Source organism: Raphanus sativus, chromosome 1 (assembly GCF_000801105.2).
Source record: "Raphanus sativus cultivar WK10039 chromosome 1, ASM80110v3, whole genome shotgun sequence".
Taxonomy (NCBI): domain Eukaryota; kingdom Viridiplantae; phylum Streptophyta; class Magnoliopsida; order Brassicales; family Brassicaceae; genus Raphanus; species Raphanus sativus.
In genome coordinates, this window is record NC_079511.1 from 22,820,319 (window position 1) to 22,961,560 (window position 141,242).

At 35.4% G+C, this 141,242-nt stretch overlaps 16 protein-coding genes, 1 long non-coding RNA gene, 1 other non-coding gene and 4 pseudogenes across 21 annotated transcripts; 13 read left to right on the plus strand and 9 right to left on the minus strand.

The window, feature by feature from the left end:
* The first annotated feature begins 1,804 nt into the window (after positions 1 to 1,804).
* On the plus strand, positions 1,805 to 2,576 carry LOC108840068 (F-box protein At1g49990-like). Its single transcript, XM_056990650.1, has 2 exons — positions 1,805 to 1,882; positions 1,929 to 2,576. The coding sequence occupies exons 1-2, from the start codon at positions 1,805 to 1,807 to the stop codon at positions 2,574 to 2,576; spliced, it is 726 nt and encodes a 241-aa protein (XP_056846630.1).
* A 390-nt stretch (positions 2,577 to 2,966) lies between these two features.
* Positions 2,967 to 3,680, minus strand: LOC108812343 (uncharacterized). Its single transcript, XM_057010119.1, has 3 exons — positions 3,425 to 3,680; positions 3,296 to 3,342; positions 2,967 to 3,207 (listed from the first exon to the last, which is right to left on the minus strand). Exons 1-3 carry the CDS (start codon positions 3,633 to 3,635, stop codon positions 3,073 to 3,075), a joined length of 393 nt encoding a protein of 130 aa, XP_056866099.1. The 5' UTR covers positions 3,636 to 3,680; the 3' UTR covers positions 2,967 to 3,072.
* Positions 3,681 to 4,050: 370 nt separating this feature from the next.
* On the plus strand, positions 4,051 to 12,525 carry LOC130497665 (ATP-dependent Clp protease proteolytic subunit-related protein 1, chloroplastic-like; annotated as a pseudogene).
* A 461-nt stretch (positions 12,526 to 12,986) lies between these two features.
* Positions 12,987 to 13,673, minus strand: LOC130497666 (F-box protein At1g49990-like). The gene has a single exon (XM_056990655.1). It carries the CDS (start codon positions 13,671 to 13,673, stop codon positions 12,987 to 12,989), a length of 687 nt encoding a protein of 228 aa, XP_056846635.1.
* A 10,797-nt stretch (positions 13,674 to 24,470) lies between these two features.
* Positions 24,471 to 25,205, minus strand: LOC108837450 (F-box protein At1g49990). Its single transcript, XM_056990657.1, has one exon. It carries the CDS (start codon positions 25,203 to 25,205, stop codon positions 24,471 to 24,473), a length of 735 nt encoding a protein of 244 aa, XP_056846637.1.
* Positions 25,206 to 30,508: 5,303 nt separating this feature from the next.
* LOC130497674 (F-box protein At1g49990-like) lies at positions 30,509 to 31,039 on the minus strand. The gene has a single exon (XM_056990661.1). It carries the CDS (start codon positions 31,037 to 31,039, stop codon positions 30,509 to 30,511), a length of 531 nt encoding a protein of 176 aa, XP_056846641.1.
* Positions 31,040 to 31,561: 522 nt separating this feature from the next.
* LOC108810881 (DNA polymerase kappa) lies at positions 31,562 to 35,994 on the plus strand. Of its 2 annotated transcripts, none has more exons than XM_018582957.2 (15): positions 31,562 to 31,720; positions 31,883 to 32,055; positions 32,141 to 32,314; positions 32,390 to 32,513; positions 32,603 to 32,703; positions 32,822 to 32,911; positions 33,053 to 33,148; positions 33,374 to 33,494; positions 33,578 to 33,706; positions 33,874 to 33,965; positions 34,047 to 34,158; positions 34,248 to 34,794; positions 34,884 to 34,997; positions 35,157 to 35,582; positions 35,694 to 35,994. In XM_018582957.2, the coding sequence occupies exons 1-14, from the start codon at positions 31,639 to 31,641 to the stop codon at positions 35,179 to 35,181; spliced, it is 1,980 nt and encodes a 659-aa protein (XP_018438459.2). In that variant the 5' UTR covers positions 31,562 to 31,638; the 3' UTR covers positions 35,182 to 35,582; positions 35,694 to 35,994. The 2 variants fall into 2 exon arrangements, with proteins under 2 accessions (XP_018438459.2, XP_018438466.2); XM_018582964.2 differs by having other exon boundaries at positions 35,702 to 35,994.
* Positions 35,995 to 36,234: 240 nt separating this feature from the next.
* LOC108810899 (F-box protein At1g49990) lies at positions 36,235 to 37,729 on the plus strand. The gene has a single exon (XM_018582974.2). It carries the CDS (start codon positions 36,324 to 36,326, stop codon positions 37,551 to 37,553), a length of 1,230 nt encoding a protein of 409 aa, XP_018438476.2. The 5' UTR covers positions 36,235 to 36,323; the 3' UTR covers positions 37,554 to 37,729.
* A 629-nt stretch (positions 37,730 to 38,358) lies between these two features.
* Positions 38,359 to 40,511, minus strand: LOC130496202 (transcription factor bHLH60-like; annotated as a pseudogene).
* An 18-nt stretch (positions 40,512 to 40,529) lies between these two features.
* On the minus strand, positions 40,530 to 42,349 carry LOC108810909 (uncharacterized). Its single transcript, XM_018582983.2, has 8 exons — positions 42,128 to 42,349; positions 41,887 to 41,960; positions 41,656 to 41,798; positions 41,513 to 41,559; positions 41,326 to 41,434; positions 41,151 to 41,212; positions 40,935 to 41,049; positions 40,530 to 40,753 (listed from the first exon to the last, which is right to left on the minus strand). Exons 1-8 carry the CDS (start codon positions 42,311 to 42,313, stop codon positions 40,608 to 40,610), a joined length of 882 nt encoding a protein of 293 aa, XP_018438485.1. The 5' UTR covers positions 42,314 to 42,349; the 3' UTR covers positions 40,530 to 40,607.
* A 298-nt stretch (positions 42,350 to 42,647) lies between these two features.
* LOC108806733 (tubulin alpha-6 chain) lies at positions 42,648 to 44,966 on the plus strand. Its single transcript, XM_018578923.2, has 4 exons — positions 42,648 to 42,881; positions 43,286 to 43,520; positions 43,613 to 43,983; positions 44,072 to 44,966. Exons 1-4 carry the CDS (start codon positions 42,789 to 42,791, stop codon positions 44,723 to 44,725), a joined length of 1,353 nt encoding a protein of 450 aa, XP_018434425.1. The 5' UTR covers positions 42,648 to 42,788; the 3' UTR covers positions 44,726 to 44,966.
* A 213-nt stretch (positions 44,967 to 45,179) lies between these two features.
* LOC108806741 (uncharacterized) lies at positions 45,180 to 46,675 on the minus strand. Its single transcript, XM_018578931.2, has 4 exons — positions 46,300 to 46,675; positions 45,825 to 46,039; positions 45,555 to 45,662; positions 45,180 to 45,461 (listed from the first exon to the last, which is right to left on the minus strand). Exons 1-4 carry the CDS (start codon positions 46,490 to 46,492, stop codon positions 45,339 to 45,341), a joined length of 639 nt encoding a protein of 212 aa, XP_018434433.2. The 5' UTR covers positions 46,493 to 46,675; the 3' UTR covers positions 45,180 to 45,338.
* Positions 46,676 to 60,285: 13,610 nt separating this feature from the next.
* Positions 60,286 to 61,895, plus strand: LOC108856592 (cysteine-rich repeat secretory protein 34-like). Its single transcript, XM_018630438.2, has 2 exons — positions 60,286 to 60,702; positions 61,452 to 61,895. The coding sequence occupies exons 1-2, from the start codon at positions 60,367 to 60,369 to the stop codon at positions 61,893 to 61,895; spliced, it is 780 nt and encodes a 259-aa protein (XP_018485940.2). The 5' UTR covers positions 60,286 to 60,366.
* Positions 61,896 to 63,148: 1,253 nt separating this feature from the next.
* On the plus strand, positions 63,149 to 65,464 carry LOC108839132 (uncharacterized). Of its 2 annotated transcripts, none has more exons than XR_008935317.1 (5): positions 63,149 to 63,689; positions 63,821 to 63,858; positions 64,202 to 64,911; positions 64,969 to 65,054; positions 65,161 to 65,464. It is a non-coding gene; the product is annotated as an uncharacterized LOC108839132 (long non-coding RNA). The 2 variants fall into 2 exon arrangements; XR_008935316.1 differs by having other exon boundaries at positions 64,992 to 65,054.
* A 732-nt stretch (positions 65,465 to 66,196) lies between these two features.
* LOC108863439 (serine/threonine-protein kinase TOR) lies at positions 66,197 to 83,054 on the minus strand. Of its 2 annotated transcripts, none has more exons than XM_018637873.2 (56): positions 82,744 to 83,054; positions 82,275 to 82,613; positions 82,119 to 82,193; positions 81,850 to 82,022; positions 81,558 to 81,656; positions 81,299 to 81,458; positions 81,084 to 81,227; positions 80,812 to 80,981; positions 80,522 to 80,729; positions 80,262 to 80,450; positions 80,008 to 80,160; positions 79,403 to 79,524; positions 79,214 to 79,313; positions 79,031 to 79,126; positions 78,627 to 78,757; positions 77,840 to 77,942; positions 77,580 to 77,762; positions 77,425 to 77,517; positions 77,292 to 77,327; positions 76,904 to 77,002; positions 76,720 to 76,818; positions 76,463 to 76,625; positions 76,207 to 76,331; positions 76,040 to 76,092; positions 75,351 to 75,474; positions 75,025 to 75,195; positions 74,448 to 74,600; positions 74,227 to 74,379; positions 73,730 to 73,801; positions 73,498 to 73,632; positions 73,356 to 73,417; positions 73,124 to 73,221; positions 72,532 to 72,641; positions 72,274 to 72,447; positions 72,089 to 72,154; positions 71,673 to 71,741; positions 71,424 to 71,534; positions 71,057 to 71,197; positions 70,843 to 70,971; positions 70,558 to 70,723; positions 70,266 to 70,474; positions 69,909 to 70,115; positions 69,556 to 69,669; positions 69,243 to 69,446; positions 68,884 to 68,964; positions 68,704 to 68,778; positions 68,552 to 68,618; positions 68,292 to 68,452; positions 68,028 to 68,201; positions 67,810 to 67,938; positions 67,645 to 67,728; positions 67,490 to 67,551; positions 67,328 to 67,400; positions 66,914 to 67,225; positions 66,564 to 66,817; positions 66,197 to 66,402 (listed from the first exon to the last, which is right to left on the minus strand). In XM_018637873.2, the coding sequence occupies exons 1-56, from the start codon at positions 82,906 to 82,908 to the stop codon at positions 66,384 to 66,386; spliced, it is 7,437 nt and encodes a 2,478-aa protein (XP_018493375.2). In that variant the 5' UTR covers positions 82,909 to 83,054; the 3' UTR covers positions 66,197 to 66,383. The 2 variants fall into 2 exon arrangements, with proteins under 2 accessions (XP_018493375.2, XP_018493366.2); XM_018637864.2 differs by having other exon boundaries at positions 79,214 to 79,316.
* A 1,162-nt stretch (positions 83,055 to 84,216) lies between these two features.
* On the plus strand, positions 84,217 to 85,452 carry LOC108848766 (polyubiquitin-like). Its single transcript, XM_018622205.2, has one exon. The coding sequence runs from the start codon at positions 84,273 to 84,275 to the stop codon at positions 85,425 to 85,427; it is 1,155 nt and encodes a 384-aa protein (XP_018477707.2). The 5' UTR covers positions 84,217 to 84,272; the 3' UTR covers positions 85,428 to 85,452.
* Positions 85,453 to 86,618: 1,166 nt separating this feature from the next.
* On the plus strand, positions 86,619 to 87,361 carry LOC130497675 (protein YIP4b-like; annotated as a pseudogene).
* Positions 87,362 to 89,685: 2,324 nt separating this feature from the next.
* LOC108861324 (F-box/LRR-repeat protein At3g58930-like) lies at positions 89,686 to 92,127 on the plus strand. The gene is made up of 4 exons (XM_056988086.1): positions 89,686 to 90,338; positions 90,430 to 91,376; positions 91,454 to 91,594; positions 91,669 to 92,127. The coding sequence occupies exons 2-4, from the start codon at positions 90,438 to 90,440 to the stop codon at positions 91,993 to 91,995; spliced, it is 1,407 nt and encodes a 468-aa protein (XP_056844066.1). The 5' UTR covers positions 89,686 to 90,338; positions 90,430 to 90,437; the 3' UTR covers positions 91,996 to 92,127.
* A 9,810-nt stretch (positions 92,128 to 101,937) lies between these two features.
* LOC108833033 (uncharacterized) lies at positions 101,938 to 103,292 on the plus strand (annotated as a pseudogene).
* A 10,983-nt stretch (positions 103,293 to 114,275) lies between these two features.
* Positions 114,276 to 115,281, plus strand: LOC108833035 (pathogenesis-related leaf protein 6). The gene is made up of 2 exons (XM_056994980.1): positions 114,276 to 114,742; positions 114,883 to 115,281. The coding sequence occupies exons 1-2, from the start codon at positions 114,403 to 114,405 to the stop codon at positions 115,029 to 115,031; spliced, it is 489 nt and encodes a 162-aa protein (XP_056850960.1). The 5' UTR covers positions 114,276 to 114,402; the 3' UTR covers positions 115,032 to 115,281.
* Positions 115,282 to 120,381: 5,100 nt separating this feature from the next.
* On the minus strand, positions 120,382 to 122,695 carry LOC108840698 (branched-chain-amino-acid aminotransferase 6). Its single transcript, XM_056988089.1, has 9 exons — positions 122,535 to 122,695; positions 122,260 to 122,437; positions 121,848 to 122,024; positions 121,632 to 121,763; positions 121,421 to 121,516; positions 121,174 to 121,290; positions 120,999 to 121,094; positions 120,814 to 120,926; positions 120,382 to 120,736 (listed from the first exon to the last, which is right to left on the minus strand). Exons 1-9 carry the CDS (start codon positions 122,576 to 122,578, stop codon positions 120,610 to 120,612), a joined length of 1,080 nt encoding a protein of 359 aa, XP_056844069.1. The 5' UTR covers positions 122,579 to 122,695; the 3' UTR covers positions 120,382 to 120,609.
* Positions 122,696 to 134,077: 11,382 nt separating this feature from the next.
* TRNAL-UAG (transfer RNA leucine (anticodon UAG)) lies at positions 134,078 to 134,157 on the plus strand. Its single transcript has one exon. It is a non-coding gene; the product is annotated as a tRNA-Leu (tRNA).
* The last annotated feature ends 7,085 nt before the right edge of the window (positions 134,158 to 141,242 follow it).

Below are 141,242 nucleotides of genomic sequence, written 5' to 3' on the forward strand. Positions count from 1 at the left end.
AATAGTGTCTAAAACTATTAGTGCTTCGTGAACTTTAAAGTTTCGAAAAAGTCATGTTTTATTTGCAAATTAATTACGTGAATAATTAGCATAACTTAATCTCATATTTTAAATAATCAATCTAATCTCATATATTATAAAATTATATTTCTTAAAAAATATAAAACAAAAGCTATATCCGTCTTTTTAAGGGCGGATCATAAATTTGGTTCAACTATTTGAAAAAATAGATTTGCGGATGCGGGTTATGAGTATTTTCTTCAGGGTGGATGCGGGTTGGTAGATTTTAGATTACGGATACCTATCGACCCGAAAAATATTTAAAAAAGAAAAGTAAACGCTTTTTAAAAATATGGTAATTTAAAAAAAATTTAAAATTTAAAATATATTTTATTATAAATATATCTTTAATATTTTTTATAATAACTAAATTAATAATTATTTTTTAAAAAATTATAACCCGCGGATAACCGCAAAATTAAATGAGGCGGATACCGGTACAAATTATTTTATTTGCAGGTTGTGCGGGTTGTATTTTTTTACCAAAACAAAATTGAAACCGTAGATTGGCGGATTCGACCGGCAACCCAGTCCAAACCGAACGTATACCAGATCAATTTTTAAATTGCTATTATTTAGTAAAAAATATTTTAGTTGAGATCTATACACAATATGATTACAAACAAAAATACAAATATAATCACAAAAAATCCCAAATATAAGAATTAAATTAAAACAAAAATATATTCGCCCTCTAAAGGGCGGATCAGAATCTAGTTGTTTATTAAAAGGCTTTGAATTATCTTATTTTTTCTTAAGCCCATCAGTATTGTTGACCATAGTAGTAATAATTAAGTAAACGGCCTCATGGTTTTGTTCCTAGAGATAAGTCAGAATCAAAACCTGATTAAATTATCATATTAACAGACTTATGTCAGCATAATAGTAATTAACTAGTGTGGGATAATAATTATGTTTAGTTTTCTGTTAATAAGAGAATATATATATATATATATATATATATATATATATATATATATAACTGAACTGATTTTATGGGGTTAAAATTTTGGGTCAATGCTTGCCATTGATGGTTCATATAAATTATGAAATTGACCGGTCTGTATATATACAAACTGAACTGATTTATGGGGTTAAAATTTTGGGTCAATGCTTGCCATTGATGGTTCATATAAATTATGAAATTGACCGGTCTGTATAATATAACTAGATAAGAGTCCGTACGTTGCAACGAATTTTGTTTGATGTTTTAGTTTGATAAAAACAGAAAATAATTTATTATTTTATTATAGCTTTTAATTTTATGGATATGTTGTGTGAGATTTATTTTATAACTAAAAAATTGTTTTAATTTTTCAAAGATAAGTTCAAATTAATATTTATACTTTATAATCATAATGCATATATGAAGTTTTATCAACTTTGTACTTAGGGATAGAGATAACAGGAGACACTATGAAAGTTTAAATTTAAACCAATTCGAAATAAGAATTAAAATGAAAATAATGAAATTAAATAACGGCAATCAAATCAATGACAATATTATACACTTTCTTATGTACTAATTTAATATTTTATTAAATAAGCTTTTACATTTTTCTTTTTGCTAGGATTTGTTTGAAAAAGGAAAAAAATTATATATTTTATAAATCTCTTTTTTATTTACAGTTAAGATGTATAAATCTCACGGGCCTTGTGCATAAAGATGTATGATTAATCACTATTGTTGTTGACAAACACAAGTTATTATTGGTTATTATGATTACCAATGTCAATAATACTGATGGGCTCAAACGGTGCTGTTTCAAGCTTCAAAGTGGTTAGGACTTCTCACAAGATTACTGAGCCTCTAGGGAGAAAGGTATACGTGGAGAGTGTATGACTGTATGTGTATTCTTCTGAGACAGGGTCACAGGGACATGGACTTTCAAGACGCTTCGCTCCCCTTTTCCTCTCCAGCTTACTGTTCTAATAAGCCCTTGAATCTCAACGGGATGCTTTATCTGTGGGACCAGAGACGGGATGATAATACTGGGACTGGCCCTGGAGTTCTTGTTGCTCATGACTTTTATGCTGAAGAAGCAGATGATCAGTGTCGGATTATACCACTCCCTCTCCCGTATAGCAAGTGCGTTAGGAGATGCATGTCTACTTCCTCTGGAGATGTTATCTATGTCGAAATATTGGAGCGAAGATTGAAGGTTTGGAAGCTGAAGAAGAGTAGCAACTCTGATGGAGAATGGTGGCAGTTGACAAGAGATGAAATCAGTATGGCCTGTGACTGTTTTCCTTTGAGGATGAACCCGTCTGATTCTGATTCGGTCTATCTATGGAGTCAACAGCACAGTTGCCTTGTATCTGGAAATTTAAGGACACAAGAGTTTACTCTTCATCAGGAAACACAGACTTGGAGTGATGGTGAAGGCTGCTGGCGCGTAAACACCTCAGATTCTAAGAATCATATGGAAGCTATATATGATCCATCTTCGGTGATCACATTATCACAGTTTGTGCTCCCACAGTGGATGGATCCACTGCCCCGCCCGCCAAATTGATCTATATCCTTCTTGGTCACTTTCTCAAAGTCTGTTCTTCAGTGTTTATGTGTTTTGTTTAGTCTGGTTAATTATAATCAGGATACTAATATGTATCGGATTTGCTATTTCGTGGTGACTCATCAAGACTTAACTTGCAGTGTGACATTAGGTTTGTGTAATATATTAATGGAAAAAGTTTGAATCGGTTTCTTTCATTTGTCATACTCGTGTGAATGACTGAGAAGCTGATGTAAGAGTGCTTGTTAAGACGAGACAAGGTTTTGTAAATGAAGGAGCCAACAATAAAATGATTACCTGAGACAGTCCTCTCCACTCTCTTGACACTGTTATTGCGTCCTCCTCAAGCTTCAGCTTGGATTCTGATGCTTCTTTGCTTCTCGAAACAGATTATATAAATCACAGAATGAAATACTAATATTTATAAATTACTGAACAGTTTTTCTTTTCCAGTTCCCTGGAGAACAAAAATTTATCATCATCATCATCATCATAATCATTTGTTGGCCTTGAGCCATTCGAGTATCCGTTTCTCAGACTCAGAGAGCTCTGCTTCTGTCTTCCCCTTTGTAGATCCTTCCACAAACTCAAAGTAGTCTTTATAGTTCCTCTTGTAATAACTGTCCAATCTCTGTTTAATTCCTCCAACATTAACAAAAAAAAAAAATCATTAGAAAAATGTTCAGACAAAAGCTAACAATAGAAAAGTGTTTCTTTACCTCTTTGTCGTTCTTGGTTTTGTTTTCCTCAGTCTTCTTCAAATACTCTGAAACCAGAAACGACGTAGTAGTTCAGACAAAAAGAAACATCAAAATGGAAGAAACACAGATTAAAGAATGTTTACTTACTCTGGAGAAGCTGATCGCTACTGGTCAAAGCGGCAGCGAGGAAGGAAGAGGAGGAGGATAAGATGATGTTTCTGCGTCTTAAATCAGTGGTTGAAGATGTTAAAGAATCGCGTTTGGTTTCGTTTCTGCGCACAGCTTGAACATTGGAGGAAGCGTATTTGTTAACAGTTACTGTTAAAGCCATGAGTATGCTTTGCCCTACGGAACTCATCTTTTCTCCTCTTCACTTCACCACCACAAGGATAAGGTGTTTTTTTAAAATATCTTATCTACGTTAAGAAGAAGCAAACATCTTTTTTGTACAAAGGTTCATAACTATATAGTTTTACAAGTTCAACCCCTGACCTATGAAAAAATAGATATCAAGCCCACATAAATAGTTGAAAGCTGACAAAATGGTCCCTCACTATATAACTTTACAATTAAGACCCTGACTTAAATTTGGAGAGATGAAACCGGTTTAGTCTTTTTTACCTTTGTAAGTCGTCTGTGCGACAGAATGGTGAAATATATTATGTTGATGCTGGCATGCTGCAATTTTTGGTTGGAAAGAAATCTTGTGTATTAAGAGAACATGTTGTAGTCTTTAAAAACTTACTAGATGTTTCTTTGCATCTTCTTTAGTGATGCAAGACTTCAAGAATGTACCACAATACTTCTACGGGCTCAGTCCAGCTCAAATGGATATGTTCATGACAGAGGATAGCCCTGTCCGTAGGCAAGCTGAGAAAGTCACATAGGTTGTTTTTTTTTTCTCTTTTAATCCTTCTTATCAGTCGATTTGTTTCAGTTTCAGAATCTGGAGATAGGTAAGAAGAGTACAAAGTTGCTTCTCAATTGTATGAATCTATTGACAAAAAAAAAAAATTGTATGAATCTTATCTTGTCTTTTGGTGGTGTTGCTTGTTTGTTAACAGGAAAGCCTCTCGTCTAGAAGAAATTGTTTGGACAATGGAGGGATATGGAGTATGTCCGGTATGAATGTAGCAGATCCTAGAAGGTTAGCATTAGTGTCCAAATGTACAGAGGTGGAGGAGGATCTGCAAGACCAAGAACTGCTCCTCCTGATTTGCCTTCTCTGCTCTTGGATGCTAGGATATGCTACCTTGGCTGATAAACCCTTCATCTCTAAGTAATAAAAGGAGTTTTCCAGAAGAGGTTTTGATAAACCACTGAGAAGAGTATTCTCAAACCCTAAAGAGGTTTTTATAAACCACTGTGAAGAGTATTCACAACCCCTAAGAGCTTTTAATTAAGCACTGTGAAGAGTATTCACAAACCCTAGATTCGTGTATTCTTGGAATAAACGGATCTAGTTCTATCCCTAGAAGCTTCCGCTACATCAGTTGGTATCAGAGCCAGGTTCTATTATCTTGATCGCAGATGTATCTACAACAACAACAACTAGTTGAGATAGTTGAGATCTTGGAAAAGCTTAAAGAAGATATCAACAAGTTTCAACAAGATTAATAAGAAGTTAGAACAAGATTTCTGCAAGGCATTAAATAAATTCGATGAGGCATTAAAGAAAAGAGAAGTAGCACGAGCTCAAGATGTGCAGTTGGATGATGATGAAAACGAGGAGAGCTTTATCAAAGAAGATATTTGTGTTGTCGATTCTGTCTATAAAGATGAAGTTTGTGCAAAATTCGGACGAGGCGAAATCTGTGTAAAGTCTGTGCAGAACAATTTTCGTGCAAAAATAGGGCGAAGTTGTATTGATGAAGATTTTGGGCAGAATCTTAATTATCTGTTATGTGCAAATTTTGTGCAAAAACGGATTTTTGAAGATTCAAGTTACAATCGGATTCGTGCAAAAATCGTGCGATACAAGCTATTGAAGATTCGAGGAAGAGTTTTTCTTGGAAAACGTTCTGGATTCGAAGACTATGATCAAGATTCGAGGACGAATCTTCTCCAACCCGGAGAGAATGATGCAGATAAATATTTGGAATATTTCCAAATATTTTATTATTTATTTATTTATTATTTAGATATTTATCTTTACTATTTTAGGGTTTTATGGCTTTCTTATATATAGCCGTCTAGGCTTAACTTTGTATTCAGTTTATGATGATTTAATAAAGGAGTTTTCCAGAAGAGGTTTTGATAAACCAAAACCACTGAGAAGAGTATTCTCAAACCCTAAAGAGGTTTTTATAAACTACTGTGAAGAGTATTCACAAACCTTAAGAGCTTTTAATTAAGCACTGTGAAGAGTATTCACAAACCCTAGATTCGTGTATTCTTGGAATAAACGGATCTAGTTCTATCCCTAGAAGCTTCCGCTACATCAGTTTCTTTCGATAGCGTCTTGAGACCAACTTCCTGTATTGATGAATTTAATCAAATCAATAACAAGGCAACTTAAAGAAGATGAATTTAATCAAATCTCTTTCGAGCTGGTGTTTTGGTTTCTTAATCAAAACTCGATCTGGAATCATGACGAATTTGTTCGTGGATAGTGAAATAATTGTTTACAAAACAATTATTGGAAGTCCAATCTTCGATCTTTATGATGATGACGGTTGGATTCAATACGACGACAAGGAATTGCGTGGTCAAGAGGTTGACAAGTTGAGCGAAGAAGTTACTCGTCAGAATATTTTCATTCTCGTGGACGGCAGCAATTTGAAGCAGGGCAACTCACGTTTTGGAAGTTGTGGAGCCAACTGGGCTTTTGTTAAAGGTGATCTAATACGAGCTTTCAATCGTAGCGAGGAGATGGAATCATTAACTTCCATGTTGATTATCTTGCTGAAGGTGGAACAAAATATTATTTTCTTATTTGGAAAATATTATCAATGGAAAAAGAAGAAAAAGAAGAGAAACGAGATAAAGGCAATGAACAAGATTCGAGGACGAATCTTCTCCAACCCGGAGAGAATGATGTAGATAGATATTTGGAAATATTCTAAATGTCTTATTATTAATTTTATTAATTATTTAGATAATTATCTTTAATGTTTTAGGGTTTTACGGTTTTATTATATATAGCCGTCGAGGCTTATGGTTGTATTCAGATTATTGATATTGATATTTTATAAAGAGAGATTTGAAACCCTTTTATTTCCTTGTTACGGCTAGAACTCGAGAGTTCTCAACGAATCAAGAAGACTTTGATCCTAGGTATTCTCAGACTAAATAGGATTCATTGTGTTATCGTAGCTTGCGCTACATCAGTTGGTATCAGAGCCGCGTTTCTTTGGTTTCTCAATCGAAGAACGATTCTGGATGTCATGGTGAGTATTAGCATCTATCCTATCCGGGGCGAAAGTCCTTTTGTTGAGAGAGAAGAGAACCATGAGATCTATCGAGAGATTTATGGTGATCCGATCTACGACGTGTATGAAGATGATGTTCAAGTTATTGAGTTTGTCTTCAAAGAGGGATCTTTTGAAAATCAGAGCCGTGCAAAAATAGGGCGAAATTGTGTTGATGAAGATTTCGTGCATGATCTACTGCGTGCAAAGTTTGTGCAAAAACGGATTTGTGAATATTCATGTTATAAACAGATCCGTGCAAAAGTCGTGCAAAACATGCTATTGAAGATTCGAGGAAGAGTTTTTCTTGGAAAACAAGATGGATTCAAAGACTACGAACAAGATTCGAGGACGAATCTTCTCCAACCCGGAGAGAATGATGTAGATAGATATTTGGAAATATTCCAAATATCTTATTATTGTTTTTATTAATTATTTTAGATAATTATCTTTAATATTTTAGGGTTTTATGGTTTTATATATATAGCCGTCTTGGCTTAATCTTGTATTCAGTTATGATTTGATTAATAAAAGTTAAGAGTTTTCTCTTTTGTTCCTTGTTTTCGGTAGATCATTGGTGATCTCAACGAATTTAAGAAGACATCGATCTTAGGCATTCTTAGACTAAATAAGATCTTTGTGATTATCCTAGTTTTCCGGGTTTTCTCAGAATCAACGGATCTCTAATTCTATTTTATAAGGCTTCCGCTACATCATTGATTTTATTAATTAATGTTTTTTGATTTGATTTGATTAATTAATTTAGATAATTATCAGTGATTTTATTAATTAATTTAGATAATTATCTTAATGTTTTAGGGTTTTATGGTTTTTTTATATATAGCCGTCTAGGCTTAACATTGTATTCAGTTTATGAGTTTTGATTTGATTAATAAAAGTTAAGAGTTTTCTCTTTTGTTCCTTGTTTTCGGTAGATCATTGGTGATCTCAACGAATTTAAGAAGACATTGATCTTAGGCATTCTTAGACTAAATAAGATCTTTGTGATTATCCTAGTTTTCCGGGTATTCTAAGAATCAACGGATCTCTAGTTCTATCTTTAAAGCTTCCGCTACATCAGGTGGTATCAGAGCCGGTGTTTTGGTTTCTTAATCAAAACTGGATTCTGGATTATGGATACTTTGTTCGTGGAAAGTGAAGTTATTATGTACAAAGAAATTACTGGTCCTCCGATTTATGATACATATGGTGAAGACATGATAATTACCAAGCCGGTTGATTTCATATTTTCCAAAGATGCGTTCAAGACAACAAAAGTCAATGTGAGAGATTTGATTGGTGTTATCAAAAGTAAGACATCAAAATCTAAGTCAGAAGAAGACGTTGGTGGACATAATGAGAAGATTAATGTTGCCTATTCGACTTTGGACAGGGAAGGCCTATTAGGGGATTCAACTTGTCATTATAATATGGAGCACGTCAATTTGAGAAATCTATTTGCACTGATGAAGTTATATGAAGAACATTATTGTTGGAAGAGTCGAAAAAAATTAAGGAGTCACGTGAAGATTTTAAATCTTGAAAATTTTGAAATTGAAGACCACAGTTAAGATTCGAGGACGAATCTTTCCAACCCGGAGAGAATGATGTAGATAAATATTTGGAATATTTCCAAATATTTATTATTTATTTTATTAGTTATTTTGATAATTATCTTTATCATTCTAGGGTTTTATGGTTTTATTATATATAGCCATCTAGGCTAAAGTTTGTATTCAGTTTATGAGTTTATGATTTGATCAATAAAATTGAGAGATTTCTCTTTGTTCCTTGTTTTCGCTACATCAGTTGGTATCAGATTTTCCAAGAAAAACTCTAAGACAACAAATATCAATTTAAAGCTTTAAATGATGTAGATAGATATTTGGAAATATTCCAAATATCTTATTATTGTTTTTATTAATTATTTTAGATAATTATCTTTAATATTTTAGGGTTTTATGGTTTTATATATATAGCCGTCTTGGCTTAATCTTGTATTCAGTTATGATTTGATTAATAAAAGTTAAGAGTTTTCTCTTTTGTTCCTTGTTTTCGGTAGATCATTGGTGATCTCAACGAATTTAAGAAGACATTGATCTTAGGCATTCTTAGACTAAATAAGATCTTTGTGATTATCCTAGTTTTCCGGGTTTTCTCAGAATCAACGGATCTCTAATTCTATTTTATAAGGCTTCCGCTACATCAGTTGGTATCAGAGCCGCGTTTCTTTGGTTTCTCAATCGAAGAACGATTCTGGATGTCATGGTGAGTATTAGCATCTATCCTATCCGGGGCGAAAGTCCTTTTGTTGAGAGAGAAGAGAACCATGAGATCTATTGAGAGATTTATGGTGATCCGATCTACGACGTGTATGAAGATGATGTTCAAGTTATTGAGTTTGTCTTCAAAGAGGGATCTTTTGAAAATCAGAGCCGTGCAAAAATAGGGCGAAATTGTGTTGATGAAGATTTCGTGCATGATCTACTGCGTGCAAAGTTTGTGCAAAAACGGATTTGTGAATATTCATGTTATAAACAGATCCGTGCAAAAGTCGTGCAAAACATGCTATTGAAGATTCGAAGAAGAGTTTTTCTTGGAAAACAAGATGGATTCAAAGACTACGAACAAGATTCGAGGACGAATCTTCTCCAACCCGGAGAGAATGATGTAGATAGATATTTGGAAATATTCCAAATATCTTATTATTGTTTTTATTAATTATTTTAGATAATTATCTTTAATATTTTAGGGTTTTATGGTTTTATATATATAGCCGTCTTGGCTTAATCTTGTATTCAGTTATGATTTGATTAATAAAAGTTAAGAGTTTTCTCTTTTGTTCCTTGTTTTCGGTAGATCATTGGTGATCTCAACGAATTTAAGAAGACATTGATCTTAGGCATTCTTAGACTAAATAAGATCTTTGTGATTATCCTAGTTTTCCGGGTATTCTAAGAATCAACGGATCTCTAGTTCTATCTTTAAAGCTTCCGCTACATCAGGATAAAACTAGAGATCCGTTGATTCTAAGAATACCCGGATAACTAGGATAATCACAAAGATCTTATTTAGTCTAAGAATGCCTAAGGTCAATGTCTTCTTAAATTCGTTGAGATCACCAATGATCTACCGAAAACAAGGAACAACAAAGAGAAAACTCTTAACTTTTATTAATCAAATCAAAACTCATAAACTGAATACAAAGTTAAGCCTAGACGGCTATATATAAGAAAACCATAAAAACCCTAAAACATAAAGATAATTATCTAAATAATTAATAAATCAATAATAAAATATTTAGAATATTTCCAAATATCTATCTACATCATTCTCTCCGGGTTGGAGAAGATTCGTCCCTGAATCTTAACCGTAGTCTCCTATTAACTTTGTTCTTCTATTCCATATGTAAAATCCTTCAAGCCATTGAATATCTTGATCCTCTGTGTAAAACCCTTTTGTTTGCCAAGAAACAATTACCGCACGTTGCACAATCAATTGACTCCTTCCCCTTTTGAACTTCATAGCAAATTTGTATAAAAATTCCAACAAGTCTTCAACGCCATATGGTGTTCCAAGTGTAGACCAATTATCATCTTCAAACCTTGATATTTGACCTTTAACAACACCCAAAAGATTTCTCACGTGCTTGTTTGTTGACTTGAAAGCATCTTTTCTGAATACAAAATCAATACGCTCGCCAGTCATCATATCCTCATCATATCGATCATAGATGGCAGGACCAATTATTTCTTTGTAAATAATAACTTCACTTTCCACGAACAAAGTATCCATAATCCAGAATCCAGTTTTGATTAAGAAACCAAAACACCGGTTCTGATACCACCTGATGTAGCGGAAGCCTTAAAAGATAGATCTAGAGATCCGTTGTTGTAGCGGAAGCTTTAAAGATAGAACTAGAGAATGCCTAAGACTCAATTTCCGTCTATTCTTAAGTCTTCCGCTGCATCAGTTTGGTATCAGAGCAAAGTGTTTTGGTTTCTTAATCAAAACTCGATTCTGGAATCATGGAGAATTTATTTCTCGAAAGTGAAGAGATCGGTTACATAGATATTATTGGTGATCCAGTTTATGATATCTACGAGCAAGATAACATGAACTTCATCAACTATCAATTACCAAAGGACGTGATTATGAATCAAAGTCAAACCGTGATATCAAGAGAAGACGTCCACGGTGGCAGCCACTTCAACCCTATTAAAGAAGGCTTGTTCGTGAGAAGAATGGAGATAGTGGAGGTTTTGTCATCTTATACTAAAAGGCACGTGAAGGCAAATTTTCAATTCTTTTGTTTTTCTACGGAAGATATGAAGATTAAAGTTGTAGTGCAAAAGAATTATATTCTTTTATTTGAAGGATATGATCGACGGAAAATTAGAGGAAGAGACAATTATGTTTGTTATCGACAAGATTTTGGGATTGAAGACCACGGTTAAGATTCGAGGACGAATCTTCTCCAACCCGAAGAGAATGATGCAGAGAGATATTTAGATATATTCTCAATATATTAATTATCTAGTTTATTATTTGTTTTGATATTTATTTTAATTAGTTATAATTATCTTAAGGATTTTAATAGTTATTAGGTTATTTGGTTTTCATATAAATAGGCATCTTATGCCTAGAGTTGTATGAGATTATTGATATTGATATTTTATAAAGAGAGGTTTGAAACCCTTTTATTTCCTTGTTACGGCTAGAACTCGAGAGTTCTCAACGAATCAAGAAGACTTTGATCCTAGGTATTCTCAGACTAAATAGGATTCATTGTGTTATCGTAGCTTGCGCTGCATCACAGTAAGACTTTCTTATTTTCCATAGTAAATTTCTTTGTTACTATGCTTCTTACTATGCTCTGTTACCTTGGCATGCATTTCACTTGCTGTACCGGCAGTTACTGAGTTACTCATTGCTCAGTTTATGTGGTTAGACTATGACAACCCTGCAAAGCCCATCTACCTATACAGAAACTCACCCGGGACTCGGGCACTTCAATAAATTTGATTACATATGGTTTGTTTATAGAATTATTTGGACAACCTGCTTGTTCCATTTAACAAGCTTCTCTGATCTACTACTTCGTTTTTGCTAAATGCCATGTAGAATGAGAGAAGATGGAGCTGTTGGGTCTGAAACAGAGGCTTATTCCATAGCTGACACCATTTATGTAAGTCACCTCACGAGAAAAAATTCTGTGCAATTATCTTTATTGTGATGATACAGTAATCATTTACGCACCTGATGTGATATCTCTTGTGGTTCCATGTCCAGTAACCCCTGAAGTAGCTAATTCTCATCACCTCAGTGTTTGGGTTCTTGTTTGTGATTTAAAGTATTTCAAATCAGATGTTTACACTATCAACTGTGGCACGTTTGTTAGATCATGATGTACATATTAATACCTCTTGCTTACTTGTTGAAGCTTATATAAGTTTTTGATGGTTTATGGTGCAGCAAAACTATATCTGCCAAAACTAAACAGATCGAGCGGAGCTGCCATAGACATGTGGATAAAGGTGGCTCCTCACATTCTTGTAACCTTTTATATATAAATTTCTTCACTTGTACTGTTATGAATATTCCTTTGGCAGGCCAAGGAACTAGATGCAAATACTGAGTACTACATAGAGCTGTTAGCTAAAGGAACTGGTAAATCCAGAGAGTTGATCAACGAGAGAGTAGATCAACGAGGACAATAAGCGACCTAAATAACTCCAAGCACAAGCAGCCATTGACTATGGAATTGCAGACAAGATAGCTGACTCGCAGGATAGTTCCTTTGAAAAACGGGTAAGTTTCAAATTATGCTTTGTATAACCTTAGACCTCACTAAGTTAAGTAATAATCTGCGTGCTGCCTTCATTCATGCTTCACAGTCTGTAACCAAACAATTAAGCATTAACGCACAAAAGTGTTGGCAAAAAGAATAAATAACATACCAAAGTTCTCTAGAAAACACATGTATCTCCCTAGACTCAACTCTTCTCACTGAGGCGTGTCCATAGCTATGAGTACAGTCCAACAAGATGCGCTGCTATTCTCCTAACCGTTGCGGCAGAAGAAAACATCACTTTAATAATCAAATTGAACTTTGTCGATGGGAACACTAAAAAAAGATAGATATAGTACACAGCTAATGTCACACTGCAAGTTAGTGTTGACGAGGAATTAAGTCATCAAACAAGAGGAGACCTGAAAGGTAGCGTCCTGATTATAAACAAGACTAAACAAAACAACGTATGGACCACGTATGTGTATTCTTCAGAGACAGCGAGATGTCAATATGGCGGGCAGGAGGGCACTGGATCCATCCACTGCGGGAGCACATACTGTGATAATGTGATGACCGAATTTGTATCAAATTCATATGTTTCTTCCATATACTTCTTAGAATCAGACGTGTTTATGCGCCAACTACCTTCACCATCACTCCAAGTCTCCGCTTCCCGATGAAGAGTAAACTCTTGTGTCCTCAAATTACCAGATACCACGCATCTGTGTTGTCGACTCCATAGATAGATCAAATCAGTATCGAACGGGTTCATTCCCAAAGGAAAACAAAGGACATCAAATCCGACAGAGAGCATGTCGATCTCCTCTCTCGTCAACTGCCACCACTCTCCATCAGAGGAGTTGTTACTCTTCAGCTTCCAGACCTTCAATCTTTGATACAATATTTCAACGTAGATAACATCTCCGCACGAAGCAGTCAAGCATCTCCTAACGTACTTGTTATACGTGCCAGGTAGATGTATAATCCGACACTGATTATCATCACCTTTCTCGGCATAAAAGTCATAAACAACAAGAACTCCAGGGCCAGTATCATCGTCCACTCTCTTGTCCCACTTATAAACCATCCCGTCGAGAATCAACGACTTGTTAAAACCATATACCTGAAGAGGACAAGGGGTGCGAAGTTGCTTGAAAGCCCATATCCCTGTCTCAGAAGAATACACACACATGCTCCGTACATTGTGTCTATCAAAATTATCATAACAAGTCCTAATCAACTTGAAGCTCGAAACGACACCGTTCACAACACGCGTTACCATACTAAAGGGATTGGTAAGAGGCTCTGGAGGCGGAGGGATCACAACGCATTCTTGCGTAACTGGATTGCCCACGAAAGATGTGGGTTTGATTCTGCGAGCTTCCTCATCGTTGGGATATATTTGTTCGTTCCAAACCAATCCATTTGAAGAAGCTACATAGTAGTAGTAGTCGTGATTGGGATAGGGTTGCAAAGGGATGTGATAAGTATAGAAGAGCTTATGTGAGGCAGAGAGGAAAGAAGAGTAGTGGCGCGGAAGAGAAGATATTTGAAGAAGAAGGGGAGGGAAAAAACGGTTACATCTGACGTGGAAAAGGAGGAACCGAAGAAGTAAAGACACTGGAGGAGTCAGAGTCTTTACTTTATCATCTGAGTATAAATACATTTGAAGCTTTTACATTTCCTTTATGCTTGATTTGGTTGTTATTCTGTTGACGATATGAGTCACGGATCGATCGCTATGAGATCGTGAGGACTTCTATAATCAAGTACTTATTTCATTCAAATACAAAGAGAGATTCATTGCGAGAGAGAGAGAGTTACAGAGTTAGATACATCATAAATCTATCATTGGTGCGGCGATACTGGTTCAGAACTCAACGCGGTGGTTACGATGTCTTCGGCGACGAAATCCAACTATTCCGATGCTTCTGTGGAAGCACCGACGAAGGTTCAAGGTCAGATACAGTTCCTGATGTCGATGTGCGAGAAACTATCGGAGGATGCGGAGGAGAAGGATAGGAGATTTGATTCACTGACGAAGCGTGTGGACTCGTTTGATTCGAAGCTGTCGTCGATCGATTCGAAGCTCGATACGAAGTTCGATTCTCTTATCAAGGCGTTAGGGAAGCAACCGGTGCGCGAATCTTTTCCGATCGGATCTCCGAGGGGAGAACAGATGTTTTCCTCTTCACGTTCTCAGGTACGGAACTCTCATCGGGAACAGATTCGGGAAAATTCTTCGCTAGGTTATCGGAACGAGCAATTAAATCTAGATAATCGGGAGAATATGCTTAAGAAGATTGAGATGCCTACTTGTGAGGGTGTTCGGGTGGCCGAATGGATGGTAGATGTGGAGTATTTCTTTGAGCTAGGCCGTTATGATGAAGAGTCGAGACTAGATCTGGTACCGTTGTGTTTGAGAGGAGCTCTAAAGAAGTGGTATGCATGGGTGATGAAGAGAGGAGGATTTATGGATTGGAGAGATTTCAAACAGAGGATGTATGTACGGTTTTCGGAGTCGATTGATGATGAACCTACTACCAGGTTTTTCTCAATCAGGCAAACAGGATCTGTAGCAGAGTATGTGTCAGAGTTTGAAGATCTGTCAGCTCAGGTTACAGGATTACCGGACCATCACATGGAACGAGTCTTTTATATTGGTTTGAACAAAGAGATGAAGGAAGTGATCCGTATGAAGGAGCCTCAAGGGCTTTCTAACTTCATAGCTGCGGTATTGAAGATGGAGTCAAGCACGTTCTGTAAGGTGTTGAGTGATTCATCTCAAACGGATAAAGGTCAAACCAAATCAGGGACTCACAACAATACGAGAGGTGGAAATTATTCTAACAACAACTATCAGAAAACAATCAGCTTGGATCCTAAACCCTAGAAAGAAAATGCTCCTCCAACACGACCATTTCAACGACCTCGACAGAGACATTCTGATGCAGAGTTGGACGCAATGAGAAGGCAAGGTCTTTGTTTTAAATGTGGAGATAAATGGTCTAAGGCGCATGAAGCTGTGTGTCCTAAGAAGGAGTTTCGTGTGTTAACAGTGCTGAACGGTTTTGAGGTGGAATTGGTTGATGATATGGAAGATGACAGGTTGGTGGAGTTTAAAGCATCCACGTCTGAGCTCAGGACACTATCTCTTAACGCTTACTTGGGAATTGAGTCTCCAAAGACAACCAAGTTAAGGGGAAGAGTGGGTAATACAGAAGTGATAGTGATGTTAGACAGTGGAGCATCTCACAACTTCATCTCACCAGAAGTTGCGAAGAAGCTACGATTGGAGATGTCTGAAGATAATGGCTTAGATGTGCTGCTGGGAAATGGAGTGATGGTGAAGGGGTCTGGAGTGTGTGTAGCCGTGTCGTTTCAACTATGTTCTACGAAGTTCACAGCTGATTTCATTTCACTCGAGTTGGGATCAGTGGATGTAATTTTGGGAATCCAATGGCTTGAAACGTTGGGCGTCTGTGAGGTAGACTGGAAGGAACAGAGGTTATCTTTTGTTTGTGAAGGAGAGCGAGTGACATTGTGGGGAGATAGAAGTTTACATTGCCCAAGATTGTCACTCAAGTCATTGACACGACAAGGTTCAGATGGTGCTAGTTTGAATGTATCGAGTGTCACTAAAACAGTGACGACACCTATTCAGCCAGTTATGCCTGCGGCGATAACTAATCTGTTACAAGGATGGACTGAGGTGTTTGAGGTTCCTAAAGGCTTACCACCGGTTCGAGGAAGGGAGCATGCGATTATTTTAACACCGGGAGTTGAGACAGTGTCGGTTAGGCCTTACCGATATCCGCATGCTACGAAGATAATCATGGAGAAAATGGTAGCAGAGATGTTGGCATCGGGGATAATAAGAGAGAGTAGCAGTCCATTCTCCAGTCCGGTTCTGTTAGTCAAGAAGAAGGACAACACACATCGGTTCTGCGTCGATTACAGAGCATTGAACCGTGTTACAGTTCCAGAAAGTTTCCTATTCCGGTGATAGATCAGCTACTAGATGAGTTACATGGAGCTTCTGTATTTTCAAAACTTGATTTACGCTCTGGCTATCATCAGATACGGATGAGGGAAGAAGATATTCACAAAACGGCTTTCAGAACAGTGGAGGGGCATTATGAGTTCTTGGTCATGCCCTTTGGGTTGACTAATGCACCAGCCACTTTTCAGGGACTCATGAATCAAGTGTTCAAACCGTTTCTCAGGAAGTTCGTTTTAGTGTTTTTTGACGATATATTGGTTTACAGCCAATCAATGGAGGACCACGTTGAGCACCTTCGTTTGGTTTTGCAAGTGTTCAAGGAGCAAGGGCTGTTTGCAAACCAGAAGAAATGTGTATTTGGTATGGCTCAAGTGGAGTACTTGGGTCATATTATTTCGGCTCAAGGGGTAGCGACTGATAAAACAAAAACAGAAGCAATGAGATTATGGCCGACTCCTGTAACTATTAAGCAGCTCAGAGGCTTCCTTGGACTAACAGGATATTACCGTAAGTTCGTGAAAGACTATGGTAGTATTGCTAGACCTCTAACTATACTGTTGAGGAAGGATCAGTTTGATTGGAATCAAGAAGCTAATGTGGCGTTTGATGAGCTTAAAGTAGCGATGGTAACAGCTCCAGTCTTGGCGCTTCCATCCTTTGAGAAACAATTTGTGATTGAGTCGGATGCCTCAGGTTTTGGAGTGGGAGCGGTGTTGATGCAGGACAAGAAACTGATTGCATATTTTAGCCATGCTTTAACACCGAGGGAACAGCTCAAACCGGCGTATGAAAGAGAACTCATGGCAGTGGTGATGGCAGTTCACAAATGGAAACACTACCTTTTAGGAAGGAAGTTCGTGGTACATACAGATCAGAGAAGCTTGAAGTTCTTACTTGAGCAGAAGGAAGTAAACATGGAATATCAGAAATGGTTGGTCAAGCTTCTGGGATTTGATTTCGAAATTGTGTACAAACCAGGTTGTGAGAACAAGGCAGCTGATGGGTTGTCTCGGTGCTTGGAATCTTCGGTTCAGTTAGCAAGCTCACAGTTGTTGGCTTTGGTAATTCCTTCCGTATTGCAGTTGCAGGATGTGTATAAGGAGATTGAGACTGATGAAGCTTTGCAGAAGTTATTGAAGTTGTGTGAGAAAGGGAAGATGGATAACCCAAATTATCGAGTTGTAGAAGGCAGAGTATGGTATAAACGAAGGTTGATGATACCTAAGAAGTCGAAATTCATTCCGGTGATATTGAGAGAGTGTCATGATAGCAAGATTGGAGGTCATTCTGGTGTGCTGAAAACACTGAAGAGGGTTCAACAATCTTTTTATTGGGAAGGCATTTATAAGAGGATTCAGCAGTACGTGTCAGAGTGTTCAGTTTGTCAAACACATAAGAACTCCACCTTGTCTCCTGCTGGACTTCTGCAACCATTGCCAGTTCCAGATAGAGTGTGGGATGATATCACGATGGATTTCATCGAAGGGCTACCAATGTCACAGGGGTTTAACGTGATTCTTGTAGTGGTTGATCGGCTTAGTAAGTATAGCCACTTCCTACCGCTTAAGCATCCGTTTTCTACTGTCGACGTGGCTCAGAAGTTCATAGAAGGGGTGGTGCGTTTACATGGGTTTCCCAGGAGCATTGTGTCTGATAGAGACAGGATTTTCTTGAGTTCGTTTTGGAAGGAAACTTTTCGTTTGGCAGAGACGCAGTTGAAGTATAGTACGGCGTTTCATCCTCAAACGAATGGGCAATCTGAGGTTCTGAACCGGTGCTTAGAGACTTACTTGCGATGTTTTGTTTCTCAACATCCGCGTACGTGGTTTCGTTTCTTGAATTGGGCTGAGCTTTGGTACAATACGTCATACCATACATCTTTGAAGATGTCGCCATTTCAAGCTGTTTATGGACGGGAACCACCTACCTTGGTTCGCTTTGAAGACGGTTCGACTAAGAATTTTGAATTGGAGGTAGCGTTGAAGGAAAGAGACGAGATGTTGGGACACATTAAGTCCAATTTGTTACGGGCTCAAGAGTTGATGAAGAAGTCGGCGGATCTTCATCGTCGTGATGTAGAGTTTACGGTGGGGACGAAGGTGTATTTGAAGTTGAAGCCGTATAGACAACAGTCGGTATCTCGGAGGGTGTGTCAGAAGTTAGCTGCGAAGTTCTTTGGACCGTTTGAGATTGTGGCTCGCGTTGGTAAGGCAGCTTATAAACTGGCTTTGCCAGAGTCATCAAAGATCCATCCCGTGTTCCATATATCTCAACTTAAGGCAGTGGTAGGATCAGGAGTTGAAGTCAATCCTCTGCCTCCGGTGAGTGTTGAAGAGCTGAGTGACGAGTTACAGCCAGTGGAGGTTTTAGCGAAGCGTTATGATCAGAAGGGAGAGTTGGAGTTGTTGATCCAGTGGAGTGATGCACCATCATATGAGAATACTTGGATGTCGTTTGATGAGTTTGTGAAGCAGTTTCCATACTATAAGCTTGAGGACAAGCTTGGTTTTAAAGGAGGGAGTATTGATAAGTATAGAAGAGCTTATGTGAGGCAGAGAGGAAAGAAGAGTAGTGGCGCGGAAGAGAAGATATTTGAAGAAGAAGGGGAGGGAAAAATGATTACATCTGACATGGAAAAGGAGGAACCGAAGAAGTAAAGACACTGGAGGAGTCAGAGTCTTTACTTTATCATCTGAGTATAAATACATTTGAAGCTTTTACATTTCCTTTATGCTTGATTTGGTTGTTATTCTGTTGACGATATGAGTCATGGATCGATCGCTATGAGATCGTGAGGACTTCTATAATCAAGTACTTATTTCATTCAAATACAAAGAGAGATTCATTGCGAGAGAGAGAGTTACAGAGTTAGATACATCATAAATCTATCAGGATGATACAAGAGGCTGGAGATTTGGGAATATCCCATCTCTTGCATCCATGGAAGCCTATAGCTTCTGTGATTGGACTCTGATACTTCCTCGGGAACATTAGAGACCAGGAGGAGGAAGATGAGTTTGGGTGAAGAGAGACGAAGAGGCTGCGGAAGTAGGACGATTCTATCAACGATCTCCATTGTTTGCACACCGATTTGAATCTCGCGATGCTTCTCAACGGTAATCTCGCGATGATCTGCACGGTTACTGACTCTGGGAACGATCTTCTTATTCTTATTCCTGTCTCCATTTGGGGTTTAGGGTTCCACTCGCCACTCTCAATCAGAAACTCCCTTCCTTGCGGGTTTCTGATTTTCGACACTCACATGATGGAAAAGAAATCTGGTCCAGGGTAACCGGTTTTTGTTCAAAAAAAAAAGGGTTACCGGTTACAGACAAAGTAAACCGAACGGACCAGACCCAAAATGTTAGTTAGTATTTTTTTGTTTTACTTTTGTAGTAAAAAACTCTTGCCTCTTTGGTCTTTGCATCCTAAAACTTCAATAGGCTTGTCTATTAAAAGGCTTCGATTTTATGTTCCTTCTTGAGCCCATCAGTATCCTTAACCAATATTTGGGCAATTTTCTCAAATATCATTTTTAAAAAATTTTATCACAAAAATATTACTGAAAAAATCAAATGACCAAAATAATTTCTTTTTGTTTTGAATTAATTTATAGATTTAAAATTTTGAATTCATCCCCTAAACCACACTTATTAACTCTAAATTCTAAGTCTTAAATTAGTTAACCTTAAGAATATAAATGCATATATATCTTTTAATAAAAACTTTTTGGTTATTTTTCTTCTTTAAAAACTATTTTTGTGAAAATAAACTAAAAAAAATTATCTAAAGAAATTTCTCAAAATAATAATTATTAGAGATAGGTCTTGGGAGTTCTTAGCCCATCAGTATCCTTAACCAAAATAATTATTAGAGATATGTCTTGGGTCTCCCATTCATTCCCTTGTATCTATTCAGATTCAGCTCGAATCTATTCTGAGTTTTAAAAATTTTAAAATAAAGATTTCATATCCATTCATACTCATTTAAATATATATTTTTTCTAATTTGTATACTTTAAGTTTTTGAAAATCTAAAAAATATATTATTATATAAATTTGAATAAAATATGCCATAATATCTAAATTAACTTAAAATATAAATTTATTTGGCTTGAATATTTAGATAGAGAATCAATAGATATTTTTTTAAAAAATAGTGTTTTGAATATTGTTTATTATTTTAGATATTTATTTTTTTATTATTTATATACATATTTGTAAGTATTTTGGTCGACCTAAAAATATCTTATATATATTTTAAGATACTTTATATATTAAATTTTAAAATAATTAATATATTTAAATATATAAATTTGATTCAGATATATTTGGGTATCCCAAATATTTCAGTTCAGATAGTTTTCGGTCCTGTAAATACTAAATATTTGTATCTGTTTAAATATTTAATTAATTTCAGTTAGGTTTGGTACTATTATTTTGGCACTGATTCGGTTCTTTGGATTCATGTTTTTTGTCCACTCTTTGTAATTATGTTAAAAGACCACATGGTTTTGAACCTAGAGATGGTAAAAACCAAAACCTGATTAAATTATCACAATAGTAATTAATCATTTCAACTGTACTTAGCTCAACTGCATTATACAAATCCAAATGAAAGAGTTGTTACAGCTCGTTTTCATTAGATATCTATCTTATTAAAATTCAAGTACAAAATGAGATTGTTTGGAGACTTGAATAACACTATAAAAAGATTTGGAGTATTTGGCTATTGGTTTAAAAGTGGTTTACGATATTTGCTAAAATTTGGATTGTTTGGGTATCGTTCTAAATTAAAAAGTGATTACAGGAAATTGCTCAAATAATCTTTCTTTCCACGTAAATATCATATGCAACCTAACAAATCGAAAATTACTCTCTTTGTATCAGTTCTTTCTTCCCACGTAAAAGGCATAACCCAATTAAATATGCTTTTTTCAAAAAAAAAAAAAAATTAAATATGCTTTCCCATAATTCAACCAATTATGTCGCATGATATTTAGAAAAAAATCTAATACTAATTACCACATATTACGATCCCATATCCATTTTCCTCGATAAAATTTTCTACCAAGATATTCTTAAAACAATTGAATCTAATTTGAATAGTAGTCTTACAGAAATTTGAGATTATTAAAAGGATGTACACATTGAGATTATTTCGAAATTTGAATAGTAGTCTTACTAAAATTTGTTTAGAAATATGGATAGCAATTTAAAAAAAAAATTGAAAACATGAATAGCAATATAAAAAAATTGTTGAAAACATAGATAGCAATATATAAAAAAAAACTAATGGCTTATGTTGATAATAAAAATTGGAAGCTCATTATATTATAAAAACTATCTATTTGGACCAACTTTAAAATATACGAAAATAGACTAATCTAATTACCTAAAAAAGTTCTACAATAATCATAAAATAAAATTTAAACTTTATATATATATTCCAAATCAAAGTAATAATTTAAGTTGATTTATATCAAAAATTGATTTAAAATATACATATACTCAAAAAGTTTTACTAAAATATTTTCCAATAACCATTATTAAAATAGTGTCTTCAATATATATAAGAAAAATACAATTAAAAGCCCAATTTCATATACCAACATAAATAATGGATTTTATATTTCACATTAGATTTTTAAAATATTATGTATTATTATTTATATGATGGTACATATAAAATACTATTAATTATATGATTATTTATATGATGGTATTTATAAAATACGATTAATTATACAATGACATATATATGATATATAATAGTGACTAGGGGTGGATTTTCGGGTATCCATTCGGGTTTGGTCCGGATCTGTTTGGGTTTTAAGTTTTCGAGATCAAAGATTTCAGCCCTATTCAGATATTTCTAAATTTCGGTTTGAATTATATTTGCATCTTTGGGGGTTCGGGTTATGATAAATTATCTAAATTATTTTTTTTAAAAATTCATTATATGCTTTAAATTTTTCAAAATATAAACAAAATAATATATAACAAATAAATTTGAATAACATACCTAAACTTGATATATAAATTGGTTTGATTTAAATCTTTTGATAGAGAATCAATAAATTGTCTACCAAAATATTCTTAAAACAATTGAATATAACTTTTCTAATTATGTACCATATATTGTGCACGCAATTTTAACAAAATCTTAGATCTAAAAGCATATATTACTGTATGTTTTTAAACATGAATATCATTACAAAACAATATAATGTTGTTTGGAAACATATATAGCAGTATATTAAGGAAAAAAAGTAATGGACTTATGTTATTAATAAAAATTGAAAGTCCATTATATTGAAAAACTATCTATTTGAAACATCTATAAAATATACAAAAATAGAGTAATCTAATTACCTAAAAACATTTTTGTCTAAAATAATCATAAAATAAAATTTAAACTTTATATACATATTTCATATCAAAATCTATACTATTAAAGCATATGACAATTTATGAATCTACCCCTGAAATTTCTAAGTAATTATAAAAATTGCATGTACCTTTTTCTCAGCATTATTTGCAACCAATCAAAAGTCATTATTTTGCAACTACATTAAATAGTATTTAATATAATTCAGTTCTTATCTTTTTTGAAAATTTTGTTTCCTAAATGTTTGCACCATATATTTCCAAAAAATCTTTCACATTATTAATTATTTGAAAGCATTTATTAAATGAAACTTCAAAATAAAATCAAGTTGAAATAAAAAATAATTAAATCAACAAAATCATAATACGGATCTGAATTATCTCAAGTCCTTAAAAATAGTTTCATTTAAAATAAAAACTAAATCACATAAACTAAATTTAATAAATTAAAGCAGATGACAGTTTATGAAACTGCCCCTGAAATTTTTAAGTAATTACAAAAATTGCAAGTACATTTTTCTTAGCATTATTTGCAACCAATCAAAAGTCATTATTTTGCAATTACATTAAAGAGTATTAATATAATTCAGTTCTTAGCCTTTTTGAAAATTTTCTTTCCTAAATGTTTGCATCACATCTTTCCAAAAAATCTTTCATATTATTAATTATTTGAAAGCATTTATTAAACGAAACCTCAAAATAAAATCAAGTTGTAATAACAAATAATTAAATCAACAAAATCATAACACCGGTCTGAATTATCTCAAATCCTTAAAAAATAGCTTCATTTAAAATAAAAACTAAATCACATAAACTAAATTTAATAAAATTATAGAATATGTTTTGAAACGCACAAATGAATTTTTCAATACAAGAGTGTTGAAGATATAAAATATTTTATTTAAAAAAATAAAAATAAAAATTAGTGTAAAATAAGTTTAACTTCGGTTTAAATAAATAAAATCATATTACGGGTTAGAATTATTTAGAGTCTTCTAAAATTTAATCATATTGAAAATAACAAAAATAAATCATATAAGTAAATTTAAGATAAATTTCATAAAAAGTTAAAATATATAATTTATCAAAAATCATAATTTTTATTACGTAAAATAATTTTCCAACAAAAAATATAACCCCCCCCCTTTTTTAAGGGCGGGTCAAAATCTAGTTTTATGTTAAGGCACATCATAGTTGGCCTATCCTGTAACAGGTTCAACTTGATACAGAATCTTCAACTCAAGATATCATTTTTGAAAGGACAAGCAACTAGGAATGTTATGTTAGCATGTAGATGTTCTTGCCGCACGTTTTAGAATCGTTACAATCATCACCTCGAACTGGAGGTTAGGTTAAAGCATCTACGGTGAGATCAGACCACCCCTTAACAATATGACTTTGCGGACCAGAGGCGTCCATTGTTATTGATAAAGTTGAGTATGACAAGAGAGAGAAATCCATGATAAATATATTGCATAGCTAATGTTTCACTGCAAGTTAATTTAGAGAGCAACTAAGTCATCACAAAAGAGCAGATAATACATAGTTTGATGATTATAAACCAGACAACAGAACACACATACACCAAGAGGGGATGTCAATTTGGGGGACGGGGCACCGGATCCATCCACTGTGGGAGCACAAATTGTGATAATGTAAGAACCCCAGTACCACGTGTGGATGGATCCATATACTTCTTAGAATCGTACTTGTTTACGCGCCAGCAACCTTCACCATCACTCCAAGTCTCCGTTTCCTGATGAAGAGTAAACTCTAGTGTCCTCAGATTACCAGATACCAAGCAACCGTGTTGTCGACTCCATAGATAGACGAAATCAATATCAAACGGGTTCATTCCCAAAGGAAAACAATCGACATCAAAGCCAACAGAGACCATGTCGATCTCCTCTCTCGTCAACTGCCACCACTCCCCATTTGAGTCGTTACTCTTGAGCTTCCAAACCTTCAATCTCCGACACAGTACTTCAACGTAGATAACATCTTCACACGAAGTAGTCAAGCATCTCCTAGGACTAGGGTATTTTATATCCGGGACAGGGAGAGGTATAACCCCGCACTCATCATCATCGTCTTGAGCATAAAAGTCATAAGATACAAGGACCCCTGGGCCAGTAGGATCATCAAGTCTCTTCTCCCACATATAAAGCATCCCGTTGAAGTTCAAGGGCCTGTAAAAACCGCTGTGTTGGAGAGGAAAAGGGGAGCGAAGCCGCTTGAAAGTCCATGTCCCTGTCTCAGAAGAATACACATAAACTCCCCATTCATATTTTCTCTCTATAGGCTCAGTAAACTTGTGAGAAGTCCTAACCATCTTGAAGCTTGAAACGACACCATTCACAACGTGGGTTACCAAACTAAAGGGAATGTGATAAGCTTAGCTTATCCAAGAAGAAAAGAGGGGAGATTAGAAGAAAGGGGAGAGGATAGAAGAAAGGATAAGAAGATAAGATTTGTTTTAATGATCAATTTTGATGACCATAATGTTTACAACTTCGATACTTAAATACTGAATGTAACTCATAAAACGACAACGTCTCTCTTATTCATTATTGATTACTCTAGACCCTCTCACTCATCTAGAGTCTCTTCTTCACTTCAACACTTCTTCACTCTAGCCACGATTCACTCCTCTTCTCGATCTGATCCTCTTCTGTATGAATGCCATTGGGACTGCCAGCTTATCAATACCCTCCCGTAGAAGACCCAGCTTGTCCTCAAGCTGACAGTGAGGAAACTGCTCCATCAGTTGACTCAAGGGCTCCCACGAATTCTCGAACTCAGGCAGATCAGACCACTTAACCAACACTTCCACATGCTTCCCATTTGCTGACTTCCTGATCTCCAACAACTGTTCAGGTTCAGCATTCCACTCAAAGGAAGAAGAAAGGACTAAAGGGAGCTCCTGAACCCTTGTGTTCGGTTCCACTGCAAGCTTCAATTGGGACACATGAAAAACCGGGTGTATCAAACTGTGATCTGGTAACAGCAACTTGTAAGCAACCTTTCCAACTCTCTTCTCAACCTTGTAAGGCCCAAAGTACCGCGGAGCCAGCTTCTCTGCTCTGCGATATGCAACAGACTTCTGCCTGTACGGTCGTAATTTCAAATACACCCAGTCCCCCACTGCAAACTCAACATCTCTACGCTTCTTGTTTGCCGACAACTGCATCCTTGCCTGCGCAGTAGCTAGATTGTCCTTCAGCTCATGCAACAGATCATCACGACCTTTTATCATCTCTTCTACCTCTGCATTGGCCGTTGGAACATCCCCAAATCGGAGGAGCTTAGGAGGATCTCTCCCATACAAGGCCTTGAAAGGCGTAGTATTAATGGAAGAGTGATGAGAGGTGTTGTACCAGTACTCCGCCCACGGTAGCCACTGAACCCAAGAAGACGGCTTTCTCCCTGCAAAACACCTCAGATACGCCTCCAAGCAGCGATTAACCACCTCGGTCTGTCCATCAGACTGCGGATGATAAGCGGTGCTCTTGTGCAACGCCGTGCCTTGAGTTTTGAATAAAGCAGACCAAAACTGACTCAGAAACACCTTGTCTCGATCTGACACCATCGTTTCAGGAAACCCATGTAACTTCACAACTTCTCTGATGAAGATTTCAGCCACCGATTTCGCCGTGAAAGGATGCTTGAGAGGAATGAAATGCGCATACTTCGTAAGTCTGTCAACCACAACCAGTATGACATCAAATCCCTTCGAGAATGGCAAGCCTTCCACGAAATCTAGACTGATGTCTGTCCACACTTGTTGCGGGATTGGCAGAGGAGAGAGCAGTCCTGCGGGTGACAAGGTGGAGTATTTGTTCTGCTGACAAGTAGTGCAAGCCTTAATGAACTCTGCGATCTCATTACGCATTCCCTTCCACAACACTTCTCTACTCATTCGCTTAAAAGTCTTCAAAACTCCTTCATGTCCCCCCACACTGCTGTCGTGAAACTGCCTTAGAAGTGATGGAATGAAAGGGGACTTCTCCGGAATTACCACTCTGGTTCCTTTGTACAACAACCCATCCTTCACACTATAGTCAGATGTTTCGGTGGCACCTCTGTTAACCGCGTTGATGATGTCCTGCAGCACCGCATCCTGAGCTACTTGCTTAGCTAACTCCACCTTGTCAATGGTTAGTGGAGCTGTAAGCTGTAACTCCATGATCTCTTCTCTCACCGGTAGACGAGAAAGAGCATCTGCAACACGGTTATCCTTTCCAGGCCTGTACTCAATGGAATAGTTCAACCCAAGCAATTTAGAAGCCCATTTCTGCTGTTCAACTGACACAGCTCGCTGCTCCAATAGATGCTTTAAGCTCTTCTGATCTGTTCTTATGGTGAACTTGTTGCCTGTAAGGTAGTGTCGTAACTTAGTAACTGCCAGCACAATAGCAAGAAGCTCACGCTCATAGACTGACTTGACTCTCCCTTTACTCGAGAATGCCTTACTGATATAAGCTATCGGGCGGCCTTCTTGTGACAACACCGCTCCAATCCCCACTCCAGACGCATCAGTCTCTACCACGAATGGCTTGGTAAAGTTGGGTAAAGTCAACACCGGTAACTGAGTCATAGCAGTCTTTAGCTTCGAGAAGGCAAGTTGAGCCATCTCAGACCACAGGAAGGCATCCTTCTTCAGCAAATCAGTTAGAGGTCTCGCGATTCTGCCATAACTCTCAACGAACCTTCTGTAATAACCCGTCAGCCCTAAGAACCCTCTCAACGCTGTGATGTTATTAGGTTGAGGCCATTGCTTCACTGCTACTATCTTTTCAGGGTCAGCTGCTACACCTTTGCCCGATATGATGTGCCCAAGGTAAGCTATTTCAGACTGTCCAAACGCGCACTTCTTCTCATTTGCGTAGAACTGATGATCCTTCAGGAGTTGAAGGACTATTCGCAGGTGTTCTTTATGCTCCGCTTCATTCTTGCTGTAGATTAGGATGTCATCGAAGAACACCAAAACGAACCTCCTCAGATACGGCTTAAAGATACCGTTCATCACTGATTGAAATATTGCCGGCGCGTTCGTCAGCCCAAACGGCATCACCAAAAATTCGTAGTGGCCTTCATGAGTCTTAAAAGCAGTCTTGCCCACATCGTTTGCCTTCACTCGAATCTGGTGGTATCCTGATTTCAAATCCAATTTAGAGAAGATAGGTGCTCCTGCCAACTCATCTAGCAATTCCTCTATGACTGGAATCGGGTAACGATCAGGTATCGTGCACTTGTTCACCGCTCTATAGTCCACGCAGAATCTCATTCCTCCATCCTTCTTTTTGACTAGCAGAACCGGGCTCGAGAACGGGCTGATGCTAGGTCGTATGATTCCTGCCTGTAACATCTCCTTAACCAACTTCTCTATCTCATTCTTCTGGGTATGGGAGTATCTGTATGGCCTCACGTTAATCGGTGACGTTCCTTCTTGAAGTGTTATGGCGTGCTCCCTAGTGCGTTTAGGGGGTAATCCCTTAGGCATTTGGAAGACACCCGCATATTTCTTCAACAATGTTGCGACCGCATGGCTCGGGCTTCGGCTCGCATCCACGTTCTCACTATCAAATAGCGTCCGCAACTCCAGCAAGTAGACCAAATCCTACTTATCACACAACTTCTCCATAGCTCTCAGAGACACTTGAGCAGTCAACAACTCAGGATCACTACATATCGACACCCACTTGTCGGCCTTCTGGAACCGCAGAATGTGCAAACCCCAATTGATACGAGTCTCACCCAACTTCGCCAACCACGAGTACCCCAACACCAAATCGATACTGCCCAACTCAAACCTCAGGAACTCTTCACTGATTTGAACTCCTTGTATCTCTATTTCCACGCCTTCACACTTCCCAGACCCCGCTATCACTTCACCATTACCAACTGCTACTCCAAACCCCATAGTATCAACCACCGGTAACTTCATTTCCTCCACAAGTTTTTTGGATATGAAGTTGCAGCTAGCTCCCGAATCGATCAAAATCACCACTTCACGACCCTTCAGCAACCCTTTCATCTTCATAGTTTTCTTAGTAGTAATGCCCACCAGTGAGTTCAAGGATAGAACGTGTAACTCCTGCTCCGGTATGCCGTTCTGACCCTCAGATTTCTCTTCATCGCTCGACTCATCCTCGTCTTTCCCATCACTCTCTTCCAACTCAAGTTTTTTGAATCGCTGGAAAGCCTTACAACGATGGCCAGCGAAGAACCTCTCTCCACAGTGTCTACAAGGGTTATGAACTGCTCTTCGATTCTCACTTCCCTTGTTGTCTCTGTGAGATTCAGCGGACTTCCTTGCCGGTGTGTGGTCTCCATGTTTCACTGGGCTGGAGTTCGGCTGGTGACTCCTTTGCTGAGAGTTAAGAGCTGGTACCGAGTTAGTTCTGTGAAACGAACGAGACTGATATGCGCTACGCTCATTCTCCTGCTCCTCAATGATCTTAGCCATATCCACTATCTCGTCCATTCCCACAGGCCTCAAACGCACCACTTGCTCTCTTAAGCTTCGTTTCATCCCATGTAAAAAGATCTCTTCAAGCACATCATTGGTCACGTGAGGAACCTCAGCTGACAACTCCTCAAACTGCTCACGATACTCAGATATGCTACCCGTTTGCCTCAGCCTTAACATCTGACTCAATATAGTACCGCCCCTCGAAGGTTTGAAACGCTTCCGTATCTTCACCTTGAAATCCCTCCAATCCAACGGTTCCTCCCTGTCTTGGATCAACCTCAACCAAGTAACAGCTCCACTAATCAAACACGACATTGCAATAGGTAACATCTCTCCTTCAGCTGTTTGATTGACCGAAAAACATTTATCCATCCTGAAAATCCAGTCATCTGGGTTCTTTCCATCAAAGTCAGGAAAATCGAGCTTCTTTGGGGGTGACTCGAGTTTCTGTTGAGGTGAAAACCCTGACGAACCAGCCTTGTGGGTCACCGGTGAAATCTCGGCTGACCTTAAGGGACTCACATCTTCAGGTATGTGCAGCAGACCTTTCTCCGTACGCATCTGCAAACCCTGGCTAGGTTGAGCAGATTTTTCGGAAGATCGCTGGATCTCCACCGATCCTACCGTTTTAGCCTCCGATTTCTCCAGATTTGTGACCACAGGGGTAGGTTTCTGACTCATCGCCGCCATCATCTCGTGATGGCGCTCCTCCGCCTTACGATCGATCTCTGAAATCTTCGCTTCGTACTTCTCCGATGTTTCCTTCAACGTCTGTTCGTTCTTCTTCGACGCGTCACGCAACTCGTCGAACGCAGCTGAAAAACCCACGATCTGACTCTCCAGAGTGGAGATTCGATCAGCATGAGTCTCTTGCTTTGGTGCCATGGAAAAGCTCTGATACCAATGATAAGCTTAGCTTATCCAAGAAGAAAAGAGGGGATATTAGAAGAAAGGGGAGAGGATAGAAGAAAGGATAAGAAGATAAGATTTGTTTTAATGATCAATTTTGATGACCATAATGTTTACAACTTCGATACTTAAATACTGAATGTAACTCATAAAACGACAACGTCTCTCTTATTCATTATTGATTACTCTAGACCCTCTCACTCATCTAGAGTCTCTTCTTCACTTCAACACTTCTTCACTCTAGCCACGATTCACTCCTCTTCTCGATCTGATCCTCTTCTGTATGAATGCCATTGGGACTGCCAGCTTATCAGAATGCTAGCAGGAGGATGTGGAGACGGAGGGATCTCAACCCATTCCTGCTTAACTGGATTACCCACGAAAGATTTGGTTTCAAAATTGTTGAGGTTTACTTCAATCCAAACCAATCCGTGAGAAGAGTCTACGTAGTAATAATAGTTTAAGGTAGGAGGGAGATTGGGATACAGTTGAAAAGGGATTAAATAAGAGGCTGGGGATTTGGGAATCTCGCATCCATGGAACCCTATAGCTTCGGTGATGGGATTCTTATACTTCATTGGGAACATAAGTGACCAGGAGGAGGAGGAAGATGAGTTTCGGTGGAGAGAGACGAAGAGGCTGCGGAAGTAAGACGATTCTATCAACGATCTCCACTCTTTGCACACCGATTTGAATCTCGCAATGCTCCTCAAAGGTAGTCTCGCGATGATCTCCACCACCATTGACTCTGGGATTGATTTCCTTCTTATTCCCCTCGCCATTGGGATTTTGCTGCTCACTCGCGTCGCGTCTAGGGGTTTAGGGTTCGCCACTCACAACAACTGATGGAAATTAAATAAATGCCCAGGATACAGGCTGTAACCGAACCGAAATATTCGGTTTAGATCCAATTGGATCTGGGTTTGGTTTGGCTCGGCAACTAGCAACCAACTCGAACAAAACCAAAACTTTTGATATTAGTCTGATTTGCAAAAATTTACTGGATTGGTTTTGTTTTTTCCCCCACTAAATTAACTGAATAAACCAAAATATACAATAATTATGGTCTAATTTAAAATTCATATCGTCGACAAAATCAAACAATCCGAGATTTTAACTGAACCAAACTAAAATACAGTTCGGTTCAATTTGATGACAGTTTACAGAATTATTATAAAAAATCCAAAAACTAAAAGAACGAAATCTCTCATAAGAAGTTTATTGGGCTTTAAGTTAGCCCATTAACATTGTACGAATAATATAATCGGTTTAGGTGTGAACCGGGCGGGCTTTTTCCACACCACACGCCTTGCAAAATCATTTCCTTTTCTTCTTTCTCCAGCAAGCTTGCTTCCAAGGGAAGAAGAGAGAGAGAGAGACTATGGATGAAGGCGAATCCTCGACCAACAGTCCGTCGCGTCCATGGGAATCATACAACACCGTCTTCACCAACGCCAAAGCCGGTTTGTTTCCATATATTATGCTTCTTTCTTCCTTTTTACTCTCTTCTGATTCTAGAATCACTCCACAAAATTTCGAAAATTGAATTTGAAAAAAATTGTATCTTTACTTATTGGATGATGTTGGGAGTAAAGTTTCTCAAGTCGTCAATGTGAATTTGTTAGGAATGGAGGGAGTTGACAAGGAGAAAGTGCAGAGGATTGTGTATGAGATGAGTAAAGGATCCAAGTATTTTCAAAACGAGGAGCGTAAAGAAGCTCTTATGAAACAGAAGATCGAGCATATGCGTGAGAGGTGTGCTAAGCTCTCTGCCTCTGATTTATCTAATTACCAGAAGGTATGTGTCACCATCATATCTGAGTTAAAGGTTTATGCTTTATGGATGTGAAGCAATGCAGCTTCTTCTTTTTTTTCATTCGAAGGTGGTTGATAGAAGGATCTTAGAGCTTGAAGCTACACGAGACCTGTCTAGAGTATGGCTGCATGTTGATATGGATGCCTTTTATGCTGCTGTTGAAACTTTGAGCAATCCTTCCCTCAAGGGGAAACCCATGGCTGTTGGTGGCTTGTCCATGATCTCCACTGCTAATTATGAGGTACGCTGCTGTGGTTTTCAACTGGTCCTTAACAACTTTGTAATCATTGTTTAAACTTTCTACTGTCTCTCTTAGGCAAGGAAGTTTGGTGTCCGTGCAGCTATGCCTGGCTTCATTGCTCGTAAACTGTGTCCAGATTTGATATTTGTTCCCGTAGATTTCCCCAAGTATACTCACTACAGTGATTTAACAAGAAAAGGTTTGCTCTTCACCTTCCAGATATGTGTAGCTTTAAGCTTGCCGTTCTCTGTTTCTATGCCCTGACTTGCATATATGTGCTTCGTTTAGTTTTTAGGAACTATGATCCTAACTTCATTGCTGGGAGCTTGGATGAAGCCTACCTTGACATAACTGAGGTTTGTCGAGAGAGAGGTCTTTCGGGCGGAGAAGTAAGTCTGAGATCCGGATTTGTATTCTTTTGTAATATTTGTATCTGTTTCGTTTACACTACTAACTGATAAGTTTTCCACTGCCACTGTACTATGCCCATCTCTTCACTTTGGGCAGATTGCAGAGGAGCTTAGATCTTCTGTTCATTCCGAGACTGGAGGACTGACATGCAGTGCTGGAGTCGCGGCAAACCGCTTGCTCGCCAAGGTTCTCCTTATATGTGCATAACATTATATTTATCACCCAAGTCCATCTCTTTCACTGGTTCTATATGTCACATGTGTCGGTGTGGTCTGTAGTAGTGTCGTCTGAAATCTGTTTTCTATATCTACTTCTGCCATATTACAGGTTTGCTCAGACATAAACAAGCCCAATGGACAGTTTGTTCTACAAAATGATCGATCAACTGTGATGACATTCATCTCTTCCCTTCCTATAAGAAAGGTATGTGATCCAATTATTTCGAAGCTCATTCAATTTGCTGCATAAAGTGCAATTAATGATAAGTTTACGTAGGGTGGGTTGTATATTCAGTAGAAACTAAGTATAGATGCCACACAGAACTTGAAAATTTCTAGCATTGTTTATGATGGCTGGAGTTGGTTCTTTATGAGTTGTCAAAACTATATGCGTACTTTTCTGAAATGCAAGTTGGAATTTGTTTAACAGATAGGAGGAATCGGTAAGGTTACCGAGCATATTCTGAAGGATGCCTTAGGGATTAAAACATGTGAGGACATGGTGCTGAAGGGATCTCTTCTCTACGCTCTCTTTACTCAGTCTTCTGCAGGTAGCAGTATCTCCTGCTTTCTTGTTGGACTGTTGCTTACTAGTGAAGTATTTTGCTGTTTATTTTTGGACATTTTCTTGTAGACTTTTTTCTCGCTGTTGGGCTGGGGCTTGGGAAAACAGACACTCCTGAGGTTAGGTCTCGTAAAAGTATTAGCAGTGAGAGGACATTTGCTGCGACAGGAGATGAAAGATTGCTAAATTCAAAGTTAGGTAAGTATTTTGCGCATTTGTATTGTTTTCTTTCATATGAGACCTGTAACTTGATAATCAAAGGCGCAATGGATCCACAAAAGCTTAGTTCAGTGAAGAAGGATTGTGTGTGTTTAACATCAACCTGGCCGCATAATTGCCACTGAATTGTTGTCTGTGGTTTCCAGCTGAAATTGCAGAAATGCTATCTCATGACATGAAAAAGGAGGGTCTAATGGCAAGAACACTAACACTTAAACTGAAAACTGCCTCCTTTGAGGTGCTCTTCCAAATTGTGTAGTTATTTCTCTGCTTTGAAATACATCTTTGTGCTGAAAGTGTGACAATTTGCAATCATCAGATTAGGAGCAGAGCTGTTAGCCTGCAGAGGTACACATGTTCAAGCGAGGATATTCTAAAGCATGCTACAAAGCTGTTGAAGGCAGAACTTCCTGTTTCTATAAGGCTGATAGGTGCGTCCTTTAATGTTCTTAGTTCTTCTGTCTTTAGAAACGTCAAGACAGTTTACACTATCCTTGGTACTAAAAATTCATTTATACAGGGCTGCGAATGTCTCAGTTCAGTGAAGAAATCCGCCATTCTGATCCTTCACAGGGAACTATTACCAAGTTCATCGTTCAAAAGGATTCATCAAGGCAAAATCTGGATGACAATGACTCATTTGACTTAGATGCTAGTAAAAATTGTTTAAGTAACAATGAGAGGTTGAGTTTATCCTATACTTCTCATGACACAAGCTATGATCAACTGAAAGATGTTGTCGAATATGAAGAACAATCAGTAACCCAAAATCAAGAATGTAAGAAAGAGGAAAAAAGGCCGCAAGTATTGGAAGGAGATGATCTGCTCAGGAAACACAAGGAGTCCAAATCAGATACAAGTGCAGAAAAGACCGAAGCAGTTTCAATATTTCCGCAGATGGAGCCATTATTATGGGTTGATGGGTACAAATGCAACTTGTGTGGAATCGAGCTACCTCCATCTTTTGTTGAAGAACGGCAAGAACACTCCGATTTCCATCTCGCCCAGAGACTTCAAAATGAAGAATCTGGCCCTAGTTCTTCCACAACACCTACTTCAAAACGAAGGTCAGCTAACAGTAACAAACCTCTTGAGCCTACTCTATTTTTTTTTTCATCTCACAAGTCTCTGCTTCTCACTGAACATAACTTGTTAGGATTCTCGGAAAGGAAAAGGCAAATTCCAAGACAAAGAAGCAGAAACCAAATCAAAAGGATGATAGCAAACACATTCCCATACACACATTCTTCACAAAGAGCAATCAAAACTCGTAAGCCATGTTCATAGTTAACCTTTCCTTATTACTAGGCAATGTGAGAGGACTTCACAGTTTTGTGAAGTTGCCACCTTTAGAGATGTTTGATCCACTGGGTGGATGCCACCTGTCATCTGTATCTTCACTCATTATATTATCTTTAACATATTTCAGGAACGACGGAACCCAGAAGAAATGAAGATGGCTCTGCCCCCACCGAGACTCAATCTCTCACCGTCCAGTTCCCTCGGCGAATCAAGATCCTTACCGTCCATGCCTGACATCCTGACGTCATCAAAAGCTCGAAATCTTGACTTAAAGATCCAGACTTTAGGACCGTTTTTCAGAGTGACAGGGAAGAACACAGACACTGGAGCTGAGGTAGGACGAGCAGAGGGAGTGGTTAGGCCATGGTTCGGACGAGGCTTGGTTCTGCATCTTGATACGATAAGGTTGACGAAAGAGACGATGGTTATGGATAAGTCTCTCCTTGGAGTTGGTTTATACGTAGGAGCTGTAGCTATCCGACATGGCTACGACTGTGGTTGCCGCACTGCTCAGCTTCTAGCCATCTACGACTCTGATCTCTACCATTCTAAGGTCTATGTCTCTCTCCCTCTGTTTTGGTTTTGTCATCTACAATGAAATCTTATCTCCGTTCGGTTTAGCAATATACTGAACCAAATTGGACTTGCATAAATGTGTGTCAAGCTGGTTAGGTTTTACAGAAGAATTGGGTTCGAGGAGGTGAAAGAAGTGAGTGGGTCGTCGATTGGAGACATGGCTGATATGTTGGTGTGGGGTGGAGTTGGCACTCGCATGGATGCTAATATCCATCATCTCCTTGTTAAATGGTCCAAAGTTTTCCTCAAATGAGTTTCTTAATGACTTGTGTTATATATCATGTTCATTCTTAAAACGTATCAGACCATACTATTTTTTACTAAGATCATATGTATACAGTATACTGCATCTCTATTGTTGTAGTCTATTTGACTTAGGATTCTTCTTACGTAACATAGTCTTGTACAAAACGTATTAGTAAGAACAGCAAAGCTTCTTCCTAAGAGTCTTTTAACTTTGTAACACGATGAAGTAAACGCCTCAAAGTAGTTATGTTTCTTTGGTTTTGCCTCTCATCAACTTGCTATTTTGAATTATTTGTTTCAACCACTTCTATCATGTTGCTTGTTTGGATAATCGAGGAGATAACTTGGGTCCTACACATCTATCTTCACTATCAAAACCATTATAAAAATAGAGATTTCATCAAAAAGAAAGCATATGATAAGGTAGGAACATGGCAAGTTGACAGATGGTGGTGGCCAACTAGCGGGATCAATGGAGATTGGAGGAAGAACAGTTCTAGAGGTGATACTGGTGGAGATCATTGCAAGACTGCCTTTGAGAACCATCGCTAGACTCAAACTGGTGTGCAAACAATGGAAGTCGTTGATAGAATCATCCTATCTCCGCCGTGTCTTTGTCTCTCTTCACAAGAACTCCTCTTCCTCTTGGTCTCTCATGTTCGGAGCTGAGTACCCTCATCCAGAAGCTATAGGCTTCCATGGGTGCCAAACATGGGATCTACAAAAGTCTCTAGGCTCTTATATCAAGCCTTTTCCACGGTATCTGAATCTCCTTGCTAGCCATAACTACTTCTATGTAGCTTCTTCCAATGGATTGGTTTGGATCAATGTATTCTTTACCCGCACTGATAACATGGTTTACAGTTATAAATCCTTTGTTGGTAATCCGGTTTTAGACCAATGGGTCGAAATCCCTCCACCTCCAGACCAATGTATAGCCACTGGTTTGGTAACGCGTGTGGAGAACGGCATCGTCTCAGGGTTCAAGGTGGTCAGGACTTCAAGGACTGAAGGTAGAGGCATGGGAATGCATGAATGGAGAGTGTATGTGTATTCGTCTGAGACTGGTTTATGGACTACCAAGCGACTTCTCTCCTCTCATCCTGTTAGCTTCACTGGTTCTTACCCTCCTATGAATCTCAACGGGATGCTTTATCTGCGGGAAAGAGGCTCGGATGCTACAGAGCCTGGTGTCCTTGTAGGTTATGATTTCTATGGACCGGAAGATGATGATCAATGCCTGGTTATACATCTTCCTCATCTGTTCAGCAAAGACGTTAGGAGGTGCTTAACTACTTCAGGGGCAGATGTCATCTACATTGAAATACTGTATCCAAGATTGAAGGTCTGGAAGCTGAATAACAAGTACTCTAGGAATGGTGAATGGTGGCAACTTTCACGGGAAGAATCAGTCGAATTCGATGCCCATTGTTTTCCTTTGGCTATGAATCCGTTTGATCCTAATATCGTCTATCTATGGAGTCAACACCATGAAAGTTTGGTAACGTGTAATCTATGGAGACAAGAGTTTATTGTTCATCAAGAGTCAGAGACCGGGAGAAACAGTGAAGGTTGTTATTGCGTAAACACCTCCGGTTTTAAGGGGTATGTGAAAGGTAATGTCGATGCAACTACGGTCATCATGTTATCACCATTTGTGCTTCAACTATGGATGGATTCAGTACCTCGGCCACAAAACTGATAGCTTCATGCTTTGTGGAGTGGTAACTTCTCAACTACATATTGCAAAACATTGTTCTTCATATTGTTGTAATGCTCTCAAATTCAGCATGGCGATTAAGCTTTACAATCTATTTATGATCATTTTTTTTCCATATTTACGCTTTAATGAAAAAATCAATGTGGAATAAGATGAAACCTCATAAATTTAAGAAAGACTTTTTTTTATCAATAAACTAGGATCGGCCCGCCCTACGGGCGGAATATACTTTACTTGTGATTTAGATTATTATTTTTATATGATTTTGTGATTTGTGTTTTTGATTTACATTTGCAAGAAATGTATGATATATACTATTTTATTAATTTAAGTTGTTGGTTAGTTTGTTTGTTTGTAAGTAACTTTTATTTTGAATTTTTACTTATATGGTCTCACCATGATTGAGTTATTATGTTATTCTCAGTTAAATAATTTGAATCTAACAATTAATATATATGACTCTTTTTGAGATTTTCGCAAGCCGTGAGATCTTTTTGCATAATTTTCTAAAAAAAAAATCTCAATTTCGGTGAGAAATTGGCAATCAAAACATTAGCTATCCAATTGGGGCTGGAAATAGTGTTCCTGTACAATCACTTAGAAAACAGAGATGAGTTTTAAATCAAGGTGATATTACAATTTACCAAAGAAAGACTCCACCAAAATGGAAACCCGAAGCCATATATGATTGCATCACCCTCACTATAAACAAAGTGAGAGATTTTTGACGTAAGAGTAAAGAAAAATAATGTTAATATAGAAATGGTAAACAAAGCTCTAGCGAGTCTGAGCCGATGGAAAAGTTTCATACGTAACAAACTTCCAAAAAGATGATTACAAAAGTTTGAGTCTCATAATTATTAATTAGAAAAGCTACAAAATATCACTTGTTTCCTAAGCGAGCTACAAAATACACAATATCTACATATACTCCCATTTCTTTCTGCTACCACTACATTAGAGAACATATAACTCAGTTCTGAAAATGACAAAAATGAGAATCTGCATATGGGATAAGCAAGAAATTATTTAAAACAGCATAGACCTCGTAACTTAGTGTTTGCGTTAGCAGCACCATGAATTTGTTGAATCTGCAGAACCTAAACAGCTCAGTCGGGATTTGAGTAATGGTCTCCTTGACCTCTAAGAAGTTGGTTAGCTTGGTGAATCGAATGGATATGGTTGAATTCGGAAGCTCGTGCTGCACTCCTTTTTCACATTCCTTGCATCCGAAAAACGACGTAGACCCGTAACAACTGTCTGCATACAACGACCAGTACAACGACTGCTCTTCAACTCAGAAAGCATGAAATCGGAATTAGACATTATTGTCACCCGAGTTTGTATGAAAAAGAAAGCAAAGAAAGCTTAGAAGTGGAGAGGGTATGAGATTAGGTGTCCACTGCATCCCAATTTATAGGATAAGGAAATGGAAATAACGGAGGAGGTTTGTGAGTAAAATTAATGAGGGCGTAGTGGGGTTCCAACATTGAAGGCAATAATTGAGAGAAGTAATAAGTTGTTAAATCTCAGAGAAAAGTATTAAAGGTGATCTTAACCCAGAATTTTTCCTGCGACGATACTTCCCCCGGACACAGAAATAATAAAGACAAACCTTATCACATCCTGGGGCAGCTTCAGTCGGGGTATTAATCTTCTCCCGTTTTGCCTATAATCTGTATATTAGTAATGAATTAGGGATTAACCAACTGATTAAGATAAAAAAGAAAAGAAAAGAGTTGTGAAAATCTGTGAGATGCTAAGTTACTCGTTATGCTAAGCTATAGTTACTTGTTCCTTTACCACGGTGAGCTCTAACATGAACATATGAAAGCTTCTCGTTCTCTCCAGAGCTTTTGTTCTTCTTCTTACTTGAGGTTTTAACCTATAAATATTGTTAGGGATACGTGTCAAGGATTCATCAATCACTGGCATGATCAAATGTTAACAAAACATAAATTGTGTCTCACCTTCTTGTCGAGTTATTTTCTCTTGATCAGAAACCAAAGGCTGAGATGAATCTGTCTCACCAGGCTCGGTTTTGACTTTATCCAGATTAGAATTGGAGTATAAGGTACCTAGCTTATGAGCAATCACCGAGGAGCGAGCTATGCCCTCCAAGAGGCTGAGTTAAAAGGAAAAGTCAATGCCCCGTAAGAGTGAAGCCGCGGTGGAGATATGTAAACTGATTCCGGCTTGAACAGACGATGACGAATCATTGAAATGGAGAAGCTCCACTGCTTGTGTCAGCGGAAGCTCAAGCAACGACGTGAAACCACTGGCGTTTTTGGAAGTTAGCTTCATTAGTTGCCAAAACTCCTTGCCGCCTTCAAGATGAAGCAATTCAAGCCCTGCTGCGTCCTGTAAAGGCCCAATGCCGCCGTATCTAGCTCTGAATGCTCCGGTCATAAACGGTAACGATTCTAAAGAACAACACTGAAAATTTAGAATCTCAGAGAAACTCTCAAATTTTAGAGGAGGAAAGCATATGTTTTTGTACCCCTGGACACACCGCCTTTCAGAAGATGACGATATATTGATATAAAGATCGTGGCTGAAGGAGTTAATAACATAATTAATGCAATGGATCCATTAGTGTAGTAGTTTTGTTGGACGGAAAGAAAGCCAAAAGACGTATTGGATCCACAGCGAACTGAATCGTCGGGCCGACTTAAACAAAATCTGTATCCAAGACGGCCGAGGACCAAGGCTGTGAGAAACCCTAGAATGATTGAACACGATGGAATGTAGGTTGAGAGGAAGAGCTTTGTTCGTATGTGGGCTGGAAATTAAACGTAACAGAAGGCCCCAAAATTAGATAAAGCCCGAATCAATTGGTATCACAGATTAATGAAACGCAGAGTACTATGTTCTTGGACACGTGGCGCGCTGCGGGAGCTCGAATTAATGAGCTGGCATCTGACGTGGAGAGCCCTGGAGAGAGAACTCTACTTTATATAAATAGAATCCACAGACCTTTACTCAACCAAAATCTCAGAACACAAGGGTAACAAACACTTTCAGCCCGGTAACCATTTAGACTGTCTCCTGAGAGTCAGACCACATCACTAAAGTGGCCAAAAGCGCAATGGTTGCCGTCTCAACTCGCAACCGGTGTGGTCCAAGTCCAACAGCTGTGCCGCCTGCTTCCAACATCATCTCCACCTCTTTCTTCGTGAAATCTGCACCAATGTCATTATTGTTGACCGTTTAGATTTCACTCATTGACAAGTCATAAACAAGAGTATTCATTTTTCTATCTACTCGGGCATTAACCAATTATTTTGGCAATGTGAAAGCATTGCAAAATCAGCACAAGTTTTGGGATCTGCATCAAAAGATATTGAAGAAATGGTTTCTCACCGCCTTCTGGTCCAACAATTAACAGTCCGCTACTTTCTTTGCCTGAGGATTTTACTGCATTTAGAAGAGGTGTAGCTTCGGCTGTAGCAATCAAACATAACTTTGACTTGGAAATCTAGAAAACCACAAAAGGTGTTAAAGCAAGTTTAGAAACAAAAGTCAGGGGTTCTGTAAACTAAGGATCTTAGAATCGCTTAGAGAGATGTCGTAACATACATGATCCAAGAGGGCATTAAATTTGATCGGAGGGCTAAGTACCATTTGATGTAGCCTTTGGCCTGTGACATTAAAATATCAGGAAAATAACATCTGATCATACACCTATAACGCCAAGAACAGAAAATTCAAGATTTTAACCAATCAAGTGTTTCCTTATACTATGGTTACTTACATTGTTTAGCAGCAGCAAAACTAACACGCTCCAATCTATCAACCCGGTTATCAGAGATTACGGAAGATCTTTCTGTTAAAAGTGGTGTGACACTACTCGCTCCAAGTTCCTAAGATGAGCATATTCAGCGGCACAATATACTAACAGGTTGTTAAGACAGTGACAAAAACAAGAAAGAAACACTTACGGTACATTTCTCAATTAGCCAGTCTGCTCTACCACCCTTCAAAGTGCCTGAAATTTTAAAAGTTACCATGACCCGAGAGAGCTAAAGAGGAATAAACAAAACTGTCCAATTTGTAAAATCAGTAGAGCAGTTTCATTGCATACCAAAAGCTGCAAACACCTGCCACTGGATGCCCTGAGGAAGAACCACCTTCTGATCTTCTTGTGCGACGAAATCAACTCCAGTTTTGTCTATGTTTTGTATACAACCTTCTACCAAACCTCCTTTGCCATTAAAGAGTTCTACCCTTGCATATAAGAAGAAAAGATACAAGCAAATTACTTTGACATTGTTACATTCACTAAGATGATCTAAAGGTTCAGGCTTTTTTTTACCTGTCTTCAGCTTTCAATCTTAGAACTTTAGCCATATGCCAAAACTCAGAGCCTTGAACACGAACCATTCCACCCTATAATAAGAGAAGCTTAGTATCATCGTTTCACGCAACAATAAGTAATAATTAACACATTTTACTTAGAACTCTAATCCTAAGTGATTACTATCACTCTGATTTTGATTCGATTACTGCACAAATTCAAAGGTAACTATAAGATGAGCGAGATATAGAAGGCGTGCCTTGCGCGATGGAAGATCGTCGGAGAAGAATCGAGGGAGGCCACCGCGAGACTGATTCCGAAGGTCCGAATCCGACGAAGGAGAAGAAGAAGAAAACGCCTTGAAGCTTGAAGACGGCGGAAGCCATGAGCGAACAAGACTCGGCAAATCGGAAAGCAACGGCTGTGCCGCCGCCAGTGCTCTCATTATTCAAAGCTTTCGATAATTCTCACCCAAGATTTTGGTACACTTCTTTATCGTTTCGGTTTATTAAAGATATTGGTTAGATCCGGTTTAATTCCGGTTTTCGCTCTACCTTTCCGCAATTCAAGGGATTTTTTTGATAATTCAAAAATAAAAGAGACAGAGAAACGGCCCAACAGAATCGAAGCGGCAAATTTTAAAATTAGAAAAGATGCAAGGTCACGAGTAAACCCTATCATTAACCATGGTTAGCACTTACCCAATAATATCATTACACCTGTCAAATACAGCCGTTACCTAAAGATGGAGGATGGTTTCGCTATATAACCAGCAGCAACATCTGTGCAAACCAAAGCAATCGAAAAACCAGATCTAGATCTATTCATATCTCAAGGAGAGCGTCTTCATACACGCCCTCCGATTTCTTCTTCGTCGTCTTTCTCGCGAATATCTCAGATCTTCCTTCTCCGAAACGAAAATGAGGGAGTGCATCTCGATCCACATTGGTCAAGCCGGTATCCAGGTCGGAAATGCCTGTTGGGAGCTTTACTGCCTTGAACATGGCATTCAGGTCCGCCTCTTATCTAGATCTCTCGTTGTTTGATAGATAAGATCTGACGTATTTGTAGCTGCATCTCCACTGGTCTTAGAAATTCGTAGATCTATTCTACCATGTTGTTTTTGGATCTGTGATTGATATATGTATCTGATTCGAGATCCGTTTTTCAAAAGTATACGATGAACGAAGACCATTGTTCTTGGGAATCTGTAGATCTGTGATTAATTTCGATGTATGTGGCTGATTCGAGATCCGTTTCTTATGTCCCCTGTTTCGATCTGTGTTATTGATTGATATTGTTGATTCGAGATCTGTTTCCTTTTTACAACAAACTCAATGACGAGAAAGCTAGCCTCCTTTCGTGTATATATATTTGTATACTGATATGTATTGTTTTTGGATCTTGAATGGTACAGCCTGATGGCCAGATGCCTGGTGACAAAACCGTTGGCGGAGGTGACGATGCTTTCAACACCTTCTTCAGTGAGACCGGTGCTGGAAAGCACGTCCCACGTGCCGTCTTTGTCGATCTTGAGCCCACTGTGATCGACGAAGTCAGGACCGGTACTTACCGTCAGCTTTTCCACCCTGAACAGCTCATCAGCGGTAAAGAAGACGCAGCTAACAACTTCGCCCGTGGCCACTACACCAGTAAGTTACTCATCCCTTTTGTTATATATATATATATATCTTATTGATTCTACTGTTTATTAACTGAGATTGCATTTTAATTCATTTCTCAGTTGGGAAGGAGATTGTTGACCTGTGCTTGGACCGTATCAGAAAGCTGGCTGATAACTGTACTGGTCTCCAAGGATTCCTCGTCTTCAACGCTGTTGGTGGAGGAACTGGATCTGGTCTTGGATCTCTTCTCCTCGAGAGACTTTCTGTCGACTATGGGAAAAAGTCCAAGCTCGGGTTCACTGTTTACCCATCTCCACAGGTCTCCACCTCTGTTGTTGAGCCTTACAACAGTGTCCTCTCCACTCACTCCCTCTTGGAACACACTGATGTCTCTATCCTCCTCGACAATGAAGCCATCTACGACATCTGCAGGCGTTCACTAAACATTGAGAGGCCAACCTACACCAACCTTAACCGTCTTGTCTCTCAGGTATTATCATTACAGTTCACAAACTGTTCTTTAAAACTGATCTTGTTGCTTTTTTGGGTTCTGATGTTAATCTTTGATTTGGTTTCAGGTTATCTCTTCCTTGACTGCTTCTCTAAGGTTCGATGGTGCCTTGAACGTGGATGTGACTGAGTTCCAAACCAACTTGGTCCCGTACCCAAGAATCCACTTCATGCTTTCGTCCTACGCTCCAGTCATCTCTGCTGAGAAAGCCTTCCACGAGCAGCTCTCTGTTGCTGAGATCACAAACAGCGCCTTCGAGCCAGCTTCCATGATGGCTAAGTGTGACCCACGTCACGGGAAATACATGGCTTGCTGTTTGATGTACCGTGGTGATGTCGTCCCTAAAGACGTGAACGCAGCTGTTGGCACCATCAAGACCAAGCGTACCATCCAGTTTGTTGACTGGTGTCCTACTGGATTCAAGTGCGGTATCAACTACCAGCCACCAACTGTTGTCCCAGGAGGTGATCTTGCGAAAGTGCAGAGAGCTGTTTGTATGATCTCCAACTCCACAAGTGTCGCTGAGGTCTTCTCCAGGATTGATCACAAGTTCGATCTCATGTACGCAAAACGTGCTTTCGTTCACTGGTATGTCGGTGAGGGTATGGAGGAGGGAGAGTTCTCTGAGGCTCGTGAGGATCTTGCAGCGTTGGAGAAGGATTATGAAGAGGTTGGTGCTGAAGGTGGTGACGATGAGGATGACGAAGGTGAGGAGTACTAAGAACCAGTGTGTTGGAGAAACATGGATATTGTGTTTGGCTTTTCTGTTATCGTTTTATATTTGCGTGAAGGGGCTCGAAACATTCTTGTGACGAGTCTTTAGTTTGTATTTTCTTTCAACTATCCGTCTCTTGCTTTCTGAATTCTTTTATGGTTTTTACAATCTGTCTTTTGCTTTCTGTATTCTATTATGGTTTTTACAATCTCTGTCTTTTCCATTTTTAACTTTTTACTCTGCTCGATTTGTGTTTTTTTTTTAATTATCGTTCTCGTTTCCATCGCACATATATATTAGAACATCTCGATCAATGCCAGATAAGGTTTAAGAGAACGTAATCGAGGAACTAGTGAAAAGTGAATTTTTATTTTACCCAAATCTTTTATTAATTTATTCGAAACTTTTACTTAATATATGTGCATTTTAAGATCTGGTTGAAAAATGAAGTAATAAAATATGAAAGTTTCTGGTGAAGCCTTTTTAAAGTTGCAAGAATAGAGAAGCAACATTTTTTTTACAATACAGGCGTGATAAAGAACGCAGATAGAGTAAATATATACTTGAAAGCGACAATATAATCATTATCAACTACTACTTGAGAAAGAACACGGTGGTGCTAATTTAGACGAGGATTGATCCCAGATATCCTCTCATCCTCCAAGAGGGCATAAGGATCGATGTATGGTGGTGGTGACACTGGAGTTCTGCTTCCATCATGAACGAAATCTGCTCCAAAGTACTTTTGCATTTTTCAAGCAAATAAAAACAAAACAACAAATCAGAGACAACCTTATAAACTCAAGAAGAACACATGTTGATCTTGTTAACTTACAAGGTAAAGAGCAGAGAAGGCGCCAAGAGTTAAGACTATCAAGGGCCAAAAACCCAAGAAGAAAGTCCCTCCAGTCGTTAGCAATATCTTAGCACGTGGAAACAATCCCTGCACACAACAATTGAACAATTACATTTCTATAATAAGCTGATAAGCTTTATCCGGAATCAAATGAAGTAAAACATAGGTTCTGTTATTTTTTTTAATTCAATAAATGCTTATGTGAATCTAATAAGAATCCAAGTGGGTAATAGTAGTGATAACTCTGACCTCAAGCCCTTCGCTGTTTAAGGCCAACGATCTCTCTCTCTGGTTCAACAAGCTTTGGTCAAATGGAGGAGTAGTAGTTGCAGTCTTCTTAGAGCTGTCTTTACCAGTAGTTTTGATCTCATCTACATCAACTTCGTAGTCTTGAAGCAACGAAGTAGGAGTCATACCTCGTCTCTTCAATTCTTTCATAAACAAAGATTCTGGGGGTTCATCACCTACAAAACTCAAACTCCAGATTCAATCAATACATACACAATTAGTAGTAGAAATAACACAAGGATGTTACATACCAAAACACTTTTTTTGAATTTTAGCTTAGAAGAAAGATCAAAGAAACAAGTAGATATCAATAACGAGTGTTTGGTCGTTAAATAAAAGATTAAAACCTAATCACTAACGATTATTACAGAACCAAAATCGACTCTTGTAATTAGTCCTTGTCGGGAGATTATCAACAGAAGAAGAAAAAGCTGACCTTTTGACTGATTATCGCCGCCGTTACGAGGAGATGATGAATAAACTCTAACACATCGACCAAGACGCCGAGAATCTGCTAATCTTAAAACCCTTTTTCTAGATTCCAGTTTCACTGTAGATTTATGGCGGGAAATCGATGATACAGGAGAGTACCCACATAATTTAACAATCTCCAGAGAAGAAACAGCCATTGTTTTGTTTTTGTTTCCTTTCTAACTCGAATTCTCTTTTGTCTTTTTTTCTCAGATGTCGGAAAGAATCATGATCCAGACGCCGCCGCAGGATAAATAGAGAAAGGAAACTCAGACGGCAAATATTATTCTATTTGTTTGGATTTTTTCTCGGGGCAATGTGTCAGAGCATACAAGCAAGTGGTGGCGAGACAAAGGTGAAAGTTATCACCATTTATCAATTGAAGCGTATTTTAGCACTATCAGTGGATGTCTTACTAAAATGCACTAAACTTCGTAGGGTGTGTGTGGTTGTTAAATTTGCGGCAAGCAGATTGGTAACGTAACGCGACACTCCACGTCTCGTTTTCCCGTATTTTTCTCCGAATAATTGTTTTTCATAGGAAGAAAATCACTCGTTTTTTTTTGTCATACAAGCAAATTGTTAAATACCAAATGTACTACCATAGTCTCGTTTGGGTAGGTTTAATAATAAAATATTACCATAAATACTCCGACCAGGCAACAACAAACAATATTTGTTTTCTAAGAAAGTATATACTTCTGTTCTCTCTTAAAATCAAAATTATATAGCTTACTTTTTTTTGTAACTGAATTATATAGCTTACTTTCTGAAATAAATTAGGTTATAAGTTTGATTAGTTTATTAAATGCATGTTACTGATTTTGACATAATTAAGAAAGTAACGATTGCGTCTTTTTTCATCAGATTATAACCTTTTCGCGAACAAATAGTAGGCGAAGGGAAGAAGATAAATTCACGTCGTCCATTGATAAATATGGCCAGTATTTACCACGTATTGTGCAGATCTGAAGGTTATAAAATAACCACGTCATACACATATTAACCGCATACAGTTTACTGTTTTCAGTAAATATATAGAGGATAATAGAACAACGACAGCTTGATATATGATGTACTTCTTTAATTTTTTACAATCTAACCATTTGTGTAAGAAGTAAAAAAATTACAGTGAAGAAGGTAAATGCAGATACATAGTTAATGCTGAAAAGATTCGATCAGGTATGCTTCAGTTAACTGCTCTTACTACTTGGAAATTACATTTATTATACACTGATATGTAAGGGGATTATATGGAACGGAACTATTATTATAGATCTGAACTAGTATTATGTTTTCTGTGGTTATTGTTGCAGATGAATGAGCAAGATAAAGTCTTGATTGTACATGGTACGTGGGTCTGTGATACAGATAATCAATGGATATTTGAACCTGACATAGTGTGCAGCTGAGCATTACATCCGTTTAGATGTCGAGATGACAATGAATGAGTTAGTAACTACTGTCAAGGAACGTCTAGATATAACATCGAAAAATATCTCTATCAAACTCCTGTATCAATACCCTAAGTGGATTGCGATAGGTGATGGAGAGTTGGATATGCCTCAGTACATAACAACCGATACCAAAGTAGGTGTCTTCATCCGGATGAAGCACGCTATTGACGAAGTAGGTGTCTTCATCGTCCGCCATTCACATAGAGGGAAAGATGTTCCTCTACCACACCAATTGGAGCGTAATGTGGGTCAAGAGAGAGAGGATGGAGGTGAAACCTGCATGGATAAGGAAGAGTGACATACTTTTGCCCTGTCGGGAACACCATTGACTATCTCCCTGACACAGAAGAATGCTGGAGGAAAAGACCAAGAGGTTCCTGATTGTTCTGTACAAAATCGATGAAGTAGTAAGGGTCCCTGCCATACTATTCTATGTGGAATGAGTAGAATAAAAATTCATGAACCAGGCGATACTATTTGGCTTGCTACGCCGGACAATGGTCGGTAGAGGATAAAATTGATTCAGATTCTGACTCCGACGATGCAATGGTCGTCCATGTTCTTCGTACAAGTATTCCAGAGTCAGCAAATGAATATAAGCATGTAGCACGGCGTTTATTCTTCGGAATACTCGGAATTCCAAACACCCAGGGGGTAGATGGTAATTCAAGTTCGAGTACTAAACCGCCACCTGAGTTAGCAGAAGGATTTGGTTAACACTGGGGAAAATTTGACAAAGCACTCCACGAGATGATAAATGATCCATATACTCCCACTCTCTTTAGAAGCTTGAAACGTACTCAGTTGCTGTACGGAGCAGATCATATACCATGTCAGTCTTGTAGAACATAAGAGAGCACATAAGACTATAAAAATAAAAACAAATGAAGAAGGAAGAGAGGTATTGAGTGAGTAAGATAATTCATATAAGACGTTAGGTAAGTTGTGTGGCTATTGTAGACTTCCCTACACAAGCTGTTCTGCAAACAAGTATCATCAGAGGTACTCTCTGATGACGAAATATAACCCCAAACAACAACAAAAAATTAAAACTTTGAAAGTAAAATCAACCCTCGCGACTTGTTGAAGTTCATGGCCATTAGTACCATGTTGTCTTCAATTTGCTTCACACGATCATCTTCTTTAGTTTCTACAGTAAAAGGTATCCCTTTTTGTCCTTTAGGTAGTTCTTCCACACGCTCCAGATCATGAACTTTCAAAATGTCTACAGTTGGTCGAACTTCATCTTCTTTTTTTTTTTTTTTTTGAATTGAATGTTAAATTTAATTCAAAAGAAAAAGACCTTTGTACATCAAGTGTAACCTCATCCAAATTTTAAAACAAGCTTAAAACTTCAAACAGAAAAACTTTTTAACTATCTTGTGCTAAACCAATAGATCATCCCCTTCCCAATATCCATATCTCCCTTCCTCTGCACAAGTGTGTCGAACTTCATCTTATCTGTGTTAACCGTGATTTTCAGGACAGCTTTGTAAGCCTCAAAGCAAGGTGGAAAACATCTCAACACCTTCTTGACAAGTTTCTTCTCGTTGTATTTCTTTCCAAGCATTGAAACTTCATTTGCTAGCAAGCTAATTTTGGAGATGAAGCTTCCGAGTGATTCATCATCTTCCATTCGCAGGTTCTCAAACTTCGAGGCTAGATCATCATCTTGCAGTTGTGTCGATCGATTTATCCTCGTGTTGTCCTCGTCTTGGACTTGTACCGATCGATGTTAACGGTGTTGCGTCGTTCGATTCGGGTAGCATGGTTCCAAGTAATGGAGATCCATATCTAAGAAGAACTCCTTGTATATCTGTAACTGGTGTTTCCTTATTGTTCTCTTCATGCTCTTCCTCGCATTGGGAAGGTGTAGTAGCTTCTAGGGTAAAGATAGGATAGCAGTGTGCTAGCAATCCGTCTCGCTCTGTAGAAACTTTCATATCGATCGATAAACAATGATTTGTATCGATCGATTTCCAATTATCTGATCTCAGGATCGGTTTGTAGGTGTCTTCATGCTATCGTTGGATGAATGGGTGGGAAACAAATCGGGTGGGTACCTCATCTCTGCGAAGGAAATAATACTCAATTTCTCTTTCTTTCCAGTAATCGTCATCATCCCTTGTATGCACTGGAGGGTGATACACATCTTGGTTGTAAGTGTATGGGATGTTCCTATTGTAATCCTCATCATACTCTTCTTCTCTACGGAGGAACATGTATTCTGTTTCTCTTTCCCGTATGTATTCCTCATCATGCTCCTCTTCATGTGTCTCCACTTCGCTTGTAGGCTCGTAGTAGTCTGGTTTCCAACTCCCAACTGAATAATCACCGGAAAATGATCAACTTTGTACATAAGTGTACTATCAATTGATGTGGAGTGAAAATTGTAGTCTGAATCGATCGATGTAATGACTGACTGGTCGATCGATGGCTGGTTAGCAGTGTCGATCGATGACTCTGTGTGGTTGTCCATCGATTCCGAGTACTCTGTCTCGTACTTGACTTCACAGTAGCAATGTGCTACGAGTTTAGCTTCATCTGGAGGCTTGTTACAGGACGTCTGTGGCTTAACAATCTTGACTGGATCATAGTAAATCTTCGGGTTGATCAGTGTCAAGCACATCTTGTTTGTTTGCGAATCACAAACAGCTCCAACAGTGGCTAAAAATCCTCTTCCAAGTAATATGGAAGAGTTCCAATTTAACTTTATGTCAAGGACATGGAAGTCAACTGGAACTAAGGCATTGCCAATCTGTACCTCAAGATCTTTGGTGATTCCCAATGAACTCTTCCTTGAATAATCTACAAAGCAAAAGAACTCCTTTGTAGGTTCTATCTTCATACCTAGATGGTCTGCCATGACCTTTGGTATGATGCTGGCTGATGCTCCTGTATCACACAGTGCATGGGTGAATTCGATGCCCTTGATGCTGCATGGGATAATGAATTCCCCAGGATCACTCTTCTTCTTCAAGGTAATCTTATTCTTCAGCTCATCTCTGACTTGGTTGAACATCTTCTCAATGCCAGCTTATGTAACTCTTGCTCTCTGAAGAACATCCACAATCTGTGTGTGAAGTAAGCTTCTTCAAAGGGCCTGTCTATTGGGATCTTCAAAATTCTTTTTTTGAAGTTCTCCAACTCTTTTGGATTAGCCTCTCTTTTAAGGTGTTTGGGAACCTTCTCTTTCTTTTTTCTTAAGGTTCTCTTTGCACTTTTTTTTCTATCTCCATAGGCTCTGATATATTCTCAACCTCTTCTGATTGGTTATCTGAAGGTTTGGGTCGGGGCTTGAGTGCATCGATTATAGTCATATCGATCTTAGGTAGTTGCACTCTTGGTGTAGGAGGTCCGCATCGATCGAAGACAGTAGTGTCATGTCGATCGATGGAAGTAGCAGTAGGAGGATCGATTTCTTCCTCTTCGGATCGATCGGCGAAAGGGTGGAGTGGGTTAGGGTGTTTCTCTGTGAACTCTTCATGTCTTATGACTCGGACTTGTTTGCTCGTAGCCGTATATCTTGTATACTATGTCGATCAATTTGGTATCTCGAACATCGAACGATAGTCTTCTTCCCATGTCGATCGATCGTGATCATCCTCTATCGATCGATGGGTGTCGATATTCATTGCATCGCCGGCTCCAACAACCTTTTTATGGGGGTTCCCATATTCATCCACTTCCCAGAAATCATCCACCACAATAGCATTGATGTGGTGTCTGATGAGATCTTCCTCTCTTGCTTTGATGAAAGCATTTTGCCTTTTGATAGCTTCAGAAGTCTGAACCACCTGTGTCTCCAGTTTCTTCACATGAGTGCTCAAAGTGTCAAACTTTGAGTGAAATTGTTGTACACATCATCTATCTTCACATTGAAATCCATTGTGAGCTTCTGTTGACCATCTAGAACTGAGTTAAGCATAGGTCCAATCTTGCTCTCCTGAATAGGTGGTGGTGGATTCTGGTAGAAAGAATTGGTGAAGTTCTTGTTGCTGTTGTAGTTGTTGTTGCTGAAGGGATTCTGGTACTGTGAATTCTGGTTGAAATTACTCCTCTGACTGTTGCCATAGAAGTTTATGTTCTGTCACAGACCGATACCAGTTCACCGACATTGATCGATCTGACTGTTGAAATTACTCATCTGACTGTTGTGACTGTTGCCATTGAAATCCACTGTGAGCTTCTGTTGACCATCTAGAACTGAGTTAAGCATAGGTCCAATCTTGCTCTCCTGAGTAGACAGTCGATGCACAGGCAGATGTATCGATCGATGCAGAACAAATCTGTCTGCGGATTGAACGTTCCAAAGCGGTGGGGTCAGCATATAATAATTCCTTGTTTTCCTTGCTTCTGGTTATGATGGGCATGCACCTGAAAAGAAAAGAAAGAAAAAATTATCAGTGACAATTAATTAGTAAGAAAACCTAGACTTAAATAAAATATAATGACAATCAAAACTCCCCAGCAACGGCACCAAATTCCCACCTGTCACGCGGATGACCCGGGTTCGATCCCCGGCAACGGCGCCAAATTTGATACTTACTCAAATTAGCCTATAGCAATATTACTCTCATCAAAATTGATCAATTGTAGTATTTAGGGATCGAATCCATAAGGAGCTGAGGAATCAATAGATTTTATCTTAACTAAGCTAGGTTGGAGATTATTAATGATGTAAATAAAAGTAAACAAGAAAATGGTTTGAGCAGGACAATTACTCAAGATGAATGGATGGATTTTAACAAGTATGATTTAAAGAGTTAGATCTAAGGTTGCTATTCAGGTTATCAGGATTATAGAGGTATGATTTCCTATATGAGAAGCTTGCATGATATTAAAGAATCCAACTAAACAATAGCCCAACTGTTGTTGTGACCATCTAATCACTAGAACCGATGAAACACCTCCTTTGTGAACACAGGTTAGGGCGTCGATCGGTGTGATGTCGCCGATGTCGATCGAAATGTGCCCCGCGTATATCGATCGATTACTCTATAGGAGTATCGATCGATGTGCTACTAGTAAGCTTTATGCGCGTTGGTTGAATACAGTTCACCAAAAAATTACCCAGTCAGTTGTCGCTTGTTCCAAGTAAATTACTGGCTCAGAGAAGATAGATCCAAGGATTCATATCTTTGTATTCATATGTAGGTTAGCTACTCATACACAAGCATTAAGCATGATCTTCAAAGATGAATATCGCATGCTCATGTAATCATGTTTTGGGCTAATCCCTCATACCTATTTGAACCCTAAATCTAACAAAGATGTTTACTCAGACATAGTCAACCAAAACATGAACATAATCATAAAATAACTTCATAAAATAGATAGATAAATAAATGGTGTTCAAGAATGCTCTCAATTTGATAACTCTCTCTCTCACCAAAAACTATGAAACTAAAGCTATTGTAAAAACCATGTATGTGCCAAAACACATAGGCAAGACTTAAATACTAGAATAACTAGGTTAAAACTCGTCAGGGGCATTATGGTAAATATATGGTGTCTTGGGCTTCAAGTCGGCTGTGACCAAATCCAGGCTTCTGCGGTTAAGTATTGAACGATAGCACTGGGTGTGCATCGATCGACGTGCGTCTCTCCTTGTCAACATTCGGTGGTCAATATGGTTCTTATCGGGTATAAACTCTAAAATGCTCTAAAATGCTCCAAAATCATCATCTCCCCTCCATTAGCTCCTGAACCTATAAATATGCAATATAGACCCAAGAATGGATAGAATATATCCTAAAATACTAATATACCATGACTAAAAATGGGTCAAATTCATGGTATATCAGTTGATCAAGTTTCCGTTTACCACCCTTAATCAGTTTGCTTTTGTTTCCTTTTCTGTTGCGATCAACTATTGTTTCTTTTATCATGGATTAGAACTCTTTTACTGGTTGAGTTTATCTTTGGTTTCAGGTACCAATGGGCACCGTATCTGAGGATGAAGCTGATCTGATCCGAAAAAACAAACTACTGATGGAAGCTATGACTGGTAAGTTGAATCAGACCATGCTGACCACTATGAACAAAATGATGAAAGCTAACCTGAAGGAGATTCATTAAGAGCTTAGACAAGAGGTTAGACAAGCTACTGGACAAGGTCATAGCAATGAATCTAGAAGAGAAAGGCATGATCAGACTCAATAAGAACATGCTGGAACTGATGAAACTGACAACTACTATGAATATCACAGTTCTTCTTCTAGACGGGGCCAGAGAAGGCAGAGACGTGGGTATGAAGGCAGAGGAAATTAGAGAGATGACCTAGCTGGTTTGAAGCTCAAGACACCCCCCCCCCCCTTCTATGGCAAGGTCGATCCAGATGCTTACCTTGAGTGAGAAAAGAAGATTAAACTTGTCTTCAACTGTCAGCAGTACACTCAAGCCAATAAGATCCAGCTTGCAGCTACTGAGTTCTATGATTATGCACTGAATAGTTGGGATCAGCTTGTCACAAACAGAAGGCGCAATCAAGAGCATCCGATTAAGACTTGGCTTGGCAGGAGATTAAGTCTATCATGCGCAAGAGGTTTGTTCAGAGCCACTATCACCGTGATCTACATCAGAAACTAAGAAAGCTCAAACAAGGCTCATGGACTGTGGAAGAATACTATTAGGAGATCAATTTTCTGGTGTTAAGGGCTTGTATATCTGGGGATAGATAGGCAATTATGGCACGTTTTTTGGAGGACTTAACCGTGAGATACAAGATAGTGTGGAGATGCAACATTATGTGGAGATAGAAGATATGTTACACAAAGCTTTTCTTGTGGAATAACAGCTTCAGAGAAAGAGTCACTCGCGTGGTAGTTATGGAGCCACTCGATTCCAAAACTCTAAGGATGACAAACCAAGCTATCAGAAGGAGAGAAAACCATAAAAGAAAGAAGAACCTAAGCCGAGCAATATCTAAGCCAAGCATGATCGGAGAAGACAAAGTTCTAACCCAAAACAAACAGGAAAAAAATAATTTGCGAAAGGGGTATCTGATCCGGCTAACCGGAAGTTTTATTATCTCTAAACACAAAACAGAGGAATATATAGAGATTAAAATAAAATAAAAACCTTATGATTTGGTTGAGAAGAACACAGCAAAAACAATTAATATAAAATAATAAATATGTGAACTTAATTAGACAGAGTTAATGTCCCATTTTTGGCATGTGCAAAAGGTGCATAAGCACTATTCCACATATGATATAGCAAATTTTGAGTATATTTATGGTCATTTTTTAACTGAAAGCAAAGGCCTTTTCAAAATTTTATTATACTTACAAAATTATAATTTATTTTAAGTAAATTTTGATTTTTATAATGAAGTGTTAAGATTGACATATTTACATAGGAACTCAGAAATTTTTCAATTGATTGGGTATTTGGATAAAAGAGAAAAGAGTTTGCATATTTTCGACGGAAAAAATGGAAGGACAAAGAAAAAGTCTAAAGCCTATTTTTGAAATTTTGTATATGGTGTTTCTGTATTTTAATTTAATATTATCAATTGTTTTTTAGTTGTTTTTAGTTGATTTTATTTAAATTTCTAAATCTTTATTTAATTTTCTGAGCTTTTATTTAATTGATTTGATTTTTTTAGTTTTCTGAATTTTAATTTAATTATATGATTTTATTTAATTTTCTATGCTTTATTTTTTTTATTTTAGTAATTAAATAATTCTTATTTTTTAAAAAACTGGCATATTAAATTTGTACCTCTATAACCTATCAACTTTTTATTTTAAAAGTTATGTGATTTAAATGTCATTTTAAAGGTTAAAAGTCTTACTGAAAAAAATTCATAGTTTAAAATGTCCACTTTCAAGGTTTTATGATTTTTCCAATATATTAGTTTTACGTTTTTTATTTTTCATTTTTCATTTTTCAGTGTCGTCAAAATTTGAAAGATCTATATATATTTAGCTACATATACTACAAAAAGCTTCAAACTATTTTAGGGAAGTTAAAAGACTTTATTCCTGACAACTTATATTGTTTCTCTGAGATTTCCAACGTTTGATAGTGAGTATTGGATTTACCAGTTTTTAAAAGAACATGGACACATAGCTAAGCAATTATATTCATACCGTCATCTACAACCACACACCATGAGGTATTTTTGCATGGTTCTATTGCAATTTTTAATTCAACTGCCAATGTTTATAGTAATTCAAGGTGTGATAGCAATGACAACAATTTCTTGATTTTTAACGTTTATAGATTGACCAATAAAACAGACCTACTTGCAGAAAAGTTAGCAAGATGCAACAAGGTGACCGACAAATGACACAGCTCTAGCTCTCTCTGATGGGATATGACCTGAGTGTGAAGGGTTATGACCCGAGAGTGTATTACAGAGGACAAAGAACCGCGTTTGACTACATGGATGCATGATTAGCTTTCACCAGGTGATATAGCTTTAAAGGTGTCGCTGAATAGGTTTTCTAAGCTTCATCTCAACTTCTCATCAGCCCCTTCATTTGTTACTCTTCATTTACATGTACGGCCTGGTCGGAGTTGGAGAACATAGGTAGCTGCTGCAAATACTGAAAGAGGCTGAGAGCTTGACTTCTTGAATGACATCGACCTTGATTCCAAGTTATGATTTCCACGCCGTTTGTCTCAGTTCCACGGTAATTTCTTTGTTCTAAATTTGAGATAGACCATGCTTGGTGGGCATTTATTTGGTGGTTTTATAGGCTGTTTTAGATTGCTAAACTGGAAATCATGAAACCAGAGTGATTGTGATTGGTAAGGATGGTTTTTGTCTAATTAAATGATGCAGATTATTAATGCCTAACAGATATAAGCATTGAAAAGGAAAACAATTCTAAGACAAGTGTTTTGAGTGAGATCTAAACAGTTACATTTGGAAACTAAGTAAAGTTTAAACATCTTCCATGATTATCGTGGAAAACTTACAAAATTAACACTTTCATACTATTAAATTGTATGCTAACAATTTTTTAAATTTTTAAATAAATAGCAATATTTTCTTTTTTGATAAATAGTTATGTTGGAAATAAAGCTATACTATAAATTGTTATGTAATATTATAAAATATCAATCTATTATTAAACATATTGAAAGATAAGTTAAATATATTTAATAAGAATTAAAGTATTTTTTAATTTTAGTTTTTTCACATTTTGTTTTTCCTTATAACAAAGTAAATACCATATAGAATATTTTGATCAATTTAACATGTATTCCATCATTCCGTAAAGTTTAAATTTTTACGCAGCTTAATTAATTTTTCCGTAGCTTAACTATTTTTTTCACAATTCTGCGATTACACATTGGTTACCAATCGGAGCCCAAATTGCGTGTTTGGCGATTTTTTTTGTTTTACTTAAATTATATTAATCAACCCGTTAGACGGGAATTCCGAAAGTGATTACAAGACCGAATTGAACAGAATATCCTGAAAACATACAATTACAAAGAAAGTTTCGTCCACCCACTAGACCCGGCACGTTCCACTAGTCCGTTCTTAACATTTCCAGGAAACCGGGCGCAATTCTCTACCATTGACAAAACCATGTCTATGTGAGGTTCTCCTCGTTTTCTCGGATTCCGGGAATATTCATGCAATCTCCAGAGTAGCTAGCACCCAGTGAACGTCTCAGAACCTAGAATCACCTCTGCCGGTACACGCACAAGAGCAGTAGATGAGGGAATTAAAACACAACCTTTGAAAATCGTTCCAATGCCACCTATACATCACCTACAATACTCAAAAACTCCCAAGCCGATCAAACACGCACCGGCCTGGAACTGAAGAGCAATAAGACGAGAACGGGATTGCCGCAGCTTGATATCCAGTATTGCTCCAAGACCTGCAAGAAAAAATGCTAAACGACACTACCATGAGCAAGATCTCACGGCACTGGGAAGTGTCACTTAACCGTCTGATCCACCAAAGACACCGAGCCTCCTCAGACCAAAGGAGAAAACGAAATCCTCGTCAGACGCCTCCTTCGAGAACCGAAGCAAGGAGAGCCTTGATGCAAAATGCTGAACCGGTGGAACGGAAGCAACTAACCCAAACAAGCAGAACACAACCTGTACGAGCATGTCGATAAAACTCGATACGGGGACCAGAGAAACCAAGCCGGGAAGAGAAGGATTGATTGAAAGGAGGGTGAACAAACCGCCTCGGTGGAGCCATAGACGACTGCCTCCGAAACCGCAGTTAGGTCACGCCTCACGAGCCAACACCACAAGCTCCGACACACGCCAGCAGCAAGGATTTAAAGCTCACCTATGAGATAATGGTATACATCATATAATGGATCCATCATCCATGCCCATAATCTCAAACAAGTAAGATATCTACATGTAATCTAACTGCTGTGTGTTTCTTATGTTGCTATACATCATATATCTAATAGTGTGATTTTTTCTCAACTTTTTTACTTAGTGACCACGATTAAGGATATCAAAAGAGTTTTTTTTTAATCTAAATAACTGCGATGCAATGTAATATTTTCCTCCATTACTCCATTCCAAAATTTCTCTACCTTTTTTTATCTGAAGGGCTACACTCCTAACATTTCCAGACATTGTAACTGACTTCTCTACAATTGTAACTTGTAAGTAATTTGGGTTTGGCTCTATTTTCTTAAATCTTGATTTACTAATATTTGGTTAACATTAGTGGACCAATACACAAAAAGTTAACCTTTGACATTTTTTTCTCATAATAAGTCTCATCTTCTATGCTACAAAGAAATACAAAGTTACAAAATGTAGAATCACCAAGGCCTAAACAAAGGTTTTATGTAGTTTTGAAGACTGTGGTAAAAACATTAACTTTATGCAACTTACTGTCTTACAATCATAAATCTTCATCATAATTTGGTAATGTGTTATATTGTTCTTAATTATGTATTATATTATAACAATATCTGAGGATAAAATCCTGCAGGAAACGTGGACATATGCCTAGTAGACTATACATAGAAACTCTATAAATAAATATTCGATAAATTAATAAACACTCTAAATTAATAATTTTTCAGTTCCAAGTTTAAACGGTTCAAAATATGACACAAATCTATAATGTAACAAGATAATATTTTACAGAAAATCTTATGTAAATATATAGTCCGACTAAAATAATATATATATATATATATATATATATATATATATATAAGTACAAACAAAAGATTTTATTATTTTTTATATTCACAATGAATTTACTCTTTTTCTTAACACTTCAATATATTTTGATAATATTTAGTAAAATTATATCAAAAGCTACATTTAGATTATATGAAACATATTCATATATAACAAATAGTATAACAAAAACAATATAAAAGTTGAGTTTCTAAAATTTAATTATTATATATACGAAAAATTTAACTATTTTCTTATTCTATAAAAATGATTTTTTTGTAAATTAATAAATCTATAAATTAATAAAATTTTGTAGTCTCAGCATTATTAATTGATAGAGTTTTTACTGTATGATTTGTTAGTGAGATTAGACCAATTTTGTTTCGCTTACATAGGTTTGATTATTTGTCAATTTTAATTAAGTAGTTAACAAAATGTCAAATAGCAGTTAATATAAAAAAATATAATATGTGATCTTAATTATGCAGAATAATGTCCAGTTGTTGGCATGTGCCAAAGGTGCATAAACATTAAGTCCACACATAATATTAGAAAATTTAAAGTAGATATATGGTCATTTTTAAATTAAAATGCTAAGGCTGTTTTTGCAATTTTTTATTATACTTGCAAAATTATAACATACCTCGTTTCAAAATAATCCATGATTTAAAATATATATATGCTTTGCATTTAATAATTTTAAGTTAATAGTTATAATTTCTTAGTTCTTTTACAAAATTGAAAGTTTTAACTAATAACATACTTTTTTACTGTTTTTTCTAATGAAGGTTAACTTTATTCCTTAAAATTTTAATTACATCAAGTTCAAGTGTAACAACGGATTGAAAGAAAAACCAAAATAATAAGTTAATCAAAAAAATTGTAAACTTCATAAAAGTTAATTTGTCTCTTCGGATTTTGACTGGCTAAAATCTGTGTGAAATAATTAATCACAACATAATGCATTTACAGTTAAAATTTAGTATGTTTATTAATAGGTTTGAAAACTCTATAAAAGAAATCATTTTAAAACGAAGGAAATACTAAAATCCTAATTAATTGAAGACTTGGAACTAAACATTTTGTATCAGTTTGGTTTTAGTTTTAGGAGTCTTGACTTGATAGGTTTGAAAACTCTATAACAGAAATCATTTCAAAACGAAAGAAATACTAAAATCTTAATTAATTGAAAACTTGTGCACCAAAAGTTTTGTATCAGTCTGATTTTATTTTTAGGAGTTTTAGACTTGGTAAAACAGTTTGAATTAGACTTTTTCTTTTTCCCTCCATATACGCCCCCAAAATATGCAAATTCTTTTCTCTCTATCTGTAAGCTAATCAATTAAAAGCTTCTCAGTTCTTATATAAATATGTCAATCGTAACACATCATTTATAAAAACCACAATTTACTTAAGTGAAATAAAAATCTATAACAATGAAATTTTCATATTCTCTATCCAAACGATTTTATTTCCATATTTTGGTCATGCAATTCTTCATCATACATAGTGTTTCGTCAATGAACCTTACCAATGAGTATCTCAACCACAAATGCCTCAATCAAGGGAAATATAACTCCGGAAGTGCGTTCGAGAAAAACCTCAACTGGATCTTTCATCACATTACTACTAACTCTTATGCTGCAACCGGTTCCGCAGAAGCAAGTATTGGACATACGACAACACCCGATTTTGTAAGCGTCATTTTTCAGTGTCGTGGTGACTCTTATGGATCGAAATGTCGTACATGTGCTGACACTGCAATTGCGGGGGTAAATGAGCTAACATATATTTAAATATAAAGATTATGTTTTAATCAGTGATGTAAAACTTTATCTTTGAGCCAAAACAGAAATGACTACGTGAAACAAAAACAACATTATAGTAATTAGAAAAAGTATTAACTGACAAATTTTGAAAATTATCCAATATCTGGGATCCAATGTGAGGTCCCCTCCGGCTCCACTCCAAATATCTCGGATCATTAAATACTGGATCGAGATCCAGATATCTTGATTTTAAAGTTTGGATACCCGGATTATATAAGTATGCTTAAAATATATGATATTAATTAATTTTTAAAGATAACATAAATTATCTAGATAATTATTTTGTGATATTACTTTTACCCTTTAAATGGTTAGATTTTATTTTGGCAAATTTTGTTTCATTTTATATAATCTATAAATAAATATTTTTATGGGTTTGTGTCCGAATATGAATATCCACAGCTATCTTGATATTTAGTTTGATATCCATCATCTAGATTTTCCAAAATCACAGATCCAGAATAAATAGTCTAACATAGTAATGACATATTTGGATATCCTGAAATTTTGACATCCAAATTCGTCTCAACTCTAGTTATATAGATATCATATTTTTTTTACAATTATGTAGAAATAGAATTGCATTAAAGATGTTTTTGTTAAATGCAACTATTTTAATCAAGATTGCAAATTACTGAAATATCAAATCATCATTTAAAATAATTTAAAACATATATGATTGTATATTGCAGTTTCGTAAGAAATGCCCGAGTAACAAAGGAGTAATAATATGGTACGATCAATGTCTTCTCTACATTAGTACGATCAAAGAAAAAGGGTTAACCAAGATTAATTACAAGAATATTTTTTCTATGCACAACCCAAATAACGTGAGAGGGGATGCAAAACTGTTTGCCATGAGGGTGGTGGATTTTTTCTCTGAGCTAACACTTCAAGTAGACAAAATTTCCAGTAACGATTATAATCACATTTTTTATGCGGCGGGGGATAAGAAGCTTGGAAAAAATAAAGTATATGCAATGGTGCAATGTACAGATGTAACACTAGATTGTAAAAATTGTTTGGCATGGAGTATCACAAAGCTTTTCAAGAACAACATCATTAAACAAGGAGCTCGAATTTTGGGTACCAACTGTGATGTAAGATATGAGTTATATCCTTTTCTTAGGAGTTAAGCATTTTTAAGTTTTGAGACAAAAAAAGCATTTTTAAGTTATGTTTGTTGAACAAAAAAAGTTATATTTACTTTCTTTTTGCTGAAATGTAATATACATATACCAATAAAAAGAGTGTTTATAAAAGATCCGACGAAATTGTTTGGAAGCAAAAAAGTCACATCGTTTGTAAAAAGCTTTTTTCTTTAAAAAAAACATTGAAATATCAAAATTGATATAAAAAAAAAAGACTTTTAAATGATTTGGAATTCTTGTATCTATAACCCAACTGACTTGTTATCACCCTCGGTATCTGAAAGCTTTGCTTTAATGACTTCAGTTGATTGTTGATATAATTTATGAATGATGTTTGGTAACCCTCTTACTTGAAAAGTGAGTTTAACACCAAGTCATGCTCCTTTAACCTCGTATATTTTATTTTGCATTGCATGATACCAATCTATGATCATCTTCTCTCAGTAGTTCTGAGCAGAACAAGTCTCATAACTTACGTGAATTCTATTCTGTTGGAAACTTTGAACCCGTTGAAAAATTTAAATTTGTTTTCATAAGTGTCGTTTGTCTTTATTTGAAGCAATTTGGTTATAGATAATGACATGTGTTTCATTGGTACTGATCATCAAAAGTAGTTTTTAAAATAAAAACATGTGTTGTAACATTATTGGTTTTGAAAATTATGACATTTTCATTATAATTATTTAGAGGACAAACTTTTTATAATAACTTTTCGATATGTATAAAATTTAATCATTTTATATTTTATATTCTGCAAACAGAAACTGATTTCATTTGGGTTGATATAAATAAAATATTTTATTAGTTGTGTTATTATTAAAAAACTCTATTATATTAAAATTTTGGTTTGCTTTAGTTTTTATATATAATTTTTTTTTCATTTCAGTTGATAATTTTTATTAATATATAATTGTAAAATGAGATCTCATTGTAAAATTGTAAAAGAATATAAGATAAAACTAGTGGGATAGAATGTTAAATTTGATTAAACAAAACATTATAAAATATAAGATAAAATAAAGGTTGAATTATAAGATAAAAAAACCTTTAAAAATTATACAAGACTAATATTTATCCCAATATATAAAATGGATCGAGAGAGACATTTTAAGCTGGTCAAGTCAGCTTGGAAATTCAGGGTAATCATAGTGTTTAAAATTGCTATGTCACTGCTGCTAATTAAACTGCGTTTATATATGAGTTCTCTTAAAATTATCATCCGGTCCATCCCAGCCCATACCAACAAATCTGTCACGTCTTCAAGCGTAGAGTCTCTCCCCAGGCTCTTCTGCTTCATCTTCTCGATAGTACTGTCAAATAGTTGGACCGCCTATGGATAGTCCAAACTATAATGGTGGTCCATGATTACAACCAAATAACAAATGGTCCATTTGGATTTTAAACCGATCTCACCCGTGGACAATTTGTTCCTGCCCAAATGGGTGGGTTTCTATCTGCCCAAACCATTAAAAACTTTAGAGTTTTGTTTTGGGAAAAAATCAAAAATCAGACAGTTCTCGCGATTTTGGCATTTCTCCTTCGTCTCTATTCTAGATTCTGAGCTTTTCTCCTCCATAGCTTGATCTGTGTTTGTGGGTTCTTCAATCATCACTTCCACAGGTAATTTTCTCCTTCATGGCTTGATCTTTTCTCTTTCAAGTCTAGCTTCGCTTCCTCTGATAGATACAAACCGAGCCCACATAGAGCGTGATTTGGGGAGAAAGAGGAAAGTGATCAGAACAGGAAAGTGTTTTCTCTTCGCATCCGTAACTCAAGTCCGTAAGTTTCGAATCCTTTAGTTTTATCGATCTCCTAACTGAGTGAAACCCTTTAATCTGTATTTCTCTTTGATTATCATACTGTTGATGAATAGTTTTGATCTATGTTTTCTTTTCTTTTTTGCTTTGCAGTACGCATCTACAGAAACTTCATTGACACGCTTCCGGTTGTATGTGTTTCTTGCTTTAGCTTTTGTTTTAAGCAGTTTTACATTAGGCTTCTTATAGGGATGTAGCTCGTTGGTGAAACTCATCTAAAAGCAGAGTGTGATTGTGTTTGATATGTTCCTTGCTTTAAATAATAGCTCATGTTTCCTTGCTGAGAATGAGTTTACACTAAATGTTATGATATTTATATATGTTCAAGCTTTTGTTGTTGATAACTTTAGTAGAGAACTTGATTAAAGCTTCTGTTGTGTTATTGCCTAAATAAATGATTAGGTTGTGGACATGATTTAGTGCTCTAGTTTCTGGAGTGTGTGAACTGATTAAGCATTTGTCTAATTGTTACAGAACAATGAACTTTGATACTCCAAACCTGGTTGATGAAGAAGATGACTTTTATCTTGAAAATGCAGACATGGAACATGAAGACTTTGTTATGTTTAACTTAGACATTACTTGTTTTACAAAAAATGATAATTTACATATTTTATAAAAAATAATTAATACAAATAAATAAATTACAGATTTTATAAAATTTAAATAAGTACAATAAATAAATTACAGATTTTATGAAATTTAAAGATATAAAAATCATTGTGAACAATATAAATATGAAACATATAAATTAAATACAAATAAAAATAAAAATTTACTCAAAAAGTATTATTGAGTGTCCAAGGGCTTAACCATTTGGACATGGTTTGGTCTTGGGCATTTTTTAAACCATTGTCCAATATAGACCATCCAATACTGCCCATAACTGTCCATTTGGTCAAGCCCAAATGGATTTTTGACGGCCCATTTAACAGTTTTACTCCTCTAGTGTCTGATTTTTTTGTCTGTTACCTTCTCAATTAATACGATCTTGAAGCTACTCTTGAATGTTTTGTTCCACTTTTTCCCTTGATAATTCTCCTATTAAAACTTTATATCTAAACCTAAATCCACCGATCTCCGGTCGCCCACCAGAGCTTCCATTTTTGTTAGTCCATTTCTGAGAGAAAAAACATTGCTAGAGGTGGACTTTTGGGTTAGAGATACTCTTCGCTGATGAACAGGTAAGAGTTTTTATCTGCAAATTTCCTTCCATCGTAGTCTAACCAGTTTCTCTAAAGCCGATTGATTTTACTCTAACCAGAAGACACTGATGCAAAGTTTCATCACCTCTACTCTTGCTCCAACATACCTGCCTCATCTCAAGGTAACAATTTAACTTTTGGACTTTCTTTTTGCTCCAGATAATTACAAGACGTGTTTAAGTGAGATATTCTCCATTTTGCTTTGGCTGAATATATCGAACTCAACAGGAACACTTGAAATGGTCTGAAAGCTGTGTTCTAACGGTGTTAGTGGCTGAAAATCAGCAGACCTGCTGCTGATAGAGTTTTCTCCTCTGAAACTGTGGGAATTACTGTTGTGGTTGGCTTGGTAGTTTCTTTCTTTTTCTTTTGACCAAAAAAGTAGTTTCTAACTGCGGTGATTCAAGGATGGTTTTTATCTATAATGTAACAGCTGATCTGAGGGTTGCTTGAGTGTTTATTCTGGCGACATTGTATTTATTTATTCTAATCAGATACAAAATAATATATATGTAAAATTTGTTCATCAACACTTTCGTTCTTGCTACTGCACAAGATCCGCTGACACATGTATTTGTAACTTTGAAAGTATACCACGTCTTTGGTATTCAGATTAGAGGTTGAGGCAACATAGATCTTTGCATCAACAATTTGGATTGGTTAGACAAGTTTGGAGACCACAAAGAGGTTTCCCTCAAAATATGTCTCTATATTCTCCGTAAGTGTTTGATTAAGAGATATCCTTAGTAAATAAACATCTCAAGTTTTTTTTGTCATCTAGCCTTGTTACTTCAGATTATGAAGTTATTGTTTTATTCCTCAGTCTTTTTTTGTTGAAACATCAAATCTCTGTTTGTTCAAGGTGGTAAAAATTCTGGATCGAGGAAGCAATGGACCTTCTCTTGACTGTTTTCAAGTATATACTTTTTTTTTTGTCATCAAGTATATACTTAATTACATTTATATAATTCACAAATACCTTACTTCTTATGGTCGGAATACCGTAAGAGGCGGGAAATGAATGTATCAGAAGTCCGTTTACGACTGCCGGAACGGGAACACTTAATTCACTGCTAGAAAGGGAACACTTAATTCACTTTATTTTGAAAACAAGACCAGTTTGATATTTGCTAATGTGTCATTTTTAATCATGTCAGTTTTTGTTATTTCTAGTGTGGAAAGACCATTGTTTCCCATTGTTGTCATCATATTCTTCTATGATGTAATATGTTTCAGATCAGTTTGAATAAAACAGTGTTAAAAAAATGTAAAGAATGTGACATGCCCATTTATTCAACCACTTTATAAGATTATATATTACATGACTAGGACCTAATAAATTATTTACATTGAAGAGAACATAGTTTATTATCAAATTGAATCAAAAGAAATGCAACTTAGTTGAAATTTTACAAAGCCTATTTACAATAGAAATGCACAGATGACCCATCTCACCAGAAAGGGCACCACCTGCAAAAGAAAAAAAAAAAGACAAAGAACCAGAAAGTGTTTATTCGCATTCTTTGCCTACGATAATTTATTCCAGAATCTGTCAAGTCTGTGTCAATATTAGATGGCTTAACATATCTCACAGCCAAAACAGAAAAGCAGAGGAGTGGAGAAGAACGTACCCAACATAATTTTGACAAAGATTTTCATGGGAAGTGGCTTGATCGATTAGCTTTTGAACCTGAACTTTCACAGACAAACCATGTTCTACTTCATGAGAATCTCCTCCGAGCAAGTTATTGTGATCAGCAATGGGATTGCTTGGACTTGCAGACGTGGAGAAATCACGGCCTGTGAGCTTATTACTCATACGTTCCATTACAACTACTGCACGCTCGTTCAAAACCTCATTTGCATCTCCAAGCATATTCACAGCCTGACACAATCCAACAATCAAATCAACAAACAACAAAAACAGAAAGATTATGAGGAAAACATGATATATAGCAAGGGAAAGATTTTTAAAAGAAACCTGAAGAATTTCTTTCTCTCGAGTACTCCTTTGAGGCTGAGGAAGGTCTATGTCAGCGGGATCTTCACCTACTTCCTCAGGTTCAGTAGGACCGTTGGGATTATTATTGTTACCGAATTGAGGGACTTCATTGAAATTGAAAAGACGCCAATTGATTAAAGGATCATGCACAAACGCCTCCATCATTGCCATTACACTGTCTTTGTTGGTTCTGAGAACTTGCATAACATTTTCGCATGTCGAGCGGAAATTTCCTTCGATGCCACTTACTTCCATTGCTTTGACAAGCATTCTTGTCAGACGGAACGGAACCTAACATAGGTTTTTAACCAATAAAGCTCTCTCCTCATATCCATTTTTTATACCCACAATTGTAGCAAACAAGTATTATGAGTAAACCACTATAGTTAATACCTTTTCAGGAAACTTCTCTCTATTCATAGATGCCTCAAAACAATCTCCAAAATCAATATGCAAGATTTTACCACTGCAAAGTTGAAACTATTGATAAAGAAACAGAACAAAAAGTTGGAGCTTTTATCTAATGTAAACCTTTTCTTTTTTACTTGTATGTACCTGTGTCTATGTAGCATGAGGTTACTTGGGTGTCGATCACCTAATCCAAGAATATAACCGACCTGACACAACAGTAATGCAAAAAGGTCAAACATGGGTACATTTTTACTTTGATGCTAACAAGTGGAGAACAAAGGATGAAAGCAACCACATACCATACTCATAACCGCTAAACTTCTAGTATAGTTGGTTCTTCGCTCCAGCCATACCTCTGACGACCGACTTTTTAACCAGAGAACCTACCAAGAAGGAGATTTGAAACAACTTAGTATTCCATAATAGTTAATTTACCCATACTAGAAGTTAGAAATTTTGAGTACCCTGGACAGATCATTTCCCTCTGTGTTTTCTAGAGCATACTCAAATACTTCAATCTTTGCTATGAGCGGCAGATTGTCATAGTTTTGAGCAAAACTCAACATATGTTTGTGTTCTTGATTAAGAATGATCTGGAAATTCAGAAAGGCATATAGGGTAAGAATCAACGTAAACTGCAGATAGCTTCAGAATAGAAAACAATGATGACTACAAGACGAACATTTCGCGCATCTCTGTACTCTCGAATAAGATGGTGAAGGGTATCGCAGTTCGGAACCCATCCGATGAGTCCACTATTGGGAGATAGTGGTATTACTGAATACCGTTGGATGGACAGATCTTTTTCTGCTGTTTTTCTGGAATTCTCGAGCAAAGTGTTCACCAAACCAAAAAGCTGAAACACAACATAGAGGAAAGAGATATGTGTGATCCTGTGGTTAAGAATATACTACAACTGATTTTATTTTATCTTTTTGAGAATCACCTGCATAACACGCTCATCTTGCCTTAGATCTTCATGTCCCTTTAACAAAAAGGCATAGTCCTCACCATCACTTCCGTGAATAGTCAACTTCCGTGGTCGTTGTTTTGAGGTTATGACAACAAGTTTGCGTGAAAACGACGATATTGTCACAACGGGGGCATCTAATTCAGAGAAATACGAAGTATAGATGTAAGTAAGGAGGCCTGGGTTAAAAACACAACATATCAGCTCAGACGAACTTTAGCAGCTCAATACGTTACCTGCAAGATATGTTCCAGGAACAGCTAGCTCCAAGTCACGGCAGAGCAGCAGTTCAGGAGAAACAGACTATCCAACATGTAATGTGACAGTCAGATTAGAACCGAGGTAAAAAAGGGAAAGAGAGAACCAATGGAAAAGAAAATATAATTACTTCCAAATCCAATGTCGTGAGACTGGCCAGCTGTTTGTCAATCCGTTTGAAAACGTGATAGTAAAGATCCCAAGCCTAAAGAAGATAAACAATTGCAAAGGTAAATATGTCAGTTCCTGTCCCTTACCTAAGATGACAAGCAAGAACTCAGCTACAATTTTGTTTTAAAATTTCGGTCACCTGTGTTAGTTCAGCTTCTTGTAAATTGTTCTTGTAATTGATACAGCATTCATAGGCCTCCAGTAGTTCGTGACGGTATGCCTGCATCAACGATAACCTAACTTTAGTTGATGATATGAAAAAACATAATTAAGTTCACATATGAGAACAGAAACTACAGCTATTCTCTGATTCTATCAAGGGCATCTGATAGATGTAAGCCCTTTAAACACCGGAAAAATAACCTCGGGTTACATGGCAAATAAATTGGGTGCTACTCTGTGCTAGAGAAAGATGAAATCACAAATAATCCAAAGCCCCTGCAACTGTAATAATAACACTAATATATACCCAAGTTCCAAAACCTGGAATGAACCCACCTCTATAAATGCTCTCTCTTGTATGGTCGTATTGTCCTTTCTTGCACCTTCTTCAAGCATCTCATGTAATGGTTCAAGTACTTTCAGCATTCCTTCAATGTTCTGTTCACCAAAATACAAGCGACTAGCTTCTTCTAGAGCTTCATGCCACATTTCATGCCAAAGTATAGAAACCCTGATAAGTTCATGTGATACAAGTTGGGCCTGTTTTTTTGGTTGCGGGAGTAGAGGAAAAGGGTCATCTATTAGCTCACTTCAAATAGAATATTTCAAATAAATCGACAAAACAAAACACAAGACGATGAGTACTAACCTGATCGACAAGTGCACCACTGTGCTGGCGAACTTTATCAACCACCTCTTCAGCTGCAGCTTTCCGAAGATTGCTTATTGATTTACATGCAACTAGAAGGGGGTACATAAGTGCCTGACAACATTTGGAAGAAAATAGTCAAGGAAAAACTATACATTCCAGAGTTAGTAGTACTTTGTATGGCACTTAATTAATGGTAGAGAGACCAAATGTCTGTAATACCAAATCCAAACCGAGTAAGTACATTTGCGATCAAAATGACAGACAAAAAGTTGATTATGTTTTTCAATTCCCATCATAAATTGGTGATACAAATAAAGGTTTAAAGTTAAGATTAATGGAAAACTGCAAACCTGTGGGTGGTTTTCTCCTATGCGGATGAGAAGAGACTGTATCAGTTCCCTCACAGCACGATTATTTGAATGTATCCTAGCAATTATTTGAGGCAACACAACAAGCCATGTGTTGATGCTGACATGAGTGAATCCTCTTTCCAATGCTGCTTGGACGTCAGCCGTAGCTCCATGGTTGAACCATAACGTGAGAAGACGCAGTATGTCCTAAGGAAATGGGACAGAAAGGAACAATAATTATTCAACAAGAGCAGGACAAAAAGGTATAACTTAATGCAAGTAAAGTAAAGAAAAGAAAAGAAAAACACGCTTTGGTAAGTAAATCATGGAAAAGCCATGGAAGCATGGACGCTTTACCTGTAAACTATCATCAACTCCTTTGGCATTAGCTCCACATGCTATTGAATGAAAATATCCAGTGACTGCAGCAACAACGAACTGGGAGGCAATTTGACCTCTTGAAATGTAATGAGACATCACTGCCGTATTGAATAACGCCCACGTGTGCCATGCCTTAGCCCATTTAGGAGCATAGATGGTAGATTTGCTAAATGCCTCAAGAATTTCTGGAACAGAGCATTATATTACTTAGGTGTTATGGTCAGACAGTTTGACTACACTTGCACTGTTAAAAGTAACTACAATTCACCTTGAATAGACCCATCATTCAATCCGGGAGAGAGTGCCCACTGCCATGTTCCTAGTTTGAGATTTACACGTGCAAGAAGTGGTACATTTACGCCCTTACTAGATACCATACTAGCCAGTATGTCAGATTGAGGATGTGGCACACTTGACAGTTCCCTCGTCAGAATCTAGAAACAATTAATTAGATTGAGGGAATAAACGGCATTGCCATTTAAGCAAAACATGGCAAAATGTGAGAAACAGAATAAACGCAGACAACGCAAGTAACTAATACGAATATGCATACCTGCAGCTTGGTAAATGCCTCTTTGCGCTTATGTTCCTCTCCAAGTGACCACTGGTATTTTAGGTATCCAAGCATCACTTGTGGAGGTCCATGATATTGCATGTTTTCTGGCGATACTTCTGGATCAAACTAAAAAAACAGGAGGTCCCAAATCAGACAAAACAGAAAAAAGCTGGCATAGAAAATCTTACAACTAAAAAGCAAAAGGGCATACTGGCAAAAGCTTGAGAAGAGTAGACTTCGCCTGACTAATCCTCCCACTTTTCCGACAAAGCGAGGCAAACTTAATCCAAGTTTCAACATCTTCTGTAGGAGGTAGCACAAGTGCCCGAACAGCCAAAAGCGATTGCCACACCTGAACAGTATATAAAAAGCATTAAAAGTGGGACGATCATAAGAGTCCACTCCATACAAATGTCATTAAGTTTTGAGTCTGTAAACGAAGCTACTTTCTTTATAAATCAAAATATGAAAAGTAAAGAGAAAAATAAAAAATCAATAGAGCAATAAAATAAAATACCACATGACTTGTCATTCATTACAGTGGTTCAGCTAACATTTAAATACCAGAAACAATTTACCTCCACATTACGCTTAGATCCCTGAATCCGCTGAGTCCACATGTTACGAATTAGGGCTCTCCGTTCTTCAGCAATGGTGTTTCCCACAGGCAGCGTACAATATTCAATTACCTATTACATGAAGGAAAAAAACACAGAGATAAGAAAGATTCGTCATGTATATGTTAATGCATAATATGATCAAATTGAGATCTTGGCCGTTAGGGAAGGTGGCCAGGAGAAGAGATCTTGAATAAATTGAGATCTGACCTCCTCTAGTTCTGAGAGTTGCTGGACACGAACCATATTGCTGTAAGCACGCTCATAGCTCTCCAGAACCTGCAGACTCGCAATTATAGACAAAATAGACGAAGTAACGAACAAATTTTCACTCGACATGAGAAATACATTAGAATTAAGAAGGCAACCATAGCGATTACATGATGCTTTTACATACAGGTACCAAACGATAGCATGACCAAAATGTTGTCTACAAATCAACAATGCAACTAGTATGTTTTTAATATTTTTGTTCTCTACTTCCAACAGACCAGGACATTATGGAGAAGGCTAGCTACAAATATCCTTGCTACTTTACTTTTTATCCCTTATTCACAAAAAATGATGCATAAAAATTATAAACATAGTTAGCAAGTAAATGCTGATATGATTTATGAAAAACTTACCAGCGCTGCAAGTTCTGTGGCAAGGCATTTCCTAGCTCTTTCAACATATTCCCGCGCCTCATCATACTAAAAGGGAAAATAAAAATAACCAAAGGCACGCACTCACATAAAATAAGTGTCTGCAAACACTTTTTAAAGAAAATCTGCTATGATATAAAGCACAAAGTATAGGTATACGTGTATACCTTCGCCCTCCGAACTAACAGAACAGCCCTGAAGAATGTGCCATCCCTGCTTCCATCACCACTAGAAGAAGGGCTTGCTAAACCCCTAAGCTTTGTTTCATCGCCATCATCTAACCGAGACACATATTCCGCCATTTGATCCCACTCTCCCATATTCCACGCAGCATTTGCAGCCTAGAATAGTCACAAAAAGACACAGGACATCCATGTAATAATGTAGACGTATCACCGAATATAGCAAAAGAACAAGTAACCAACCAATGGTGCCATTTCCAGACGAGCAGATGGCTCAGCTGGACTCCAGTATTCTTTGCAGAGATTGTTGAGCTCTTCCCATCGTGCAAGTGCAGCGAGACATCTCATTTGTCCTACATTATGGTCAATAAGCTAAAAATTCAGGACATTATATTAAAAGGAAGAGAACAACACAACAAAACTGTAACAGAAGTATTAGCACTGGACAAACATCCCAAAAGTTCGGAGAGAGCAGCCATCAGCTTATGAAACCACCTAAGATACTATTAAAAACTTATAAAATCAGAGAAGATAAATGGCAGCCTTCACAAAAAATATGAAAAAAAAACATAAAAAATATCTAGATGAGTAAAAGGCTTCATGTGGATAGGTCTGGAGCTTAAGCATGTAATTTTGGTTCTCCCAAGAAGTGTCTCGGAGCGAGAATGTTACGAATAAAAACCCATAATTCTCTATGCATGCTAGCTACTCACAGCCCGAAAATACATATCGACCCCAAAAAACTCATAAAACCTCAGATTTCACTTCCACGAAACAAAAAAGTTATATGCAAACAAAAAACACACGAGATCCTCCCAAAATTAGTCTTGGTTACCTAATGTGGCTTCTAATACAAGATGAGGATTAGATGTTTGCGATGCCTTCAAAGTGTACGCCTTCAGTGCATCATCCCATCGCTGCAGCTTCTCATACCTAGTAACAAACTCTGTTACTGTTTTTGACTAATTGGGATAAAATAAACTAGTAACCACGCACAAGCTTGTGTCTGCACGACTATCTAGCAGAACCGGAAGTAAGTGTATCAAGATCGAAAAAAGTCTTGTTACCATGATTCTTTTAATTGAACATCAAGATGTTGTTGAGCATAGGTCAGTATGCCGACAGCAGCCTATGAAAACAAATCCCAAGTAATCGATAATGATGACAAATAACAAAAATGGAGAAGTGGTAGAAATAGGGTTAACGTACCTCGTGCTGGTGTAACTGATTATTTATGTGTATAAGAGCCTCGACTACAGCAACTGGGTTGGCATCCATCCTCCTCGACCGTGGACCTTCAAATTCCATATCTTTATAATGCAATGCTTTGGCAAAAACACGGCACTGTAAAGTTGAAAACGCACCATTACCGAGAATTCCAGATGAATGCTTCAGATGAAAGGACAGAAGTGCAATATCATAGGAAATACATGACGCAAACCTTTTCAGCAAGAGCCCCCAGGAGACGGATATCAATGGGAAGAGGCTTCTCATCATGTTCCATAAACTCTGCCTAAGAAGAGTATTGAGAAAATCAAGTTCATGTGACAGGACCAAGCAACAGGATCAAACACAGAGGTAGGTTCATTGTGATTCTAAATGTGTGACTCTTTATCCAACCTCACGTAACATAGGTTAACGAAAACAGCTCACGCAGAAACTCGGATACTAGTGTTACTATAAGATAAAAAAAAATCTACGCATCATGTATCCAAGAACGCTTAGAGATTGTTCAGGTGAAACAGAAGACGTGTTTTCCAGTAAAAAGACTAATCAGGTAGAACTACTAAGCAGTTTTTTGTTTCCAGTCTAGCAAGACGTAGCTAGCTCTTAACTAAACACACTGTATTCGCCTAGGCTGGAAACATTAGTACTTAATTAGTAAAACCGTAGTTACGAAACATGCATGAGTTTCTAACAGTTTAACAAAGAACGTACCAAATTGAGTAGTGTCGCCAAAATCTCAGGAGGGATATTTGGAGATGAAAACGCCATCTCCAAGCTCCTAACTAACTTATTTTGGCTAGGCTCATTTAGCTTTGCCCAGCAACTGACAAAACCAGCGGCAAACAATTCTCTCCCGACAAATGGCTGCAAAACACGGTCATTAAAATGCATACCCTTATAAGAGAGGAAAAGAAAGAGCATCGATGAAACACCTGCAACTGAGCAAGTTTTGCACAAGTTCTTAATGCTGGAGATGGGGACTGTTTAAGTAATTCAATACTAAATTGTCTCATCCATTCTTCCCAATCTTCCTTGGTACTTCGTTGAGAAGCTTCTCCAGCTGTTCGTAGTCTACCATCATTAACCTGTTAGACAGATCGTAAAAAGCAAATAGTAACAGTTTACCTCCTTCACCAAAGAAAGACTACAGAAACCTTTACAAGAGGATTGTGTTAGAACGTGCACATATACAGTTTATTATACAAACTTATTGAAGCAAATGAATGTACGTTGTCATAAACACTAGATAGATAGACATCAATCAACAAAAAAGAAGCAAACAGTTTAGAAAGATCAGCCTTATTCAGCTAAGCAACCCTACTAGGCAATCACTAATAATCTTTGAACTAACAAGGGCAGATACAATGAAGTCATACTAATAAGCCATCAACTAGAAAACTACCGACCAGAAAGTTCTACAATGTTAACAGTACAATAAGAAAACTTTTTATAACAAAATTTTAACACAGGGAGGATCTGTGTGTATAAAACGAACAAAACAAAGAGTACCTGATGGTTTTTGTCGTTTCCTTCTTCAAAAGGATCGATCTCATTCTCAAATAAAGGATCCCTGATAACCTCCACTGGCAGTCGCCTACTTAACTGTTGAGTTGCTGTTGTAGCTACAATCAATGGTTCACGTCTCCGGTAACGAGCATGAATTTCCTCAAATTCTTTATGCTGCGAACATAATGTTCAGTTAAATGTTACAGACAAGTATGTAATAATATATATACAAGAAGGAAATCTGTTTGCGTGCAAGCTATGATAGAAAATACACGACATGTGAATTTAAAGCGTTATTATATGTAAAAGATAGTAAAAAAAAAAAAGACCCGTAAGCGGTGCTTCAACAAGAGCTTGTGAATTGATTCAATGAATATGGTGAAGTCCTCTCCAAGAGCATGAGCCAAACAGCATAGTGCGTCGACAGCATCCTTCCGCAACTCATCATTTTTCCTGAAAAGATAACAAATATCCCATAAGAAAATTACAAGTGAAACATGAAACGACACTTCCACCAAAAACTATTCAGTCAAATCGATAATGGTAAATAAAATTCCACGACATAAGGAATTCTTACTTGCATCTGCAGAAGAGTTCCAAAAGCAAATTAATCGGGCCACACAAACTTATAACTCAAGAGTAATTTAAACCAATCATTGAAAAACAGATTTGTAACAGTAAGCAATCACAAAATGAAAGATAATGATAATAACTAATTTTCTGATAATGATAATAACTAAACTCTTTTCTGATCTTGCCAACTTTAGGATGTTATGGATGTCTCATTTCAAATCCAATATTCTTAACTGAATGAAACCAGTCATTTTAACCCAGATAGTGGTTCAATGTCTAATTATAAAACAAGCATGGTAGAAAGACCTTATGAAGAAGTAACCGATACACTGTTTTCTATGTACAGACAATCAGCTTGCCAAGAAAAGCACAGATATGTTTTCAAAGAGATCGATTACAATTGTTGAGCTTTTCAGTTGTCTTGAAAAAGAAAATGGAAACTCACCCATCTAATACTAGCTTCAAGTGATGCACAAGAGAGGAGATATGACCAGTAACCTGAAGGTATACGGATAATTAAAAGGTATAACAAGAAGATTAATATGGAACATTTCGAAGGATCAGAAACATAAAGAACTAAAATAATAAATCATTTATCCAACAGCTACTAACCTGAACACATGGGATTACTCTTGTCAAAGTTTTGATGGCATCACGTCTTATAGCTACAGGAGTATCTACCTTGAACAATCGAATAAGGGCAGGGAGGAGTAAATGCATGTGCTCATCAAGTGTACCTGCACATATGCACTCTAAGGGTCAACCAATGTATGAAAATAGAAACTATAGAGTAACAACTTGACTATTTAAAGATCATATATATACAAAAAGACTAAGTGGATGCCAAAAGAAGAGAAGGTTTTCTGACCGCCAAACACTTCGAGTGTGTGGAGAATATCAGGAACATATATGTAATCATTACACCGCTCCGCATCACCTAATACTTGGATGAAACATGGAAGGATGACTGGAAGGTAAGTTCTGAATTCATCATTAAGTGCCAAGCAAAGATGTTCCAATAGATGCAGAACCTGGTGATCAGCAATTTAGACAAAGTGCTCTCCGTAACATATATGCCCATAAAGCAATAAGTAACACATCGCACTCTAGATGCATACAACTTACCGGAAGACCACGAGAGGGGCGTACAGGACCTGGCAAGGTGAATGATGACCATAATTCAGAGACTAGTAAGAGCAGCTCTGGCAGATACTTCCGTATGTGCTGTACACATATAGCATAACCTAAGAGTTACACACAGTCATTCGTATTTTAACCATTACCTACAGATGTTAATGTGGATATATACCTGGCGCACGATGGAAACAAGAGTCCCAAGACCCCATGTAATAAAGTCCTTTAAGTTCTCATCAGAAGTGCGAACAGTGTGAAAAAGCTCAGGTAAAACCTTGAAGACAGATTAGCAAAACGTCACAGGATGCATATAGTGCATAAAAAATAGCAGCGCGTATTCAAAGTCACTTTAACTAAAGAAAAAGTTGAGAAATCTCAAATATCAGATGGCAGAGTCACCACGCAATACAAATTATACAATTTAATTGAGCTTGGAAGTAACGTAGTAGACATGCGTATTCAAAATTAAGGAAAACACAGAAAGTTTCGATAGTATTTCCATGAAAGATATCAAAAGGTAAAACGGAAATGTCACTGATTGAAAAGCTGCAAGAAATATATACCTTTGGCAAGTAAGGCACGCATCCCAATCCCATTGACTAACCTCGCAAAACAAAAGTGCAGTAAAGTTGTAAAGTGTTCATTTTAATTCCATCACAAGTATATCCTATAAACAATCAAAATGGCTTTAGTTACCTTGAAAATGATCATCAAAGACCTAACAACCCTTTTGTGGTAACTAAGAAGTGATGGATCCCTAAGAATTCGCATAAGCGAGTTGATAGCAACCTATAACGAGGAAAGTAATATGAGCACAATTCAGACTGCAGTTGCAATGGATTAAGAACTACCGTTGAGTAATAATCCTCAGATGTAGCAAATGATGGTCGTAGTTCCACAGGTAACTCATCAATCAATGGAATAGGTTGACCTGAATCACCAGTACCGCGAGGAACTTCACCATGTGATCCTGATAAACTTTGTTGGTTACGTTTATGCACATGAGGATCCAAAGCGCCAATAATTCCAAGAACCTGTAGATAACCAATGTTTTGACATAAGCTATGTTCTAGAACAGTCTAGTTTAGAAATTTATTTCTCTAGAAACTACCTTGAGCACTTCTCGTCTGGTAGACCACACCAAGTCACCCTTCAGCAATTTCAAGAGTAAGCCAAGCAACAACGGGTATTCCTTGTATGGAGTCACAACATACCTACATTACAATAGAAGGGAAACCATAAATAAAATTGCAGGGAGGATTGTGAATTTCTGGAACCCCTTTGATATTGTAGTAGTTATATGCACAATGTATAGCACATGTGTTCCAAGCTACTCAATACAACTTGCAAGTTGACCACCCCACTACTCACAAGCATGTCTAATAATACCTCGTCAATATCAACAATACAGTTAATTATATATATGCAGCATAGTATACAGGTAGTGGTACTCAATCTTTTTGCATGACTGAGATAACAAGACATTGCAAGTTCTGGCACAAACAAAAAAATTATATCTCCAGGAATAATAAGCCTCTCATGTAAGACGAACAAGAAACAATCACAAAGATCTGCCACGGATAGAAGGCCTGCCTAGAATTTGATAACTTCTAGCGGACAAACATGTAACGAATTCTGTAAACATCAACAGCCTAAGGATAGCGCAGGCTCCTAGCTAGTCAATTAGAAAAACATAGAAGAAGCCCCGTATTCATGTCAAATATTCACTTGCAATACATTATTTCCATCTAGTTCAACTAGGCTTCCAACAAATAAGATAGTGGCGTTTTCTTAGTTTACAGGAAAAAAAATAGCATGCTCAAAGTCACTTAGTAACACTATCAAATAAAATAAAAACGAAATTTAGTTCCTAAAGAAGGCAAAAGTCTATTACATACCCTGTACTTTGAACAACTTGACCAAGGGTAGAAACAGCCACCTCGCGTTTTGCTACAGCAGCTCCATCCATTAAAGCTTCAACAATCAAAGGCATTAGCTCAGGAATATATTGTCTCATTGCCAAGCCACCCTGAACAACCAACGGGAGAAAATAAATAAGAAAACAGGTGAGGAATATCTTAGCCAAACCCAACAAATAACAGATACAAAGGAAATAGAATTGACATCTTTCATTTAAAAGACAAAAAAGAAGAAAAAGAAAACTCGCTAAGCCATTCAAAATTATGAGTATGCTTTGCCACCACAGCTGGGAAGAGTCGAAATAAGAATGCAACTTCCACGTGCAGCAAAGGCACAGCTACATTTTACCGACACTTAATCGAGAAACCACAAACTTACTTACCACTCTTGCAAGATCTCCAACAGTTACGAGAACTCCAATAACAATATTATTGTTAGCGTTCACTCCAGTTCCTTCACTAAGTCTTGCAACAAGTGCCTGGAAAAATAAAAGAATTACAAACCCGTGAACTACAATAATAGGCAAATCATCTAAGAAGAGAAGAGAAGAAAACACAAAACAAACCTTTTGCACAGGAGCAACATATGGAAGAATGAGCCGTTCACAATTTCTAACTAAACAACCAAGGAGCTTCGCACTCTCTTCTCTGCACTTGTTATCTGCACTGCTGACGTTACAGTAGAAGTCAATGCAACAGATACTTGATAATAGGAATCAAATCTTCATCTAAGAACTAAAGAAATTTGCAGTTACCTCAGCTCAAGATCGGTTAACAGCTGTATAAGATGGCGACGAAGTGCTGGAAGAACATATGCTGGATTTTTTTCGGATAACCTCCCGGCAACTGAGATGGCATATTCTCGGACATCAAGATCCTGTTGAAGAGTGATTCAAATATACGAACAGTACATAAATAAACTGATAAAATAGGCAGGTGGAGTGAAAGACAAGCCCAGCCTTCTATCAAGAAAACAAGGGTGTAACACGGGTGCATTTCGTCACTCATTTCCCCCAACGTAATACATGCATTACATCCACAATTCAATGAACTAGGTTAACTCAGCTGCAGTTTTCTTGCCGAATTTGAATAATTAAGACTGTTTTGTGACACGAAAGAAGCTAAATAGTTGACCAAAAGTCCAGCTAAGTCTGGGTTTCAAGAAGTTAAATGATAATTAAGTAACTTCATTAATTCACCAAAACTGATTCCAGAAAGCAATACAATTCATTGAAGTTCCGTGATAAGGGTAATTAAGTGACTAAATTTACACCAAACAAGAAGCATCTAAGTGGTTTATAACAAAATAGAATCGTCGTATGACTTATGCTTTCTCTTCAAACAAATAACATATCCATACCTCATCATTTAAGGAAGCGAAAATAGCAGTCAAACTTTCAGCCTGTGCTAGATAATCATCGAAACATTGGTTTCCATATAAGGCAACGAAGATAGACTTGCGAACAGTTACATCAGCATCTGCAACAGCTGCCCTGAGAAGCTTCTCCACAATCTACAGAACCCAAAGCATCATCTCTTCGAAATCAGAAAAACTGGAACTGCTGAAAAGCAATAAGAAAAATATGTAATGAGGCTTCAGTATTTATGTAAAACCTCTTCCACAAGGCGCCTTCGTCTTCCCCCAGCTCGAGTTGACCTGGTTGAGCCATATTGTGCGATCCCAGATAAGGAATTTGCAACTAGCCTACAGCAACACAAAGCAGCATCTTTTCTTGTGCCTGCATCCTCATCATCTAAATAAACAACAACCGACTCCCGAGAAAATTCAAGAAGATCATGCCCCTGCCAGAAATAAGAAACCCAGTAAATAAGTTTCATATTCTTTAGAATTGTTATCGGCAAGTAGCACTGACCTTGAAATTGAAACGAGCCAGAGTCTTCAGTGCTAGTTGAATTTGTGCCGAACAACTAGGGTCACTAGACTGTGGTATAATGCTAACTGTACTACCTCGGACCTCGGTGGTAACAGGAGGCTCGGTTTGAGAATAATGAGATCTTGAAAGAACCAATGAAATGCAATCTAGAAGCCGATCTTGTACCGTTGGCAGTAACGAAGGTATGCTGAGACCCAAACAAATTGTCAAGCATTGAAAGTATACTCATCAATGCAAGTAACAACAAACTTCTGCGGTGTAACGTTTACCTAATGGTTATATGATCAAGAGCTTCAACAAGTGTAGAAGAGAGACCAGAGGAAAACATCACATCTAGAAGATCTCGAACATGAGTTTCAACGGTGGACCCCATTGCCTTTGCGATATTACCAACACAAGCCACAGCTTCAAGTAAAGGTCTACCTTTACGTGGAGCAATCTACATGGAAAAGATAATCAAAGGAAACCTCTTTCTATTTCAACTCACAGAGAAAATACTGAACACAAAAATAAACAGATTCAGAAAACCAAAGTGACCCACCGCTTCCCGCAGATGAGACGTAATTTTCGGCAAATAGTGGATAAGCTCACCATCCAAAGCACCAGCCATTTCCCCAAGGGCGATGAATCCACTGGCACGTTCAGACGGTATTTTTAACACGGTAAGAATGTGATTCATGCATATCTGCAAGAAAGGAACTCATATCACGGTCTTCCGCATAGATTTTGATTTCAAAGAATCTCTCAATCACCTACCGTTAAATAATTTGTAACAAAGCGGTCACGAAGAAAGTGAGCAATGCGAGGCAGCAACGAGGTGATGCTAAGGCGAACAAGGCGATCACGATGTTCAAGGAATCTGAGGACAATTTCAGCAACTTCTCTGTACCTAGACATCATGAACTCACCAGTATTCCTGTACAAGAACTCTAGCATTAAGTCATCAACCATAACACCAGATGTACCATTAAACATGGGACAGTGGGACGATTGTAAAGGATGCCTAGAATTTTACCTCAATAGTTCACCCACCGCAAGTAAAGAACCATGAATACTATGGACCGGAGCATTACTACCCAACCCATCCTGTGTAGCTTCAAACATTCGATAGTACCTGCAAAAGCCAGATGGAGAGAAGATCAGTTAACTTGATTTTATATCATAACAAACAAGTAAAACACAATTGCTACATTGTGTTGGCAACAATATATTTATAAACTTTGTAGAACGTTAAAGCAAGACAATCATTTTATGGTACTAAACACTTAAGGACACTTAATCATTTTCAAGGAGAAAGGAATACGAACCATTGTACTCTCCATCGAGTCTCCCTTTTCTCGATAACACGAAGGCAAGCACGTAAAGCCTCAACAGCTCGCTCTCGTACTTGCAACTGGGGATCCCTTAGTGCAATCCAAATCGCATCCACAAATAGAGGGACATGAACGTTAAATACAGTAGATGCATTTTCTGCCATCTCCTGCAATGCACCAAGAACATACTCCAATTTATTTGTATCTAACCAAAACAAAAACAAAAACAAAAAGGCATGAGGGTGTTCTAAAGGACAGGATACCTTTAAAATTAAAACAGCTGCGAAACGACGATGTTCCACCCTATCTCCGTGAAGCCAATCAAAAGCAGTTTTCATCTGTGATAACAAAAAAACAAACATACTTGAGCACCTTTAAGCTGAACCAATGATAGAAAGGCGAACGAAACAAAATTGTACCTGAAACTCCACTTCATCAGAGGTCATTGCTCCACCTGCCCGGGCAAGGTGCCCCAACACTCTACTAGCAAGCACCAAGATTTCAGGCTCACGCTGCGACTCGAACACAGTCCTCATGTAACCCGCAAACCTAGACACATTTGTAGCATTCTCACCAAATCCAATCTCCGTCAACCCATCGATGGCTCTGAGTCCACCCATGTTTTTAGCCCCATCCTTGCTCTCAATTAGCTTGGCAATCCTGTCATACAGTTGCTCCATGAACCTAGAGGAGGCCTCACCGCTGAGATCACGAACTGCTTCCTCTACATGCTTCCTAAACGCCAAAGAGGCTCCCTCCTAATATAGCAAAACAAAGAAAGCAAGAGACTTTTCTTGCTAAAATTTCGATTCTTTCAGATAATCCAAGAAAGCAAGAGACTTTTTATCTTCAATGATCAAGAAAAGAAAGAATACTTGGCAATGTTACCTTGGGATTACCAATGGTGCAAAGGTCGGCGATGACCCGGTTCAAAGTGTCGAAGCTTACGCCGCCAGAAGCAGTAGCTGCAGGCCCACCAAAGCGGTGCGATTGCGACGGAGAAGCTAGGGATGCAGACCGTCCAGCCGCAAAAGACTGCGACGACGAAGACATCGATGAAGGTTGTCCAGTCTCAGAAATCACGCAAAAACCCTAAATCTAACCCCTTTTTGGTTCAACAAGAGTGGGTATTAGAGAGAGTATGTGCAGAGGAAGAGAGAGAGAGAGAGAGAGAGAGAGAGAGAGAGAGAAGCGGAGATCGCAGGAGAAAATAAGATTTTTTCTTTTTACAAAAATCAATTCGCTTTTTAGGTTTTATTTTGTGCAGGTTCTTTCAGGCAATGCAAATAAATAAGAAATAAATAACTGTTGACAAAGTAAATAAATAACTGAATGAAAGGTCTCACTCACAAGGAAAATAAATGTTATGATGTGTATAATTTTTTAATATATATCCTAATTGATTAATAATTTTATACATATATCGTAATAAAAATATATTGCAACTCTCTCAAATATCCTTTTTAAAGTTTTTGTGAAAAAATAGGTAAAAAAAATTGTTATACTTTTTTCTTTATAATACTAGATGATTTATCCCATAAACTATATTTGAGAAGTGATTTGTACATATGTCATCACTATAATTACCCGCAATAAAAAATGATGACATGGCTTAAAAGAAATATGACATGTCATCGATGTAATTATGACATGTAAAATTTTTTATATTAAGATTTATTTTTTTGGTAAATTTTTTAAATATGGTAATGACTATTTTCTATATACGGATTCATATTTTTTTAAAAATTCGTAATATAATAATAACTAATAAATTTTATATCAAAATATTATTTTTCTACAAGTATCCATTTTGGTAAAATTTTAGAAATATGGTTATACTAATAACTTTTCTATATCTATTAAATAATATAATTATATATAAAATAATAATTACGAATTTAATTTTTCTCATCAATTTATGAATCATATTTTTATTATCAAAATAAAATGTAGTTATAATTATATATTTATCAACTTATATATGTTATTTATATTAATGTGTGTATTTATTATAACTAATTTAAAATAAAAGTTAAATGAATAGAATATAATATGAATAAAATAACTCTATAAATTTTTAATTATTATTATTATTACAATTTAAATAAAATAAAATTAAAAAGTTAAAGTAAACTTGAATAAATAAAACTAGAAAAATTACATTATAGTTTTACTTTTTAACTAATAAAATTTAAATTTAAATACTAAAAATTAAAAATTTGTTTTTATAAAAATGTTTTTAAAATTTTTATATCTGCGCATGGCGCAGGAAAACTCTTAGTTTAGATATATTTAGATAAGTTCAATTCATAATCTAGATAAGTGTAAGTCTTATGTATATATATATACAACTCTAAGTCATTCTAGAATTCTACCGCGTGCTAACAAAAAGTGCACTAACTTTTTTATTTTCAGATATGGTGATGCGAATCTTCGTAAAGACTCTTATAGGCAAGATCACAGTTCTTCACGTCCGAAGCTCAGACACCATTGGCAACGTCAAGGCAAGGATACAGTATAAGGAAAGAATCCCTAGGGACAAGCAGGTGCTTGCCTTTATCGGAATTCCTTTGGAGGATCACCGTACCTTGGCTGATTACAATATCGAAAAAAACTCAACTGTACTTTTGGTTATTGGGTCGGCAAGAATTATGAGAATCTTCGTAAAGACTCTTATAGGCAAGACCATAACTCTTAATTACGTTCTAAGCTCAAAAACCATTGGCGACGTCAAGGAATCGATACAATTTATTGAAGAAATCCCTAGAGACAAGCAGAGACTTATTTTTGGCGGAAAACAGATGGAGGATCACTGTACCTTGGACGATTACAATATCCAAAAAGATTCAACTATACACTTGGTTTTGGGAGGATTATTTATGCAAATCTTTGTTAAGTACTCTGCAGACAAGACCATAGCCCTTGTGGTCCAAAGCTCAAGCACCATTGACAACGTCAAGGCAATGATAAAAGATAAGAAAGGATTTCCTATCGACCAGCAGAGGCTTCTCTTTGCCGGATATCAGATGGAAGGTGGCCGTACCTTGGCTGACTACAATATCCAACAAGACTCAACTCTCCACTGTGTTCACAGGTTGAGTGAAACTATGCTTTTTTTCATAAAGACTCCTCTTAAGGGAAAGGGAAATATCATAGTCCTTGATGAGGTCAAAAGCTCAGACACCATTGAAAACATCAAGGCCAGGATCCAAGATCAAGAGGGGATCCCTACGCACAAGCAGATGTTGATCTTTGCCTATCAACAGCTCGAGGATGACCGTACCTTGGCGGATTACGACATCTGGAATGAGTCAGTCCTTCGCGTCCATTTTTTACGGTGTCCAATGCAAATACTTGTGAGAACACTCTCTGGTAAAACCATTATCATTGATGTTGACAGCTCAGACAGTGTTGCGGATGTAAAGAAAAAAATTCAAAACAGGGAAGGGATCCCACCAAACCAACAGAGAATCACTACGTCTGTTGGTAAGAAACTCGAGGATGATCGCACGCTTGCATATTATAACATCCAAAAGGAGTCAACACTTCTCCTTTGTTTTAAATTCCCATAAAATAATAGACTTTATCTATTCGTTTTTCTTTTTCTTTTCTTGTTTTTGGGTTTTATATTAAACTTTTTCTTAAGGACCATGAAACTTGATCGGATATTTGAACTCTGATATGTCTTTCACTGATCTGATGATCACCTATTCAATAGTGATTAAAATACAAAACAGAAAACCCCAGATGCCCCTTGGTAGGGGAATCATCCTCCGGATATGAGGAGCCTACTACTCCAGCGACAAGGGACATTGAATCGCCAAGCACGGCAGAGATGATGAACTGCACGGCCATTCTTGGATCTTGTTGATATATTTTTTTTTTTGACAGAAGGCTTTCATATTAAAATGCAGAAAGAAATGTAAAAATTTTACAAGTCCATAAAGCTATAGTCTACCGGCCCACGGCCATAGATAATTTAACCTATACTAGAATCCATAAGAAAAGAACAATTGAACCAAAAGCCCAACCAGTGATTTGTGTTTGACGGAGAATACGAGAAAGAAACCAAAACGACATAAGTGATCCGATCAAACCCAGTCTTGCATAAGCGCGGAGGAAGTCGCCGGGGAGGAGAATCTGAACGCCAGTATCTTATCATTGATCTGTCTATCCAACAACCTTAGTATCGCATCAGTCGGTCGAAAGTGATTCCAATGAAGTCTGTTATTCCTTTCCGACCAAATCCAATAGATTACAGCTTGCCATCCAAGTAAGGTGAGTTGCTTTCTCCATCTGTTTCCTGTTAGATTTTGCAACTGCAACAGACAGTTCTCCCATTGACATTCTGGTTGTAGATGACACTTTGAGGCCACTAAAGACCACAGGATCCACGAGAATGAGCAGACAAACAGCGTCAGTTTGGAGTCCCCAGCCATTACATATTTTTGTTGATACATATTTTTGGAAAACTTTATGAAATATGTTTTAATAAACTTTGATATATTTTTTAAAAAAATCATTATCACAGTACAACAACTTAACTTACATCCCACTCCAAGAAATCAGGACTTATTCAATTAGATATTAATTTATTAAAGTTTTAAATATTTTACAGAAACATTAAATTTATCAGTTAACAAAGCACATGATGTTAAAATAGAGTTTAACAGGGTTCAGTTGAACTTTTAATAGAAATAAATTTTCATATAAATTCATTTAGTTTAACGGATTTTAAATAGGTTAATTGATCAAAAATATTTATGAAATGTGATTTACTTAAAATTTGTGAAGACCATATTATATATGTGTATATTATATATATATCTATTTATATAAAGTTAAGTTTCCTTCCCTCCTGGGCTATCCACGTATGCTTCCACGTCATCAATTCAAAGGCTACTGTCTCGACACGTGTCCTACTATTACAAAACTCTGCGTTTTATTAAAATTCAGTTTTACCAATCGTCCCAATCAGACATCGACGAGATCGAGAACATGATGAACGGCGGATTCCAATCAGGTTCGGAACCGTCCTCTCCACATGCCCACCTAGCCCGATCGGTCCCTCAATACCCGTCTCATCCTCCTCTCCCTTCGTCCAATCCAACCTCCCTCCGCTTCCGCCGTCTTATTCCTCTACCTCCCAGAAAGTGACACCCGTTACAGCCCCTCCGTCGCTTCCGCCGCCAGGTAACATCGTCATCTCGAAGGTTCCAAGACGATCGGGGGGAGCGGATTCGGGTCTCCGCCGAACACGTTGAAGGAGCCGGTGTGAGATACTGTGAAAAGGGATCTGTCGTGTGTAATCAGAAGCTGGTGGTGTTTCCGAATCCGAATAGCAAGGATCCTGGAGGTACTTTGTGATTGGGATCTGTGGAGACCGTTTTTCTTCATTGTGTTCTCGGGGCTTACGTTTTCATGGTCTGCCTCCGTCAAGAAGGTAATGAAAATCTTAGCTTTAAAGTTAAAGGTGGCATCTTTGTTGATTTGGGAGTTTCTATAGAATGATGCTTAGTCTAAACTCTAAGGCATCCCTAGACAGTGCACTGCTGTTAGCTTTTGATTTAACACATAGAACTTGAGCAATAAACAACACAATGTGGTGCTCTCTGATATTTGTAATTTTGAGTTTCATGGCTCTCTACTGTCTTGCCTGAGCAGTCTATTATCCGATATGCAATTAACCATATTGTAAAGTTTACCATTAAATGTTGTAGTTACGTAAGCTATTAATAATTCATAGGAAATTCCGTTCACTGATTTTGCTAACTAACCATTGGCAAATGCTTCTGTAAAATCCTTAGGACTGTTTGTGTTTGGATTTCACGTGTATCTCCAAGCCTAGAAATTTGCCATAACTCACATGCTTTGCTTTTGATTTTGTTAATTATTACGCATCATGGCATATTAGAAACTTCTGTTCATTTATGTTCAATGTTGTATAATCATTGGCATGAGGAGGCCGATAACTAAGAATTAGGAGTTTGTAGCATGAGTATAGATAGCTGCAAAATCTCTGTGCTGTTTTAAAGAAAATCTATTCGCAAAATGTTGATCTTTTTCCTGCTTCGGTACTTCCACAAACATATTATAAAACAATTGTTTGTTTTTCTCTCCTCAAACATTCATCTTCTGTCTATTTGGCAATTGAAGATTTTGCATTATTTTTGTGTCGCTTCAGGAGTTTTGATTTATAATTCATTCCTCTTCAACCTATAGCTATGTACGTATGGTGCTATCATTTCTGCTAATGAAGTATCAAGATCAGTTGCTCAAAAAAAAAAAGAAGTATCAAGATCTTTAAGTTGATGTGTCAGATCTTTTTGGTACTGTGTACCCAACAAACGCAGAAACCAGGAGGGTTACATTCTGAGTATGGTAAGTGGAGAATAGCGACACATGTCTCGAATCCTTGCCAGGTATCCATGTCAATGAAGAAGATCCAAGGTTTTAAGACTATTTGAGACATGTTCAAGGAGCTTAGGAGCTTTGCTGCGTTTCCGGAGAATCAAGAAGTCATTGGTCAACAAGATGACGCTCATTATTGGTGTATTGTAGAAAGAATTCTTCCTGGTGAAGTCAAACCCCAAGATGCTGTGAAGACATTCTCAAGGAATTCATGGAAAATACTTATTGAGTCTGTTGAAAACTAACGCACAATTTGAGCCAAATAGCTTTCGATGACACCTTTTGTACATTCTTCCATGATTCTTATCACAGAGGAGATGATTTTTTTTTTTTTGGTCAAAGAGAGGAAACAATTATTTAAATAGATATATATATTATATTTAAATATTTGGTGTTTACCTCATCAGTTATTCATCAGTCATATGTAATAGATTTATATTTAGCTTAAAAAAAAATTAGAAAACCAAACAAAAAAATTGACATATCCATTTGAAAACTGGTTTGTAGACTCGAACCACAACATAAATTTTAAAATATATTGTATGTATAACATAATCATTTGTAATAATATATATTATTTTAAAATGTTTTAAATTATTGAATTTCATAATTTTATTAGTTTAAAACTCTAATAATTTATTCAGATAACATAATTTATTTTCTTCTTAATTATAGTAAACAAATTATATTCATAACAAACAGTATTAGGTTTTTATGTTTTTTTTCCTGAACAACAGGTTTTATGTTACTACGTAATTTTAATTGTTTTTGTTATAATGAATAAATCATTCTACTTGCATCATTTAAATTATTAATTTTAAATGGAAATGTATAAAGTATTTTTTTAAATTAAAAACAAATAACTATATTTTGAAAAAATAATCTACTTACTATCAAATTCAATATAGAATTAAGACCAACATCAAAGTAAAACAATTTTTATTGTGAAAATATTTGATTTTTAAGTGATAAAATAAAAAGTTAAAACAATAGTAAACAATGAAAATAAATGCTGAATTAATTGAAAAAATCAATAGAATGTATTTTTTTTATTCATTAGCTTACCCTAGATACACTGTATGTTTCATTATATTGTTCGAAAAATCACTTCGCAAATAATAGTATAGATCCCACGTTTCGAAGGTGGGTTAAGGTCTTTTTAAAAAGCATCTCCAAATTTTTAGATAATATGGCTTATTTAGTCTTCAAGTCCAATAACATAATTTTTAACAAATATATATCTTTTTTAATAATAACAACTCATATTAAATATTTATTTTGATTATCTAAATTATTTATTAATCTACTTCCCGTCCGTAGGACGGGCTTATTCTAGTATATATATATATAACAGAACATATTAAAAATTATTTGTTCAAACATTTTTCAAAAGTTTTGTTCAATTTTCGGTGCGGATTGGATTTGATATTGGTTTTCGTATATAACATTTTAAGAACCGTTCGAATATATAGGCTATGTCTAATAGAGTATGAGATTTTTATTTTCGGGTCAATTTCGTGTCGGGTTTTTGGGTACAAATAATCTTGATTAATTATATTAGGTAACTATTAAGAAAATATAATATGTTACTAATTTTAAGAATAAAATTTAAAAATAATTTCCGAAGTCATATAGTAAAATCTTTGGACTAAACTTATATCTAATTTAATAAAATAGATAATTTTTGGTCACTTTAGCCGTATGAAATCAAAGCTTCAGGTGGGAATCAATTTCCTGGGTGATTCTTCAATAACTATGTTGCATTATCACTTCTGGGCTATGACCCAAAAACACTATAGTCCCATGGGCTTATACGTTCTTTCCTTTCACACTAGACACTCTCTACTCTGCGTCAGTCATCGTCTTCACCACTTGTAAACCCTCGTTTCACGTTCCATGCCTTATTCTCTCTAAAGTGATGTTCTGTTCTTGAAACTAGATGGTTCCATGTCTTCTCTTAGTGAAAGCCTCTGACTTTTCCATATCTCTGCTTGTAAGCCATATCTCCAGCAATCTCTTCTCTTCTCACTGAAAAACCCTAACTTTAAATTGGGCTTGGCGTTTGCAACAAGGTAAATGCTCAAGCTTTGTTTTTCTATGTTCCCATTGTCTCTTCTCGCCTCTTTTTACAAACAAGTTGCTGAATTTGGATGTGTGAAGCAGGGATTGTGATGGATCTTGTCAGCAGTTTACCAGACGAGCTTCTTTGTCATATAGTGTCCTTCCTTCCGACAAAGAATGCTGTTTTGACTTCGGTTCTCTCAAAGAGATGGCTCAATGTTTGGAAACCTGTTACCAATCTTGACATTGATGACTCTGTCTTTCTTCATCCTGAAGCTGGTAAACGGTACAGAGAAGATATTCAAGAGAGCTTCATCCGGTTTGTGGACAGTGTACTTGCTATGCGAGGTCAGTCTCCTATCAAGAGTTTCTCCCTCAAGTGTGTAACTGTTGTCCATCCAGATGCTGTCCATCGTTGGATATGTAATGTGCTGCAGCGTGGTGTTTCGGACCTCGATCTTCACACTAGTTTCTCCGTGGAGAATCTGTATGCTCTGCCTGAGGAGATGTTCTTCAGTAGTACATTAGCTAAGCTGAAACTAAGAAATCAAAGCTACCTTTATTGGGATAAGTCTTCCTTACCAATGCTTAAAAGTCTTGATATTGGGTCTGCGTCGATTATTTTTTCGGGCAAGTTTGAGGAAATTATTCCTTCTTTCCCTGTGCTTGAGGAACTACGAATAGGTAATACGGCATGGGATGAGTTGGATGTAACTGTGTCAAGTGCGAGCCTGAGGAAGCTAAGTCTCGACTGCTCCGGTTGTAGAGGTTTTGTAAATCCAAGGAGTGTTTCTTTTGATACTCCAAATCTGGTCTCCTTAGAGTACTATGACTTAGTTGCGGAGGACTATCCATTGGTTAATATGGGAAAGTTATTGGAGGCTAGAATCTGCCTGATGATAACTGATGATCAGGTCAAGCGAGTAAGAGAGCCAAACAATGATTTGTTAGAGGCTGATGATGAGGTTCTCAAATTTGGCAATGTTGTGAAGCTCTTTTCTGGCATAAAAAATGTTCAGAAGCTTACCTTACCATCTGATAGTCTCGTGGTCAGTACTATTCTATAATGTTCTGCTTCATTCTGGTTCTAAGTTGTGAAACATTAAAATCTTGTTCTTGTTCTCAGGTGCTTTCTCTATGCACTGAGTCGATGCCAGTGTTCAGCAACCTCAAATTCTTAGGTGTTTGGAGTGTGGAGAGTCGAGGATGGCAAGCTGTGCCTGCTCTTCTAAGGAACTGCTCACATTTAGAAACTATAACCATGGAGGTAAAAATTGAAATGACATGTGTTAAGAGATGCTTGTCATTTACAGTAACCCTCATGTCTTTATATGCTTGCAGGGCCTAGTACACTCTGTAACAGATAGATGTGAGGATACTTGTCCCTGCATTGTTCAGGGAGACAAAGGTCGTTCACTCAGGTCTTGTCCAGTGAATAGGTTGGAGATTAGAGGATTCCTAGGAACAAAGAAAGAGATGGCCATGATAAAGCATTTCTTGGCCTACTTTCCGTGTTTGAAGAGGCTGGACGTCTTTACTGAACACATTTTGCCTATGCAGATTAGAAACCCTCAAGTGTATAGACGTATGAAAGAGATGTTCAAAGTGTACAACACTGTTGTAACAACAGGTTGTCGCCGAGTTGCAGTGTCCAGCTCCGGTGAGTGATCTCTTAGATAGGAAGTGGACAGCACAAGGACATATTTGAGTTTGACCAACCAATCAGTGATCTTGACACATGTTGAAGTATGTACGTTACGTTTTTGTAAACTGAGGTTTAATCCATGGTTTTGCTCCACCTAGAAACAGTTTCAGCTTTTGCTGTTATTCTGATTGCTTCACCAGCTGTCTAAATAGGAATATGATAATTATGTAACATGAGCAAACTAGACTAAGCAAAATAGTAATCAGAGACCTGAAGCAATTCACCTATGTTCTGTGTTCATCTTGCTTTTGTTTAGTTTAGCAAGCTGCTCTCTACTCTACCAATGTAAGCTTCCTAAAACACACAAACAGCTTATTTATTGGACTTAGCACGGGTTGGTTCAAGTTACTTAACTATAAACTATTCAAAACAAATTTAAACAATACTAGTACCTAATTTATTACACTGCAGCTTTTTATTCTTGTATATTCTATCTTATTATATAAAAAGCTTGGTTCTTGTAAAAGTGTTTAAAATTGTATAAATTTGTATTATGATTATCTAAAATAAATTATTCCATAGTAATTTTCCTTTCTTATATCATAACCATAAATATGGTAATTTTCCTTTTAAAAAGAATTTGGTGATAAATAGATTTTATAAATTATTTAATTAACAAATATGAAATTTTTCTTATTTATTGTTTGTTGATAATGAACCTTATATTAAAGCCTATTTAATTAAAATGGTGTCAATATAAATATTATAAACTAAAAAAATAAAATAAATGATTACATAGTACTTTTCCTTTTTTTATTTATACCAAGAAAAAGGAAAAGTAAATATATAATATATTTATATATTAATGATGATTCGTTAAAAAAAGAAACTCATTTATTATTATATATTTTTTAATATATAATTATTATAATTATTTTTTTAAATGGAAAATTACTATGTAATTAGTTTTTAACTAAAGTTGATTTTATTAGCTTAGTATATTTATGTTTAATTATGAGATAATTTAACACATATCACAATTTTAAATATACCATTATAATAATTAAATATAATATGTTAATTAAATATGTATTTCCTAATAATGATTTAATTAACAAGAAAAATTGTAAAAATCTTAGTGATATTGAAAATAAACGAATTTTGAAAATGCCAACTTTTAGAAATAGTTAATATTAACTGGAAATAACTAATTAATAGAAATTTTATTTGCCCAAAAATAATTTTTACTTTCCAAAATCCTAAAGTATAATTGAAAAGATTATGTAATATTAATTTCCTTTTAAAATCCTAAAAACTGTAAAAATATATTTGAAAGTTGTTTTCCTTTTTTTATAAAAAAAAATCCTAAACAATAGAAATTTGTATCATATTTTTAATTCCTAACCAAAACAGAATTGTAAAAATTTATTTAATAATATTTTTAAAAGAGTATTTGATGATGAACATGATACTAAAATAATTTAACAAAAGAATAGTAAAATTAGTATTACTAAAACTGTAAAAATAGAAAAAAATATTTGATAGCAATTTATTTTTTCTGAAATTCTAAGAGAAGATAATTGTAAAAGATTATATGATAGTAATTTGTTTTTCTAAAATCTTAAACAAAAATGTAAAAAAGTATTTAATATTATTTTATTATTTTAATTGTAACTAAAAAGGATATTTATAAAATCGAATGTTTTCGTTTAAATGAAATCCTAGCAAAATATAAATTTAAAAGCCTATTTTATAAAACATTAAATTAATTCATAAGAACATGTATAATGTTGTCATTGACTAAACTGCGTATTTGAATTTCATTACTTTTTACTTTTTTATTAAATTTCTTATTTCGGGTTATATTCACTTTAAACGTTTTGGTATAGTATTTTTTCTAATCCTAAGTACAAAGTTTATAAAAATTCATCGATGCATCATGATTATAAAATACAAATATTAGTTTAAACTTATGTGAGAAAACGAGGTTTTAACAATAAAATAAATTTCACACAATATATGCAAAAAGCAATCATAAAAATATAATAATTTTTTTATTATTTTATGTTTTTTATTAAATTATAACATCAAAAAATCTGTTGTAACGCAATGGGCTCATATATCATTATTTCTAATTTATATGAGCCCATTGCGTTACAACAAGATATCATTATTTCTAATTTCATTAAATTATAACATCAAAAAATCTGTTGTAACGCAATGCGATTTCGGAAGAAGATATCATTATTTCTAATTTATATTTATTTTAAATATTATAAAATAAATAATCTTAAAAACAATTATGGTAATTAATAAGATTAATTATTGTTTATCTCTTTCAAAGTTGCTAACTAACACGATCGTGACACATGTCAATAAAATTTTAAAATTATGACAAGTGTTTACAATTATATACATTTTGATTATGATTATGACATATATTCATAAAACTATATACAATGATTTATTTTTATAATATTATAATGTAAAATACTTTTAGATAAGATAATATAGAATATTTTAGATAATACTGATTATTAAATAAATAAAAATTCGTTTTTGGTTCATATGTAATTATATATTAACAGATCTGATCTAATTATTTATTAATTATAATAAATATTCTAAATTCTCAAATTTTTAAATTGAAAACGAAAAAATATTTTAAAAATAATAATATAAATATTTTTGAATTCTTTACGAACTATTTTTCAGAAATTATCACAATGAGTGATTTTGATTGTGTTAAGAAATTTATCTTAAAATTATGATTCATTTTATCTTATGTGATATAATATATATATATAAATATAATGAGTTTAATATTAATAAACCAAATATAATATAAAATATTTTAATGTTAATAAAATAAATATAATATAAATTTAATTATGATATTATCATTATAATTTTTAATTATCTCAAGATAGTGATAATAATAAATTATCAGCTAAATCATTAAAATTATTTATTAAAATTAATAATGGAGCATAAAATATAACTTATCCTAAATTTATGGATAGCATGACAAATTATCAAAATATTGAAAATACTAATTAAAATTATCGAAAATAGCGACAAATAAGTGAAAAACCTAAAATGATGGAGAAGTTGACACATAAGCGAAAGCCAAAACATAATTTTACAAATAATAATATAAATATTTTTGAATTCTTTATGATATTATCATTAGAATTTAATTATGATATTATCATTAGAATTTTTTAACTCTTCTCAAGATAGTGATAATAAAATTAATTATTAAAATTAATAATTGAATGTAAAAGATGAATTATCTAAAATTATGGAGAGCATGACAAATCAACAAAATATTGAAATTACTAATTGTAATTATTGAAAATATTAACAAATAAGAAAAAAATCTAAAAATAAGGAGAAGTTGACACATAAGCCAAATCACTTGGTAAATAATAGTATAGATGATGTAAATATAAATATTATAAAATAAAAAATATTATAATTATTTGAAATAAATGATTTCATAGTAATTTTCCTTTTTATATTATACCAAGAAAATAATTGTAAAATAATTATGGTAATTAACAAGATTAGGTATTATTCATCTTTTATAGATAAATACAAAGCAAAATAAAATTATAAAATATTTTTCTGCAATTTTAGTTTTTATAAAAATAATTTTTAATAATATTGTAAATAGTAACATATTAATAAAAAGAATTATAAAACTTTCATTTACAAAATAAAAATAAAAATAAATTTTATTTTTAATTTTATATTTTTTTATTTTCTAAAACCCTAAACAAAATATTATTGTAAAATATTATTAGTTTACCTTTTCTAAAGTCCTAAGCAAAAAGTTTTAAATACATATATAATTATAATTATATAAAATAAGTGTATTTATTAATTTTCATTTTATAACTATTAACCAAAATAGAATAGTTAAAAATATTTTATTGTTGTTTCCTTTTAAAACTAATTTTATGAAGAACATGATATTAAAAGTATTTATTTAATCTAAAGATTAAAAATATAATGATATTAAAGGCGGAGTTTAAAAATATTAATGTTAAGAAAATATTTTATATTAATTGTAGATGTTCTGAATATTAATTATTGTTATTTTGTTTTGATATTTCATTTTATTATCTAAAATCTCAAATAAATGATAATTTTAAAAGATTATGTGATATTTTATTTTATTTTAATCTAAGATTTATAAGCATTTTATCCAAATTCTAATTTTCCGGTTTAATAGTTTAGTTAAAATCATAAAAATACAAATACTCATATTTATTTATTGTACTAAACTTTCTCATATCTTTTAACCAAACATAAAAAATTAAAAAAAAAATGTATTATAATTAACTGGAATTGAGTTTTTTTTAATAAAATATTGTTTTCTAAATCTTAAAGAAATGTAATTAAAATAATTATGTGTTCATAATATTCCTTTTGTAAATCCTTTAAAAATATAAATAAGTATATAATTATATTTTTGATATTAGTTATTATTTTTCTATTCATATACATTCTATCAAAAAAATTCTAAAACTTTATTTAGATGGTATTTTTACTATTTGAGAAACAAATTAGGAAGACCATGATAAAAGAAGATATATAATTATTTTTTAAAAAATATTAATGATGTCAAATAACGAATTGTAAGAATAGTAATTTAAAAAATATATATTTAATAGTACTTGGAAAATTTATTTGATATTAGTTTTTCAATAATTTATTTTTTGCTACTAAAATCCTTAAAATGATGGTAAAAGATGATGTGATAGTAATATTCTGTTTCCAAAATCATATACAAATAATTTGAAAATGACTATCTAATAAAATTAATTCATAAAAAATTACATTTTAACTAACTATTGTCTATGTATAAACACATTTTGAGCTGGCGACACTATAACCAATCACGTCAAAACTTTCTTTAGGGCATTATAACTAATGATGTTTATGTACAATTAGACGGTTTTTAAAATCAAGAAAAATATAATATTATGTTTCTATAAATAATTTATATTTCGTATTTTTTTCTTTTTGAATCATATTATTAATTAAATTGTTATCATGAATCATTAGAGAAACAATGAATTCAAGAAATATTTTATTTAGTATTATAGAAACATATTTTAATTCTTTTTATTTTAGAAAAAAATCATACATGTTCTGAAAATTAAAATTAATTAGTGTTTATACGAGAAATATAGTTTGGGGGGGTTATATGCATTATTCTCTTCTTGAAAATATATTACTATAACTGAAAATTCAAAGTAGAAAATCTTAATAATGAAGGACATAAGAAAGTATATGACACTATTAATGATTCGATTGGTTTAATTAAACTTTTAAATTCTTTGTATTTTATTCTTTTAGCTTAGGTTCGGTTTAGATGTTCAAGTCTGAGTATTTTCTCTAAGCTTAGGTCCAAGGTAGCTAATAACTCTTAATCCACCTTTGTATATTAAATTTTCAAGTGACTCTAAGTACAAGATTTCCGGGATACAAATAGAAACTTACGTTGAAAATAAAATCCTATTCATAAAATAAGTTTCACATACAGTAAAACTAATGATGGAAATATTTTCATCATTTTATGTTTTCATATATTGAAATATTATATAAAACCCGTGCAACGCACTGATCCATATCTAGTTTTGAATAAAATATATAATTAATTACAATTATTTCTTATTGTACACTTATTTTTTTTTGTAGTTTTTTAAAATTAATTTAGTTTATTTTAAAATTTATTTTAAATATATACATTATACAACATAACGTTAAAATGTAAATCAAAATTAAAGGGAATCAAATTTTTTTATGAGTTGATCTATTGTTGTCTTAATCTGTTAAACAAATTCAAGTATTTCATTAACTATATATTTATTATATTTTTGATAAAGCCATAGAATTAATAAATTCAATAAATAAATAAATAGCCATAAAAACTAATGACTAAGTGAACAAATTCTTCAACAAAAAAATATTATCTAGAAAATATTTAATATAAATATTAAAACAAAAAGGGTTCAACAAGCTCAAAAATATTATAGAATAAATTGTATAACCATTGATTCTCTACTTTCATTTTGATTCAGTACTAATATTTATTTATTGCTTTATCACATTTTAAAGTTTTGCTTAATCTATGTTAGTTATTTGAGGATTCTAAATCTAATATTAAGTTTTTGTTCCTTAGATAACTTCGAAAGAAAAGTGACCAAATTAGATTTCATTAAAAGGATAAATAATAATTATATGCTCATTTATAATTTTAACTAATTATTTATGTATTTTAAAATAAGTAATTATTGAAAAAAAATCATGGATATTGTTTTGGAAAATGCTGTTTTTCTTAAAATATGTTAATTCATTTAAAATTATTATATAGTAATTCATTTAAAATTAAATTAATCAAATTATTTTTCACATGCTTTTCCTAGAGTTAATACTCTATTAATATAATTCGTATAGATTTTATTATAATAAAATTAGCATGCTTTTTGAATAGTAAAATAAATAAAGGAGACATAAATAAAACAAAAACAGGAGGGAAGAATAATAAAATATGTTTGTTGTGTTCTTGGTTCTTTTATATTCTTATGTATTTAATTTTATTTATTTGTCGAGATACATGTATTTTTTGTGTTACTATAAATGTGAACTAATTAGTTTTATGTGTTTTTAAAACATTGTGATAAATTGAGTAAGAAAGATCAATAAAAATGACATGTTCTACAGTTGTTAAAATCAAAGATAGAAAATATAATGTAAATTGCAAGTAGGATAAATAATTTTAAAATAACGAGATGTATATTTTGTGGTGTAAAAAAAATTAAAAATGTAAAATAATAAAAATTTATACAAATAATAATATTTTATTTTGATATAATATTGGATCTCACATCAATATTAAGTATATATGCCTAAAATAATATAACATTTCATTTTTAGATAATTATTTCTTCTTATTAATTAATCAGATTTAATTAAAATATGTATGTTTTAAAGAAATAAATGGTTTGTTTAACCCATTTAAGTGAGAGTTTTAAATCGTAAAATATACCCTCAAATATTTTTTTAATGTTTTAACTCCTCAACTTACGAATTGTTAATGTATGTCACCCTCCGTCTATAATTTTGTAACAAAAGATTATATATGTTAGCAACTTGTAAGTTCAGGGGTTAAAATACTAAAACATTAGTTGAGGGTTTATTTTACAATTTAAAAATAGTCGAGTTATTTAATCACTAAGACACATTTTTAAACCAATTGGAAGAAAAAGATAAATAAGTTGATATTTTTCTAATTATCAAATATTTTCTTTTAACTAAGGACATTTTAGCTTAGAAAATATGAGGTGAACTGGAACTTTCAATGGATGCAAGTGAAACTGGGGAACGACCTGATCACACTTCAAGGAGACCCGAGTCTCCACTCTGCTCTGGTGTCGTTGAAGTCACTTTTAAAGACATGGGAGAATGAAGAGGAGGGATTGATAGTAGAGTTTGGAGGGTTACACACAGCCATGATGAATGTGGATACGATTATGAAGGAATAGGAGTCAGTGTTTGCTGATTTCATTGAGATATTTAAGGAACCAGTGGGACTTCCTACCTCACGCGGAAGAGAGCATTTTATTGTACTGGAACACGATGCGAGACCGGTGAGCGTTCGTCCATTTAGATACAGAAAGAGGAGATCAACAAAGAGGTAGCAGCGATGCTGGCTGCAGGTATTCTCCAAACTAGACATACGCTCGGGTTATCTTCAAATACATGTGCGAAGAGAGGATGTACCTAAAACAGCATTCTGCACACACGATAGACATTACAAATTCCTTTTAATGCCCTTCGGGCTCTCCAACGCACCCACAACATTCCAATCTCTAATGAACGATGTCTTCAGGTCACTCCTACGCAGGTCCATCTTGGTGTTCTTCGACGACATCCTGGTCTACAGCCAAACCAAAGAAGAACACAAAAGACACTTGGTGGAGGTCCTGTCTCTTCTAAGACAACATCATCTCTACACAAACAGGAAGAAGTGTCCGTTTGGTAGCAGAAAGATAAGAGTATCTAGGACATGTTATATCAGCAGAAGGGGTAGCAGCTGATCCAGAAAGAATTCGAGCAATAGTTGACTAGGAACAACCGCGAAATGTGAAGAACTTACGCGGATTCCTCGGCCTCACAGGATACTACAGGAAGTTTGTGTTGGGATATGGTCAGATAGGAAAATAATTGACGTCTCTATTAAAGAAGGATAAGTTCATGTGGAGTACAGAAGCTACAGCTGCTTTCGAGAGTCTCAAAACCGCGATAACGAGAATGTCAGTCCTAGCAATGCCGGATTTTAACTCATTGTTTGAAGTGGAATCAGATGCATCAGCAGTCGACATGGATGCAGCATCGCATACCTATTGCATTCTATAGTCAAGCTCTCACAGACCGTCAGAAGCTGAAATTATTCTATGACCATCGCCTTCGCTATTCAGAAGTGGAAACACTATCTCGTGGGAAGAAAGTTTGTGGTCAAATTAAACAGACCAAAAGAGCCTTTTCCTGCTTGAAAAAAGAGAGATCAACATGGAACATCAGTGCTGGCTCACCAAATTACTGGATTTTGATTTCATCATTCATTACAGACCAGTGTTAGAGAATAAGGCAGCTGATGATTTATCTAGAAAAAAAGTGGAGGTTGTCTTGGGTGCACTTTCTGGTACCGTCAGCTAAACAAATGGAAGAGGTTTTGGGGGAAGTAGATCAGGATATCGAGTTGCAATAGCTAATTGCTGAGTTGAAAGAGGACGCCTCATCTCACCCAGATTACAACTTGGTTCATGGGAAACTTTTGAGAAAGGGGAAGCTAGTGATGCCAAGGAGTTCTCCGTTGGTAGGTTTGGTGATGAAAGAGTTGCTTGATAGCAAAATTGAGGGTCACAGAGGGGTTTTCAAGACACAAAAGTGGATTGCTAAGGTATTCTACTGAACGGGAATTATGTCGGATATCAGGAGGTATGTAGCTCCACAAGTATTCCACTTTGGCACTAGGGGGTCTTGTACAACCACTACCAGTACCAGAGAAAGTATGGAAAGACATCTCTATGGACTTTGTGGAAGACCTCCGTCGATCGAAGGAGTTCAATGCAGTCATGGTCGTCGTCGACAAGCTTACGAAGTATAGCCATTTCATCGCCTTGAGACATCCCTTTACCTCTACTGATGTGGCAGTCATTTTGTGCAAGAGATCATCTGCCTTCACAGGTTTCCTCGCACGATTGTATCTGATAGGGATCGGGTCTTCACAAGCTGTTTCTGGAAAGAATTATTTCGCCTAGCAGGTACTTGGTTGTGTTTCAGTACAACATATCACCCACATTCTGACGGACAGACTGAGGTGACCAACATAGGAATGGCGGTGCTTTGCGAGTGAGAAAACGAAATCATGGGCTAAGTTCTTACCTTGGGACGAATTCAGCTACAACACCTCTCACCATTTTTCCATCAACATGTCACCATTTACGGGTCTCTATGGGACAGACGCGCATGCATTACTAAAGTATGAAGCTGGCTCCACCATGAATGCAGATTTGGAAGCACAGTTGATAGACAGAGATGAAACGTTGAGTCTACTGCGTGAGCAACTACACAAGGCTCAGCAGTTAATGAAGCAGAGAGCAGATGAGTTGCGCAGAGTTGGAGTTATGTGATGTGGATAAGGTGTACTTGAAAATCCGTCCTTATCGTCAACAGACTCTGGCGAGATGTGCTAATGAGAAACTATCGGCCCGGTTTTATGGACCTTTCGAGTTGGAAGCAAAGGTAGGGAAGGTAGCCTATCGCTTGAAGCTGCCTGCAGAGGCTAAGAACCACAACACTTTCCATGTTTCACAACTGAAGAAGGCAACCGGAGATGTAGATACAGTTATAGTGCTCTTCCTCCTCAGTTAACTGCTGAGGGTGTGATGGAAGCACAGCCAGAAAGGGTGCTGCAAACTCGAACTGTGGAATATTCTGCAATGGAGGAGCTGCTAGTCAAATGGAAGGGGCTACTATCTTATGATTGCACGTGGGAAGACAAGTCGAGGTTTCAGAGGCTGTATCCTAACTTTGACCTTGAGGACAAGGTCAATTTTGGTCGGCCGAGTATTGTTACGTATGAAGACCATCACCCACCGATTATTCATCAGTATCAAAGGAGAAAGAGTGCAGCGAGAAAAATGCTTGGAAATGGGTCTTCTTGGGCTGGAAGGAGTTAATATCTTGGAAGAGTTGATTACTTGGAGATGAAGAGATTCTAAAAGTAGTAATAGTAGTAACAAATAACGGCTTTGGCCAGGATGAGACAAAAAGCACATGGAGTGTTTTTCATTAGTTGTGCGTGTGTGCACAGCTGGATAGTAGTGAGTAGATAACCGCACATGGGGTGTCGGTTATGGCTAAGCGTGTGTACAAGACCTAAGAGTAGTATAAGAAGTCAATCACTTGTTTTGGCTGCTTATCAATTGTTTAATCATCTGGTGTAAGGGTCAGAGAAAGTCTCTCAGGGGTTTCTTGCAACTGTGATCTTACAGTTTCTTATTTTTCAGATTTGTTCTTTCTTTTGATACAAGTATCATAACATCCAACCTCGTGTCTCGGTCAAGTCCCTGCGTTTGGCTCATCCTCCGACCTGATGGCTACACTATGAAGCCATGGGGTCGTCTCGAATCATGGCGTGAGCCAGGCACCTCTGACTCTCTCGGTTACAAGTTCCAGCTGTTTCAAGATGAATTTGATACTGTGATCTCATCATCGTCGTCGATCAGCACGAAACTTGGCGGGTGGTTTGCCATCGACGGGACCATCATCACCGCAGCCATAGTCAATGCTGCCTCTCTGACTCTCTCCAATGAAAGTTTTGATCTTTCTACAAGATCATCAAGAACCGGTTCAGAATGCGGGTCGGATTTAGGGTTCTGCCCCAAGCACGATGTAACTTTAGGTTTGTGATGTCGAATGCGGTGGAAGGAGTTGAGAAACAGAGCAAGCCTAAGGTGAAACTAGGTGTGAAGCATGTGACATGCTTGGAGGATGCTGCATGTGGCTTTAGCAGCTGCAGTGAATTTAAGCATGGATGCTTGTAGACTCTTCACCCACAAGATAAGGAAAGAGCTGAGGCAACTAAGTAGTGGTATTGGTGTCGTTACTACTTATGTCGTTTTGACTTGGGAGAATAGTTTCTTCTTCCACTAGAATAATATTAGTTTCTAGTGGAAGAAAATAAGAAAATTATTTTTGAAATTTATAGTAAAGGTTTGATTTTAGAGCTTTGAATCAATTGACAATGGAGTATCTTATTTTTTTTTTATTACACAACTCACGAGTAACACTCAAACAACACTCAGAAGACATCAATGTATATATCTTCTTTAAAGAAACACACATTTGAAAACTCACAATGGTAAACAGAACAATATCATTAGTCACACTTCATGTTCATGTAAACATTTGAGTTTCCGCTTAAGTTTCTATGACTTTATAAATCTCAAGGCCGTTGATAAGAGGAGGAAGAGTTGAATTACCGGTCATAGTGAAAGTGAAATCGAATATCCCATTAGGAGAACTCACAGCTCTTGGATTGAATATAGTTGTTATGCCAAGCTTTGGGGGACTAAAGAAGCTGAACCAAGGTAAGCCACCGTTGTAAGTAATGTTGAACTCTCTAGTTTCATTAGCTTCAAGATTCTGTATTTCAGCGAAGTGCATGTATATATATGACTGTGCAGTGATTTCACCGAGAGTCCAACGTAAGTTCAGAGGCTGAGTAGGGTCTGCAGGGATCATAGCGGTTTTCGCTACGAGTTGAGGCACATCGTAGGAGTTACTTGTATCCACAGGAAGGTCTGTGCTTATCGAAGTTGTGTTGTCTTGTCTTTAATGAATGACACCCAGATTCGGTCATGGATGTCCTCATCGTACCTATACGCGAGCATCTTTTGTTATTTACAAATAAGAAAAACAGAACAGCCATAAAAACTGAATCGAATAATCCAAAACCAAACAAAATTGTTTTACAGTTTGGTCTTGTGTTATATTCAGGTTTATCATTGCTATCTATGTGGACTTAATTCATTTATTAACATTTCTCTTCACGCTCAATTTTGAACAATTGTTGGATGACTTGAGCGATTGTGAAAACAACATCCACATCCACAAAGTGGCTCAGCTTAGAGGAGTTCTGATACCATGTTGAGTTTAGATTTATTATGATCTTTTAAGTTAAAACTAATCTGCAAAGTTGACTGAATCTAAACGTTTATATATTAGTTAATCATTTCTCTAGTTGCCAATGTCAGATTTCATTCATGAACATTTTTTCTTTCTATGAGAAAAATCAAGAACACAAACAGATTATGATTTTAAGTGTTCTATAACTTTTTTTTTGGAACGCCATTTAGTGTTCTATAACTATTTTAATAAAAAGACAAACTGTAAGTGTTTCAAAAAAAAAAAGACAAACTGTAAATTGTAACCGGATTGACCTTATAAAAAACAGATTGACCACCTAAATATTAAGAAAAAAAAAGGATGCAACTCTTATGGGAAATATTCCGTTACCTGATGAACGATGGAGTGGGTGAAAAGTAAACTCTGTTCACTAACATCAACGATCCGCTTTGACTCACGTACGTATTATTATTGTTCAACGGACGTAGTTCCAAGGAAGAAATAAACGGTGTCGTTTCTCCTGTTTTGACAAGACAGATTTGGAGATTGTCTTCTGTTAAGACATGGATGATCTCGCGGATCAAAGTACTGCCCACTTCTCGGATTGAAACAGAGGTCCATTTGGTCAGACCAATGTGAAGATCAAAGCTAGGGAGTTGATTCAGACCGTCGTAATTCCCGTACAGAAAGGTTCCTCTGATCAGATACCTCTGGTTCGTTGTCAGGTTGAAGCTGTAACAGTTTCTTTGACCATCAGGGAAACTTCTTAAGTTCCAAAACCTGTTGTTGAAATTGCGTCCTTAACGTGTCGTTGATCCTCCCGACCACTCCACTGTCGATGTGAGTCCCGTCTGATAAGTATGTTATGTTCGTCGTTCTCTCCACATAGGTTGTGTCCTTTGGGACCAACCCACAATCCAAGCTGATGAATCCTGTTCATTAAAATAACTTTATCATACAATATGAGTGGTAACTTGAAGAACAAGATATATATCTTATGAATCAAATGTCATGGGCTTTCAAATCTCGTGAAGCTAACGTGCTAGTCATTTACAAGTGTGTAAATGGATGGCTATTATCTTGATCTTCAATATTTTATACAAAGATATTTCTATTATGATATCCTTATGTAGTTATGTGCTAGACGTTAAAGAATATTTAGAAAATCCTAAAGTATTCAGTTACAAAAAAAAATCCTAGAGTATAACAGTACACTAATGCTATTATATATCAACTCAATAAAGTTTATTCTAAGATTGTAGCACAAATAATTTGACAGGATGATTAATCTGCTGAGAAATCAGAGTGAAAAAAGAAAACGAAAATATGCAGAGTAAATAATGTTGGTTAAGCTTGAGATAGAATAAGTTGTCTATATCCTAACCGAGATATGGTTTAGGAATATATTTGGAGTTATCTAAAATATAAGATAGGAGTTATCTATAGCCTAAAATGTCGTTGTTGTTTAACTTTATAAGGGTTTGCAAGTGTGTTTGCTAAACCTAAGAGTTTGAAGAGGTTGTCTTGTGTTCTTGAGTTTTGAGTTATTTTCTCAAGGTTAATAAAGAGAGTTATTCTTTATACAATTCAATCTTTTGAGACTTTATTTGGTATCAGAGCCTAACATACTTGCAACGTTAGGTAATCGAGCATGGGAGACAAGAAGGAGGAAGATACGTCTGAGACGAAGATGAAGGAGACCGGACCATCCTCCATCAAGTGTCCGATGTTAACTGCTGCAAATTATACAGTATGGTCAATGCGTATGAAGATAGCTCTAAAGGTCAATAAGGTGTGGGAGACAATAGAGGAAGGAATAAAAGACGAAGATAAGAATAACATGGCAATGGCTCTGTTGTTCCAATCCATTCCTGAGGCATTGATCTTACAGGTAGGAGAGCTTGATAACTCAAAGGCTGTTTGGGATGCTATAAAGGCAAGACACGTGGGTGCTGATCGAGTACGAGAAGCTAGATTGCAGACCCTAATGGCGGAGTTTGACAGAATCAAAATGAAGGAGACAGATACTGTTGATGTCTTTGTCGGAAAGCTTTCAGAGATTACATCTAAATCAGCAGCACTTGGTGAAACTATTGACGAGCCAAAACTTGTGAAAAAGTTTCTGAAAAGCTTACCGCGGAAGAGATACATCCATATCATTGCAGCACTTGAACAGGTCCTCAATCTCAATACAACCAGTTTCGAGGATATAGTAGGAAGGCTCAAGGCCTATGAGGAGAGAATTGGTGAAGAAGAAGAGGAGCGACAAGAGGACTCAACCAATCTGATGTATGCAAATACAGAGTCGAGACAGCCTGTTCATGATAATTACAGAGGAAACAGAGGAAGAGGTGGTCGCTCTTATTGGAGAGGAGGAAGAGGTCGTGGTCGTTCTTATTATCAGGCAAATCGTGGTGAGAGAGATGATTCAAAGATCGTGTGCTACAGATGTGATAAGATGGGGCACTATGCGTCGGACTGTCCTGACAGGTTATTGAAGCTGCAAGAAGCTACTGAGAAGAAGGATGATGAGACACAGGAAGCCGAGAACTTAATGATGCATGAAGTGGTTTACCTGAATGAACAGAAGGTGAAACCAAGCATGCTTGGAGCAGACATGGACTTGAGCAACTTGTGGTATTTTGATAACGGCGCCAGTAATCACATGAGTGAAAACCGTAGCTTCTTCACTACTCTAGATGAAACTGTTTCAGGAAAAGTAAGATTCGGTGACGACTCACGTATAGACATTGCTGGAAAAGGATCCATACGCTTTCTATTCAAGACTGGGGAGAAGAAGATACTACACAATGTGTATTATATTCCAGACTTGAAAAGCAACATAATCAGTTTGGGTCAAGCCACAGAGGCAGGTTGTGAGGTGCGTATGAAAGGTGATCTTCTGTTGCTATACGACCGTACTGGTACCCTTTTGGTCAAGATCAGTAGGTCAAGAAACAGGCTCTATAAAGTGGTGCTAGAAGTTGAACAAGTTCGATGTCTGCAGCTAATCTCTCTCAGTGACTCTACCAAGTGGCATACACGTCTCGGACACATAGGTGTTGACACTATGAAGGTGATGATAGATAAGGAGTTGGTGAAGGGGATACCGAAGATGACAATAGAAAAGGAAACATGTTACTCATGTTTGCTTGGCAAACAAACAAGGAAACCTTTTCCTTAAGCTACAGCCTATCGTGCATCGAAAGTATTGGAGCTTGTACACGGGGACCTGTGTGGACCTATCACACCCTCTACACCAGCTCATAAGAGATACGTGTTTGTCTTGATCGATGACTACAGTCGCTATATGTGGACTGCTCTGTTAAAGGAGAAGAGCGAAGCATTTGACAAGTTCAAAGGCTTTAGAGCAATAGTTGAGCAGGAGACGAAGGCCACTATACAGACACTCAGATCTGATAGAGGAGGCGAGTTCACAAGTAATAAGTTTCGGGAATACTGTGAGAAGAAAGGAATCAAGAGACATCTGACTGCGCCCTACACTCCGCAGCAAAATGGCGTAGTGGAAAGACGGAACAGAACTCTGTTTGAGATGATTAGGAGTATTCTCAAGAACATGAACATGCCTAATTATCTGTGGGGAGAGGCTGTTAGACATGCGACGTATCTGATAAATAGAGTTGCAACAAGATCACTGGAGAAGACTACACCATACGAGGCTTATAAGGGGAAGAAACCAAGCCTTAATCATGTTCGAGTATTTGGCTGTACAAGCTTTGCGAGAACAGAAGCTGTGGGAAGGAAGAAGTTGGATGATAGATCAAGGATGTTAGTACACTTGGGAACTGAGCCTGGCTCTAAGGCATACCGTCTGTTTGATCCAACCACACGCAAGATCGTTGTTAGTAGAGATGTGATCTTTGATGAAAGTAGAGGTTGGAATTGGAGTAAAGATGAAAACAAAGTATCTGAAGGCTTTGTTTTGTCTTATGGAGAGTTTGGGAACAGTGGTTTGCGTGAAGAAGAAGCTACTAGTGAAGTAGATGAAAGTGGAACTCGAGTTATGGGTAATACTGTTGGGACTGGTGAGACAGAAGAAGGTAACAATGGAGATACAGAGTTTACAGAGGAAACCGCTCTGAGTGAAAGTGATGGAGAAGAGGAGTCAGATGCAGATGAGGCACCGAGAAGGTCAAACAGAACTCGTAAGAAGCCTGGCTACTTGGATGATTACATTTGCTTGGCAGAAGTAGAGGGAGAGCGCCTTCTTCTTGTGATTAATGAAGAACCCTGGAATTACAGTGAGGCAAAGGAGTCGAAGGAATGGGTCTTGGCCTGTGAAGACGAGATCGAATCTATAACTAAGAACAAGTGTTGGGATCTTGTTGATCTACCTTTTGGGTGTAAACCAATAGGTTTAAAGTGGGTGTTTAAGGTGAAGAGAAACCCTGACGGTAGCATCAACAAGTACAAGGCAAGGCTCGTTGCCAAAGGGTATGTGCAGAGACATGGGGTTGACTTTGATGAGGTATATGCACCTGTTGCTCGTATTGAGACAGTTCGGTTCATCTTGTCTCTAGCAGCATCAAACAACTGGGAAGTTCATCACCTTGATGTTAAAACAGCGTTCTTGCATGGTGAGCTTAAAGAGACGGTTTATGTTACACAACCTGAAGGCTTTGAGGTTAAGGGAGAAGAAGCTAAGGTCTACAAGTTGAAGAAAGCATTGTATGGTCTCAAACAAGCACCACGTGCTTGGAACAATAAGCTAAACGAGATTCTTCAAGGTTTGAGGTTTGAGAAGTGCTCTAAAGAACCATCACTATACCGGAGAAAAGGAAAGGAACATCTTCTCATAGTTGCTGTTTATGTGGATGACTTACTTATCAATGGTACTAGTGTCAAAAAGATCATCGAATTTAAGGAGGAGATGGCTACTAAATTCGAGATGAGTGACTTGGGAAGACTAACATACTACCTTGGTATCGAAGTTTTGCAGACTAATGGGTGCATAGTGTTGAAACAAGAGCGTTATGCCTTGAAGATTTTAGAAGAAGCGGGGCTGAGTAACTGTAATGCGGCTCAAGTACCTATGGAGATGAACCTGAAGCTGTCAAAGGGTTCCAGAGACAAATGCATTGATGCAGGGGAGTATAGAAGAGCCATTGGATGCTTGCGCTATCTTCTCCATACAAGACCTGATCTGGCCTTTAGTGTTGGATACTTGAGTCGTTACATGCAGGAGCCCAAGGAGTCTCATGGAGCTGCACTTAGACAAGTTCTCAGATACTTGCGTGGTACTCTTGCTCACGGACTGATATTCAAGCGCTCGAACAAAGCTGGAATCATAGGCTACAGTGATGCTAGTCACAGTGTGGATGAAGACGATGGAAAGAGTACTACTGGTTTTGTGTTTTACTATGATCAGTGTCCTATTCCGTGGTGCTCGTCCAAGCAAGAAACGGTGGCTCTGTCAAGTTGTGAGGCTGAATTTATGGCTGCCACCGAAGGAGCGAAGCAGGCAATCTGGTTGCAGGAGCTCTTTACTGAGATAACTAGTGAGAAGTGCAGGAGGATTACTATTCGGATTGACAATAAGTCTGCAATAGCTCTCACTAAGATTCCGGTCTTTCATGGTAGGAGCAAGCATATTCACAGAAGGTATCACTTCATCCGCGAGTGTGTTGAGAGGGAGCAAGTAGAAGTTGAGTACGTTCCAGGGAATGAGCAGCTAGCAGACATCTTGACGAAATCACTTGGTAGACTCAAGTTCAGAGAAATGAGAAGTTCGGTTGGTGTTCATGACACAAGAGATTGGGAGTTCAAGCTTAAGGGGGAGAATGTTGGTTAAGCTTGAGATAACTTAGAGAATAAGTTGTCTATATCCTAACCGAGATATGGTTTAGGAATATATTTGGAGTTATCTAAAATATAAGATAGGAGTTATCTATAGCCTAAAATGTCGTTGTCGTTTAACTTTATAAGGGTTTGCAAGTGTGTTTGCTAAACCTAAGAGTTTGAAGAGGTTGTCTTGTGTTCTTGAGTTTTGAGTTATTTTCTCAAGGTTAATAAAGAGAGTTATTCTTTATACAATTCAATCTTTTTAGACTTTAAATAATAACCAGACTGATCTTGAGCGCGTGCTGATTGAAAATTGGCAAGAGCTATGGTCAAGAGGAGCAAAACACGATCAGGAGCTTTCATTTTTCAAGTGGTTGCTCTACTTCAAAGGAGGGCTAATTATTGGGGAAAGTCGCAAAGATTACACTAAAGGGGTACTTGTCAATTTACCAATGAAGGTTATGTAAACTATGTGCTAAATCTTCGACATTTATATTACTCAGGTGATTGTAACAGTACCTTATTTTATTTTTCTAGTAGAAATTTAGTATAATGTATTTTTAAGTTTGGCATGACTAGTTCAGGGACTGAGTAAGCCGAGAATCAGTCTCGGCAGAGTCGAGTCTGGGCCTAGATATAACGAATTACGCTATTGGTCTTATAATCTCAAATCCACCATTCTTTTTAACTCGGAAAAATTGAGATACATAGTATCGATAAGAAACCAAAGATAAAGAACATAAACCAAACAAAATAAAACAAAGATATAAACAGAGCCTAAAACCCATATATGTCCACAAGTCTATTCCTTTTACCTTTCCAAAAGAATTCGATATCAATAGAACTGACCTAAGGAACAAATCTTTTGAGCAGTCCCAACCCTGAAGAGAATATCACCAAGCGATACTAAAACCAGCAACATCAGAAACAATCGAGAGGTCAAATCTACACCAACTCCAGCAGCTGCTATCCATGTGAAACTTGCATGATCAGAAACCACCACTAAAACTAAGATACAAGGACAAAAGACCTTGAAATGCTATTTGGGAAAATGTCAAAGAAGACCACCAGCTATTACACGCGGACATTCGCAAGACAGCCAAGTGACCTACAGAACAAAGACTGTCCACCTCCTCGCAAGAGAAAAACTGAAGGTCAAGTTAACTGCTTCGTCTATAAACCATCTCCCAAAACCACAAAGGCCCAAGATAAGGTCTAGTAGATACTTCCACAGCGAACATAAATCACAAAAAACGAACCCAAAAAGCCAACTTAGGCTGCGACGAAGTGACTGAAACAGTAAGAACCAAACAAAAGCAGTATTCCCACGACTTCAACTAATACTAATTCACCACAGAAGAACATAAGTTCCGGTGATCGAGATGCTAGAAAAACCATCATTCCCAGAGACACAAAGCCGGCGATAGAGATGCTAGAGGAACCATTCTTTCCCGGAGACCAAAAACCGGCGGTAAAGAGCTTTGAAAGCCTCTTTCTCCGAAGTCTTAGCCGCTCCCGATGACGGTGAGAACCACCAACCACCGGAGCAAGAGAGAGAAGACTGACGGCTGCTCTTCTAACTAATCTCAAATCCACCATTATATTTGGATTTCTTTCAATAATTAGTGGTTGAACACAAAACTATTTTTTTTTATATAAATATTGCTTTGTCCTATTACTCTAAAAATTCAGCTAATTCACAAAATCATCATTATTTATTTAATTCTATTATTTATAATATGTTTATTTTATTCAAACATCTTCATTTATATCATTCATTTACGAAAATATCATTGTTTTAATATCACTAGTCAATAATCACCATTAGCAACCAAAACCAAGCTTTAAATGCACTTCAAAACATCGATTTATACATCTCTCATCTCATTTTTAACACACAAACCATCTATCTTGAATTATTTTTGAAAAATTACCCTTTACCTCTAAAATATATGAACCTTATTATAAATATGAATTTCACTTCTATGTATGTTTTTAGAGGCAAAAAGTCACACTACACAAAATTATATTATAGAGACACACATTAGAATAAAATTAGTGTATGTAATATAGTTCTTATATTTTAAAGGGAAAATATAGAAGTGAGTTTGAAATGCTCTTCTAGAGTTTAACTTGATATTCCCCTTGGTCGAGTTTGATTGTGTGTCTGAGATTTATTATTTCTTAGGTAAAAAATTTGTGCCATACAATGAGATAACTAATGAGCTTATATAGGCTCAGTACAATGATTTAGAAAGCTAAGAAAAATGAGAAAACATGCTGAAATTAAGAAAACTAGCTGTTATGCCTTAATGAGAGAATCTCAGCCAAAATGGGAAATGTGTTGAGCTGCTTGTATCTGGACAACTTTGGGAAGATCGTAGGAGCCTTTGGGATCTTCTGATTGATCATAGAAAAAATCGCCAATATGCTTGCAATCTTGGAGAGAAAGAGCCGTTGGGATTTATTGTAAATCTGCTTTGGAAATGGCAAGTTAAGATGGTGAAGAATCTGGCTGATCCAATGAGGTCTAGTTCATGGTGTCAACTCTCCATCTGGTCTTAGATGTAATGAATGATCTCCTGGTTTCCACACGTGAGTTTTAGTTGCACACTCCTTAAGCTTAAAGAATTACTTTTCTTAAATAGAACCAGTTCGGATGCAGTGTAGGTAGCCTGATTTGTAAATGGTATATCTCCTAAAACATTACTCTTTTTGATATGAAACAAATTCGTCGTGTTCTCTGGTTGAATTGAGAATCTATAGGAAGTGGTTTCATGGTCAAACTCCTCATGGTCGCAAAGAAATCCTTCTTTGAATGCACCTATGTTGCTGCTGGCTCCAATGTAGCTTGTATGATTGATTTAATGAGTTGGTGGTCCAGCTACTGACTTGAGATCCTCATCACAACCCCATAGATCATAGGGGTAAGTGGCTATGGCTTCAACCTTTTTTTTGCTTCTCAGGCGTAAATGATTCAACCCCATCTCTTCAATATGAGGTTACAGTGTTAATGGCTTTGACCCTGACGATCAGTACATTCGTCTAAGAACTCATCAAAATTAAATTCATGACATTTTAAATTTTAAATGGGTTTATACTTGTAACGCCTCGATTGCATTCGTCTGCATGCACGCCTCGATTGCATTCGTCTGCATGCACGCCCGTTCACTCAGCAAGTGGGATTTACCATCTAGTTGATGTTTCCTAAATATTGAAGGCTTTCAAAAATTTATTTATTCACTAATCACTACATGATATTTGGTCTCAATCACACGCTACACACGATATCACGAATCATTTTTAATAGGTGATTTTATCTTTTAAATATTGCAATTTCAAGTACGAATAATTCTGAAATTCTATTAGGACAAAATGACTAAAAAATAATTTCATTTTGGTGATATATTTAATTTCTTTTATATATATACTAAAAATCGGAAACGTTACTATATATTTTTTCATTTTTGTAAATTTAAAAGGTTAAATCTGAATCTATTAATTAAAACACGGACTTAATCCCCCGGGTGGGCTAAAAGGATGCAAATACATATCCATTCTTTTGAACTCATTATTAAATGCCCTCATATGCTCGCATGTGATGATCCTTAATTAATTAGAATTCAATCCGCGGGGGTGAATTCCGGTTCCTTAATATCGTGATCCAGTGTCTACATCCACTTGGCTGCATTCACCCATTCTGTATTGTCTTTACACTCAATCTATATTTTCTTGAAGAATAAATTATACAGAGATTGGTATAAGTGTGGTAACTTGTTTGAGTTTGTACCACCCTATGAATGTCCCCACTTGACGTTGTTAGCGGCGGAGAATCACATCCATGCACATGTCAGTTATAGTATGCAAACAAATAGACTTTTTTTTTTGAAAAAGGGCAACAAACAAATAGACATTGCTATTAGAATTTATACACTTTCAAATTAGAAAGTATATAGATGGTTTTGTCCTATCAAGAAAAAGAAGACGATAATGCTAAATAACTATAGAACTAAGTAACAAAAATTTCTTTTTGAAAACTAGGGTTTATATTCTACAAAAAATTGCTATCTTCTTTTTCACTTGCAATTCATGTACTAGTTTTATTTGCGACTTCTGCTTATTTTATTTTATGTTTAAACCAAATAGATCTAGGTATTGTTTGCTTAATAGTGATAAAGTCATGATAACACTTTTATATATCAGTTTACTTCACCACAAAACTACATTTTATGATTATACTTTAAAAAGAAAAGTCAATTCTCCAATGTCAAAGTTTCCCAAAACCACTAGCTAATCTCTCATGCAAATAACGCCTATATAAGTGAGACCCAAGCATACACTCCTCATACCTACTCATATAACACAAACAATATATCTTCCTCTTACACACAAACATCAACGAATCAAATTTTTTGATAATGAATACTTTCACAGCCACATCAGTTCTAATCGTTGCGATTAGCGTTTTGCTTACTACATCCAGCGTTCAGAGCACTGAACAGCAAGACTTCATAAACACTCACAACGCCGCACGTTCGCAGGTCGGAGTACCTAACCTTGTATGGGACGCAACGGTCGCGAGCTACGCACTGAACTACGCAAACGCTAGAAAATCCGACTGCAACCTCGTGCACTCGAACGGACCGTATGGAGAAAACCTAGCCAAGGGAAGTAGCAGCACGTTCTCGGCCATATCGGCTGTGAATCTTTGGGTCGCCGAGAAACCTTACTACAACTATACTACCAATTCTTGCACAGGTAGGTATATATAATATATACAACACAAACAATTCATATCCCCAAAAAAGTAATAATAATAACAATTCCTTATTTTAATAATGGTGAATAAATGAATATATATATATATATATTTAATCATTTGAATTTCAAAATTACAGGTGGACAACAATGCTTGCATTACACGCAGGTGGTGTGGAGCGAGTCAGTGAAGTTAGGATGTGCTAGGGTTCAGTGCACCAATGGTTGGTGGTTCGTGACATGTAACTATGATACACCCGGGAATTACATCGGAGAGTACCCTTACTAATCTTGACAATAATATGAATTAACATAATATATAAAGATATTTATGAATAAAGTTAATTTGAATTACTACTTTTAAGAAAACAAATATCTTTCAATTTCAGGATGTAATAACTTATAAGTTTCACATAAAGAGGTTGTAAGGTTTACCATCCTTTCGCAATTAATCAAAAGTTGTTGTTGTTGTTTTTTGTTGTTGCAATTTCCATTATGTATCGAGAATGTTTGTTATACTCTCAAATGTTATTGATATCCTGGTTATAGTATATTTATTTCAACTTGCTGGAAAAACAAGCTTCAAATTTCAATTTAGTTTCAATTCGCTACCTAATTAACCACGACCTCTACAAGCTCATGTTATTAAAACTCTGGTTAAGCTAATCTTTTTATTAGAATTCCTATCAGAAGTCGACCTCTACAAGCTCAAATTTTTTTTTAAAAATTATAATACGTAAGAATTTTCAAATGAAAAAAATAAATTATGATTTATAACCTCATTTATATGTTTGTTTTTATAAAAAGTTAATTTTAGTGACAAATACATATGTATTAATCAACATGAATAGAGATAATATGATCATGTATATAATAAATAGTTATATATAATATGTAATATAATTAAAAGTTATTTTAATAATTTTATGTTTATCTATTAAATTAGATAATTGAAAGTAAATTAATATAATACAACTTTGGCCAAAAATAAATAAAACAGTTCTAATATATATTATGTACTAGATATAAGCCCGTTGCGTTGCAACGGAATTTTTAATGTTTTAATTTAACAAAGAACATAAAGTAATAATAATTTTATGATTGATTTGCATATGTTGTGTGAGATTTATTTTATAACTAAACATTTTACATAAGTTCAAGTTAAAAAATTTATTTTATAATAATGATACATAAATGAATTTTATTTATTTATTTAATAGATAGTTTTTATTCATGATTTTTATTAAATAATTTATTATATTGTTGGTTCTTCAAAGTTGATAATTAATATGATGGCAATTATATATTTAAAATGTGACTTGTTCTAATATATCTCATAATTAAAAGAATATATACTAAGATAATAACCAAAACAAAAAATTTAGAAAGTAATTATTAATATTATTTAATAGTAATTTTCCATTTTTGAAACCCTGACCAAAATGTAATTGCAAAAGATTATTTGATAACAATTTGTTTTCTAATATTTTGACATGTGTTTTAAATATGTAATGATTAAAAATATATGTACCATGAAAATAAAATAACCGAATTTTGAAACAACTAATTTAAAAAATGATTTGATTTAAAAAAAAAACAATTTTAAAATAATTTAATAGTAACTTGAAGAAATTTTCCTTTTTCAATTAACAGAAAAAACAGATTTGAAAAATAATTTATTTAATACTAATTTTCTTTTTCTAAAATTGTAATGAAATCTTATCAAAAAATACTATATTGAGCCTTGTTTTTCAAAATTAATAGGTAACATGATTGTGACACATGACGATTATATATTTAAAAATGTGATATGAGTTAAACTATCTCATAAATTAATAAATATATACTAAGATAACAAAAATGATTTCTTTTAATAGTTTATCATAAATATTATTTAATAGTAATTTCTATTTTTAATTTTTTAGACAAAATATAACTGCAAAATAATATTTGATTATATGTTTATTTTAAATATTTTGAAATTTGTTAGAATATTTTATGGTTAAAGATATATACACTACGAAACTATAAATTAATTTCAAAAAAATATTCAAAATTATTAAATATTATATTTAAATTTAAAAATATTTAGTAGTAATTTTAAGATAAATTCTATTTTAAAAATCCTTTATAAAAATATTTTTAAAATAGTATATTTAATAATAAATTAATTTTTAATTAAAATATTATTTTTCTATTTACTCTAGTTTTTAATGCACATTTTTATCCTAAGGTTAAAGAAATGTTATTTACTAAATTATCTTTTTCTCTATTTTCTTTCATTTCGTAATTTTCATCTTTTAACATGTTTTTTCTAATACATGTTATTAACATAAAACTAAAAACTATCAAGTATTCATGTTGTTGATATAAGATATTTTATGGAGCAGTTGAATATATAATGTAAGGTTTCCAGTTTCTAAAGTAAATAAAAAATTGTCAAAAATACTACATTCATATTATTACTTTTCATGTTTACACTAACCACTATTATATTTTCATTTTTAAAAAGGAAAAAAACATTTATAATCCTAGAATTAACATCGACCAAAAAAAACAAATAATTTTATAGAGTGATAACTATTAATAAACAAATATTTTAAGATAATAATAATTATTTTAAGAAACAACATTTACATTAATAAACAAATATTTTATAGAGTGATAACTATTATTGTACAAACGCCTAATCATTATTGTGGCAATAATTTACGTAGGCAGCATGACAATAATGACAAAAGAAATCAACATGAGTTTGTAAGAAAAAAGAATATGCCAAGATAAAGATACATAACCGTACCTTGTATTTTTTTTGAATCAATAATTATACTTGGTGATCAAATATGAGGGAGTTTAGTTCTGTATATATATATGTGAATAATTGTAATTCTTTTTGGTTTATGATCTTTTTAATTAGAATTTGAATAAAAGAAAATTAACATTATATAGTCTTTTACATTTTTTGGTCTAAGATTTTTTAAAAGGATAAGTATTATTAAATATTTCTTGACAGTTTTTTATTTCTTTAAAGTTATATTTTCTTCATGATTTGAATAAAAGAAAACTAACATTAAGCAATTTTTGGTTTAAGATTTATAAAAAGGATAACTACGATTAAATATTTTTTACATTTTTTGTTCTGTATGATTTTAGAAAAAGAAAATTAGCGTTGTACAATAGTTTAAAACAAATGTCACAATCTTAAACTTTTAATTGTCTTGTGTCGTGATAATGTTAATTAGTAGTTTGGAAAAACAAAGTTTCATTGGTCTAAGATTTTTTCAAAAAATATAATTACTATCAAATATTTCTTGACAGTTTTTTTTTATTTCTTTACAGATATCTTTTCTTCATTATTTCAATAAAGGAAATTAACATTAGTCAATATTTTTTACAGCTTTTTTTGGTTTAAGATTTTTAAAAAGGATAATTACGATTAAATATTTTTACATTTATTTTTTCTTTATGATTTTTGAAAAAGAAAATTAGTGTTAAATATTTTAAAAATTGATTTTAGTTTAAAACACATGTCACAATCTTAAAGTTTTAATTGACATGCGCAATCGTGTTAATTACTAACTTTGAAGAACCAAGCTTTATTATAATAAAAAAAATTGTTTAGAATTCTGAAAAAGGAAAATTTCTGAAACAATTAATATTAAATGAATTTTAACTATTAAATAATTTTTACAATTAGATTAATTAAAATTCGTATTTATTATATAAGTACATATATATTTTAATCATTATATATTTAAACACATGTAAAAATATTTTTTAAAAATATTATCAAATAATCTTTTACAATTATATTTTGTTTAGAGTTTTAAAAATTATTGTATATATATATATATATATATATATATATATATTTAATTATGAGATATTTTAACAAATATCAAATTTTTTAATATATAACTGTCATGTGTCACAATCATGTTAATTAATAATTTTTACATGTGTTTTAAACTAAAATCAGTTTGTACAATATTATCTTTTGCTTAGAATTTTAAAAATATAAAATTACTATTAATAATATTTATAATAAGGTTTAATTATGAGATAGATTAACACATGTCACAATCTTAAAGAAGGAAAAATTCTGAAAAAATAATATTAAATAATTTTTAACTATTAAAAAATATTTAAAATTATATTATTCAAAATTCGTTTTTATTATATAAGTACATATATATTTAATCCTTATATATTTAAACACATGTAAAAATATTAGAAGGAAAATTACTATCAAATAATCTTTTACAATTATCTTTTGTTTAGAATTTTAAAAATAGAAATTACTATTAATATTTATAATAAGGTTTTAATTATGAGATAGATTAACACATGTCACAATCTTAAATATTTTGCTTAGAATTTTAAAAATGGAAAATTACTATTAATAATATTTATAATAAAGTTTTTAATTATGAGATAGATTAACACATGTCACAATTTTAAAGTTCTAATTGCCATGTGTTGCGATCATGTTAATTAGTAACTTTGAAGAACCAAACTTTATATAATAAGATTATGTTGTTATCTGAAAATAATATTTTTAATCATAAAGATTAAAAAAATAAATTCAATAATAGTCATATATATATATATATATATATATATATATTGTAATGAGAAACTTCATTATAGATACATATATCGCCAATTTAAAAATTTAAGAGTATAAACATAATTTATCATGCTAATTATTGAAATAATAATATACATATTAATAAATATCTATAAGATTATTATGCCCGCATGAGCGGACCAACCATCTTTTTTTTCTCAAATTGAAATTCATTCGTTCATTCATACGATAGTTTCATACACAAGCTGACAGATAAAAGATATCTCTAGAACAAGAGCCCAAAGAACAAGTAGCTAGAACCCATACCGGGACCACTTTTGAACACAACCTTGACAAAGCGCACAACGACTCAATAAACTTAGAAATAACAACTACACAAGAACTCACGACAATTCAGTGCAAAAGACCTCTAAGCAGAGGATAAAACAATCTGGATAACTCGATGCTGCCCACAGCACGCCATACGAAGCATCCACTTGAACAACCCGAAGACACCGAAGTGCATTCTCAACTCGGATCTATCGCTGCCGTCTATGGCCTGCCGAAAAATACCATCCCCACTCGTAACTAAGAACCAAGACTTCGCAATCCGACTAGAAAGATCGCTTCATGATCTGAGCATATTTCGCTTTGCACCTAGATAAATCGAAGTCCACCAACACCGTCACACAACCAAGCTTCGCCGCTCAAAGCCCAAAACCAAAATAAACAATTGTACACCTAAACGACGAAAGATCATTGTATCCACCACAACTCAAGATAATTTTGCAACTGAAAGAGTCAATGCACTAACTCCCGATAAACACTAAAACCCAAGAACATGAAACTCCCAAACTTACACTACCTAGATGAAACAACACTGCCATATTGCACCACAATGAGAACGATCCATCCTACTACTCAGAATGGATGCCCCTAAGACCATCTAATTAGACCAAACGATACAAGAGCATAGACTCAATCGAATCAGCTTTGAACTATACGTGTTTAGCATCACCTAACATATATTCATCGTCGAGAACTGCGATGAGGTTAAAACCTCAAAAAGTTTATTTCCTTCCTAATTCTTTTTATTCAACGGCGACGACTTGGTCTCCCAAATCAAAACGATGGCGTACAGGACCTTGAAACTGTGACCAACACTGCCTAGTGTATTGTAAGTTTGTAACAGGTCTCATAAAGCAAACAAAGAAAACACTTAAAAAGAGAAAAGATACACCACTGAGTAAAGATGAAGATCACTAGCATCACAACTTATTCAGAGATCTTCTTCTTCTCAACCTTGACAAGGATCGATATCAACCATCCAACCTTTTGTGTCTTCAACAAGACCTGTCTGAATACTCGTCAACATCGAGTGAAGCTTCTTAGACAATGCCTCTTCTCCTGTCCTGTATTTTACCCTGCCATCGCCCCGAAACCAACATTAAGTATGTTTTATGAAAACGGTCTTAGTATGTAACAATATGTAAACACTCACTTTTTGTCATGGAAGGTCACCGTTTCAACAGCTTTAACGACCACTGCAGTTCCCGTGCAGAACACTTCTTCCGCCTCTAATAACTCCTCCACAGAAACATCTCGTTCTTGAACCTGTTTGAACATTTTCTAAATCAGAATCTTTGTATCTATACATATACAAAAGTTTTATTATAATGTTGAAACCTGGTAGCCGATATCAAGAGCTAGCTCGCTTATGCTTTTCCTAGTGATTCCTGGTAAAATGGTTCCGGAAGTTGGTGGAGTAGACACAATATTCCCCTATGAAAACAACGAATCATTACTAATCAATGAGTTTATGCAAGGTTGAGACTTTCTACCCTATGTGATAATAAGGTACCTTGACAATGAAGATGTTACATGCAGACGCCTCTTCGATGTTCCTGCCAGTTGCAGCATCTAGGAACAAGACATCAGAGAAGCCTGATGACTTTGCTTCTACCAGCGATTTCACAATCTTTCAAAGTTCAAAATACAAAAAAGGAAATTAGAGAAATTAATAGATATTCCAATAACTATAAAGTATTAACTTTACCCAAAAAAAAAAAACTATAAAGTATTATCTTTGGTGTCTCTATTTAACTTACTGGGGAATAGTTTGTGCAACTCTTGACACCACCCGTCCCACCAGAATGTGCTCGGTGATGCTTATGATCAACTTTAAGGTTCAGACCTGAGCTTCCCTACAAGAAAGACCAAACAATCAGGTTAAGCAGTCTCAACTTAAAGAAAAAAGTCTTTAGGCAGAGTTTACTTCATTGAGTATTCAAAACAGTAACACACAACAGAGACTCTCACCTTATGATAGTCTCCTACGGGAGATGCATAGATGAGGAACGTGTACTCAGGTGCTGGAGCTACTCCGAGGCTAGCGCCACTCCCTATTAGCAGAGGCCTTATATACAAAGCTCCTTTACCCGGAGGAGGAACCTTTAAAAGCCATAACACACTTTAAGAACTTCAAGAGATGAGAGCAAATTATAATCAAGAACCATATGTAACATTAGTCCATACCCATTTCTTGTTGGCAATCACAGTTTGTTTAACTGCTTCGACGAAGAATTCCACAGAAGGTGATGCCATACAAAGCCTCTCTGCACCATCTTGCATACGAAGAGCGTTTTCGTGAGGCCGGAAAATCAGAATCCGGTCGTCCTCTGTCCTGTAAGCTTTCAGACCTTCAAATAATCCCTACATATCCAAAAGGGTTTCTCTCAAACTCTCATATATACATGTATAAACACTAAAGTTCTAAGCTTTTGCTCATTTCTCAATTCTGCTCTAGTTTTAAAACCCAAAAGTCCTATAAAACAGTGAGATTCAGAAAGCTTGTACAACCATGTAAAACAAATTAACATTTTTTCATTTTTTAGATCACAACAGAGATCATATGTTTTGTAAGTTACTATAAGGTTGAGAAGAGAACCTGGCCATAGTTGAGAATAGGACAACAAGGACTGATTGAAATGTCACCATAAGGAACAATCTTCCCTTCTGTGAAACTCTCTCCTTGTCTGCACTTGGCCACATACATGCAATCTGTTGGGGTCAGAGCGAATCGAAGCTCTTCCCATTTCACATTTGCATATTTTTCATCGCCTTCACTGCTTAAACACATGGCATACATATTATGAGGTTCAGAAACAATAAAGGATTGATTTTCCAATACAGATTTAGGTTTGATGTTGTTGTTTGTTATACCTTGTACGAAGAGGTGATGAAGAAGGCTGAACAGATGGAGCCATGGAAGGAGGCAGACAAAGAGAGATAAAGCAGTGAAGTGAAGTAGAGAGAGAGAGAGAGAGAGGGATTCACGTGAGCGGCGTCACTATATAGAGACAACAAAGAAAACAAAACCCTTTGTCTCGTTTTTTTTAATGCCCTTGTTGTATAGTGAGTGTGTAACGAACTTGTAGAATATTCAACTAGGTTTTATATGCCTGATGGCTAAAAGACTATAAACATAAAGTGGCCGTTCTTTGTTGAACAAAATGTGACCTGTCACGTAGCCATCGTGAAATTTATAAAACTTAAAATATTTGGCTATAGTTGAAAAGCCAAATATTCGGTGTTTATGTACATAAGTGAAATGCTGTAATTGACGATATACATTCGCTGAGTTGGAAACTAAATCCGTTCCCGTTTTGTCCATAATCATGAGGTTTATTGGTTGGTACTATAGCTTTAGTTTTTTTCTCTGGAAAATTGGCTGTGAAATTTTTTACTTTGGCTTTAATTTTTTTTGCTGTAAATTTATTTTCAAAACGCTTAATAAAAACTGTAAAAAAAAAGTTTTGAAAAGCTAACATATTTCATTTTCTAATTTTTCTGCAGTAGTTTTACTTTTTAAGAATCAAATATGATTGTTTTATAAAAATGCTTTAGAAAGATACATGGTTGTCCAGAACACCTGCAGTCATTACCAATCAACCTCCATATATATTTTATATGTCTGTAACTGTCTCCAGATATGTATGAAAAGTCATGCAAGTGGACATATTTCTCTCCTAACTTTCTGATATCTTGTTTAGTGGCTTTCTTTCATCTTCTATTCTACTTTCTTTTCTTTCAGTCCCAAATTAATTTCTTTTAAAAATTTTGATATGTATTTTTCTTTAAGAAGCAAACAAAGCATTTCCTGTTCTAGCAAAAGTTTTTGATTCAATCATCAATTTAAATTGTACATTCTTTTGTTAATTTTTCAAAAAAATAAATAATTTTATTTATTCTAAATAATTCCAATGATTTTTTTATTTATTAATTCTTTTTTTTGTTCTTAGTCATATTTTCTCTTACTATAGTTTGATTTCATGCTGATTAAGATTATGTAAATACAAGTTTTATTTATTTGAGTTTGAATTTTACTTTACCGGTTGCAGTTGTTCTTTAGGTCAAATAAACTTTCATGTTATGATGAAATCTAATCACGTCGCATTGCCTTTGTTAAGATTGAATCTACCACCGTTGTTCTTCGTCATTCCCTCGCGTATCTTCCATGTACAGCTTAACGTCAACTATGTCCTCATCGGCTTATTCTATGCTTTACTTACTGGTTATGCCATTGATTCAACACGCGCGGCCGAGGCCGACATAGATATTCGTCTTGTCCATGTCGATACCTCTCGAATCAAAGAAATCTAGAAACCATCATGACGCTCTTCCGTGGACTCCTCATGTAGACAATATTTTCACAAAGTAATTGTACTAAGTAGATAAGTGCTTTGTTAGAGGATAAAACGTCTGGTAATATTTTTGATAATTTCTATATATTAGTCGGTATTTACTTAGTTACTCTATTATATTTATGTTTAATTTATCAGATTTTTCAATTTCCACTCTTTAGAATATATATTTTGGTAAATATTACAATAATGCACCATTAATTGATAAATAGTTTTTACAATATATTTGTTGTTAGTTGATACGCTGTTTGTTAAACAATAAATTTTTTGAAACATGATTTGTTAACTTATACATTATTTTGGTACATGGTATTAGCTGATTAATTGGTTGATATGTCGGTGGTAATTAATATATTTTTGGTAAATTACTTATTAGTTGATAAATGATTTGTTAATTGCTACAAGTTTTCTTAGACGATGCATAGTTTAGGTCCACTCTTTCAACCATTTAACAATTCTTTTGTAAGATGCTACAAAAGATTCGTCCTTAAATGACATATGGTTTATATAGCTGATATTTAGTTTGATAAATTGTTTGTAAGCTTGTACATTGTTTGATACTTAAGTTGTTACTTCATTAATGGACTGATACATAGTTTGTGAGTTAATACATTGTATGACAAATGATATTTTATCTGAAAATGATTTTATCACATGATACATGTTTTGTTAGCTAATGCATATATATATTGATACTAAAGAATTGATAAACAGTGGGTGAGATGTGACATAAGAGTTATCCATAACTGATACTTGGTTTGTGTATTTGATAAATTGTTTGACAGCTTGTATATTGTTTGATATTTGCTTTGTTAGCTGATAAATGGATTGATACTTTATTTATGAGCCAATATCTTGTTTGATAAATGGTTTGTTACCCTCACGTTCTTGCAAACAGCCGTCATATTCTGTTTTTCCCATAAAGTAGAACCTACCGGATAATACCCTATCCTCCCTAGAAACACAATATCAAGATCCACCACAATTCCCGTCATCGCCACATCCTCCTCCATTCCCCGAGCCGCCTCTTCATCGATAACTTTGGTTTTATCTCCCTTCATAACTACCTCGATCTCTTCCCCGCCTCTCTGCCCGAAAGACCCGATACTTATCGTCCCACGTGTTTTCTCCTGTGAAACACCCACACCGAGGGACTCTCGTACGTAACACGAAGTTTATCATTCGGTTTTTTGATAGAGAACGTTGGTGACCAGATCGGGAGATGGCGTTCATTAACTGCTATATGCATGGAGTGTATGTGAACATTTGGTGGGGTTGATGTGATCAATATGATTAACATGATACATGCTGTGGAAACACCGATGGTTGTGATGACAAATTTTTTTTTAAAGATAAATGGCCAGCGTGATGTCTTAGTTGATTATGATACTTGTTCATTTGAAGGTATTGATCGGAGTACCGAAACGTCTCCGGTATTTGTGACAGTGATTGGAAGTGGTTGATTCTCCTTTTAAATCGAGTCCATATTACAGAGTGTTGATAATGTTTTACACTATTAATCAATTATTATATAATCTATCATAATCAAAGTAGTTTAGAAGAATAATATATTGGATAAATATTGTTGATACCATTAGATACTTGTATTATCAACATCGTGATAAAATATTTCATTCCATAGAAAATATTTATACCATATATTTTATTCTAAAGACTTTTTCAGTCATCTAGAAGTTTAACATTTAACTCAATGATGCAATACTATTTTATTTATTTTGAAAAATCAATATATTTTAAGATTTTTGTTTATACCATATATGCAATATTGATGTTAGTATCATACTTCTTATGGATAACAATGCATTCTTGTTTGATGGTACACATTTTCATTGTACTTTTTTTCAATACAGTAATGAAGATTGAAGAATTATTCAAACACGGATCATCTAGTGATATAAACTTTAATATTAACAGAAGGATTAATAGAAAAGATGAAATTTGTTCTATACAGTCAACAAAATATATTTTAGAATAGCAAACAAAGTACTATATAAAAATCAGAAATGGGCGTATTAAATCATATTGGCAAACTACCATTCACTTTTAATCTATTTTCTGTTCCGAAATTGTCCATATATTCTATGAGACTCTACTGCATCAAATTCATGCACTGCGTCAGACAATTAGCTCTCTTAGTTGTATCTCTTTTCTTCTCTCCAACCTTTTTATCATCTTTTCAATTGCTTTTCTTTTTTCTCCATTCACTTATGAAACATATTTTCAGTTTTAAATTTCAGTCTCTAATTATTACTCCCTCCGTTCGTGAATACATGACGCTATTGCATTTTCACACAAATTAAGACAATTATTGTAATACATATTATATCATTTGTCATTAGTTTCAGATCATTATTGCTATCATTATTCAGTCAAACTTCACTGATCCCAATTTCTATTAGTCTTAGCTATTCAATATGATAACAAATTATCATACGAAATGTATAAATTCTCCTCTATCAATTTGAAGTCAAGTTTCTGTGTTCTTGTGATATACGTACAAAGAAAATTTTAGTGTTAAAATCTTTCTAATTTTTTTTCATTATGGAGCCAAAACAAAAATTTTAAAACTAAAATTGGAGCCAGACTTAAAATTAATCATGATTAGATATTAACAGAACACGATCAAACGAATCACAATTTCCCTCATGAGTTCTAATTTTGATCTAAATCTTCAATTTATAAGTAATGCAAGTAAGCTTTTTTTTTATCTAAATCAAAATCCTACTGATGAAAAAATAGTTGTATTCAATAATAAAGATGATGATGCTAATGGGATCGATCAAATAGCCTCCAACGATTGTTTTAGAGAAACAAATTCAGGTAAATTTTTCCGTTCTAATTATTTTTTTCTCAACATTTTGGTGTTCTAATAACGATCAATAGTGTCTTAAATAAAATTTTATTTTCAGTTATATTTGTGATTTCTGTACTCAAGTTTGCATATACTAGTCAACAAAGTTGCTATTTTTGTTTGTTTATGTTATGTATGTGCAATTTGATTTAAAACTACTCCAGACAGTTATTTATATGTACAAATATACATGTGTTGTTCTTATAGTTCAGTCTTGCAGATATTGTTTTCCTAACCTTTTCTATTTTTATATTAATATGCAGAGATTGATGATCAAACGGAGCTTCCAAACGGCAAAATGTTGAATATCTCCAACACAAAAAGATGTGCAATATGTAATGCTTTGTTGGAGAGAAGTCAAAAGGGAGAATTACAGATAAATACAACACGGGAAGTTCTGATTTGTTTATGGTACTTATCCGAACGGTGCAAACGATATGGAAACAGGCAAAAGACACTTCAAATGATGAAGAAGTCAATGTATCACACAAAAAGACCGGACATTGTGGTCGTAAGAAAATTCCACTTGATTTGAATCAAGTTATGGACATTCCGTTTCGCAAGAGAACGTCACTACAGTTGCTTTCAATGGGTTTGGACATTGCTACTTCGACATTACATAAATGTGTCAAAGAAGGTATGATTCGATGTCATACTAATGCTATCAAACCAGGTTTAACGGATGAGAATATGAGAGATAGATTGAAGTTCTGTTTGTCTATGTTGGAAATGGACTCTTTGGTTCATGAACCAAAATTCATTGATATGTACAATATTGTACACATCGACGAAAAGTGGTTTCACATGACAAAGAAAACAGAGAATTATTATTTACTTCCAGAGGAAGAGGTGCCTCATCGTACATGTCAAAGTAAAAACTTCATTACGAAAGTTATGTTTTTAGCGGCAATGGCTCGGCTGAGATTTGACAATGAAGGAAATGAGACATTTTCTGGAATAATAGGAATATTTCCTTTGTCACTCTCCAACCAGCTCAAAGAAGAAGTAAGAACATAGATGCATGAAATTTGAATCTAAAAGCATTAACCTCCGTCAAAAGAGAATATATAAAGGCGTATTTGATTGAAAAGGTTATTCTGATAATCCATGAAAGATGGCCAATTGAAGATCGGGGGAAGACTATTTTCATTCAGCAAGACAACGCATAGACACATGTTGAATGCGATGACAAAGAGTTTCAAGAAGCTGCGTCTAAAAACGGTTTTGATATACGTCTAATGTGCCAGCCTCCAAAATCGCCCAATCTAAACATTTTAGATCTTGAATTTTTTAGTGCGATCCAATCACTACAACACCGGGCATGTCCAAATGGCGTAGAAGATCTTGTTCATGCCGTGGAAGATTCTTTTGATGAATACCCTACCGAGAAGGTAAATTATATATTTTTGACCCTTCAAACATGCATGAAGAGATCATGAAAGTTGGAGGGAAAAATAAATATCAAATCCCACATATGAAAAAAGCTGCTCTTGATAGAGAAGGTCACCTTCCTCTTCAAATAAGTTGTGATGTTTCATTAGTCCAAAGTGTAATAGATACACTAGATTCATCTTCATGATTTGTTTTATATAAAATTGTTGAACTATCGTTGGAGTCTTTTTATTTCTTCAGATTTCTTGTAGTTTTATTTTTTTTAATGTTTTTAAATGAATATTTTTTTTGCTATTCTTTTATTATACATAAAGAAATTGTTTTGTGAATAAAAATTGAATAAAAAATCTTAAGAACGACAAGACAAAACACTTTGTTAGTTATCTTAAATTTAACATATCGAGTTCTTAAAATAGTTTTTCATTAATCAATTTTTATTAGAAATACAACAAAAAGAATAACAGAAAATGTAGAATTGTGAAATTATATTTCACACATTTATTCTTACAAAACTACTGGAACAATAGAATAAGATTCGGATTTAAAAAGAATGTGGGAGATAAATCTTCAACATTTCCAGTATGATTTCTTCAGTTGCTATGTCAGGGTGAAGCTCCCATTCATCATAGAAGAACAACTTATTCAAATCGAAGTCGCGTTTGACACGGTAGAAAATCTTGTAAACTGATAGATCATCTTTATCTTTAGTCTCCTCTTTCTCTTTGGTATCCTCTTTCTCGTTGATCTCTTCGTTCTTCATTTTTGTGTATAAAGTTAATAGAGAATAAAACAGCAGATGGATTATATCGTGGAGAGATGAAGTGTTATGATTAATTTGTGTGTTGGCTGGAAATGTTTACTTCTTGTAAAAGGTGTAGATTAGATTACGACTTAATTCCACTGAAACTTGAACTTGTTGACTAATAATATGTGGAATGTATAAGGGTAGATAAAATCTTTTGTTTTTATATTATGCATTGATTTCAGGGAACGTCAAATATTTTGGTACAAGAAAAAGTTCAAAGCGTCATGTATTAACGAACGGAAGAGAGTATACAAAATTCTATCATTCCACATCCAACTCACTTTTCATTTATACCTTCTATTTCATATGTCGTTTAATATCTCCTTATGGATCAGGTGCCGCAATGTTTGATTTCTTCAGTTGGTGGTGAAATATAAACACAAGGTACAATCTTGAGTATCTATCACCGATAATGCCGATTTCAATTCCAAATCGCTTTTCATTTTCAGTTTCCAATAATAAAAATGTTCTTGCGGATCTTTTATTTCTTGGATCTTTAAGTTAGCCGATATTTTTATTTCTGGTAACATTTATGTTAGGCAATACTTATTCATTTATCTGAAAATAGTAATGTTATATTGGATCTTCAATTTTCTCAATTCTAATTTTTCCAGTCTTTCAAATACATATATGTATAAATATTGTGTTAGCTATTAGAAATTCGTGTTGCTAATTGATACATCGTTTGTTAGTTGATAAATGAAATAATCCCGACCGTCACTGAAATGGTAGGCGAATTATTAGGTGCATGTATAAGCTCAACACTTACGGAACTCTGAAGCATATTATCGGCTTTGGGGATCACAACATTATCATCAAAAACACCTATATCATAAAATAACTATTATGAATACAACGATTTATTATTTAATTTTAAATAAATAGATATAACAATAACTCGAACCTTCCGAGACAACGGTATTTGCATACATTGGTTGCGTATTCGAAAGATCTTCAGAAACAACTTCGGAATCACGAACGACATTGTTCTCTTCATCAAGATCAGGAGTCGAGTCGAGTTGGTCGAAGAGTTAGCATCATCAACGTAAGTGTTGGCAATTGGTTGAGGCTGTGAAACATTTTGAGACATTAGGATATTAAGATCCATCTCGTCGAATTTTTCTTCGTCTTTGACATGATTGTCAATTTCTGCTGATATAATTCCTTCCCAGAAATCAATCCCATCATCGATTACAGGGGAAGCTGGCTGTACAATAGCATAATCTTCATCTCTTGTAAATTCGACGGGAATCCCTTCATAGTATTCCACTGGTGAATCTACAACAATGAATAAGATATATGTTACTTTTATCCGGTAAATTTATGCTAATCTGGCAATACAAAATATATTTAAATCTTACTGTTAGACATGTTGGGTTGAGGAATGTACTCAGAATCGAAAGCAACACCTGGTAGACATTAAAGCGTAAATATAACATCTCTTAATCGTTAATTTGTATATACATGTATGCATTTATTGTATTAATTTGGCATCCTAATAATATCTTGTCCCAAAAATTGGATGCCATGATTCTGGATTGGGTCTAGAGTGGTTATATGTCAGTAGTGAAGTTTAGTTTACATGCCTCATATGTCATGATTCTTGGTAGAATATCTTTAGAAGAATGCTTTGGTATTAGGACTCTTGATTTTCTGAATAAAATTTATGTCCCACTTTTGTTATTAGATTTTCTAATCGAACTCCGTAGAGTATTGACGCATGTAATCATGTTTTCATATACTAACAGGACACTCGAGACTCATTTCAAGTATGGGCAATTTCGAAGAATAATGTGTTGCTTTCAGAGGAAAGTCAAACCGATGGTAAGATTTCAATTATATAGCTGTGAATTTTAGTTCAGGTTCCGAACTCTGTTTATTCATAGGACAACAAATTACAAAAGATAGAAATATTTTTTATTTTCCTTATGTTTGGACGGCATTTATCAGTGCAATCTGATGGGCATCTTACGTTTTCTCTCAAGGATTGTTCCAAGTAGTACTATTCAGACAAAAATATACTGGAAAGAGATGTATGGCAACTCTGAATGGATATGGCATGCTCACAGTTGTACCATATTATTGTTTACCTTCTTTACTACTGCTTGTACAGCTTTTTTGTATACCTATTGGCTTCATTTGCATGCTGGTCAACACAAGAACAGTCAATTACATGTATTTAATGCAGATAAGAGCTAATGACGTATATGATAATGGTGAGGATGGATATGACAGTTCACGCGATGAGATCTCCTCTGTTTCTTCCTATGCCAACAAAGGAAATCTAAACAGAACTTTTGGCAGTTCATCGTCCTTGAATTCTGGACCGCGGTTATCAATGAAAGGCACGTCATATAATGAAGAAGGCGTCGGATCATCTCCAAAAGATATGATTTCTCAGTTATCAGCTGCTATGGTGGCTTATGACTATAAAAAAATATCTAATTTCAGGTCTCGGCTACACTAGAAACTTCAGAGACAATAAACAGGAGATTTGTTCATCCGTCTAGGAGAAATTCTCCAACGCATACTAAGGTACAAATACAACAGAGATCTTTGTTACTGCATGGTTTTGTTTTTTTTTTCTTTCCAATGCTGTCTTTTTTTCTCAACAGGTCCAAACCAATCACCATAAAGTGGTGGCAGACCTTATTCAGACGAGCTTTCTGTTTTCGATTCCCACGGATGGTCCGATGTCGTTTACAACACCCCGTGTTTCTGTGCAATGGATTCTTCGTTTTGAGTTCCTAATTACCCCAAGGGATGTGGACATGAGCAGGTATTACTCCCCCATACTCAAAACAGGACTTTTAATGCAAATAATCCCTTCTTTTTCAATCTCAGGGGTTCATTCTGTAAGTTATTTAAATTCGTTCTTCTGGTTTTGTCTGACAATAGGTATGCACATCCATTGTTAATTCGGGGAAGGGAAAAGTGCGAATGGGTTCTTCCGATCATGGTACATGCACCACCACCCCGAACATCACCAGCTACTCAAAACCGAGGCTAAGAGTGGGAACTTTACCCGATATCCGAAACCGCACCTGAACCCGATCCGAAAAACTCGAACCGAAATAACAAAATACCCGAACGGGTATTGATTTATGAGAGATTGGATATCCGAACCCGAACGGATAATATCCGAACCCGAATAGATATCCGAAGATAACCGAACATATATATACTTACCTTCATATTTGTAGTTTTCATCTTTCATTTTATTTAAAATATTTATATTGATGTCACACATACTTTAAAATTATATATATACAATATATTAATGTCCCACATACTTTAAAATTATATAATATACATATAATTACCAAGAAAAATGATTTGATATTCACTTAGAATGAATATCAAGCTTTTTGTTTCATGTATTAACAAAAGTGTTACATCCAAATTCTAAAAATAATAGCCAAATGAATGTCTATTTTTTGAAATTTACCTCCAAATCTATTAATAATTCAATCTATTAAAAAAAATAAAAAGTTAGTTAATCAAAAACTAAAATTTTAAATACAAAAACCTTATAAAATGAAAAATTTAATTTTTTCCTTCAAAATCCAAATATCTGAACCCGACCCGAAATAACTGACCCGGACTAAAAATACCCGAACCCGACCCGAAATTCAGAAATACCCGAACGGGTACTATACTCCTATACCAAAATATCAAAAAATCTGAAATACCCGATCCGAACGCCCACCCCTAACCGAGGCGATAAGCTCTTTAATTTGGAGCTTTCTTGGGTTCATTGCTAAAGCACACTTGGTTGATATTTGTTTTGGTAAAGAGTTCATGTTCTCTCTATCTCTCACCTCATGCAATATAAGTTTTTTAAAGGGCAAATTTGCCACACATGTTTTTTTCATTTTGTATTTAAACACTAAATTATATGTAAAACAAAACCAGAGTCGTGCTTACCATGTAGTTAGAAAGGTATTTGCCCTAGGCCTCCGATTTTACAAAAGTTTTTAAGACCCGCGGTTATACAAAAATGAGTTGTATCATAGCGGTTTTTATTTTGAGTATCAAAACCCATTGTTATTAACCCACGTTCGAATGATTCAATCCATTCTTGTTTCTTATTTTTTTGGTTGAATTCAAGCTTTATGAAAAAACAACCATATTTTAAACAAAAAATAAATTACAAACAGAAAAAAATATATGAATCCAAAATAAATAAAAAGTAATCAGTTTAATCCTTCGGATTTAAAAACAATTTTCCTGGGTAAATTTTTTGAAAGAGTAGAAATAACAAACTTATATAATTTAAACATATTTTCACTGAATTATCGTTTTTGATCGTTTGGTGATCATATTGTCGTTGTTTAATTTTTGTTCAGAGTTATCATTCTTTTTTACACTATATTTATTTTCATTTCTTTTGTTATTGGTAATTGTATAAAATTTATAGACTATGCTTTTTTTTTCATTCTTTTATATTGTTTTAAAACTATATTATAATAAAGTTTCTATTGAAGAACTTCAGTTTAAAACTTTGCCTTGGGTCTCTAGAAACCTTAGTACGGCACTGAACAAAACGATCATCTTCTCGTTTGAGAGAGCTTAATTCTTTAAACGCAAACCGTTTTACTTATCGAAATGGCCTCTCTACAGTATATATCATCATCAGGTAAGTTCAGGCAGTGAGATATTTTACTTTCTGAAAATAGTCAGAGAATACTAGGCTCAAATTTTCGTACCGAGTTGAGCCGATACATGCTTAACGCAGCCGTTCTCTTATGTTTTCCAAGGCACGTGTAATGCTACAATAACATTGAACAAATAAATAGAATCTACTGAGTGAACCAAATCAAACCAACTGTTACAATATTTTATTTCGGATAGAATCTACATTATCTCTTCAAATCCAAAACTATAATCAGAGCACAATAATCGACTGTCGAATACCTAAGCGTACCTGTCGAAAGTATACAATGTTTGTATCTTGTGTTATATATATCAATACCGGAGCATAGAACATGACGACAGTTTGGCCGAGTGGTCTAAGGCGCCAGATTTAGGCTCTGGTCCGCAAGGGCGTGGGTTCAAATCCCACAGCTGTCAACTATTTTATTTTAATTTTCCTACACAAAAATAAATGAATAAAAACCATTTTGCTAGGTATTTTAGTCTTTACCACCTGAGATGAACGATCCGTCGTTCGACCCAAACATCTTAACTATCCAAAAAAATTTATGTTTCTTGAAGCTTTTGGTTAGTCCTTCATATTTTTGGAGAAGTTTACCCTAATTAATGACCTGGTGGGATTATGGCTCTTATTTGATTAAGGACATTCCATCGTTGACGGTCGATGCTGCAAAGGAGTCCTCTGGCATCTCTCATACCTCATAACTGCACCTCTCGGCCTCCATATTTGAAACATATTTTCCCAGCCTTAATACTTAAAAGTAACTAGCACTTCAGCCTCCAAAAAGGTGGGTGATCTTCTGATTTTTAACCTTCAGAAGAGGCCTGATCCTCTTTGGTATCTTTTGGCTGTTGAACTTTTTGTAATCTACTTATAGTATTTGTTACTGCTTGACGCTAGCTGTGAACGACAGAATCAAACATTGCCGGAGTCATGTTGAAGGTGATGAAGACGAATGTTTGGTTTGTGCTGGAACAATTAACTACAATCTCTATAATAGTTGTTAGGTTCGAAGAACGTTTTTTATAAGTGATGATTTTCCTTAACCTTGCGGTATGTTTATAGGAGATATTTCAGTTAAATTTATTAAAACTAGGGAAAATAAATTTTAACTAGAAGTTTGATAAAAAAGAAAAAAGATTAATTAGAACAATATGAACGAAATCCAAAACATAATTAACTAGAGCTTTTGAAAGTGAAAGCCGCGAATGAAATCCAAAAGCATAAATCATTAGAAGAGTGTACTGTAAATTGAGAACAATGAATCTCTTGTAACCATGATGCCAGCAGAGCTTCAGTTCTTGGCCTTCTTCGAGATCCGACGAATTCCTCATGGCACTCCAACCTTTTCCAAAAACATATTTGGTGCTGTCGTTTGCACGCTTTAAGGTGGCCGTGTAGTCGTCTTCTTCTCTTTCATCATAAACATTCACTTCCTTACCGTTTTTGAAATCGTCATCTGTAACACCATCCATCACCCTGTCCATCACCGAGAGAACTGACTAAATTTGTTGTTTCGGTAACATCACAAAATCTGTGTTTGTAACACCATCCATCACCGCGAGAACTGACTCAATTTGTTTTATCAATAGGATATACTGGATATAAAGAACCAATGATCATATTGATTTTTTTTAAAAAGAAAACTAGAGATCGCTATTGAAAGTAAAAGAATACTTGTGTAATTTAAATTCTTTGTCTTAGACAGAAACATATATATACCAGGATTAACCTGAGAAGAAAGGAAATACAAGAAAAATAGGAGCTCCAAAGAAATAAGAAATATTCCATTTTTAAAAAGGCGAAATCATCCATTTTTTTTGGTAGATGCTCTGTTAATACTGAAACGAAAATGGAAAGATGAGTAATGTAGCTTGGGAAGCAAGTCATGATCTCATGAGCAGAGATGCATGTTTACATAAAGCATACACAGGAAGAATAGAAATACAAGAGGCGAAAAAATAGGAAAATCTCTCGCTTACAAAACTTAAAATTGTATATTGTTTTTATTGGAAATTTTCTGACTTGAAAACTCACGACATGGCTGGTTGGTTTCTTATCCAATGGTATTGTGATCAGAAAGTTCAAAAAATGTCTCTCATTTCTTAATTGACGGAGTACTCAGCAAAAATCTGCAACAACTTTGGGACTTGGAATCTTGTGCTGTGTAGTTTGATAGTTGACTCTTGTAGCTTAAGGGATGGGGAGTTAGACTTGTGAATCAAGAACATGCAAATGGTGGAGGTTAAAAAAAAAATGGTGGAGGTTGTTGTTTATGCTGCTCTTGGAAGAAACGTTGTTCTTGTTTGGTATTAGGGATGTTAACATGGGTGATTGCTCATGGGTTTACCCAAATCCACTAATATTGGGTTGGGTTTTTATCCATCCAAAATTAATTGGGTCAATCATGTGTATAAAACTATAAAGGGAAATTTGGAGCTCTACCAACGTTCTTATACAATATTTGTCATATACCAAAGAGAATAAAACGTGTGACTGTTCATGGTGTTTTTTTACTCTTCAACCCCTACATCATATTTCCCCTTATAACCGCTTCAACTAAGATTTGCTAAGATTTTATCTTCTGTCATAATTTCTGTTTCTCCTGTCAAATCATTATGAGCTCTCTTTCTTAACTTTTTTAGTAGTTTTTTTTCTCTTTCATTTTCTCTCTGCAAGATTTTTTTGTTTCTCGCCTAGAAACGATTTGTTCTTGAAAATTTCCAAAACTTGTTGTTTGGGAAACTTGTAAATAGAAAACAGCCATGAGCAATCAACAACATATCCAATCCTGAATTAAAATTTGTGAGGCTCAGAAAATTGATGAAGTTTTTTTTTTCTCTTTTAGATTTTAACAGATTGAAATAGAAACAAAACATTATAGAACACTCTCTGTTGATGACAACAACAGCCTCGTACCCAAGACTAGTTCAGAAAGAAGAGGATGAAAGAAACTTTTGGTAATGATGATAATTTGGCTGAGAAGGTGTTGGAGTTGGATCCAGGGAACACGACGTTAAGAACATATATTTAGCAGTGTAAATAATATTATATCAATTAGTCTTGCACATTAGATATGTATGATAACTAGTACATATACTTCAATTATATTAGCTGGTTATCTTAGTACATAACAAGACATTTTAGATTGATGACTATCACCTTCATTATGGTGCATCGTAGGATTTTCTACCAAAATAGTAGAAGTTTACGTAATATATTAGATATGTTAGTGCATTGCAATAAACTAAAATAATAGAGCTTTATTGTAATATAGTAGCCATGATACATATCGTTGTTTGTTGGTTAATAAAATTATAAAAATGGATTATGGATAAAATGGTGGTTGATAATTACAGACTTTCCAATCCATCATAAGTCTCACTCTCTCAATATGTTTACGACGAAATGATACATCACTTGATTATTTTTTCAATTTGAATAAAAAAATTTACCTAGTTTGATAACACATTAGACAGGAAATATAGTTGAGTTAACCAAAAACATAATTTCTTAACTTATTATTTTATAATGTTTACATCAACAAAGTTTTAGTAACTTGTTAATCAATCTAATAGATGTGCAACATATATTTGTTAGCCGACAAAACTATTTTTTACTTAGAATGTCATATTTTGTGTCCACATAGGTGTTCGAAAGACTATTTTTCCATTTGAATAAAAAGGTTTACCTAGTTTGACAACATATTAGACGGGAATATAGTTGAGTTAGCCGGAAACATAATTTCTTAACTTATTATTTTTATAATGTTTACATCAACAAAGTTTTAATATCAAGTTAAACAATCTAATAGATGTGTAACATTTATTTGTTAGCCGGCTAAACCCTATACCCTAAACCCAAATCCTAGACCCTAAGTCCAAACCGTATACCCTAAACCCAAACCGTAAATCCTAAATTTAATTTTTAGGGTTTACGGTTTTGGTTTAGGGTTTAGGATTTGGGTTTAAGGTATACGGTTTGGGTTTAGGGTTTACGGTTTGGGTTTAGGGTTTACGGTTTGGGTTTAGGGTATAGCGTTTGAGTTTAGAGTATATGGTTTGGGTTTAGGTTTGGTTTAGAGTATAAGGTTTTGGTTTAGGGTATAGGATTTTTGTTTAGAATATAGGGTTTGGATTTAGGAATTAATGTTTATGGTTTTAAAATTAAGATTTGTGGTTTAGAATCAGTATTATTACTTTTTAGCTATTTTAAAATAAATTTAATTTATTTTATTTAATTTATCTACATGTCACAAAATATATTTTACAATCTAATAAGAATAAAAAACAATGAGAGTTGAGAGAAACAAAACATGTCTAATTTATTTTCACTCAACGAAGACAGAATAATGAAAGTAAACACAAATTTAATTTAGAAAAATTCTTTGTAATGTAAACGAAATATCTATTTTATTTTTCCATATCTAGAAGATATATTATGTCAGAAGTAGAATCCTACAAGCCTACAACTGCGAAGTGGAGAAGGAAAGGGTCAAGGATATCGACGTCTTTCTACAGCTTCTTTTGCTGCCACGTCGCCTCAGGTTTTCCCTCTTTCCTATTCTCCTAATATCAATATCTTCTATGGTTTTCCACCAAAATTACCCAACTATAAATTGTAAAACCCATATTAATAGTGGGTAAAACAAAAGGGTAATGGGTACCCATGGATTTTCATATATATAAAACAAAAGGGATTATATTTTCCACTATTTTAATTAAATAAGAAAATTTACAAAAACCTTTTTTCTCTCAAAAACAAAAAAAAGTTTCGGACAAATTAAAATACATGTTTTTCAACCAAAATCGGAAAATCGAGTTTTCTCGCCAAAACTCGAAAACCGAGTTTTCCCGCCAAAAACGGAAAACCGAGTTTTCCCGCCAAAAACGGAAAACCAAGTTTTCCCGCCAAAACTAAAAAATCAAGTTTTTCCGTCAAAATCGAGAACCCGGATTTTTCCGCCGAAACCCGAAAACCAAGTTTTTCCGCCAAAACCGGAAACCGGATTTTCCCGCCAAAACCGGAAAACAGAGTTTTCCGCCAAAATCCGAAAACCGGGGTTTCCCGCCAAAATCGGAAAACCGGGGTTTCCCGCCAAAACCGAAAACCGGATTTTCCCGCCAAAATCGAAAATCTGGGTTTTCCCGCCAAAATCCGAAATCCGGGTTTTCCGGCCAAAACCGGAAAAACGAGTTCCCGCCAAAACTAGAAACCCGGGGTTTTCCGCCAAAATCAGAAATCTGGGTTTTTCTGGCCAAAACCTTTTCTGGCCAAAATCGAAGAACCAAGTTTTCTCGCCAAAACCGGAAAACCAAGTTTTTCCGCCAAAACCTGAAAACCGAGTTTTCCCGCCAAAACCCGAAAACCGAATTTTCCCGCCAAAACCAGAAAACCGAGTTTTCCACCAAACCCGAGTTTTCCGCCAAAATCGGAAAACCGAGTTTTCCCACCAAAACTGGAAAACCGAGTTTTCCCGCCAAAATCGGAAAAATATCTCACATTAATGATATTAATATTTTACATGATCTTTTTAAAATAGATAAAATAGTAATTTGGGTACCCGTGGGTAAACCTATACACATTTGGGTTATTTTTATGGCTAAATTTTAATCTTGATGTTTCTGGATTTCCAAGAGTTGGGTATAAATTGGGTTGGGTTATTTGTGGGTTGGGCTGGGCTCGGTTATTTTACCCACATTAACATCCCTATTTGGTATAGGTGACCAGCAGGGGCGGACCAGGAAAATATTTGACGGGGGTCAAAAAACTAAAAATTGTCATTCTGGGCTTTGAACCCAGGTTTTTGAGGGTTCAGACACTGTCTTTTAGCTGCTATTTTTTCTGGGTGAACCTGAAGCTTTGCTATTACGAAAGTTGGATGCAACTCGTGGAGGGAGGAGAGTATAAGAAAAGAGTCAGGTGAAGAGGAAAGATTATGCTTTGATGTTGCTGTAGATTGATGCCATGAGTCATCTTAACCCGATAGCCATGAGATCGGTGACGATGGTGAAGCTCGCCATGAGAGCCTAGTCGGAGTCAAGCTCAAAGCTATTCATTTATCATCTTGTAATCTCATCTCTATCTTGTAACTGGAATGTGGAGTGTTAAATAAGAGGAGTTCATAGAGTTCTGCATATCAAGACTCTATCAAGATCCTGGGAGGGCAGAGTTTTTTTTTCCTCTGATCCCAGTGCCTTAGGTTTATGGCAATGCGGTGCCTTTAGCAATTCCCTCCTCCCAGTTAAGAGAAGAGATAACCTAAATCATTCAAACAGAAAAATATATCTCCTTTCTCATCACTGATCTTTAATCACTCAAGCTCCAGATCACAGGTTGTTATCATTCAGATATATCTCTTTTCTCATAACAATTTGAAAGGTTACATAGCATTTTATAGCAATTTTCGCCGACCATGATACTAGAAGCTTAAGAAGTTGAATGCTCAGCCACTGTTGTTTTCTTACTATTGACGAAGCGGTTTTGCCAGAGTTTGGGTTAGAGATCCATGAATCGAAAAACGCACAAATGAAAGCTCTGAGAAATACAACTTTGACAAACAATGTCAATCAAACAAAAGCAGCACATAAAACGAAAACCAAGTTTAAGAACTGAGAGGAAACACTCACACACATGTGACATACGCAACCGGGCTAGCCTCATTCATTAACTTCATTATTCCTGTCTTGGAAACTCTCTCGCAGCTTCGGGCAGATTTCGACAACAATATTTTTCAGGGATAGAAGAGAAGGAGGAGAACTTGAGCATATTCTCTTTGATTCCGGCAAACTCTCTAAAGTGAGGGATTCTAGCTTCTGAAAGAGAACCATCATATCAGGATGCACATTGCTAATACTCATTCCCTTCTCCTTATTTATTATTTTTTCTATGCTTTCTGAGTTTGCCACCCTTAGATGCTTGAGATTTGGAGCAGACAATAACCATGCCAATTCTTTTGGATCTTCCAAATTGACGAGAGAAACACTCGAGAGGTGCTTGAAGCATGGATAAGGAAGATCTTGTTTCTCTTTGCTTTTCCAGTCTATCTTTATCTCTGAGATTTGGGAAACCAAAATATCAAGTTGTCGAAGAGCACCCAGAGCTACCGTGTTTAATGTTAAAACTATAAGAGAGATATATATAGAAAGGCTCTAAATGTAATTAGTATTAACCTAGTACTCCTTGTATAGCTCAACTATATATTCTGTAATCATTCCAATCTAATAAATCATCAGAGCATTATATCTTATATGGTATCAGAGCTGCTACGATACCTCTGACCTAAAAAAAAAAAAAAAAAAAATTTTCCCTTTTTTGGCCGCCACCTACAAGCTTCTTCTCGATCTCATTATGTCGTTATCTCCGGCCTCCACTGCTGAGACCATCAACGTCTCCACTGCTGAGACCATCAACGTCTCCACTACACCTGTTCTGTTGAACGTAAACATGACGAATGTCACCAAACTAACGGCGTCCAACTATATCATGTGGAGCAGACAGG

Excerpts from the sequence above, each read along its gene's own strand:
- LOC108806741 (XM_018578931.2), bottom strand. The coding sequence starts at position 46,492 with ATGGCTGTTTCTTCTCTGGAGATTGTTAAATTATGTGGGTACTCTCCT. Across the intron at positions 45,663-45,824 it reads TAAACAGCGAAGGGCTTGAG|GGATTGTTTCCACGTGCTAA; the intron begins GTCAGAGTTATC and ends TGTTGTGTGCAG. Across the intron at positions 45,462-45,554 it reads CCTTCTCTGCTCTTTACCTT|TACTTTGGAGCAGATTTCGT; the intron begins GTAAGTTAACAA and ends AAAATGCAAAAG.
- LOC130497674 (XM_056990661.1), bottom strand. The coding sequence starts at position 31,039 with ATGGCGAGGGGAATAAGAAGGAAATCAATCCCAGAGTCAATGGTGGTG.
- LOC108812343 (XM_057010119.1), bottom strand. The coding sequence starts at position 3,635 with ATGAGTTCCGTAGGGCAAAGCATACTCATGGCTTTAACAGTAACTGTT. Across the intron at positions 3,343-3,424 it reads TAGCGATCAGCTTCTCCAGA|AGTATTTGAAGAAGACTGAG; the intron begins GTAAGTAAACAT and ends TTCTGGTTTCAG. Across the intron at positions 3,208-3,295 it reads AAACCAAGAACGACAAAGAG|AGATTGGACAGTTATTACAA; the intron begins GTAAAGAAACAC and ends GGAATTAAACAG.
- LOC130497666 (XM_056990655.1), bottom strand. The coding sequence starts at position 13,673 with ATGTGTGTGTATTCTTCTGAGACAGGGATATGGGCTTTCAAGCAACTT.
- LOC108848766 (XM_018622205.2), top strand. The coding sequence starts at position 84,273 with ATGGTGATGCGAATCTTCGTAAAGACTCTTATAGGCAAGATCACAGTT.
- LOC108840068 (XM_056990650.1), top strand. The coding sequence starts at position 1,805 with ATGGGCTCAAACGGTGCTGTTTCAAGCTTCAAAGTGGTTAGGACTTCT. Across the intron at positions 1,883-1,928 it reads CTGAGCCTCTAGGGAGAAAG|GGTCACAGGGACATGGACTT; the intron begins GTATACGTGGAG and ends CTTCTGAGACAG.
- LOC108840698 (XM_056988089.1), bottom strand. The coding sequence starts at position 122,578 with ATGGCTCCATCTGTTCAGCCTTCTTCATCACCTCTTCGTACAAG. Across the intron at positions 122,438-122,534 it reads TCATCACCTCTTCGTACAAG|TGAAGGCGATGAAAAATATG; the intron begins GTATAACAAACA and ends GTGTTTAAGCAG. Across the intron at positions 120,737-120,813 it reads GTGACCTTCCATGACAAAAA|GGTAAAATACAGGACAGGAG; the intron begins GTGAGTGTTTAC and ends GGGCGATGGCAG.
- LOC108806733 (XM_018578923.2), top strand. The coding sequence starts at position 42,789 with ATGAGGGAGTGCATCTCGATCCACATTGGTCAAGCCGGTATCCAGGTC. Across the intron at positions 42,882-43,285 it reads GCCTTGAACATGGCATTCAG|CCTGATGGCCAGATGCCTGG; the intron begins GTCCGCCTCTTA and ends TGAATGGTACAG. Across the intron at positions 43,984-44,071 it reads TTAACCGTCTTGTCTCTCAG|GTTATCTCTTCCTTGACTGC; the intron begins GTATTATCATTA and ends ATTTGGTTTCAG.
- LOC108863439 (XM_018637864.2), bottom strand. The coding sequence starts at position 82,908 with ATGTCTTCGTCGTCGCAGTCTTTTGCGGCTGGACGGTCTGCATCCCTA. Across the intron at positions 77,328-77,424 it reads CTTTGATGATCATTTTCAAG|TCAATGGGATTGGGATGCGT; the intron begins GTAACTAAAGCC and ends TTGCGAGGTTAG. Across the intron at positions 66,818-66,913 it reads GAGAGAAAGAAATTCTTCAG|GCTGTGAATATGCTTGGAGA; the intron begins GTTTCTTTTAAA and ends GGATTGTGTCAG.
- LOC108861324 (XM_056988086.1), top strand. The coding sequence starts at position 90,438 with ATGGATCTTGTCAGCAGTTTACCAGACGAGCTTCTTTGTCATATAGTG. Across the intron at positions 91,377-91,453 it reads TACCATCTGATAGTCTCGTG|GTGCTTTCTCTATGCACTGA; the intron begins GTCAGTACTATT and ends TCTTGTTCTCAG. Across the intron at positions 91,595-91,668 it reads TAGAAACTATAACCATGGAG|GGCCTAGTACACTCTGTAAC; the intron begins GTAAAAATTGAA and ends ATATGCTTGCAG.
- LOC108837450 (XM_056990657.1), bottom strand. The coding sequence starts at position 25,205 with ATGGTTAGGACTTCTCACAAGTTTACTGAGCCTATAGAGAGAAAATAT.
- LOC108810881 (XM_018582957.2), top strand. The coding sequence starts at position 31,639 with ATGGATGAAGGCGAATCCTCGACCAACAGTCCGTCGCGTCCATGGGAA. Across the intron at positions 32,056-32,140 it reads ATTTATCTAATTACCAGAAG|GTGGTTGATAGAAGGATCTT; the intron begins GTATGTGTCACC and ends TTTCATTCGAAG. Across the intron at positions 33,707-33,873 it reads ATTGCTAAATTCAAAGTTAG|CTGAAATTGCAGAAATGCTA; the intron begins GTAAGTATTTTG and ends TGTGGTTTCCAG.
- LOC108810899 (XM_018582974.2), top strand. The coding sequence starts at position 36,324 with ATGGAGATTGGAGGAAGAACAGTTCTAGAGGTGATACTGGTGGAGATC.
- LOC108856592 (XM_018630438.2), top strand. The coding sequence starts at position 60,367 with ATGAAATTTTCATATTCTCTATCCAAACGATTTTATTTCCATATTTTG. Across the intron at positions 60,703-61,451 it reads CTGACACTGCAATTGCGGGG|TTTCGTAAGAAATGCCCGAG; the intron begins GTAAATGAGCTA and ends TGTATATTGCAG.
- LOC108833035 (XM_056994980.1), top strand. The coding sequence starts at position 114,403 with ATGAATACTTTCACAGCCACATCAGTTCTAATCGTTGCGATTAGCGTT. Across the intron at positions 114,743-114,882 it reads TACTACCAATTCTTGCACAG|GTGGACAACAATGCTTGCAT; the intron begins GTAGGTATATAT and ends TCAAAATTACAG.
- LOC108810909 (XM_018582983.2), bottom strand. The coding sequence starts at position 42,313 with ATGAGAGCACTGGCGGCGGCACAGCCGTTGCTTTCCGATTTGCCGAGT. Across the intron at positions 41,560-41,655 it reads GCAGGTGTTTGCAGCTTTTG|GCACTTTGAAGGGTGGTAGA; the intron begins GTATGCAATGAA and ends TTAAAATTTCAG. Across the intron at positions 41,435-41,512 it reads GGCTAATTGAGAAATGTACC|GAACTTGGAGCGAGTAGTGT; the intron begins GTAAGTGTTTCT and ends TGCTCATCTTAG.